Genomic DNA, 144179 nt, shown 5'->3' with positions numbered 1-144179 from the left:
AACTATATTTTCCCTCGAATTAGAGAAGCTAAAGTCACTTCATGCCCCCATTACACGTACGCTGATCCATACTATTCGAGGAATGGTGGCTTCTGATACTATCCCTTTGCATAGTGAATTGCCAACAACCAATGGGTTGGCACTCAGTAGGGTAACAAATATGCAACATCACATAAATAGTATGGTTTCCCCATACTCATAAGTAAACATGTCCTCCATGGTTGATTTATTCACTATCCCATGGGCACACGTAGCAAGTACTAGTTTCTCACAATACACAATGAAAGCACTAGTACTAGTTTATTCACATTTACGGGGAGTACTCTTCAGTCACAATATCATATACTCAAGGAAGGTCCTTATTATGTTTCTCACATTGAATAACTGTATAGAATTTATTTCTAGATACACGTATTCTATTTCTTTACAATTCAAATTAAATAAGGAAGTAACATCATTCCTATATCTTTCACTAATTCCACTCAGCATTCATATTCGCATTACTAACCATGCAAATTTTCTTTTCGAAGCTTAAGAATTCCATCTTTCAATATGAAGCCAAAATACATAAATACAATTTCATATACTTTATATACATTCTATTTAAATCAATGTATTCTTTAGTAGCATTTCTAAAAAATCTTATAACTAGGTAGGGAGAAGGGAAAGAGAGTTTGATAGTCAACCCATTTCATACATATGCACAAAATCAACAAGATCACACATACATGCTTAAAATTTCTCACTATATGCCTATAATCTTTATTGTATGGTTTTCATTTCACTACCATTTTAGAAGAATGCCAATTGGCCTAACATGACATTTCCAAATACTATGGTTGCAACTGAATGTCCTAATTTTCCAAAAAAAAAAACCAAGATAGACAATCTTTTCTTTTATGCAAGACCTTTTGTGAAACACTTACTACTCCTAATTAATACGAAATATATCATTATCTGCAACCTTTCATCGAAAATCAAAGTACAAGAAGAAGGTAAAAGAGGAGATATCAACTAAATAATACATATTTATGCATGCACATCAGACATGGTTTTCATTTGCACCTTATATTCATACTAAGTCAATTATATATATTCAAAAGCAATTACATTATTGTACTGTTTAAAAAGGTCATCACTTGAGTCAGTATTATGAAACACATAATGAAATCTTTCATGGAACACATCAACACACTCCTAGCCACTATAACATGATCCCTTTTACACATCTTCTTACAAACAAGACAGTTTCACATAACAATTGTTCGTACATTATCGCACATTACCTAAGATAGAAATTCATTATGTTACTCCTACAATACACATGGTGAATTCCTTTATGAAAAACATACAATTTCCTCCCAATATCCATCATGATCTTTTTAACCCATAGCCCTCTTATTATCTAAATGCATAATAGAATCATTAGGCTCACACAAGGGTTCAAGAAGTCACAACCATTTTAATTTCTAGGGAGAAAGAGGAGGAAGGATGATATACATTAAATTCACTACATCATATGCACTCAACATATACCATACAAGTCCTTAAATTTCACCACACTAGCTAGATCATGATCATAATACAAGCATATTTCATACTTCCAGATTCAAGACAAGAACTGCCCAACCCAATGGGTTAGTCTAAAGAGTACAACAATCAATTAGTGAGGTACATACGACTCTGTCTATAATAAGAGTAATCATAGACCAAGATATCTAATTTAAGAAAACCAAAGCACATAAAATCACTCCAAAGCACCAACATCAAGAAGGTGAAAGCAAGGTGTGAACACACATGTTACACACCATTAGGATTTGCTCAAAATAATAAGTAGAAAGAACAGAGCATGAGTCCTCAAGATCTTCAAGATCCTATGCCTCAATAACATGCATACAATAGGAGGAAAAGCATACAATGTAAGTGCTATACACCTCACACCAAATATGGTAACAAGCTACACCAGAGATCCCAGTGTTTGTAAACCTGGCTCTAATACCAAATTTAATGCCCCACCAGGAAACCTCGAAGGGATAAAACTAAAACACAAGAATAGAATGCTAATATTTTTTATTTTTTTTTAAAGTTAAAACAAAATAATGAAACATTGAGTTAACATAAGTTTAGATTATGTAATGTCCCACTAGGAAACCCTGAAGGGATAAAGATAAAACACAAGAATAGAGTGCAAATATATATATATATATATATATAATGATACATTGAATTATCATTAAGTTTAGATTACACAACAAAAGACTTAAACAACACCTAAAGATTTTCCCAACGTGATTACTTGATTCAACACTTAACTCAACTCATGCTAATCAATCCAATTAAGTTGATTAACTTAATGACATGATAATACTTTAAACAAGGATAAATTCTTTTGCTAGGTTAAAAATATAGATAACATGGTTAAGTTCATCCATTACAATTTAACCATACACTTTGTTCAATCATGCATTTAAAAAATAAGTCATGTATCTAATTTCCTTACATACTTTAATTGCGTTAAAAATTAATGAATATTTTCCATTTTACCAACCTACATTCTTCATCATCCATATTACTGCATTTAATAAGATAACCACATACATGCATTTAAGAAGATAACCACATACATGCATTTAAGATTAACATCATCTAATCCACATTATACATTTTAACCATAATTCCATCCATACATGCTAAATGAAGAGGAAAAAAAAGAACACAAACATCACACAACACCAAAATGATATCGGAGTTCACTCCTAGTGGGCTACATCTCTGGGCCTACTCAACTACAAGACCCCTCTGATAAAATAATAGGGTGAGGAATAAATAAGGTTCACATAATTTACATCCTGCCATCAAGGCGTACATAAACCAATAATATATACGACCATATTGGTCCAATAGATGCATGAATGATCCCAAAGAAAGGAAAAGGATTCATCTTAACATGATAAGAAGCAAATATAAAAGAACAACTAGAGCACCCGCAAAACTAAATCCTTGCAACCCATCATAAGAAACCCATGGTCTAACATGAATACCAGGTTCTCACAAGCGCATAAACAAACAGATATGACTCCACAACAATGTTCCTAACAAAGACAACACAACTGCACACTAGTGAACATAAGGGACAAGTGGCATCACATAACTTGGTATGGTTTCCATGTCAAGCCTCCATAGGTTCCGACCCCATCTATTGTGTTACCCTATAAATCTTTCCCAAACCTCCGGCCCATCCAAGTTTCATGTGGACCCAACACATCCTTTCATGAAGACAAGGTTGTTGGTTTACCATTTCAGGCCTTCTCACTGCATGTCGAGTCTGTACTTGCACTCATCCCATGCGTGAGACACAATTATCTTACTTAGTGTTTCATTAACTAAACTCTCTAATAGGCTATTAGGTTATCACTTATTTAGACACCCTTTCGATGGGTTACCCTACAAGCACTTTGGGAATGACCCCCACTCGTAAGCCACTTTCCCATATGACACTAGACCATAATCAAGTGAACTCTTAAAACCCTGGTATACACCAGGACAAGCATACGAAGTTCAAAACAATAGGAATACCCACTTGGCCAAACAAGGCTTCATACGAGGGGCACTGACTGATGGTACTCTGAGTAGAGACACAACTATCTATGTTTAACCACATACCAACATTTCAACACTCTCATAAAGGAAATGACCAGATATAAACAATCACAAGAAAGCAGTCATACTCGACATCAAGGACATAAGAAGATTCCAAAATAAACATACGACAATATCCAACAATCACAGTCAAGGACTTGCCATTTCTTAATCAAATGCAAATACAGAAAATTAAACATGCATAGGCATAAATCTGAAAATGACAATCTTTTTCCATATTGTTTAAACATTACAATTGATTCAGTTTTCTAATAGATCTAAGTAGATTGCAATTTGTACACCTTGTCTGGGTACATGACGCTCATGGCTTACTAATTCAATGCAATCCATTTTACATCATAAACTAATATAAATACTTCCTCATGGGTTTTCAAACCATAAACACATTAATATAATTGTAATTATATTTAGAACATACAAAGGTATAATCAAATATACATTAATCCACTAAAATATGATATTTATTTTCCAAAATAAAACATCATTCCATACTTGTTCGAAATAATTTGTCTAAATTTAACTTTTCCAAAACCAAGATACAATTTCCAGAATATGAAAATATACATTAAAAAGAAACTAGGACAAATAATCATTTCTATTTCCCTCAACTAAAATACCTAATTTAACCTTTTCTAAATCAAGTAATGCCTTTTCATAGATATAAATTTACAAAAAGGAATACAAATTAAATATTAACTAATATATATAAATATATATATATATATATATATATATATATATATATATATTTACAATTAATAAATATATACTAATTAATAATTAATAATAAAAAAAATACTATTTAAAACTTTTTTAATAAAATATATTTAAAACTATTTTTTTTTACAAAAATCTAAAATTGATAAACTGGGATATAATTTATTTTTTTAATATTTTATAAAAGCAAAAAATGAAAGGTTGTGGGGCCCACATCCCATCCACGGGAGTGGTGACTGTGCCCTCACCGCGGAGGTTGTGGCCATAATGTGGATGCAGACTATTGCATCCACACTGCGGAAGCGGCTGCGTCCTCACTATGGACTCGGGCCTCTGCGGCCACATTGTGGACGCAGACCCCTGCGGTCATAATGTGGTCGTAGAGCTTTGTGACCACCCTGTGGAAGCAGACCTCCACAGGTTGCGGTCCATGGGAGGAGGCGTGGGTCAAGCCTCGGCTCCCCCACCCACCGATACATAAAACTGCTTCAATACAATTTTTTTTTTAAACAAACTTTTAAAATGGAAATACCCCAGTTTTAATTCAGAGTCTCAGACTGAGACTAAAACAATTTCTAGAATATCCATGGTTATCAAATATTAAAATTTGTTGAATAACTAGACCTAGAATAGGCAAATTTTTCTAACCAAATACCATATTTGGGAAAATAGGATTGATTTACACACATTAATCCAATCAATTCAACCAATCTTGCCCAAAACATACTAATTTCTCAAATTAAAACTTGAATCTGAAAACATTCAATGGAGTTTAAATAAAATTTTATTGAGAACAACCAAACCCAATTTTTTGATTTTAAAAATCACTTTGAGCAACCAAAATTTGATCTAGAGGTTGGGAAAGAAGCAAGGAGGGTTTGAGTTTGTGATTTAACTACCACTCTTCCATTTTCCACAAAATATAAGAGATTATCAACAAACAAAACCAGATTTCTTCAAAAACCAAAAAATCTCTATTAAACAAAGAAACCAAAGAGATAAACAAGAATCCTACCTTACTCAGCAATCCTAGAAAGATTTGATGAAGAGCCCAACCTGCTAGCTCAAGAAAACAAATCCTTCTTCCCCCAAATGCCCAAAATTTTCATCCCAAAATAATTCTCTCAAAAATATTTTCCAAACCTAGGTTAAATGGAAATGTTTGACCAAAATTCATTTTTTGGATAAAAATACTTTTTTTTCCAAATAAAAGTGAAAATCATTCTTCCCAACAATTCAAATATGCAAAGACTTGCTTTTCTTCTAAAAATTTATTTCTTAATTTAATTAAAACTAACATTTTTATTTCAAAATGCCAAAGAGTGTAAATTATTTCTATTTTCAAATAAAATTTAACCTTTCCTTTCAAAATGCACAAACTTAACTAATTCATCATTTAAAATAACCATTTAATCAAACTTGCTACAAACAGGAATTGAGCAATTCTAATTAATGATTAATCACACAAAAAGGGGTCCTATTTAATTTAGTCCCTTAATTTACTAATGCGTAAAAACACATTCAATATGATTAAATACTAAGGATTTAATACTCAATTATACCACACGCAAAACCCGCAATCCAAGAAAGCCAACCAGATACATGACCTGCTTACCCAACCAAAGGGGAAACTGACAGAGGACTAATGATACTCACTTGAGCACAACTAGGGTAAAATGAGGGTCTTACGACTATCTAATCCAATCTCTTAGGACCAATAAGGTCCAGTCAAACCTGCGAATTCAGGTGGAGATGAACCTCATACCTATGCGGTACTGTACCTACAATCTCCTGCAACCATGAACCATACATGCATATATATATATATATATATATTTAATGAAAGTGTTAGCCCCAGATTAATAATACGAATCAAAAGAACAAATAAACTTGCATAAGAATCGATGCGAAAACCACATTTGTAGGTACACACAATAATCATAATATCTGACTATAACATTTCATCATGGTAAATCAACCAAGGTCAAACCGGAATATAAAATCTGATTAGGGCAGGGGTACTACATCCTCCCTCCCTAGGTTTAGACTTACTCTTGGAAGTTGTAAGGCTAGACAGAAAACATGCAGCATGCACTTAACCTAAAACTAATTTAACAAATATCAAATTGCACATATGAATATTTTCACAAATAAATGAAACATTATTGCTATTTCCTCTATGAATGCCATTATCCATTGTTAAGACACATCTAAATCCATACATATTTTAAAACATGCTAGGATCTATCTACAATCATAGTAGAGAAACAAGAATTTTCTTCCTTTCATCACACCAAATTTAAGTATTAATAGAGGTAAACAACAATTACCATACTCATCCACCAAATGCAACAAGAAAACATGCCATCATTATCAATTTCTTTTACCAATCCATCCTCTTCATAAAATTTTATCGCATAGAACTAGTTTTAAATTTCAAGTTCTAAAACCAAGTTAACTTTCATGAAATAAGAGAAACATATATAACTCAATTGTTTACACTTGTCAGGAATATAAACACCTTTCCAATGACTATGTCCCATAACATAGTGACAAGATAACACATTTTACTCCAAGATTACACATAATAACCATCCACATAACTGGAATGTACAACTCAAAAGACCACACGTGAGCATGTCTAATGCTCGGTCATAGATAATATGCATGATCAACATCTCTATGCCTGATCTTAGAATAGTAATATGATCATAAATATCCAACATCTCACTCAAGGGCTTGATAGTGCTAGGGAACACCATAGCCGTGCTACCTTCCATATGAGACCCTAGTGAACATCCCCTGTTGCATAAGGTGGTTAGCCTCCAAGAGATAGTCACCACACATAGGTAGGTAGTGGATCCTAGTTGTATCATAGCCTCACATACCCACATCCTCAAGGTTCCCTACGTCTACTTCCTCGTATACACTCAACCAAGACTGTCTCAAACGTCCTTGGAGAGGAATTCACATGTCAACACAAGACCAGCATATGAAAACAATAAGGATAAACCAGTCTAGCCACCAAAATATAGATGAATAAAGATAATAAATCATCAATTCCAACAGCAAGGCAAGAAAATAATCTGCAATTTGCAACACCAAATCAAGTAAGCAAAAGATCACAAGATTATGGCTAAACCTTCAAAGTCGAAATAGAATAAATTGCTGGTCCACAAGGAAATGAATAAGAATACCATAATTGCACATAACATCACTATGTGACTAGCATCTAGCCACCAATGAGGAAGGAGAGAACTATCATCTAGCTATCGCAGTAGCTCATCATGTGGTGCGTCCTAGTCACACATCTACACGACATGGCAGTGTGAACCTCAACATCACCCTGCATCACGTCATCACATGGCATAGCAATACTCCAAGCAGAGAAGGCGCGCAATGGACGTGTCCCACATGGTAGTGTACCTCACAAAAAAATGTACATGTAGGTCCCATCTCACATAGCGACGTACCTCTTAGGATACTCGTCGTAAACTAGCAGTACACATGGCTAAGATCTACCCACATGTCTACCAACGCTTGCTAACTAATAGCTCATGTGGAAATAACATACATTTCATGAAGATAAGGCAAAAAGATCCTCCAAGATACACCATCAATATGCTCAAGAACTGCCATCAATATGCTCAAATAAAAGAGAGGAATAGGATGGCACACATAAACCTTTTAAATTGGTTCATCAAAAAGGGAAAGTATTGAGTACACCTTTAATACAGTTTCATTATATAACTATATTTTTCCTCAAAATAAAGAAGATAAATTCGCTTCACACTGAAATTACTCGTACATCGATCCATACTATTCAAGGAATAGTGACTTCTAATACTACCCCTTAACATACTGAATTACCCACAACCCGCGGTTTGGTACTCAGTAGGGTAACAAATAAGCAACATCACATAAACAATATGGTTTCCCATAGTCATAAGTAAACATATCCTCCATGGTTGATTACTTCACCATCCCATGGGCACATATAGCAAGCACTAGTTTCTCACAATACACAACAAAAGCACCAGCATTGGTTTATTCACATTTATAGGGAGTACTTTCAGTACCCTATCATCTACTCAAGAAAGGTTTTAATTATGATTCCCACATGAATAACTGAATAAAATTTATTCTAGAAACAAGTACTGAAATTCCGTACAATTCAAAGTTACATAAGGAAGTAACATCATTCCTATATATTTCACTAATTCTACTTAGTATTCATATTCTCATTACTAACCATGCAAATTTTCTTTCCAAAGCATAAGACTTCCATCATTCAAAATGAAGCCAAAATGGAAAATTAAAATTTCATATGCTTTATAAACATTCTATTTAAATCAATTCATTCTTTAGTAGCATTTCTAAAAATCTTATAATCAAGGTAAAGAGAAGGGAAAGAGAGTTTGATAGCCAATCCCATTTCCTACATATGCACAAAATCAACAAGATCACACAACATGCTAAAATTTCTCACTATAAGCCTATCATCTTAATTGAACGGTTTTCATTTCACTACCATTTAGAAGAATGCCAATAGGCCTAACATGACATTTACGAATATTATGGTTGCAATAGAATGTCCTAATTTACAACAACAACAATCAAGATAGACAATCTTTTTTATCATGCAAGACCTCTTACGAACACTCACTACTCTTAATTAATACGAAACATATCATAATCTACAACTTTTCATCAAAAAATCAAAGTACAATAAGAAGGTGAACAAGAAGCTATCAACTAAATAATACATATTTATGCATGCACATCAAACAAGCTTTTCTTTGCACTTTCTATTCCTACTAAGTCAAATATATACATCCCAAAAGTAAGTTCAATATGGAATTGTTAAAATAGGTCCTCAATTGAGTCGGTATTATGAAACACATAAAACAATCTTTCATGGAACACATTAACACACTCTTAGCCACTATAACATGTTCCCTTTTTATACACCTTTTACAATAAGATAGTTTCACATAACCCCTATTTGTACAAAATCACACATTACCTAAGATAGAAATTCCACTATGTTATTCTTACAACACACATGGAGAACTCTTTTATAAAAACATACAATTTCTTCCCAATAACCATCATGATGTTTTAAACCCATAACCTTGTTATCATCTAAATGCACAGATGAATCATTAGGTTCACACAAGGGTTCAACAAGTCACAACCTTTCTCTCGCAATTAGAAAACTTGCATAAGTGATAACTACACATATAACAAACATTTTAATTTCTAGAGAGAAAGAGGAGGAAGGATGATAACCATTCAATTCGCCACATATTAAGCATTAAACATCTACCATACAATTCCTTCAAGTGAACAACACTAAGATAGATCATAATCTTAAAATAGGCACATTTCCTAGTTTCAGATTCAAAGCAAGCACTGACCAACCCAATGTATTATTCTAAAGAGTACAACGATCAAAAAGGGAGGTACATACGACTCTCTCTCAGAATAAGAGTAATCATAGACCAAGATATCTAATAAGAAAACAAAGCACATATAATCACTCAAAAGAACCAATATCAGGAAGGTGAAAGCAAGGTGTGAACACACATGTTACACACAATTAAGGTTTGCTCGAAAGAATACACAAAATAATTGAACACGAGTCCTTAAGATCTTCAATATCCTATGCCTCAATCACACGCACATAATAGGAGGACAAGCATACAACATAAGGTCTATACACCTCATGCCAACTAAGGGCATAAGAGACACCAGAGATCCCAGTGTTTGCAACATTGGCTCTGATACCAAATGTAATGCCCCGCTAGGAAACCCCGAAGGGATAAAGTTAAAACACAAGAATAGAGTGCAAATATTTTTTTATTTATTTTTAACAAAATAATGATACATTGAATTATAATTAAGTCCATATTACACAATGGAATACTTAAACAACACCGAAAGAGTTTCCCAACATGATTACTTGATTCAACACTTAACTCAACTCATGCCAATAAATCCTATTAAGTTGATTAACTTAATTACATGATAATACTTTAAACAAGGATAAATTCTTTCGGTAGGTTAAAAATATAGATAACATGGTTAAGTTCATCCATTACAATTTAACCATACACTTCATTCAATCATGCATTTAAAATATAACTCATGCATCTAATTTCCTTACATACTTTAATTGCATTAAAAGTTAATGAATATTTTCTGTTTTACCAACCTACATTCTTCATGATCCATATTACTGCATTTAATAAGATAACCACATACATGCATTTAAGATTAACATCATCTAATCCTCATTATACATTTTAACCATAATTCCATCCATACATGTTAAATGAAGAGGAAACAAAAGAACACAAACACCACACAACACCAAAATGATATCGGAGTTCACCCCTAGTGGGATACATCTCCAGGCTTGCTAAACTGCAAGACCCCTCTGATAAAATAATAGGGTGAAGAATACATAAGGTTCACATCATGTACATCCTTCCATCAAGGCATACATAAACCAATAATACATATGATCATATCGGTCTAATAGATACATAAATGATCCCAAAGAAAGGAAAAGGATCCATCTTACATGATAAGAAGAAAATATAAAAGAACAAATGGAGCACCCACGAAACTAAATCCTTGCAACCCATCATAAGAAACCCATGGTCTAACATGAATATCAGGTTCTCACAAGAGCATAAACAAACAGATATGACTCAACAATAGTGTTCCTAACAAAGACAACACAACTGCACACTAGTGATCATAAGGGACAAGTGTCATCACAAAACTTGGTATGGTTACCATGGCAGTCTTCCGTAGGTTCCAGACCCATCTACTGGGTTACCCTGACAGCCTTTCCCGAACCCCTAGCCCATCCAAGTCTCATGTGGACCCAACACATCCTTTCATGAAGACAAGGTTGTTGGTTTTCCATTTAAGGCCTTCTCATTGCATGCCAAGTTTGTACAAGAACTCATCCCATGCGTGAGGCACAATTATCTTACTTAGTGTTTCATTAACTAAACTCTCTAATAGGCTATTAGGTTATCACTTATTTAGACACACTTTCGATGGGTTACCCTATCACCGCTTTGGGCATGGCCCCCACTTTAAAGCCACTTTACCATATGACACTAGACCATAATAATACGAACTCCTAAAACCCAGGTATACACCAGGACAAGCATACGGAGTTCAAAACAGTAGGAATACCCACTTGGACAAACAAGGCTTCATACAAGGGGAACTGATTGAACCACATACCAACATTTCAACACCGCATAAAGGACATGACCAGATACAATCACAAGAAAACAGTCAATACTCGACATCAAGGACATAAGCAAATTCCAAAATAAACACATGACAATATCCAACAATCACAATCAAGGAATTGCCATTTCTTAATCAAATGCGAATATAGAAAATTAAAGATGCATAAGCATAAATATGAAAATGACAATCTTTTTCCATATTGTTTAAACATTACAATCGATTCAGTTTTCTAATAGATCTAAGTAGATTGCAATTTGTTTACCTTGTCTAGGTACATGACATTCATGGCTCACTAACTCACTGTAATCTATTTTACATCATACAATAATATAAATACTTCCTCTTGAGTTTTCAAACCATAAACACATTAATATAATTGTAATTAAATTCAGAACATACAAATGTATAATCAAATATACATTAATCCACTAAATTATGATATTTACTATCCAAAATAAAGCATCATTCCATACTTGTTCGAAATAATTTATCTTAACTTATCTTCTCCAAAACAAAGATACACTTTCCATAATATGGAAATATACATTAAAAATAAACTAGGATAGATAATCATTTCTATTTCCCTCAACTAAAATACCTAGTTTAACCTTTTCAAAATTAGCTAATGCCTTTTCATAGATATAAATTTACGAAAAGGAATACAAATTAAATATTAATTAATACATATATATATATATATATATTAATTTACAATTAATAAATGTATACTAATTAATAATTAATAATAAAAAAATACTTTTTATAACTTTTTTAATAAATAATATTAAAAACTTTATTTAGTTTTTTAAATCTAAAATTGATAAACTATAATATAATCCTTTTTTTAATATTTTATAAAAACAAAAAAAGAAAGGTCGTGGGGCCCACATACCTATTAGGCCCAATATGGAAAGCTAATGTACTGAGAGGGGAGGGGTGAATCAGTACTTCAAAACTTTTCTTCAACAATAACTTTACTATTATGCATAAACCGTATAGTGCAGTAACATAATATAAAACTAAAACAAATAGATAACAATCATACATGATTCACTCCATAACACATATATTTTGGTTACGTAGAAACTCTTGGTTAGGAAGAAAAACTGCGGTGGGGATGGCACCCACAACTTCACTACTGCAATAATAAAGGTTGCTCATTTAGAGCTACATGTTTAGCTATTTCTGATAGCTTACCCTGTTAGGAGTATCAAGATCTGTTAGATCTACCTTGCTAAAGGATTTTACAACACTTAAAACTAAAATGTTGCACTTGGTTAGAGGCTTTACAATTTATAGACTTGATTATAGTCTTTTACCCTGTTAAAGGTTTCTCGTACAACTTCAAAATATTACAATAAATCATTACAAATACCTGCAACTTTACATCTGGAATGTTATAGTAGATTCTATGTGCTCAGAATAAGATTACCTTGCTTATAGCATACCTCGATAACCCATATAGTAACTCAGTAAACCCTTCTGTTTACTCTGTTCTTTGATTGTTCTCTGAAATCCTTCTCAGTGACCTCTGTGTCTCTGTAACAGTCATAACACTTAGTGCTTTCACATGTCTTGCTTCATATATTTCTATATCTTCCTTTCTGTCATGCTACATGTATATTTCTGATCTTAATCCATGTTGTATAAATAGATCTCTTATGTCGGTGATCCATTCATTGCTTCGATCTTACAAACATGTTTTATCGAATGAATAACCATGCAAAATATTTCATTGGTTAGATGACCTCAAAATCATACACAATCTTTAAGTGCAATTTCCAATGTGATAATGGCTAGATGTTCCTTGATCTTGTAACACGTTTCCATATGTATGTCCACATTCAATTAATTTGGTAACATGTTTCACTCAGTGTATATCAACTCGGTGTGTCATCTTTGATGCTCGGTAGATAGCTTGATGCATACTAGGCTCTTGACTACATTCTTCTATAACCGATTGGACTGTGCATACTGACTAAATATTTCGGTAGAGATAACTGACTAGAGTATATAGAATAACTTTGAACATAAAGGTAATGGCAACTTGATAAGTAGTAACAATCTCCTCTTTTGACATTAGTTGAGATGTTTGGAAAAAACAACTTTCAAAGTTATAACTCAATAATCTATATACTTGCAAAATTTGACTATACTGACAGTATATACAATAGTCAATGAAATAATATATCCAGATATACTCCCCTTATCGATATATTGTACAAAACTTTGATTTTTCATGCTCGGTGATCAATGTTCTGTGTGCACTTGTTCTTTGCTTACTGTTCTATTCACTACTCGATTCACTGCTCTTGGATACTCTGCTCACTCAACTCGGTATACTCCCCCTGTATACTACACTCCTTGTGTTTGATATTATACTTTGATGCTTTGAATACTATATCTTCTTTGAATACTATATCACTCCCCCTTTTTGACAAACATCAAGACTTAGTTACCATTTGGTGGAGGCAGCTGGTCAAAAATGGATTTATACTTTGTCCTTGCTTCGGTGAGAGCGATAGAGAGGGCATCCTTTACACTGTCCATTAAAGAATTTTGTGCTTGAATATTAGCCAATAGTGATATTAAGTCATCTGGAGTGCTTCCCTCTTTTGTAGTAGATAAGTATGTGGCTCATTTAATCTATTCTTGGACAGATGAAAGATGAGGAAGGAATAGTGTCTGAAGTGTCATTATGTCCATCTTAATCTTGTGTTCTTCATTTCTTAGGTCCAATTGTTGAGCCATGAGCTGTTGTAACTTTGTATATAAATTTTGAACAGAATTGGGCTCTGTGGTCAACTTATTTGAGAGATCAGTGATCACTTTCTCAATTACTTCTATTTTATTTTTTATGTCTCTAATGAATAAAGAAAATGTACAGAGTTTCTGAAATAAATAAAGAATGTGCTTGAGTTGAGGGGACAACTCAACAATAAATTTGACAAGTTTTACTTTGCCAATAGCTATAGCTTTATGTACCTCTTCTATCATTTTTAGAGTGAGCTCCTTGTCTTTTAGCTTGCTCAAATATTCAAATGCATCTACTCTAGATGTCTCTATCATGGTTAGGAGTTCATCCAGTTGAATGTGGATGGCTGCATCTTTGGTTATTGTAGCTTCAGGTAGTATATCTGTTAAAAGTGCTTTTACCTTCTGAAGTACTTTATTTTTCTTTTGAATAGCCATTTTCTTCTCTTGTTCGGCCTTTGCTTTGCATAGTTCACAAAAATCAATGAGTGCTTGCCCCTTTAATTTGGATATATCAACATTGGGCAACACTATTGGTTTTGACAAATCTAATTTGAAACTATGTTTTTTCATCTTCTTTTCTTTACCTTTCATCAATTGAACTAAGACAATGGCTTGTGAGGCTTGATGACCCTCGGTAGGTTGCTCGGTAGAGGCAACACTTTGGTCAGTTTCTTTATCCTCTATAGTGTCCTTTGGTGTCTCGATACTCGGTGTCTCAGTTATAACATTTTCAGTGCTAGAAGGTGCTTGAGAGGTCTATTCTTGAGTAGTACCTTCTCCTGTTGTAGACTTGTGACCTTCAGTGCCTTTATCCGTATCCTGAGGGGCTTTGGTTGAGATAGGTTAATTGACCGGTGGATAAGGCTGAACTTGTTCCAAGACTGGTTCACTGGATACAAGTTTTGCATATGCATTGCCTTCTATCATTTCCTATTCTGGTGCCTCTGTATCCGATATCTTCATCTATTTGAATGGTGTCAGCAGGGTCTTGCTCTGTAACATCAGGATCTTGCTCAGTGACATCAACTATTTCAACTTCATCTTACTCACTGGCATCCTTGATTTTAAAGATTTCCTGCCACTTTTCTTTTGTCTCATTTTCCACTTCAATATACAGATCATTCATCAGTTTTAAGGCTCTTTGTTTGACGAGAAACTTTGTGTTGTAGGTTATCAGATGTTCTTTTATTTCAACTACCGACATGTCTGGAAAGAGATGTATCAGACTTCTTTCTCTGATTTGTTTCTTTGAGTCCATTGCATACTTCCACCTATTGTCAATATGTAAATATAATTCATTTGGAAGTGACTTAGATAGTTCTAATGGAGCCAATTGGAATTTTAGAAGTGTGTAGATGAAAGCTTCTTCAATTTGTCTCTTTTCATCTTCATTTCTAGATTCATACTTAATATATCTGAATCCTCCAAATCCACCATATTCTTTGAAATTAGCACAGAAATTTTCAACACTATGTACATTTACCTTCTTGCTCTTGACAATCTGAAATTTGCTTGCATCCTCAGATTCGGTGTCACTAGACTCTTTTACCAAAATGAGTCTCTGAGTAGATTTCTTGTAAGTTTTTGTTACCTTGGGAATAGTAACACTCTTTGTTTTCTTACTTGGTGAAGCTGCAGATGCTCTAGTGTTAGGTCGCTTTGCTGAAGGAGTCGGTGAGGCCTTTCATGAATCCTATTTCTTTCTTTTCAACACTTTTCCCTTAGGCAATTCGGTGCTCAGTGTTATAGCTACCTCTTGGGCTTCAGATTCCTCTTCGGTAATGGCTATAGTGCCTTTGACAGGTGTGGAGGAAGAATCTTCTCTGAATTTCTCTGATAATGCCTTTATCATCTTTGTTGCCTTTCTTGTAGCTTTGGGTACTACAATGCTCAATTTTACCTTTCCTTCACTTCTTCATAGGTTCCATACCTCAGCTGGGTAGCATGCCTTGGCAATGTGAGAAATGCATCAATTTGCTGTTGTGTGATGTCAAAATCAATTTCATAACCCATAGGTGACAAAGATTGAGTTCTTGGTTCCATAGCATTCACATAATAGTAATCAGTGTCTACTTCAAAACATATGTCAGCTTTGTGTTTCTCCACTAGCTTGGGTAAAATCCGGTACCTGTTATGCATTTTCTCTTGAAACTTACTGAAGTAATCATCCATAATATCATTGAAATTATCACCTAGCTTCTTGATGAAGTCATTGATCTGATGGGTTATTGGTCGGTGTAGTTCCCAAACAACTTTACCAACTGATGGAAAGAATATTTCAAAATAGAAAAACATGCATACAAGTAGTGATCCAAACTTTAGTATATTAGCTGAGTTGTTCTTCTTCAGCTTCCTAATGGTGTTCAGATTTTCAAACAGGTTTTTCAGCAACACCTCACATAGATCAATTTCCATTCCCTTTTTCACAATTTTGTATGATAGGTCTACTGCTGCACAGGGTACACTATTTTCCCTTGTCGATTGGAAGAAACAGTAACCTATTACTCTAATGGAAAATTTTAGTTCTTCATCAGTGACATTTTTCAATCTAATTCTACTCTGGTTAAACTGATCAATTCCTTCTATGATATCATCTTTTGAGCTCGGGCATGACCATAAATAGGGTAACCAGTAATCAGATGAATGATTTCCTTGGTAATCTTAAATGGTTGCTCCTCTAACCACATGAAATCATTGTGAACTCTGCTTAGAACAAACTTGACCCACTAGGGTTTGAACACACAGGGATAGGTTTGGGCTTCAGTTAATCCCTTGATCTTAATGTGCTCATACATGCTATTCAATTTACCATCAACACACAATTCATCATATGTGTCTTTGATTTCAACATGACTGAGTTCTTCAACATGACATTTGGTGAAGAATCTCACATCCTTGACTAATAACACTCTATCCAGGATGAGTGAAAATGTGGTTTTGTCATCCGGTTTAGATGCAACTTTGGGAGTTAAAGAGTATTTTAGTGAGGGATTTTCTACATTCTTAACAACAATGGGATCTTGGATCTTAGGTGCCATTTGTAGATTTCAGATAAAAACTAACAAAAAATCCTTAGGGTTTGAGGATTTTCAAACAACAGATGCTTCACACTTAGCAAATAATAATAACTTAATAAGATCAGTAAACCAGCTTAACAAAGCATTGAGATTGATGTAAATGCCTTGAATTTTAATTTGTAGAAGGTTTGATCGCCTTAGATTCGCTTTGCTCTGCTCTCTTGAAAACTTGGTAAGTAAAAATGACCGCGTAAATGTTTTAAGTACACAGTATACCTTATCGGGCTCCTTGCAGGTTAGGTTAAAACATTAAATGCACTCGGTTCCACTAAACTTTCTTCCCTTATTTTTGCACTTTAACCGAGTAACAAAACTTCCTTCATTTACCGACTTGATAGGTTTCCTGTATTCGCCGACTTGAAAGGTTTCCTGTATAGTGCTCCAAAAGACTTTGATAGAATTTCAAACTTACTAATACATCTTTAACTATACAAATTTTGACTTAAGTACATAATAAAATAGGAACTATTAAGATTTAACCTTGAGAGAATGCAGTCCCTTCATACCTTTACCGATTAATTTGGAATAGGACCACCTAACTCGGTAGGTAAGGTGCTTTCATCATTTGACACAATTTCCTTCTTTTTCCAAATCATCTGTAATTTGTCTTTTATTTCTTCAGTTTCTTTTCGAGGTTGATCTTTGCAATCTCCATCCAAGTGTCCAACTTTGTGACAATGAAAACATGCCATACCAGGATTTCTCCATGATCTTCGGTTGTTCATTCCAAACCTTATAAAATAGTTAGCACTTATATGTCCATATCTTCCACAACATTCACAGCATATCCCTGTATTGTAATCCCATGGTACTGCAAAATACTATCGGTAAGGATCTGTGTGAGCTCAGTAACCTCTAGCATTTGCTCGATGTGCTGACCACATATAGTTCTTTTGCTTAAGCCAACACTTCTCAGTACTGTGTCCATATCTATTGTAATTTTTACAAAACCCTTTGAATTTTGCCTTTTGATAATTGTTAACAGACTTTGTCCTACATTGATTAGATGTGTGACCATATTTATTGATATTGTAATAATAACCATTGGACTTAGTGACATTCGGTTGCTTACCTTTTCTGATTTGGCACATGTTCGCAGTGTGACCTTGATTTCCACAATAGTTGCAAATAGGCTTCTTTATTTTGATGTTCTTCTTGATTCCAACTTGCTTTGATGATTCTCCTCTCTCGGTAGTATGGATTTCCTTCTTGGTAGAGTCTTTTCCTCTGTAACCAAGTCCTACATCTTTGTTGGGTCTTCTTGTATTCAGTTGCTCATCCAACATCTTTGATGCTTCATAACTCTTCTTCAGTGTTTCTTTGGATTTCTTTTCTATTTCAAGTTCATTGGTCAACCTTGATACTTCAAGTTTCAATGCTTGATTCTCATCATCTTTCAGATTTGCTTCATGATGTGCATAACCTAGTTGATCTAACAGGTTTTGTTGAATTCCAATCAACCTTGTGATTTCATCATTGTTATCAGATACTAAAGCTTCAAGTTGTTGTTTCTCTCTTTCTAGATCTCTTACTTTATCCTTGGTTGTCCTCAATGCATCAAGATTTTCAGTCATCTGTGTGCTGAAATGTTCATGTTCTCTTTTCATTGCTTTTAGTTGATCAGCCAGTGCTTTGTTCTATTCTTTCAATACTCCAATCATTTCTTCAGTCTCTTCAGACATACTGTTCTCAAATGATGTCTCAATTTGTTCCACTAATTCTTGAGAGTCTTGTAAATCATCAAATAATCTTCTTCTCACTTTCAGAGAGTGCTTACCCTGTTAGGAGTAGCAAGATCTGTTAGATCTACCTTGCTAAAGGATTTTACAACACTTAAACTAAAATGTTGCACCCGGTTAGAGGCATTACAATTTATAGACTTGATTAGAGTCTTTTACCCTATTAAAGGTATCTCTTACAACTTCAAAATATTACAATAAATCATTACAAATATCTGCAACTTTACATCTGGAATGTTATAGCAGATTCTATGTGCTCAGAATAAGATTACCTTGCTTATAGCATACCTCGGTAACCCATATAGTAACTCAATAAACCCTTCTGTTTACTCTTTTCTTTGACTGTTCTCTGAAATCCTTCTCGGTGACCTCTGTATCTCTGTAACAGTCATAACACTTAGTGCTTTCACATGTCTTGCTTCATATATTTCTATATCTTCCTTTCTGTCATGCTACATGTATATTTCTGATCTTAATCCATGTTGTATAAATATATCTCTTATTTTGGTGATCCATTCATTGCTTCAATCTTACAAACATGTTTTATCGAATGAATAAACATGCAAAATATTTCATTGGTTAGATGACCTCAAAATCATACACAATCTTTAAGTGCAATTTCCAATGTGATAATGGTTAGATGTTCCTTGATCTTGTAACATGTTTCCATACATATGTCTAGGTTCAATGAGTCTGGTAACACGTTTCACTCGATGTGTCATCTTTGTTCCTTGGTAGACATGGAATGATACTCGGTAGACAGCTCGGTGCATACTGGGCTCTTGACTACATTCTTCTATAATAGACTGGACTGTGCATATCGACTGAATATTTCGGTAGAGATAACCGACTAGAGTATATAGAATAAATTTGAACATAAAACTAATGGCAACTTGATAAGTAGTAATAGTACCATCCATGGGAGTGGAGACTATGCCCTCAAGACAGAGGTTGCGGTCACAATGTGGATGCAGACCCCTACAGCCACAATGTGGTCATAGAGCTCTGCGACCACCCTATGGACACAAACCTCCATAGGCTACAGTCCATGGGAGGGGGTGTAGATCGAGCCTCGACTCCCCCACCCACCAATACTTAAAAATGCTTCAATACAATTTTTTTATATATAATTTTTTTTTTAAACAAACTTTTAGAATGGAAAAACTCTAGTTTTAATTCATAGTATCAGACTGGGACTAAAACAATTTCTTGAATATCCATGGTTATCAAATATTAAAATTCATTGAATAACCGGACCCAAAATAGGCAAATTTTTCCAATCAAATACCATATTTGGGCAAATAGGATTAATTTACGCACATTAATCCAATCAATTCAACCAATTTTTCCCAAAACAAACTAATTTCTCAAATTAAAACTTGAATCTGAAAACATTCAATGGAGTTTAAACAAAATTTTAGTGAGAACAACCAAATCTAATTTTTTATTTTAAAAATCAGTTGGAGCAACCAAAATTTGATTTGGAGGTTGGGAAAGAAGAAAGGAGGGTTTGAGTTTGTGATTTAACTACCACTCTTCCTTTTTCCACAAAATATAAGAGATTATCAACAAACAAAACCATATTTCTTCAAAAACCAAATAATCTCTATTAAACAAAGAAACCAAAGAGATAAACAAGAATCCTACCTTACTCAGCAATCCTAGAAAGATTTGATGAAGAGCCCAACCTGCCATTTCAAGAAAATAAATCCTTCCTCCCCCAAATGCCCAAAAATTTCATCCCATAATAATTCTCTGAAAAATATTTTCCAAACCTAGGTTAAAAGGAAATGTTTGACCAAAATTTATTTTTTGGATAAAAATACTTTTTTTCAATAAAAATACCTTTTTTCAATAAAAATACCTTTTTTCCAAATAAAAATGAAAATCATTCTTCCCAACAATTCAAATATGCAAAGACTTGCTTTTCTTAATTTAATTAAAACTAACATTTTTATTTCAAAATTTCAAAGAGGGTAAATTATTTCTATTTTTGAATACAATTTAACCTTTCCTTTCAAAATGCACAAACCTAATTAATACTTTGTTTAAAAAAACCATTTAATCAAACTTGCTACAAAAAGGAATTGAGCAATTCTAAATAATGATTAATCACACAAAACGGGGTCCTATTTAATTTAGTCCCTTAATATACTAATGTGTAAAAACACATTCAATCTGATTAAATACTAAGGATTTAATGCTCAATTATACCACACGCAAAACCCGCAACTGAAGAAAGCCAACCAGATACACGACCCACATACCCAACCAAAGGGGAAACTAACGGATGATTGACGATGCTCACTTGAGCACGAAAAGGGTAAAACAAGGGTCTTACGACTACCTAATCCAATCTCTTAGGACCAATAAGGTCCATTCAAATCTACAAATTCAGGTGGAGATGAACCTCGTACCTATGCAGTACTGTACCTGCAATCTCCTGCAACCATGAACCATACATGCATATATAAATATATTTAATGAAATGGTTATCCTGAGATTAATAATATGAATCAGAAGAACAAATAAACTTACATAAGAATCGATGCGAAAACCACATTTACAGGTATGCACAATAATCATAATATCTGACTATAACATTTCATCATGGTAAATCAACCAAGGTCAAACCAGAATTTAAAATTTGATTAGGGAAGGGGTATTACAGATTACACAACAAAAGACTTTACTAACACCTAAAGGGTTTCCCAATGTGATTACTTGGTTCATTACTAACTCAAATCACGCTAATAACTCCAATTAAGTTGATTAACTTAATGACATAATTATACTTAAACAATGGTTAAATTTATTCGATAGTTTAAAATATAGATAACATGATTAAGTTCATTCATGCAATTTAACCTTACATTACATCCATTCTTAAATTAAAACATATGCCATACATTTAATTCCATACATACTTTATTTCCATTAATAGATAATAAATACTTTGCATTATACTAAACCTACATTCTTCATGATCCATATTACTGCACTTAATAACTTCATATATGCATTTACGATTAATATCATCTAATCTACATTATAAATTTTAACTATAATGCCATTCATACATCCCAAAATAAAAAGAAACTAGATGAACACAAACACCACATAACACCATAATGATATCGGAGTTCACCCCTAATGGGCTACATCTTCGGGTCTACTTCAACTGCAAGACCCCTCTAATAAAGAATAGGGTGAATAATACATAAGGTTCACATCAATTACATCCTGCCAATAAGGTGTACAGAAAGAAACAATACATATTACCACATCGGTCCAAAAGATGCATGCATGATCCAAGAAGAAGAAAGAGGATCCATCTGAAACATGATATGGAGCAAATACAAAAGAACAACTAAAGCACCAGCAAAACTAAGTCCTCGCAACCCATGGTCTAACATGAATATCAGGTACTCTCAAAGGCATAAGCAATCAGATAAGACTCCACAATAATGTTCTAAGAGAAGATAACACAAACTGCACACTAGTGAACATTTGGGACGAGTGTCATCACATAGCTTTGTATGGTTACCCTGGAAAGCCTCCATAAGTCCCGACCCCATCCACTGGGTTAATCTGGCAACCTTTCCTGAACCTTCAACCCCATCCAAGTCTCATGTGGACCCAATGCATCCTTTCATGAAGACAAGGTTGTTGGCTTGCCATTTCAAGCCTTCTCACTGCATTTTGAGTCTATGGGCAAGTGCAAGGTAATGAGTCACAAATTCACGGAAGTCTACGCGGTGGAAAATGCACTCTTATAAATGGGGGCCCGTTTATGCTTCGGGCTTTCAAGCCGAAAGGTAATGAGGGCCCGAAGCAAAAATAAACGGGCCCCCATTTTGTTCTAAAATGGAGGCCCTTTTTTAGAAACAGGGACTCATTTTTAAAAATAGGTCATTTTTTAGAAACACGCCCCTATTTCTAAATCGTATTTTTCCTTACTTTTCCACAAGCCGCCCTTGTTTCAAAACGGGGGCCCGTTCTGTGGAAGTTGATTCCACAACCCACCGCTTGGGTTGGGATTAGGCTCGGGATAGGCCTGGGATGGCCACACCTTAGACATGGACCTGCAAATTCAAATCTCCATGAATGAAAGCACAAATATGAACTTCTGAAATAGTTTATGTGCCTCTAATCAGAGAATTCTTGGACAAAATTAAAACCCATTTCAGATTATACTATCTAGATTCTAAATATGTAAATTTATTTATAAATTGATTATTTCAACTATTTTTCATTTAATTTATACTAAATCGGGTCCATAAATTTGAAATATAAACTAATTTTGTTAATTTAATAACTTTTTTATTTTATTGAATTTTGGAAAACAAATTATATGTCATCAATCTACAAAAAATTCTTTTGTATTTAAAAAATAAAAATTAAAAAATGTTAAGTTTACGTCAAATTATGTAGGTCGTACATGTCAAATTTTTAAAAAGATAATTACGGCCATTAAAAAATTAATTAAAAAAAATATATTAGAAAAAAAAATACAGAAAAATATGCTCATCAATCTCCAATGTGTTACAAACCATTTCCCAAAATGGTTTGAGAAAATAATTTTCATTGTGTCAAAAAGTGTGGGTTGTACACATGCATGGTATGGTCCTGAAACAGGCATTTTTAAAACATAGTTTTCAAAACTCTGTATTAAAATAAATTACATATTTGGAAAGTACACTCAGAGAGATATCTTTTATATTACTGACTTTTTCCAAGATTCAATCTCTAAGTGTTTCAAAATTTAAGCTCAAATGAGACAAAATCTGAAAATCAGGGAAAACACTTCCACTTTTTGGTCAAAAAGTGGACTCATCTTCTTGCACTAACCCCTATACTAGCACTCTTCCCATGCGTGGGGCACAATTATCTTACTTAGTGTTTTCATCTACTAAACTCCCTAATAATCTATTAAATTATCACTTATTTAGACACTTCTGATGGGTTACCCTGCTACCACTTTGGGCACGACCCCCACTCGAAAGCCACTCTCATGTATGACACTAAACCACAATCAAATGAACTACTAAAACAAAGGTATACACAAGGACTAGAATATATAGTTCAATATGGTAGGAAAACCCACTTGGCAAAACAAGTCCTCACACAAGGTGTACTAATTGATGATTCTCTGACTAGAGACATGACCAGCTACAATCAACCACATGACAACATCCAACACTCACAATTAAGGACATGACCAGTTACAAATCAATCACATGAAAACAACCAATACTCGAGATTAAGGACATGACCAGTTACAAATTAACCACATGACAATATCCAACACTCGCAATCAAGGAATTGCCATTTTTTGAAATCAAATGCGAATACAAAAAATTAAACACACATTAACATTAATCTATAATGACAATCATTTTTCCATATCGCTAAAAATACAAATCGATCAAAGTTTTCTAATTGATCTAAATTTCAAAATACAATATTTGAACAAAATCACCATTACATAATAATTTCAATATCAAAATTACAATCATGTGATCTTGCCTATTTTCTAATACATAAAAAAAAAATTAATAAATGTATTTTGTCATCTAATATCCATATTTCATTAAGAGAAAATGTCATAAATTTCTAACTATATCTATCCATCTTCAAATTTCCGCAAATAATAGATTATTTAATTTCAAAAGTTTCCAAATAATATATTAATTAATTTTCTAAAAATTTACAAATAATATATTATTTCATATTCTAAAGTTTTCCAAATAACATATATTATTTCATTTTTAAAATTTTTCCAAATAACATATATTATTTCATTTTCTAAAATTTTCCAAATAACATATATTATTTCATTTTCTATTAAAATATATTTAAAAAATATACAAAACTTTATATATATTTAAATATATTTTAAATTTAAATTAAATATATAAAAAAAATAACTTTAAAAAAAATTAAAAAATGAAGGTGGACCCCACAATCCATGGTTACCACGGATTGTGGTTTCCATAGCCATGGAAAAGCACAGATTGTGGCCTCCATAGTTGTGGAGAACCACAGACTATGGTCTCCACAACCGTGGAGAACCACGGTCTATGGTTTCCACAACTGTGGTGCCACAAGCTGTGGTCACCACAGAGGGCCATGGGTTGAGCCATGGCTCCCCACACCCAAAAATCTATACACATTTTTTTTTAAACTAAAACAATCCCCAAAATTTTATGTGCACACAATCACAGGGATCTCTAAGAAAAATCAATTTTTCCAAAATCCCAAAATAAATAAATTCTATTTTAAAGAAATAAACTTCAACACCATTAAACTCATAAAAAGTCAGGGAATGCATTTTTTTGTGTTTTGAAAACTATCAGTATGCCAAAATATCAAAATTCGCAAAATTTCAAGCATTCACCACTCTCATTATACCAAGCACAAACAAATTTCAATCTTGAAATCAATTTGAGAAAACCAGAAATTGATTTGGAAATGGGAAATGAAATCAAGGAGGGATAAATTCAAAATCTCATTGCTACTCTTCTTTATCTCACAAATCTAAAAGAATTTTCAAACAAAACAAACATAGATTTCTTCCAAAAGAAATCAATAATTTCTTTAAAACAAAGGAAATTAACAAGAATCCTACCTCCATACGCAATCCTGGAAGTCAATTTGAAGGAGAGCCCAACCTATAATTGCAAGATTTCTTCAAACAAAAATGCCCCCAAATTTTTCTCCATCCCCAAACAACTCCCATTTTTTATCAGAAAAATAGAGTAAAAATAAATTTTGACCTAAAATCTATTTTTAGGTTAAAAATAATTTTTGTAACCAAATAAAAATCATTTCCAATCAAATTAATATTCAAAAATTGGTTTTCTCTCCAAAATTTGATTTTCTCCCTTTTAATTAAAAACTAACATTTCTATTTCAAAATGCCAAATGAGGGTAATATATTAATTTTCCAATTTCTAATTAACCTTTTTACAACAATGCATACAAATCATTTAATTCACAATTGAAAATACAAAAAATCAAGTTTGCTCGTAATATGCTTTAAACAATTTGATTTATTGATTAATCACACAAAGGGGTCCTATTTAATATAGTCCCTTTAATTTACAAATGCATAAAAACACAATTAATCTAATTAAATACTTAGGGTTTAATTATCAATTTTATCAAATGCACAACATGCAACTCAAGAACACCAAACAAATACATGACCTGCATCCCAACAAAAAGGGGAAACCAATGAACGACTGATGATGCTCACATTAGCATGACTAGGGTAAAACGTAGGGTCTTACGACTACCTAAGCGACTTCCATCAGACCAATAAGGTATGCTCAAACCTGCGAAGCTAGGTGGAGACGATACCCCTTACCTACACAATACTTGTACCTGCAATCTCCTCCAACAATGAACCACACATGCATACATATATATATTCGATGAAAGTATTAGCTCGGGGTTAATAACATGAATCAAATGAACAACTAATCATACATAATAATCAATGTGTAATCAACATTCACTGATACACACATCAAGCATAATACCTGCATAAAACATCACAACATGGTATATCAACCATCCAAGTAGGCCATTAAAAATTCAACCAAGGTCAAATTGGGTTTAAAAAGTCTGATTATGGTAGGGGTACTACAAATACTGACAGGTATATAACCGATTGACAATCTTTCTACTAAACGATAAGCAAAGATATCAAGATTTCTCACAAAATAACTCAAAATGCAAACTCTCTTACCACATATTCTTCAAGGGGCACAGAAGTAGATTTACCGCTATGCTTCCCTTAGGCCAGTTTAAAGGCTTAATTAACCGGTGTAGGATTCTCCACACTGGGTGAAGGATTAGGTTCTTCTAGAGGCTTATTCTCACTCTTATTCTTCCCGATTCGATTCATCCCCTCTCTAGTTTCCTCAATATTCACCTTCTTCTTGCCCTTCTGATCTATAGAATGGTTGATCGGTTTGTTCTTTCTGGTTCTACAAGATTTTTCCATATGTCCTAGTTTGTGACAATAATAGCAAGCCATTCTAGAGGATCTCCAAGGTCCTACATTACCTCTTCCAGTTCTCCTTCTGTAGTTCATAACAACATGACTATAATTGTTACAAATAGTGCAAATAACATTAGTTAACTTTTCCATTTCAAATGGACTAAATTCATTGACATAGGGTTTGTTCCATTTCATGTTTCCTCGGTTGTCATAGGTTCTCCTCTAGTCACCATTAGGTCTTGGATTCATGTGTGGTGCCAGATTGTTTGCTCCATATCTGCATTGAACTGATCTATGTCCATACATGTTGCATGTAAAACAATGACCTTCAAATGTCCTAGATACATACCTAGAATTTGCAATATAGCCTATATTCTCATTAGGTCTATTTCTAAACACATTTGTAGTATGTCTAGGTTTATGACAGACAAAGAAAACAAGTTTAAAAACTTTCTTACCAGTAAGCTTGTTAGACTTAGGAGCAGTTTTACTTTTGTATATGTTGCTCTTTGTACCGAAAGATTCTCCTTTCTCGGATATATTAAAACCTAGTCCATATGAATCACCTTTCATCCTCTAAGATTGGATCTACTCATCCATCATAGAAGAACTCTTATTGAGCTTTTCCATCTTTCCATTAGCCTCGATGAGCGCTTTGGTAAGATCTTCATTGTGTTTTGTAAGAGTATCTCTTAGAGATGTTGACAGTTCAAGGTCTAGCTGCAAAGGCTCCTTTTCTTCTTTCTCCTTATGCCAATGCTCATGCAAACTCTTGTTTGATATTAGCAATCTCATGATCTCTTTCTTTGATTAGGTCTTCAGTTGCCCTCCTTGCTTCAACCTCCTACCTCATGCGGATAGTTAGGGCTTCTAACTCTCTTCTCAGATTTAGCTTTACCATTCACTTTATCAACTTCTTCAGCCAATGCATCAATGTTAGCTTCTTTAGAAGAACTATTATCAGATATCTCCAATAGTTGCTCAGTCAACTCTCTCCTTTTTACTTGTGAGGCTTTACATCTAACCCTTAGGGTTCAATCTCTTCCTTTGTAGCTTCAAGCACTCTAGCCATCTCAAAGTAGCTCATATATCCCATGGTGGCTTTGGGGTTTCCTTCCAAGTGATTAATCCTTAAAGAAGTTTGGCTCTGATACCAACTAATAGACTTATAAAGCACTAAGAGGGGAAGGGGGTGAATCAGTGACAACAAAAACAATACCACTTGAAACATAGACCAGTAGAGATACTTAACTAGTTTACTGAATACTATGCATGCAATCCAAAATGATATTAAAACGTCCACAACAAGTAAAACATCCACCATAACACAAGTGATTATACATGGAAAACCCAAATGGGAAAAACCACGGTGAGATGGGACTCACAAGTTAACTATCTCCAGTTCTAGGTAACTAGTCGGTTAAGGCTACAAAAGTTCTCTACTAGGAGCGAATCCTGTTAAAGATCCCAAAGCCCTGTTAGGAGCTATACCCTTTTAAAGGTAGTAGCCTGTTAGGAGTAACCTCGGTAGAGGATTTCAAAATCAAAACTAATGGATCACCTTGTTAGAGGATTTTTACATTGAAGCTTGTTAGATCTTACCCGGTTAGGAGATGTAACTGTTATAGTAATTAGAAAACAATAGGTGGTGTGATCTAGAAGTAGCACAACTTGCTTGAATAGATCCTCTTCTATTCACTCAAAAGTGCATCACCAACATATTCCACAATGCCTTCAACATCTCAACACTTGTATTTTGCATACTTCAAAAAAATTCATCATAATGTCATTATATAGACATTGGATTTCATGTTGGCTCAGGAATCATATCACAATTTCCTAGGTTCAATGTATTTGGACTATCTAACATAACTCATCACATATTTCCACCAAATTTGTTGGTTAGGGATAACTTATAATGACCAGTGATAACTCATCACATAATTAATGAATACCAGTTAGAACGCTGATACCGATTAAGAGTTAACCACATTAAACACATAAACCGATTGTCCTTCATTTGCTTCTTTGATGGTCTCCGCTAAATGTCCAAGCTGGTGTCAAGCCATTCCTGCATATACTAGTTAGACACCCTCTAAACTATCTTAAACTAAACATCCAATACTAGTTGCAATACAAAGAACAATACTAGTTTGTCTTAACTAAGATGACTAAGACAATGTGATCATATGTGTGTGTATACATGTGCCATCAATGACAACACATGAAGTCATCTATTACAATCATCATCAAGCCAACAAACTGAACCGGTAAAGGATTGTTTGTAATGACATTGTGATGAAGAGATTGATATTGCCTGATTGGATGACTTTGATTAGTTATTTGTGTTGTCATTAATGACAACTGATGTTTACTATGTTGTATTTTTTCACATTAGTCTTTTTGGTCTACTGGAAAGACCTTACCGATAAAGAAACAGGAAATTGGGAATTAGGACCTTGACTGATAAATGAGGAAATGTTTTGATTAGATCTGACGATTGGTGATGATTGAAGTGTTGTGGTTTGGTTTGTGAGTTTGTATCATTATAATATGTATCTGACCGAAACTGCATCATGTTTTGCTTACCAGAAGTCATGTTTATGATTTTTGTTGTATTTTTGCTAGGGTTTAAGAATTTTCTTAACTGGTAATGATTTTTGGTTTGGTGATGATCTACATCAAGTTAAAATGTTGGTGATGATGTGGATAGAACTGCGTCAAGTGTTTGAATGATTTTTTAGCGTTATCAAGAGCGAATTTCTTGGGAATATGAAAAGTGCTTAGCGGAATGAGCTAAGGGTTTGAAATTGTATCAAATCGAGGTGCAGTGATCATTCAATGGTTGTAATTGATTGTTATGATCCATTTGATGATCTGTAATGAGTTGTAAAGATCTATGATGATCTATGTTGTAATTCTTAGGGTTTTGTAACTAACTAAATTGAAAAGGTTATTTAGGTAGGTAAAAGTACAAAGTTGTGGCACACTTTTATTAAGGGAATTGGTGAGTGTTGATTCAAATTTTTAAAGTAAATCAATAGAAACTAAAATATATGTTTTGAATTTTGAAATGATGTAAACATATAAAATTTATTCTTTTTTTCTATTTTATGTTTGTAATTTTAACAAAAAAATTTTAAAATTATTTGAATGTAGTTTTTAATAGAGTAAACACTATAATTTAGCTACTGATAAAATGTTGAAATTGAAGTTACACAAGCCACCACACTTTAATTAGTAAATTTTACTTTTTTCATCAATTTTTTTGTGTATATTGATAACTTGAAACTCTAGTGCATGGATACATTTTTTACTGTTATTCAATAAATTTGAAAAGTTACATGTGTTGAAATATATCTCTTTCCAATTCCCACCTGATTTTTTCTTAATTATTTATCTAGATTAGAAAAAAATTATATCATCTTGACATAGATTCCTTTCTCCACTGCATCATATTTTTTTCAAAAATTTTAAATAAATTTAAGTATATTTCCTTAACAAGATAATCAACCTTATATTTTAGTGTTGATGACCTACTTTCAATAAAAAAAAAATATAAAATATAAAATATAAAATTTAATTTAAATATTAAAAGATATATATTTTGGAAAAATCACTTAGAGATCTATAAAAGGGTATTTTTTACATTTCAAAAAAATATTATTTATAAGAGTAGGAGTGGTTGAAACATCAAGTTTTTTTATTTTTTATTTTTTTTGGTAATTAGACCCAAAGTGGTATAAAATATACATTTAGTAGACACTTCCAATTGGAAAATTTGTGGTCCATATATAACTTAGCTATAATGAATCTATATAAACCATATGTTTGACTAAAATTAATTTTTAGTTAGAATTACTTAAATTCACTTCTACTGATAGGTTAGCTTGAAACGTGACACAATTTTGTACTTTTACCCAGGTCGGTACAGTTGATGTTTGTTGTGTCAGTATTTTTTGAGAAGAGTGTGAAGTCGAACTAGACTGTGAGAGATCTACCAGAGTGTAGTAGGTTTGGAGCATAATTGGATCTGATCAGGCAAGTAGTTAAGTGTTATACCTAGATCATTCGCTCTTCTTCCCTAATAGCTGTGCAATCAAAATCCCTTAACCGAGTAGGTCCTAACATGCCTTAAATTGTAAATCCCTTAACCGGGTAGCTCAACATCTGAGTGTTAAATACTCTTGCGAGGTTGACCCTAATAGGTTTAAATATCAAACAGGGCTTGTCATCTAAATCCCTTAATCGGGTGACTCCTAACAGGGTCTGCTCCTAATAGGGCATCTTTGTAAGCTCCTAACCAGGCTAGGCTCCTAAGAGGGCGCATTCTGATAGTATGCACAATTTTTGTGGGTATGAATTCCCACCATGATTTTTCCCTATTTGGGTTTCCACATGAAAGACATGGTGTTCATATGGTGAACGTTTTTATGTGCTGGTATGTTTTATTTTTAGTTAATGCATGGTTTATGAACACTTAATGTGTAGACTTGATAAATCAGATTAGCAGATGATCATCAACAGATACCGGCACTGGTAAGTGGTTTTGTTGTTGGATATTGTTTGATTTGGTGAAAGTTTTATAAGGTTTAGTTTCATATTTGAATTTGTTGTTAATACTAATTCAGCACCCCCCGCCCTCTCAGTATTAACCAGATCCTCTAAGATTAACAATTGGTATCATAGTATTGGTCCTTTGTGTGCATCAAGCTTAACAACTTGAGGGAAAGATCCTGAAGAAAGATGATGAAGGAGGGTCGCAAGTTTACCAAGGAAAACTACTAGATATGAAAAGATAGGATGAAGATATACATCAAAGGATTGGGTGCTCAGTATTGCAATTATGTGGTAAACAAGTATGTTGCTGCTACTATCAACCCCTTGACACCAGATGAGATTAAAGAACAATAAGAAAACATTCAAACCTTGGAAGAAATTGTAAGTACTTTATTTGATTCTGAGTATATAGATGTTCATGGATTAGAAACTGCACTTGAGGTATGGGATAAATTAGACCTAATTTATGGAGGAGATGAACGTGTACAAAGAGAAAAAGAAGAAAGTTTAAGAGGAAAATTTGATGACATGAAAATAGTTGATGGTGAGAACATTGCACAATATGGTTAAAAGGATTAAAGAAGTTGTAGGTGGTATTAAGAGTGCTGGAGGTAAGATTTATGATGATGATGTTGTTATTAAAATGCTTAGAACTCTCCTACCATAATATGCTATTAGAGTTTTTGCAATTCAAGAACTGAGATCTATTTATAAAGATAAAGTCACTGTTGATTCTCTTATTTGAAAGTTGACCGCATTTGAGTTAAACAACTTTGATAATAGTATTTCAAAACCGTCTAAATCTGCTTTTAAAGCTTGCGTAACTAGTACATCTATGAAGAAAGGAAAAGATATTTGTCATAATCATGACTACAGGTCTAGTCATGGCGGTAGTAGAGGTAATGGTGATGATGAAGATCATTTGATGGAACTTGAGGCACTGTTGGCTAAAATATTTCCTAGAGGCATTGGTAAGTACAAAAATAAACTTCCTCTAAAGTGTTTTTCCTACAATAATATTGGACACATTGCTGCAAATTTTCTTAATTGCAATAAAAAGGAAAAGTTCAGGAAATTTAAAGGAAAAGACATAAACATTGCTATGTTGCAGTTGATGAAGGAGTAACTGATGAAGAATCAGAAGAAGATTTACTAATGAAAAGGCATTGGTGTCTCACATGGATAGTAGTGATGAATGGATAATAGATAGTGGTTGCTCACACCACATGATCGGTGATATAAACAAGTTCTTATCTCTTGAATAATTTGATGGCGATGTGGTAAGGTTTGCTAACAACTCACCCTGCATGGTTAAAGGTAAAGGAACTATTTCATTGAATAGAAAAAGTAATATAAATGATGTCTTTTGGGTTGATGGATTAAAACATAACCTTTTGAGTGTTGGTCAATTAAATGAAAAGGGCTATATTCTAGAATTTAAAAGTCGAGTGTGTAGGATTCTTGGAAGTAATGGAGAATTGATTGCTACTGGAAAGCAAACAAGAAGTAATCTTTTTCATCTGAATAATAATGTGAATAGTTGTTTGGTGGCAAAGATTGAAGACAGCTGGTTATGCCACAAGAGGTTTTGTCATGTGAATTTTATCAATTTGATAAAGGTAAGTAAATCAAGTATCATGAGAGGTTCACCCCAGCTTGTTATACCGGATAATATTTTATGTAAGGATAGTTAGATGGGTAAGATAACTTTTGTATCTTTTAAGAGTAAGTCTTTCTCTTCAGAAAATATTCTATATTTGGTTCATACTGATCTTTGTGGTCTTATGAGGAGTAAGAGCTATTATGGTGATAGATATTTCAATATTTTCACTACTGATTTTTCTGAGATGAGGTGGGCAACTTTTCTAAGAGAAAATTTTGAGGCATTCAATAAATTCAAAGCATTCAAAGCTTTAGTTGAGAAAGAAACTGAGAAGAATTTGAAATGTTTGAGATCTGACCGGGGAGGAGAATTTACTTCTGATGAGTTTGTGAAGTTTTGTGATGAAAAGGGAATCAAGAGGCAGATGTCAGCTCCTATAACTCCATAAGAGAATGGGATAGCAAAGAGAATGAATAGAATAATTGTTGAAGCTTCTAGAACCATGTTGATTCAAGGTGAAGTACTGAAAATGTTTTGGAGAGAAGTAGTTAGCACTCCTATTTACACTTTGAACTGGGTACTTGTTAAAAGAGGTAACAAAAAAATACCTTATGAATTATGGCATGGAAAGACTCCTAATGTAAGTTACTTAAAAAAATTTGGGAGTAAATGTTTCATTAAACGTGATGATTTCACTGGAAATTTTGATGCAAAGTGTGATGAAGGTATTTTTCTTGGATACTCTACAAAGAGTAAGGATTTCTAATGTTATAACAAGAGAACAAAAAGGATCATTGAGAGTGCAAATGTGAAATTAGATGAACTCTCTGAGAAATCTGATGAGACCAGTAGGTCTGAACCTAAGAAAGATGAAGAAAAACTGGTGTTTATTGAACCAGAAGTACAAAAGAATGACGAGAAGGAAGATGCAGAAAAAAGTGCTCAACCAGTAAATGAAGAAAGCAATGAAGAACATGAAGAACATGTAGTAGAAGGCACAACATAGGAAATGGTAATACCAAGGTATGCTATATTAAATCATTCAGGAGAACAAATTATAGGAGATAAAAATGCTGGTGTACACACAAGAAGGAAAATCAAAGAAAACTCTTGTCTGATTTCTACTATTGAGCCTAAAACAGTAAGAGAGGCATTGAAGGATGATGATTGGATTAATGTTATGAATGAGGAATTCGATCAGATAGAGAAGAACAAGACATGGACACTTGTTCCAAGACTGGAAGACAAGAATGTGATTGACACTAAATTGGTCTTTAAGAACAAGTTGAATGAAGAAGGCAAGGTTGTGAGGAATAAAGCAAGGTTGGTATGCAAAGGCTATGCACAAGAAGAAGGAGAAGATTATGGAGAAACCTTTGCACTGATGGTAAGATTGGAAGGAGTGAGAATGTTACTTGCTTATGTTGCATTTAAAGGATTTAAGGTCTACCAGATGGATGTTAAATCTTATTTTCTTAATGGCATCCTTGAGGAAGAAGTGTACATAGAACAACTGGATGGATTTTCTTTGTGTGAGGATAAAGATATGGTTTTCAAGTTACATAAGGCACTATATGGATTGAAGCAGGAACTGAGAGCATGGTATGAAAGATTGCATGCACACCTGATCAAGATAGGATTCTAGCATACCAGTGAGGACAATAACATATATGTTAAGAATAATGGAGACAGAGTGTTGATAGATGAAGTATTTCTAGATGATACATTTTTTGGAGGTGATGATGATTTATGTATGGCTTTTGCTGAGGAGATGAAGAAATAATTTGAGATGTCTCTTATTAGTGAGATTAAGTTTTTCATTGGGTTGCAGGTCCAACAATTGGATGGTAGAATATTTATCTATCAGAGTAAGTATGTAAAGTAAGTGTTGAAAACATTTGTCATGGAGGATAGTAAACCGATTGGTACTCCAATGGTGACAGGTTGTAAATTACCTAAACAGGATGATTCACCATTTGTTGATGAAAAATAATGCAAGTCTATAATTTGTAAGTTGCATTATGTTGTTCAAAGTAGGCCTGATATTGCACATGTTGTTGGTTTGGTTGCTAGATTTCAAAAGGATCTCAAGGAGAATCACTTGGTAGCGGGGAGAAGGATATTCTAGTACTTGAAAGGCACAAAAGATTATGGTTAGGGTATCATTATAAAAATGATTTTTCTTTGGAAGTATTTATTGATGCAGATTGGGAACGCAACGTTGATGACCAGAAAAGAACTAAGGGTGGAGGTTTTCTTCTTGGAGGTACATTGGTTGCTTGGACAACTTAAAAAAAAACATGTGTATGAAAATCAATAGCTGAAGCAGAATATGTTGTAGCATCTATGAATTGCACATAGGCAATCTGGATGAGACATGTGTTGGAAGGTTTCAAGCAAGATATGTCTGAACTGGTGATTATTTATTTTGACAATACTAGTGCTATTAATATTTCAAAAAAAATCATGTTACATGCAAGGAAAAAGCATATATACTTGAAATATCACTTTCTAAGGGAGAGAGTATAGGAAAAACAAGTCAGAATGTAGTATGTGACAAGAAAAGAGTAGCTAGCAGACATTTTCACAAAACCATTGATAAAGATGACCTCTCAGTACCTCAGAGGTAAATTAGGGGTCAAACCCCTACACAAGAAAAACTAGGATGCAAGTGATGCATCAATCCAGTATGCTTATTGAAAACTTTTTACTATGGATTGATGAAATGATGGCTACTCTACGAGGTAAGCAACTTAGATAAGATTTGGAAATATGTTGAAGACGACAACAACATATTTGAAGACCAGCGATGCATATGCACCTTTTGCATTGCTGTCAAAGGGAGAGAATAAATATATTAGCCTCAGGAGGAGAAGATGTGTAACAAAAAGGGGGAAAAGAAATGAAGATTTAGTTCCAAATGGAGAAGAGAAGAACCGGTAGAAGAGTGGAGTGTAGCAAAGAAGTTCTAGAACTGAGCAACATGATTTTAGTTGAATATTTTGGTGTTTATGTTGGTGTTGCCATCAATGCCAAAGGGGGAGAATGTTGGCATGATTGGCATAACTAATGCCGATGAAGAATGATGACTGAACTGGTAAAGGACTATTTGTGATGACATTGTAAGGAAGAGATTGAGATTGCATGATTGGATGACTTTGATCAGTTATTTGTATTGTCATTGATGGTAACTGGTGTTTACTATGTTATATTTTGTCATCTTAGTTTTTCTGGTCTACTAGAAAGACTTTACCAATAAACAAATAGGAAACTGGGAATTAGGACCTTAACTGATAAACGAGGGAATGTTTTGATTAGATCAGACGATTGGTGATGATTGAAGTGTTGTGGTTTGGAATGCGAGTTTGTATCATTGTAATATGTATCTAATCGAAACCGCATCATGGTTTTCTTACCGAAAGTAATGTTTATGATTTTTGTCATATGTTTGCCAGGGTTTAAGAAGGGTTTAAGGACTGGTAAAGAATTCTCTTAACCAAAAATGATTTTTGGTTTGGTGTTGATCTACATCAAGTTCAAATGTTGGTGATGATGTAGCTAGAACCGTGTGAAGTGTTTGAATGATATTTTCGCATGATCAAGAGTGAATTTCTTGAGAATGTGCAAAGTTCTTAGAAGAATGAGGTAAGGGTTTGAAAGTGTATCAAATTGAGGTGCGATGATCATTCAACGACTATAATTGATTTGTAATTAATTATTATAATCCATTTGATGATTTGTAATGAGTTGTAAATATCTGTGATGATCTATGTCATTAGTCTTAGGGTTTTGTAACTGACTAAGTTCAAAAGGTTATTTAGGTCGATACAGTTGATGGTTGTTGTGTTGGTGGAATTTGAGAAGAGTGTGAAGCCAAGCCAGAGTGTAGAAGAATTGGATCTGATCAAGCAAGCAGTTAAGTGCTATAGCCAGATCATTCATTGTTGTTCCCTAATACTTGCAATAGTCAAAATCCCTTAACCAGGTTGGTCCTAACAGGCCTTACATTGTAAATCCCTTAAGCAGGTAGCTCAACATCTGAGTATTAAATCCTCTTGCGAGGTTGACCCTAACAAGTCAAAGCTCCTAATAGAGCTCATCATCTAAATCCCTTAATTGGGTGACTCCTAACAGGGCATCTTTGTAAGCTCCTAACCAGGCTAGGCTCCTAATAGGACACATTCCAAAAGAGTGCACAATTTTTGTGGATACCAAATCCCACCGTGGTTTTTCCCTATTTGGGTTTCCACGTGAAAAACATGGTGTTCATATGGTGAATGTTTTTATGTGTTGTAATGTTTTATTTTCAGTTAATGCATGGTTTATGAACATTTAATGTGTACACTTGATAAATTAGATTAGCAGATGATTATCAGCAGATACTAGTACTGGTAAATGGTGAAAGTTTTATGAACATTTGTTGCATATTGTTTGATTTGGTGAAAGTTTTATAAGGTTGAGTTTCAGATTTGAATTTGTTGTTAATACTGATTCACCCCCCGCCTCTTAATATTGACTAGATCCTCTAAAATTAATAAATCATTCACATGAAGTATGATCTTTTGTGTATTAATGATATTCTTGTTAGATTCAATAACTTTAACTAATGTTAGAATAGAGTTGTAACAACATTAAGAAAACTTAGGAGAAAGATGTAGTTGTCTTTCGTGTGTGCAATCTTGAACCATTAGCCTTAACCATTATTAGATAGTTTTTCAAAAAAATTATTTCACTTTTATTTGGTTAAGTTAGTGTTTTCATCTAGGGTTTCATTGGCGGGGTGTTACAATAGTTTCCAATTATGTTTATTCTTATAGATAGGGTTTAATATGGTTTAAGATTAGGTTTAGGGGTGGCTTATTTTGCGTAGTGTTGGGCTAAGGTTCAATTAGATCTATTATTCAATTAATTTTAAAATTAGGGTTCAATTTCAATTCAAGTTTAGTGATAAAGTTATGGTTCAATTAGTTTTGGGGTTAGGGTACAATTTGGTTTAGTGTTACGGTCATGTTACATATAATATTAGAGTCAAGGTTGGAATTAAAAGACTAAATCTAATATAGCAAGTGTTATCATTCAATTTCGTTTATGGTTTAATTGATTAGGTTTACAGTTAGGGTTTAATTTGGTTTAATGTTCAATTCTAGTTTGAAGGTTAGGGTTCAATTTGGTTTAGTGTTAGGGTTAAGATTACATTTGGCTTAGATTAGGGTTTGATTTGTTTTAGTGGTAGGGTTAGGGTTCGATTTGGTTTAGATTTAGAATTAGGATTTAGTTACGTTGAGTCTTTATTAATTCATGTTAAGGTTCAATTTTATTTAGGGTTAGAGTTCAATTTAGTTGAGGAATGGTTGCTTGCTACTTTTAAATTCAATTATTCAATCAAATTCACAATGCATCAGGTCATGCCATCATTCAAGTTGTTACATCATACTATGGAATACCTACATTACATGTCATGAAGTCCACTGTGACAATTTAAGTTCAAGCTCTTCTTGATGATATTGAAAATGGAGAGTTATTGCTAGTGCATAAATGGTTAACTAATTCAAAAAAGATTAGAAATTGTATTAGACAATATTTTAAAGATATTTACACATTGTAACTATGACTAAATTCTATTTTTACTCTATTTTATATAGATGTTGTTTGAGAATTATTATTAGTGCATAAATAGTTAACTAAGACTATAATTATCAATATGGACAGTTATTGATGTATGCATTTTGTTCACCTATGTTACCCATTACATTCTAGAATTTCTTTCAAGCACTTTGAATGATCTATTGAACCATTTCTTGTTAAACTCATCACTAACAAACTCTATACAAAGTTGCAACTAAATCTGTTGATCATGATCAACTATCTATAACTTTTAGAAAATTTTATGTTGTTAACTTTTTCGTGTTATTGAGGTGCAGTTTTGGAGCCAGTTTAGTCGTGGACTTCGCCTTACAAATGACGGAATTAGAAAAGTCGGAGAGATGGTTCAGTTGGATGAGACTAAATTGCAGAATGAGATAACTAGTATTCTAGGTGAGGATAGAGGAGGACACCCTCGTGAGGGGATTGGATAGAACTGATCTTATCCAAGTCACGGGTGGCGGGATCAGAAGTTCATTTGTACCTAGAATTGGGTCATCGAGATCAAAGTTTTGGTTTTGATGGCAGTTTTTCAGGGAAGGGTAGATTTTGAATAGATTTTGTATCTGATCTGCAGTAGTTTTGAGTAGAGTGCGTCCATAGATCTTGATGCTGGATGGGATAGATTATCGTGGATATGATTCGAGAACATGACAATCCTGTTATATAAGGAGTAGACAAGTTTCTCAAAGCAAAGAAGAAATTCAGAGGAGTCGACAATGGCAGAGGACTTTTGAATGAAATGTGAGTGCCTTAAGCAATCTGAACCGAGGGAAGTGCCAGAGGCACAAGTCAATCAACTTTTTAACAAGGTGAATGATAAAGAAAAAGAATATGTGATCCAAATCTTGGGAGTGGATTTCTAGAGTGCAAACCATGTCCATGATGGGGTGGCGATGGAGAAATTGTTGGAACTGACTGTCCAGGTAATTGGATATCCCTCTCTAGCTATAGGGATAGTGTGAAGGATGTTGAGGGAGGAAATATACGAGGAGCTGCTGAGAGAACTCAATAATATCAAGGTTGTCCCAGACTCAGGATGAATGCTAGGTTATTTCAGCCTATATTTGAAGGGGAAAAAGATTAAAATGCAGAAGGCATGGTCCTTGTTGAAGGTAGGGGTGGTGAAGGAATATGGCCTGGACAATTTTCAGGAATATATGAGAGAGAATGAAGGTATCATACCTGTGGAGATGGTGGAAAGGGTAATAGAGATAGGTAATGGGATTTTATATCTGTATCACTAAGAGCTTGTCTCTTCCACCTATGTAATGGTTTTTTGGTTCTTAATAGAAAGGGTATTTCCCCTAGGCAGATCTTTCTTGAAAAAAAAAAAAAAGAACGAACATGAGCTAAAAAAATTCTTTACGCCGAGAGGCATAAACATGCAATGGCAGGCATCTGTGTAAACATTTAATTTACATTATAATCACAATTTTTGTTTGCCTCCCATTGCTCCTAATGTTGCTTAAACAAGAATCACCGACAACCGTAATTGGATGTATGTTTTCTTGGAAATGATATCGAAAACTAGATAATGAATCATCTTAGTTGTTGTCAAATGCAAAAGATTCATTGCCCTTGTTTAATGCAATAGTTCATCTGGAAACATCAATTTGAAAAGGATGTAATTGTGATTGAAAAAGATGAAACCAATAATACAATGGCTGAAAATTTTATAATACAATAGCTGAAAAATCAAAATTCTCGCTGACCCATTCACACGCTACATAAAAAGCAAATCAATATGTACGTATTATTCTATCTTTATCAAATAAGTTAACATAGAATTTGTAGTCACTTCAGCGTATATGAGTCATAATTATGGTTCAGGCCTGCGAGCACAATGGTCGAGCAAGGATTTGACACTACATGTCTGAATACACTTACTAATTAATATTTGAATATATTAATAATTAAATATTTTTTTCTACATTTAATAATTATTTAATAATTAATTAATTAAGAAATCACTAAATTACTATATTTAATTTATTTTAATAACTTTAAACATTACTTATATAATTTATATTTAATATATTAAATAATTAAAAAAAATAGATAATTTATATTAAAATGTTAAGCAATATTGTAAATTATTAAGTGGTATATAGTTTAATATATTCTAATATTTGATAACGTTATATATAATATTATAATTTTTTTATAATTATGTAATATTACACTATAATACTTTATAATATAATATTATGTAGTATAATATATTATAATATTTTTTAATATTATTAAATTATTATAAAAAAATAAACTTAAATAAGTGTTTCGAATGTATTATCCTGGAATACTAATACTATATGTTTAAAGCATAATCTTAATCTTAATGTAATTGAAAAACCTAACCCTAAACTCAACTGTAATCTACAATTTCAAAGCATAAATACAATCTAACCATTTATAAATGCAAATCATAAATTCAACTAGCCAAATTGAACTATAAACCTAAACCTAAACCAAATTGAACCCTAGCCCTATAACTAATTGAACACTAAACCAAATCAAATTGTAACCATTAATCAAATTATACCATAAAGTAACCCCAATATTAAAAGTGTACCATAAATCAACCCTAACACTAAACCTTATTGAAACCTGACCCTAATCATCAACCAAGTTGAAGCCTAAAACTAACCCTTCCAGTAAACCAAATTGAACCCTAACACTAAACCAAATTAACCCTAAATCCTAAATCAAATTGAAAACTAACACTAAATAAAAATTAAACCCTAATGATAAACCAAATTAAAGCATGTTTCTATCCTAAACCAAATTTAATCATAACCCTAAACCTACACCAATTCATACCATAACCTTGACACTAAACAATATTGAACCCTAACCTTTAAACATAATTGAACACTAAACAAAATTAAACTCTAACCATAAACATAAATCAACACTAAACCAAATAAAAGTCTAACCCTAAACACAACTGAACACTAAACCAAATTCAACTATAACCCTTATTAAATTAGGGTTAGTATTATAATCCCAACCCTAACTCTAATTCTATATTTGATTTTGACTCTAACACCAAACAAAAGTGAACCCTAACCCAAAACTAAATTAAAACCCAATCTTAAACATAAATCAAATTTAACCTTACCCTAAAATAAATTGTTCACCTAATAATTAATAGTGAACCCAAATCCAGTGGTAGTTGTATATGTTGGATATTGTTGGTGCTAAAATATGTTGTTGTCATTGATGTGAATACATTCTTGTGTTGTTGTGAGTTGTTTGGTGTTCTGGTGATTGGATTGAGCAGATATAGATGGTTTATCTATTTCAGATGTTGGAATACTTTATTCCTTATTTGTTTTAGTGATCTGGAAGATTGCTTGATCATATTATTTGATCCGGTTTGTAGTTCAGTATTTATATGCAGTTGTTGGAAAAGTTTGGTGTTTGATCCAGTTGTGAGAGTTGAGAAATAGAACACCACAAGAGCCCAAATGATCTCTGCAAGCTGAATAAACCTATTACAAGGAGAAGCAAGGAAGCAATAACAGAAAAAACAAATACACAAAAAATATGCTAAAAAAGATGAGTGCTCAATATTAACAAAATGTGTAATGTGATAATCATACAAAGAAAAGAAAATTAACCTCTATTAGGTCAAGAAACTTTAATAGGGAAAACCTAGGCTTGCACATAATAATTAATAAAATAATTAATTATTATGCACCTAATGTTATCTTAAGTGTAAAAAGAGATAAATGGAACTTAAATAATTAAACAAATGTTGTTTAATTAATCAAGTAAAGACCCGATTACTCTAACACCCCCCCTTAAGCTAGACTTAGGGAGAAGATAAAAGTAGGAAAGATGGGTCCCGGCAACAAGGCCTGATTAGGTACCCAAATACAATGAAATCTCTATGAAATGGAGAGAAAAAAGAGAAAACCCAGTGGAAAAAAAATCCTCTCCAAAAAGAGCTAAAAGAACATGCTGAAAGAAATAAGAAGGAAGGAAGGCCTCATAGAGACCCCCCAAGGACAACTTCCTTCACCCCAGTCATAGAGCACAACTAAAGATAGCACAGAAATGCAAAAGGTTTCGTGAAGATGCCTGTAACCTACTCAGAAGTGGGAATGTACTCCAGAATGAGAGAAGCATCCTGAATCAACTGGCGGATAAAATTCATGTGAAGCTCAATGTGCTTCATTCACTAATTCTCTACGAGGTTGCAAGAAATATGAATAGCACTCTGATTGTCACACCAAAGAATAGTGGGACTATTAGGAGGAAAACCAAACTCAGTCATCAACTATCAAAGCCATAAGATCTCCTGACTAGCAAGCACAGCAACTCGGTACTCAGCCTCTATAGATGATAATGCATGAGCAGTCTGCTTCTCTCAAGACCATCTAATAGGACTAGAGCCAAGATAGAAAACAAAGCCCGAAGTAGACTTCCGATCAGTAACATCACCAGCCCAATCTGAGTTAGTGTAGCCAACAATGTGAGGTTCCCCTGATGTGTAGTGAATATAGTGAGAAATAGAGCCCTAAATGTATCGCAAAATACGTTTTGCAGCTTGCCAATGACTCTCATGAGGATCATGGGAGAATCAAGATACAAGACTAACCAAAAAGGAAAGATCAGGATGAGTGTGTGTTAGGTACAACAAACTACCAACCAACTGCCTGTAAAGTGTAGAATCTAATGAAGGAGTGGGGTAAGTAGTAATAAAAACAACCCCTGACTAAAAAGGAGTGGGAGCAGGCTTGCAATCAAGCATGCCAAAGTGTCTAAGCATGTCATGAGCATACTTTTGCTAGTAAATGTAGATCTCGTTAGAAGACTGAATCACCTAAAGACCAAGAAAATAGTGTAGAAGACCGAGATCTATCATCTCAAACTGGTCCATCAAAGCTCGTTGAATATGTTGAACCATAGAGGATGAACTACCTGTGATGAGGAGATCATCAACATATAGCACAAGAATCAAGATCTCACCCTCAAGAAGTTGAATGTACACTGTGTGATCGGAATGACTGCAGGTGAAACCAATGGAGAGCAAGAAAGAATCCATCTTCTCATACCAGGCCTAAGGGGCCTGTTTGAAACCATAAAATGAACGTCTAAGTCTACAAACTAAAGAACTGTCTTGCATAAATCCTTGAGGTCACTCCATATAGATTTCCTCCTATAGGTCCCCATGCAAGAAAACACTCTTCACATCCATCTGAAAAATGGGCCATCCCTAAGAAGCTGCAAGAGATAGTATAAAGTGAATAGAGTTCATCTTGGCGACAGGGGCAAATGTCTCAGAGTAATCAATACCCTCAACCTATGAGAAACCCTTCACAACAAGAGATGCTTTGTACTTATCAATCAAACCATCAACAACATACTTAGTGCGATATAGCCAGTGACACCTAACCATATTTCTGCCCTTAGGAAGAGGACAGAGATCCCAAGTATTATTCCTCATCAAAGAAGAATACTCCTCCTCCATAGCACAATCCCACTCAAGGTGTTCGGTAGCCTCATAAAACTTTTGATGATCATCTGAAATGGAACAACTCAAAAGACTAGAACCCACAGTATGAGAACGAGTGCGACAAGTATCTAAAGGATCACCGGCCATAGATCCTTCCACCTCAACAGTAAAGTGAGCCCACTTGAGCATCTGAGGTGGAGTAGGTGGAGGTGGGGATGGTGGATCATCGTAGCATCATCAGAATCATCCTTAAACTAATCCTGAAGAGATGCAGTGGGAGGAGGAGGCAGAGGAGTAAACACTGGAGACAGGGTATCCACTGTGGGAAGGCGCTCATCAAATTGAACATCCCATCGAAACAGGACCTCTGGAATCAAGATCAAACAACCTATACACCTTAACATCCTCATAGTAGCCAACAAAAATGAGGGGTCAGCTCTTTTGCTCCATGGCTTTCCTCTGAGCATCAGGAATAAAAGCCCATGCCTCACTACCAAACACTCAGAAAAAAGAAACATCAGGCTTGGCATGAGACCAAGCCTCCTCATGAGTCATATGTTGAATCATCTTGTGAGGCATCTGATTTTGAATATAGTTAGCACAATTGACTACCTCAGCCCAAAAGGACGAATCCATGGACCTGGGCTGAATCATACAATTCGCCATCTCCTATAAAGTTTTGTTCTTGCACTTAGCGACACCATTCTACAAAGGGGTGTAGGGAACAATAAACTGATGCTGGAAACCATGCTCAGTGGAAAAATATTTGAAAGCCCGATTCACATACTCCTCCCCATTATATGTACGTATTCGTTGAATAGAACAACCAGACTGCTTCTCTACAAAGGTCTGAAGATTTGAAATGAATCAAAGACATCAAACTTATACCTGAGAAAGTACACCCATGTGCGTCTGGAGAAGTCATCAATAAAAGTGAGTACATACTTGGCCCCAAAAAAGGAGTAGGAAATGACATGTGATCACTGTGAATCAACTCCAAGGGTGCCAAAGCACGAGGGGCTCTTCCCTTTGGAAAGGGATCCTTGTGATGCTTGCCAAGCACACAACCATGACAAACACCATCAGTGCAGGAAATCCGTGGGAGCCCAAGAACAAGTTCCTATGTACTCATCTGCTGAAGATATATGTAATTGACATGGCCCAAGCACTCATGCCAAAGCTTACTCACATAATCTGCATGTGCAATAAGAGATAAACCTACACCTGCAGAGGGCTCAAATCTATCAAATCAGTAAAAATGAGACGTGCTATCAAGACTCCCAGTAGCCACAACCAAATCAGAGTCATGGAGGTCCCGAATAACCACATCATGTGGTGAGAACTCAACTGTCTTACTAGACCCATAATGGAAAATCTAATAAATGGACAGGAGGTTCGTCGAGATGTTAGGGACAACCAGGACATCCTGTAGAATACCCCCATCCAAAGAGACATAACCCAAACCCGAGACTGAAAGCTAAACTGAGTCACCCACTACAATCTGTGAAGTACCACAAGAGGCAAGAGAAGTAACCAACTACTGAGTGTGAGTCATATGGTAAGAAGCACCAGAATCTAATATCTAAGTGGACCCATAGGTCGAAGCTCGAGCAGTGAGAGCATGAACTTTCCCTATGGAAGGAGAAGACGCTTGAGGGGAGGAGATGTGATGTTGATGCATGGCTTCCTCTAAAGCTTCTAAGTGTTTCCAACATCTGGAAACTACATGTCCTTCCTTGCCACAAAAACTGCAAGTATCGCCTGATTTCTTCTTAGTCTTGGAGGAAGACTCACCAGACTATGAAGATTTTCCATGTTTCAGAGGAAATGGTGGTTTAGAATCAGACTTAGGAGGTGGCTTGGAGGAATGCTCACTGCCTGCAGAAGTCTTCTTTGGCTTCGCTTTATGCTTTTGCTTCTCCTTAGAGGACTGAGAAACCAATGCTTTGTTCTTGGACCCTTAGAACATGTCTAGCTAAGAAAGGTGAGACTTCTCACGAGACAAACGCTCACAAAACACATAAAAGGTAGGCATGGTGAAACAAGCACCCAAGCCATCCATGGTAGAGTAGAAAGCAGAGGCAAAAAAATGAAAATGACCCCGAAGCTTTGAAAGAATCAAGTGAATGCACTTTGTGTCTGTCTTGATCTTGCCACATCCCTGGAGAATAGATCTGGTAGTCTTGAATTTGTTCAAAAAATCCTCAATGGTGGGAAAGGAATAAGGTGACAGGGAAACCAACTCTGCCCCAATCTGTAATACTTGAATCTCATTAACCCTCTCGAAGAGAGACTCAAACTTCAACCACATAGCGTAAGGAGTGAGAAACTCATCAAGGTGAAAAAAAAGACTATCAGAGACATGCAAAGAGAGAAAACCCATGGCCTCATCCATCTTATTTTTGTGTTGAAGAAGCTCATAAGGATGCTGCAATAGAGGCTGAACTTCAGCCAAACAAGACCACAATGCTCGTGCCCAGAGAAGCCTCATGATGCGAGGATTCTAGGTGTGATAGTTGTGTGATGTCAATAACTCAATCGAAGGATCTGCCATGAAACTCGGCACCTCCACCTGCTTGTGGTTTTTTTTATTATGTGATCTTTCAAAATATATAGAAGATGCATAAGGGTTTGTTTGTTTTGAGATTTTTGGTTTTCTAGATTTCTTATATAAATGAAAGAAAGTGAGAAATAAACACCCCCCACAATAGATAAACCCAAACCCTAGTACATACTGATGAGAAGGAAGTAGTGCATAAGGCAAAAAACCTTCAAACTGAAATCTCATGTACCTGATGAAAAATCTAAGAAACAAGATCACATATCTAAATAAAGAATGCTAAGAGATTTCCAATGCCTATTCGTTTTCAAAAAATGGAGTCCTTTCGCCCATTCTATGGTCCCGAAAGTGCAGAAAAGAGACTCCACTTTGACTGGAAAAAAGTACCATCAAAAAAAAAATTTGGAAAAAAAATCCAACACCACAAGGTCTGACTCGGAACCATCTTTCTGACACCTATTTGTTTTCAAAAAATTGACTCTGTATGCTCAAGTTATGAAGAAACAACCAAGCCCCCCTTCAAAGGCAAGAGAGAGGGGCAACAGGGGATCACTGGTTGCTGGGTCAGGCCAAGATGGCGCTCTGAGGTGGAGTGGCAAAGGCGTGGTGGCGGGGAGGCAGCGGTGGTGGGTGGGCGACATGGCGATGGTCGGCGGTGGGAACGGGGACCAGTGGGGGTTGGGGCTGGCAAGGGTCGGTAGGGGCCCACGCTGACAGGGCCAATGAGCAGACTGACAGCCGACGGTCAGACTGTCAGGGGGTATGGGGTCCTACGAAACCCCACTTAAAAAAACTTTTTTGATTTTGATTTTTTTTTTAAAAACCATTTCCTTTTGGATTTTTTGTGATTTTAAAAATTTTTTTGCAAAAAATCAATTTTCGGCCTGCATGCAGTAAAAGGCAAAATAAAATTGCATTTTCTTCTCGAATTGCATGGCAGGGCCATACAGCTAGGTATGGAAGAAAAAATACCCCAGAGGCTCAGGATTAAAAAATGGTCAAGTTTTATATGATCATATGGGGTTTTGGGCCTTCGGAGCACGATGGTGAGGTCCATTTAGGCCCAAAGTACTCATAAAAAAAGGCCTATCCCTAGGTGCATAAAAAAACTTCTAAAAAACCCTAGATCTGCTTCCAATAAAAAAATTATCAAAACAAGAATAGATAGCTGCAGATCTGAAGCTCTAATACCATGTGAGAGTTGAGAAATACAACACCACAAAAGCCCAAATGACATCTGCAAGCTGAATAAATGTGTTACAAGGAGAAGAAAGGAAGCAATAACAAAAAAACAAATACACAGAAAATATGCTCAAAAAGATGAGAGCTCAATATTCACAAAATGTGTAATGTGATAATCATACAAAGAAAATAAAATTAACCTCTAATAGGTCAAGAAACCCTAAAAGGGAAAACCTAGGCTTGCACATAATAATTAATAAAAGAATTAATTATTATGGATGTAATGTTAGCTTAAGTGTAAAAAGAGATAAAGGGAACTTAAATAATTAAATAAATGTTGTTTAATTAATCAAGTAAAGACCTGACTACTCTAACACCGGTGAGCTCCGGTATAATCATATCTTTGGTTGTGGAATTGGGAGAATGTTTTGTATTTTTATGTGTATCTTTAGTTCAGATGGTTCATGATTTGATGCTCTGCAAGTTATCTTTCTAGTCTAAATTGTTGATATTGAGTGTTCCTATGAGTGAGCGTGTCGATTGATAAAGATTTGCATAAGTAGTGTTCGTGCAGCTATTGTGGATTGATCTAATATGCTTAATGGTGTTTCCTGATCGTGTCCTATTTATTTTAGTGGTTTGCATTGATTCTTGTGCATATTCTTGGTGATTTTGTTGATCTGGTGATATTCTTCATGCTATGTAGTATTCTTGGTCGTGTAGCATGTTGCAGTTGATCTTGGCGAGATCTCCAATGGTGATGCATGTTTGGAGATTTTATTTAGGTCCATGCTATGTCATTTATATCACTATATTAGTCTGGTGGTTTACATATGTATCGTGTGATATAATTTTGTAATTGAGAGTTGAGGGTTTGGCCGACCTTGTAGTCAAGGTTGATGAATTGTATAAATAGGTGGTATAGTCATGTAATTTGGGTATCGGTGTTGTGTCTACTTTATCAGTGAGTAGTATATGAGGTGCTTAAGAGGATTTATCCTTCAGTGTGATGTATTGAGTAGAGATTATTATAAGGTAAATAAATGTGCTTAACCGGAACTATCAGCAAGCATAAGGAGATGCCATATTTGTAGCTCATGTAATTTGAATTTTAGTCCTAATCTTATTGTAAGGTAGTGAGCCTTCCTCAAGGGTTGTAGCCTTCTAGGTCATCTTATTTTGAGCAATGAGCTCTAGGCAGTGTGCCTAAATGCATTTGCATTTCCCATTGTAATATTTACACATACTACTGCAGAGTATCATCTTATTGTGGGTAGGTTTCCACTATGGTTTTTCCTTTAACTGGGTTTTCCACGTCAAAATATTGGTGTCATACGTGTTGGTGCTACTATGTTTATCTTTATTCTTGCTATAGTTCTTTAGATCTTAGATTGTTCTTAATTTGTTTAATCTAGTGAAAACTGATTCACCCCTCTCGGCCCTCTCAATTTTCCTTCTTGGTTGCTGCAAACAATTGGTATCAGAGATAGATCCTCTGAAAGAAGCTTGATCGCTTGAGGAGATTTGGGATGGCAACTTATGTGTTCAAGAAGGAGAGTCCTAGATTTGATGGAAGCAATTATACTATTTAGAAGGATCAGATGCAAGTTCACTTGAAATGTCTTCGAGATGAGTATTGGAAGATCACTAGGGTTTACTTTAGTGGTGAATATTTGAAATGATGAATATTTCACATCGGCGATTTGGAAATAGGTGAATATATTGTAACAGTCGGGGGTGGCCATGTCGTTCAGAATTTATAAATATTCATCAAATGCACGGCCCAATCACCCATTGTTTTATGTAATTAATTGTATCTCTATTAAGATTTCACCAATAGAATCTATGTTTTCCACATGGTAAATTCAATGTTTTTGCCTACACTTTCCAAGCTTGTCTTAATAGATGGTCATAATTTGCCAATAGCTATATAAATATTTATTTGCAAGGAGGACCCAATTTGCCTTGCATTTTGTGGAAGAGTGTCTCAATTCACCCCTATTTTTTCCATCTCTATTATAATTTCCAATTAATTGGACAACCCATAATCGCCTCAAAAATTACACAAGACGTGTTATAGTTAAGTGTGATTCACCAAATATTTGTATACCTTATAATATTCCTTCTGAATTTGGCAAATAGGGATTGGTTTAAATACAGTCAAAGATCGGTTTTATCTCTACACAATTTGGTCGGTTCTGAGCTCTCAATTTCAGATCACTAGCGAAGTTTTAGACCAGGAACAACCATTGCAGCTAACTACATTGGCGAATGCTAGTGACCTAAAGGTAAGTGATCATATTTCTAAAGTGTTATAATATTATTCTAAAATCATCTCTATCTGTTTGCACTATTGAGTTCATTCTTATTCAATGGGGACCCATCAGTGGTCACTTGGAAGACCTCAGACATCTAGATTGTAGTTTGTAGGGCCAATTAATCATATAGTCTATTATTACTTCTTCAACAAGTTGATAATTTGTGCAGCCTTTATTTCATTGGAGATGTCAAAGAGGAAGAAGGGTAGGAATCCTAAATGCAGGGAAGACCAAGAGAGGCTAGCAAAATGCAAAATTTTGTCTTCATACTTTGGCATTGGCAAAGATTATGGTGAAAATCAGGAAGGTAAATCATCACAACTACAAGTACAAGATTCACAACCTACATTACATATTGAACAAGGTAGTAAACCTGGTATCTCAAATCACGATGAACTTGAAGAAGATTTTCTGGTAGATACCCAGGTTAGCCAGAATGATTTAATCGACTTGGTGATAATGCAACAGATGATAATGTATGAAAGGGGAAAAGAAAACCCAAATCAAAAAAGGATCGGGAGTGGGATATGTCAGTGAGGAATTTTCAAATTAATTGGGCATCAAAGTATCCATTTATTGAACTAGTGGAGAATCCAATTGAAGGCGAGCCTCCAATAGAATGCAGGTGTAAGATTTGCACTTGAAAATATAAAAAGGAAAAGAGGTTGTAGCTAAAAATTGACACCATAGAAAAGAATATGGGTAAAGTTTATGAAAAACAAATGATAGATAGAGTTGAAAAATCACTAATAAGATGGAAAACAAAGGAGGAATGTAAGCATGTGAGGAATTGTCAAAGAATTTTATTTTCAAGAGAAAATATAGATGAATCTTGCTGAAGTTAAAGGTTCTATTGAAGTTATTCTTAGAAAAGAATGCAAATAGAACAATTGGGAAAAGATGTTCAGTTAAGTGTTGTTTTTTATATTTTGAGCAGAGGGCATGCTATGATAGACTACCCATCAATGAGTGGTTTATTACACTTTTTGAAAGTTCCTAACTATCCTCATAGTCATTGGTCAATAAATAGTGGATGGCAATGGGCAAGTTGTCTTGCTGAGGTTGAAAAAGAAGATGTAAAGGAAAAACTAAGAGAGACAAACTTTATTGTGTTGTCTTTAGATGAAGTTACGGTAGTAGATAATACTTCATGGGTATACATGCATGTTTATACTGTATAGAATCATTCCCACCAACCTCATCTACTATCTTTTGCTAAAATGAAGGAAAGTGCGCCAACAAAAAATTTATTTCAGCTAGTAAAGAGTTGTTTAATTGAATATGGAGGTATGGGTAATATGACGATTGCCAAAAAGTTGGTGTGTGTTGGAGAAGATGGAGCTTCAGTAATGCAAGGTCGCAAGAATGGTCTTTGCACAAAGATGGAAATTTCTTGTGCACCCTACATTACTGGCATTCACTGCATGGCCCAAAGAATTAATCTATCTTTTAGAATTGTGAGAAAGCATGCTCCAGTAAAAAAAATTGAACATTTAGTTAGAGAACTCTACTCACACTTCTATCGAAGTCCCAAATTATTTATGGAATTCCAACACTTTGTTGATGGAATAACTGATGGGAACAAGCTTCTTAAGGATGATGATACCAGATGGATCTCTTTGGATGGATCAGCGCATCGATTTTTTTTACAATATCCATCCTTGATTGGACTATTTCAAACAAATCACAATGAATCAGAGGAACCAAAAATTCCTAACCTACTTTGAAGGTTAAGTAATATAGAGACACTCTTAACTTTAGCAGCTCTTCTCCCCATGCTAGAGGAAATGAGGAATATTATGAAAAAAGCCCAGCAAAGAGCTATGTATATTGAAGAATATGCTAAGCTACGTAAGATGACATGCCTCACCCTTGATAATCTCTATGGATCTCAACCAACATTATCTAATGAAAAATTTACTAAATGGCAGACACTCACAGATTTGAACAATCCTGATAACTTTTTATAGATTGGTGCAAATGGCAAGTTATGTGCCAGTGTACAGGGAGTTGAGACACCAATGCACTTATTTTCCATGGTCAAGCCTGAGGAACCAGTAAAAACACCCCAAGAACCGACTAGAAAGAGTTACAAGGGAAGAGTTTAGCAATATTGTTGAGTCTGTAACTGCTTTTGTGAAGAAAATTGCCTATGATATTTCCTCACATATTAGAAGCAGATTCCCTCCTAAGAAACTATTTGAATCCATGTTGTGTTTCCTCAATATTGGAGCCTCAAGAGTTCAACTGATTTTTGAACTAAGCTACTAACTTTGATAAATCAAGTTTGCAAATCCAAAGAATTCAATGGAGTAACTATAAATAGAATTTTAAATGAAACTCTTCTTAGAGAGAAATCAACCTATTTTGCATACACAATGAGGGAACAATATAACATAAAGGAGAACCCCCATGAAGAGGGATCGGTAACAATGCTTTGGACAAATCTAGGTTAGAGCAAATTGATGTGTGATTCAATATCAGAATATTTCAAGAAAGTTTTGATTTATGTCTTACCATGATATTGGGTTTGGTGGAGGATGAGAGAGTTTTCAGTGCTTTGGGATTCCTAAAATCAAAGCTAAGAAACCAACTAGACAAGAATTTGGAAAACAATTTGAGGCTCTATACATCTAGGTATGATGTCCACACTTTTCCTTACAATAGGGCATTGAAAATATGGAGGTCCAAAAGTGAAAGAAGAGGTTTGGGTAACACTTCAAACCAAAGTTCCAATGGGATAATTGACTCATGTATTGGACCTACAAGTAGCATTGAGATGCAGTTCAGCAGAGGTATGTAGACTCAGAGTGAAGAAAACTCATATAAGAATCAAGGAAGCTCTGATTTTGATGAGGAGGAATGGAAACTATAAGAGGTTTAGGACTACCAATTTGTAGGTATTTATTAATCTTATCACTGTATCTCATCATTCATATTAGAAAAGCATATTATTGTAGTTGATTACGTGATGATATTTTATGTGTCTGTCAACTTTTTGCAATTAAAATTTTATATTGATTTGAAATTGCATTTTTCAACTTTCTATTTTCAAATAGAAAATAGTAGAATAAAAGAGCGTAATGTGATTATTGATAGAGAGATGTTTATTTACACATGTTGAGATTTTCATTAATTGTTTCAAAATGTATCCATATGATACAATTCATTCAATACACAGCTCTGTGTGATTCTTTATGCAAAAGTCAATACCAAATTTTAGAACCCTTTGCAAATGATCCTGAATTTCCTTTTATAGAAATAAGGGAGCAACAACAGCTTCAGGTCGGTTTGCAACATGTGAAGACTCAACATAAAAGTCAATTACCAAGGTACTCAATCTATTGTCCCATCAATATCACAAACTCAGTACAATTTTACAAGCCTGAAGGTACCTATGACCATCATAGACTAGATTAGCAATTTAGCAACTGCTACATGTCTCATGTTCAAAAAATAGAGTTCAAACTTAAAACTTAATTCAAGACATGACAAATTAAATATATAAAATAGCAGTGCACAAAACCTAGAAATCAATAGAGAAATGCAAAAAAGTTAAAACCTAAGATAATTTGATAATACAAATTTACAAGGCTAAAGGTGTGCATCCTAGGTTGGATTAGTAATAGTGAGTGCTCCATTTATCTTGTTCATAAAATAGAGTTATTTCAAGCAATGCCAAATTCCAAACAGAAAAAAGTAGAAAACCTTGAAATTAAGATTAAATGCAGAAAACTATGCAATACATACTATGATTTAAGAGATCTTTGTTCCAGTTTTTGTAGGATGCTCCACTCTTCGTCTGATGGAAGTTTAAAGTTTTTTAAAGCATAGTAAGTAAACTACAACTTCTTCAGCAATCTATATATGGAAGAGTGACTTGACACCACTGTTTCACCCAATACCACATTAAAAGTTGTCAATAGTTTGATGAAATCCATAAAGTTGTGAGGAGTTGTGTCCTTAGGAAGCAAGTCTAAATCAAACTTCATTTTTGTCCTCCATCCTTTTTTTGAAAGCTTCTTTTCCAATGAATTTATTTTATGTGTCAACACTCTTTGGCAAACCAAGATTTAACAAGTTGGTTGTCTTTTATTGCAGCTTCAATATCTTTTTCCCACCTTTATCCAAAAATTCTTGTGCTTCCCTTAGTTTCTGGCATTTATTAATGATAGATGAAGCCTTAATTGAGGCATCAATGCGGCTCTTAATTCCCTTGGATGTCAAATAGTTGTCAATGTTACTATAGACTTCTTGCAAAATATGTTTTGAAATATTCTCTTTTGAATAAAAATTTATGTTCTTCTCAATGTGCTCTTTGAGCTTCCAAAAAAATGCTCTTAGACTTTCATTCAATTCCAACCATTCACACAACTTGTCACTCATCTACATTATTTTCCCCCAAATGTTTTCTTTTATATACTTCACTATATTTTTCATATTATCCTTCAATCTATCTTCTAAAGTTTTAATTTTATTATTTACAATTTCCAGCTCTTCTTTCATTTGTGCACATTTTTTTCTTTCTTCCTCTACTTTCTCTTCCAAATGTTTTTCTTTTTCCATCTCATGCTGCAATTGGTTCTGTAAGTTTTTTATTTCGACAGCACCATACTCCACGCTTTTGTATAATTTTCCTGAACTGGCTCTTTCATCATCAATTTCTTTAATGCTTTCATTCAATTTTTCCCTCAATTCCTTCATTTCTGCCTCCATCTATTCCTGCATTGTAATTGCTAAGGTAGAGGCTGAATTTTTTATCCTTTTCTATAATTCAATTATTTTGTTATCTGCTACTTTCCTCTTTGCTTTTTCATTTTCCAGGTTTGCCTGTAACTTTTCCATTTATTTCTCCACCTTATTTCTCTCTCTCTATATTTAGTAGAGAAGTGTAGATCACTTCGTTGGTCTTTTTTGACACACTAATTTTGTCCACATTTTGAACTGAAAAAATCCATTTGGAGGGTGCTAACATGAAATTCAAAGGGATCTATCTGACTCTATGGTGGATTTTTATCTTTATTTGGGGGCATAACAACCATGAACTCCATCATATATTTGTTTGGGTCATATGTGGGAAATACACTGTCCGGTGCAGGTTGTTCCTCTAAAGCTATAGTAAGGGCCACCCTCTTCAATGTCTTCTTTTTTTCTTTATTCATATTTGTTGTTTGTGCAAATTTATTAAAGAAATCATTACAATGAGAATTTGAGTTTTCTAAAGCAATTGAATGTTTGAAAGGTGAAATATCACTTGCAGTGATATATGAGGCTCCACCTATGCTTCTGGTTCTAACTAATGCATTTTGAGGAGTACCAAAAGCCATTCCTAATCCTATCCCACTGTCAATTGCAAGTGTAGTTTTTATACTCTTTTGAGGGGTTTGTTCTTAAGGTGTTTTTGTACTCGCCATTGTTCTCATAACCTTTTTCTTCTTCACATTTTCTTGATCACTAGGATTATGTATAGTATCTACTACTATTATCCTCTTGCAAGAGACATCTTATTGTTGCACTTGATGAGGAGAACTAGTATTAGTACCCATGCCATCCCCACCAGTGGTACTAGAACTTGATTAAACACTAATAGGAATACTATCCCAAGATTCCCCACCATTGGCAGTGGTACTTGATTCACCACCAATAGGAATACCATGTTGTGGTAGTGGTTGTGATTGAATCTGAGTGTCTGCACAAGGTGGATTTGAAGCTCTAACAAATTGAAATGGAGATGTAGGGTAATGAGTAGTACCTTTTGTGATGAATCTGACGAATCAAGTCTAATGACTGGTTTCTTAGGACGTTTTGATTTTGAATTTGATGGAAGTTGTACCTCAAGTGGAAACCAGGGGCCTTGTCCTCTAGGACCTAGACCACCACCTTCAAAACCCTTTTTTTTATAATGTTTGCCCCTTTTCTATATTTTTCTTTCATGGAAGCATCAACTCCACTCAATTTTGTAGAGATTGTAGTAGTTGTTAGAGTGACCTCAACCTCATACTCATTTTCATCATCACTTATGTCATATCCTTCTATGGGATTCTCCGTATTCCACAATTTTCTAGACTCAATATCGTCTTCGATTTCGTCAAAGTCTTCACTGGTCTTTGGTTCACCGAGATTCTTCCTCATAGTCCAAAAATTACTTATTTCAGTTTGAGTCCAATGTCTGTCTTTACATTCTTGCAGTATTTTATTGGGAATAGCTTTGTTAGATGGATTAGAAGCTTTTTGGTAGAAATAGTAGGACGTCCTATTTTCATTTTGATTTTTGATACCCTACTTTGTTGGTTTTTGTGTCTGCAATGCCATAATTTGTGATGACAATTCTTCTATTGAAATTTTAATGTCAGCGGCAATTTTCTCCATCTCTTTTTTTGCCTCATCCCAAGAGTCCATGTTTCTAAGCTTTTCTAGAAATGGTTTTCTTTCATGTTGACATAACCTTTTAGAGTTCCCATTTTTCTTAAGCCTTGTTTGAATGATGTTGAGTGGATAATACTAATAGTGACCCTCAACACCAAAGCTAAAAATTGTCAATAAATAATGTGCCACTTTGAATGCTTTTCTAGCAAATGTTAACCCTCCACATGAGAAAGGCAAGGAAGGAAATATTCTCTTCTTTTGCTGGCTATGAAAGAGTACATCTATTCTCTCTAACTGTCGTACATATTCCAATGCAAAAACCCTCTCTATCACATGTATTGGAAGTTTGTAGGGTTCTACTTCTGATTTGTAAAACCTTAACATACTGTATTCTTCCATGAAGAACCAATCAGCCAATTGTATTTGACTTCTGAGTTGAATGCAATCTCTACAAGACATAGGCAATCTAGGCATTGGAGTTCTTGTAATTTCATTATACATTGGTGCTAAAAAGAAGTCTACAAAATGGTTGTAGTTCTTTCTGTTATCATCCATCCATATCTTAGGTGTCCATTCATATATTACACACTATTTTTTGTTCTGAGTCTTCTAATCAATCTTATAGATTTGAAGGTGAAGCTTGTTGGTCTCAGATATTGCATGATACTTTGATAGAATAAGATAGAACAAGTAGGATGTGAACCTAAATGTCTGACAGGAACCTATTTTAATCATTAGTAATTTTTTTTACATGGATTGAGTAATGTGCTCAGTAAAATTAAATCTTACTAGTTTTGTTACGCAATGGATATTAAAAATAATTTCAAGAATGTTGGCACCCACTTCCCTATCATTTTCCAATCCTAGGCAAAATGTTAGCAAGGAAATAGTATCCTGAAACCATGGCACAAAAATATTATAATCATAAGGAGGCTTATGATTCTGATCCAATCAAGTACCACACACTATTAGACCTTTGATAAATGAATCTTTATAATTATCATCAATTCTATCATATTCATTTGCCAGCTTTCCTAGGTCAATGTGGACGTTTGAGTTTTATGCTTCAAACCCTAGGTTCAATTTCCTCTCGAGTATTTCCTCTTGAGTATTTTATTGACAATTTCTTTTCTATCTTCATCATAATTTTGGGCACAGATCATGACAATTTTTGAGCAAGGGAATACTTCAGGTAACACCATGCTGGGAAGTCCAACATACCATGATGCAATTTTATTTGTACTTACATTTAACATTGTGTTAAAGAGGGTATATTTTTCCCTATTTGAATCTCTCACCTTATTGGACAATGCATATCTAATTTATATGATTCACTTTCTACCATGGATAACAGGGTCATAAATATCATGGTATTAATCAATGAAACCTGTTGTTTTAACCAGTTTGGTTAAGTGTATTTTTTTATTCACCTCGGTTTTAGTTGTACTATCCAGTTTCCCCATCACTGGTACTATTAATGGTTCAAAATAATGTTAACCCTCAAGTTGAGCCCCTAATTCTAGTTCTTCAATCTAAATAGTAAACCACAAGATTAGAAAATTAAAAACACGGGATGTACGTGTTCTAGATTTTACCTGAAATTTCTATGAGTAAACTGGCGCAGATGGACTCTATTGCATTCCTCAATCTAGTAGCCATTTCTGAATCTCCCTAGATTTACCGGTTTGTCCAAGAATATAAATACCAATATGAGTCTCTTAGTTTGAAAACCCTCAAAAGTTCAAAAGTAAAACCTAAAGGGCAAAATTTCTAGAATCGTGTTGTAATTTTATATATTATTATTAATAACTATTCATTGCCATAGGGCAAAAAATTCATTGCTTCTTTCTAAATTCTGAGGACTGACAGTCTAACATGTCACATGAGTCACTTTTCTAGAATTTTTTTGAAGACTTTTTAATCCTTTACAACTTCTGCTCGAAATAGAGCTTATTACACTTAAGTAAGTATACAATTACAAATTTAGAATTTAACTATACTTAATTAAATGTTTATCATTTATGGAAGTCTTGTGGTAGAAGTTTGCAGAAAATGTTTATCATTCCCACATTCGGCCTGAAATACACCTTTCATCATTGATCTGTGCTCATCCAATAGACAACAATATCCTTTGTCAGTTGTCATGGGTCCCATTATACATAGGATTTTTTCCACCCAAGCGCCACGTCACCTTATACTTCATCATCCCATGGGCCATAACTTTTCTTTCATGTCAATGTTCAATGACACGTGTTTTCGGTGGAAGTTTGCAAAAAAAATTAGAGATCCCACATTTGGCCTGAAATAGACCTTAAGTTGTCGATCTGTGCTCATCCAACGGATGATAGTATCCATTGTCAGTTGTCATGGGTCCCATTATCAATAGGATTTTTGCCACTTTGGGGGTCACGTCACTTGACACTTTCCCACTTAGATTTTTACACTTACATTCTTTTCACTTTTAAAACTAATTTATTTTAATTTATTTTTTAATTTTTTTAACAATTATTTCTATTTTTTTTTTAAAGTTACATTAAGAAAATGATAAATATAATATATATTAATAATTAATTATATATTTAATTTTTAAAAATAAGATATTTGTTTAATTTTTTAATTCTTATCTATTTTAATAATAATTATATTATAACATATATAATATAGTTAAATGATTTTAGGATATATTGTATGAAAATTTTAAAAGTGTCATTACTTAATTAACTAATTTTAATATGTATATTATATTAATATTTTAATTATATAATTAATTTTGAAATTATATATTTATTTATTTATTTTTGATAAAAGTGGATAGAACCACTTAACTATATTAAATTTTAAAAGTTTTTTACAATGTCTGGTTCAAAAAGCACTAAAGGGAAAGAACTAGTAAGAAAACCCTTGCTTAAGTAACACAAGCCTATTCTACCCAATACCAAATGCCCATTGGCATAGTACATCAAAAAACCCATCCCAATTACATAAGTCGCATTAGATATAAAGGAAGCCACCAACAGAAGCATATAGAAGGAAGATTAAAGTATGATCACTGAAGGATGCATATCCATTGCTGCCAAAAAACACTAGTCTAAACCACCCGTCTATGAAACACAATTCTCCAAACCACTAGTTAGAATGATACCACATAGCAGAAATGAAACCAAAATCAAAGACCTTGTCAAAATAAGCATTATGATCAAGCATAGCAGAACCCACACCAAAGAAAAGCCACACCAAATAAGGAGGTTGATGAAGACTACAACTATGCCCTTCTTTACTTCAAATATTCCAAAACTGAGGAAGGGATCTCATCCACACTTACCTCTCGCATATTAGCTTCACTATCAATGGCTAAGTTAGCCAAGAAATCTGCAATCTTATTCACTTCCCTATAATAGTGGGAAATCAAAAAGGAATAAAAAAAATCTAATTTGTGCAAAATATGATCAAGTATATATTGTAATTGCCAATAATTCGACTTCTTTTTCATGACACTTTGAATAATAACCATAGAATCACCCTCAATTATCAAGTCCTTAATTCCCAAAGATATAGCCATATCCAAACCAAGGGACAAAGCAAAGAATTCTGCACAATTGTTAGACTTGAAACCAATTGCATGACAACGAGCTTGAACAAATCTTACCTTATGATCATAAATATATATTATTATTATATTATAATTACTATATTATATGAAATTTTAATAATATGATTATTTAACTTTTTAAAATATATATGTAGGTAATGTTATTAAAATTTAAATATAATATATCATAATATCTCTTACTAATATTATATATTATAATATAATAATTATTAAAATAAATAATTTTAAAAAAAAAATTAAACATATAATCTATTAGTAAAATGAATTAAATATATAATTTAAACATGTAATTTCAAAACTTGCATGATATTTCATTTTTTATCAATAATTTTTGTATTGTATTACTTGGAAATAAAATATTACAAATACACAAGTATAGGTGGTATAGTAAAACCACCAGAGTTATGCCACCACAAAAAACACCCCCAAAACCATCATTCCCAACAAAAAACAAAACCCTACTACATGCAAAAACCCCACAATTGCAATTCAGCCTACCAAAATTGTTAGTAGACATCCCGTCATAAATAAAAAGTTGGGGAGAAAATGGGCATGGAACAAAAAGATACAAATAGACAACATCAAACACCACCGGCCATAGCAGGATTAACCCAAAAGCGGCCTATACTCTGGATCATCATATAATTTTGAGATCCACTTCATTTCTTGGGTAGTCTTGGGTCTCGGTCGCAACTCTTGACCCACCTCTACTCGTGCCACTTCATGAAGGACCCTTAAAACCTCATCAAAATGTATCAACCTTGTAAATGTTTTGAAGGCCTATCACCCGCACCAAGAAAGAGCTTTGCATCTTTCCTTCAAATTATCATCATCCCATTAAATGGGTGGTAGCGGTGCCACCAGACTAGCCAGCCCTGCCTTAGGAACAATGACCAACTTCAGGACCACATGAACACATGCACTATTCATATTTAACAGGTACTTTGAATCAATGACAACTCTTAGGGCATTTTTTACCTTGTCCACCTCATCCTCAAACTGGAAACCCTAAGTGGCAATCAATAAATATGCCTCCATGTTCATCCTGTAGCGATGACCTAGATGGACAATTTCCTCTCCCATCAACATTTTAACAATCTTGTACAACTGCTCATCGTTAAACAAGAACAAACCTTTCAGCCTCCTATCCGTAAATCATTCGAAAAATGGGACTAATTTCTTATCATTATGGAAGGAGAAATTGGCTTCCATGTTGCTTAAGAAACCCAAGACAATGTTGCAAGTGTAGACAGTATGATACTGTTGGCTTGATGATGATCGTAATGTATTCATCACTTGTTGTCATTGATGAAAACTCTCTCACACACATATGATTATATTGACTACCGATGTAACTTCAATTGGTTTACACTGTCAACCAATATGTTTAAGGTTTATCTCTAACCAGTACTTTGTGTCAACTAGTATGTGCATAAGAGACAACCTGTGGCTATACTAAGTCAGCATAAAAATGAAGATGAAGATGAAGATGGAGATCAAGCAGAAGATTCCAAGACAATAGGTCACATGTTTTGTTCCAACCGGTATTGACTATTCTAATCGGTATCTGATATTGTGATGAGTTTTGTTCACTTGTCTAGATACATTGCACCTAGGAAATTGTGTTTTGATTTCCTTAGGCTGACATAAGATTTGAATGTCTATTTTAAAGCATCTTAGTGAATCATTTGAAATATATAGAGAATGAGTATGGTTATGATGTGATGGGAATACTGATATGCATCAAGAGTGAAAGCTTTTGTTGAAGAGAGATAAGTGTTAAGATGAAGAACAGTTTTGAATGTACTTAGAAGGATCTGATCAAGTAAGTACTATGCTACTTAGAACAGATCAAACCATTCTTGTTGTTTTCTAATCATTAAAATAGAATCAAATCCCCTAACCAGATAAGCTCTAACAAGCTTCATTGTACAAATCCTCTACCAAGGTGATCCATTAGTTGGATTCTCCAATCCTCCAATGCAGTTACTCCTAACAAGGTAGTACTCTGAATAGGGTATAAGCTTCTAATCAAGCTTTGGGATCTCTAACAAAATTCGCTCCTAGTAGAGCACTTTGTAGACCTTAACCGATCAGTTATCTATTACTGCAGATAGTTAACTTGTGAGTTCCATCTCACTGTGGTTTTTACCTATTTGGGTTTTCCACATATAAACACTTGTGTTATGGTGGATGCTTTACTTTTTGTGGATGTTGCTATATCATTTTGGATAGCATGTATTTTGTTTAAATGCTTGGTTAATATCATCTACAGGTTAGTGTTTGAAGTAGTGTTTTATTTGGTGTCACTGATTCACCCCCCCTCTCAGTGATTTTCAAGTTCATCAATTGGTATCAGAGCCTAACTACTTTGAATCCTAACCGCTTAGAAGGGAGTCTTGAAACTACCATGGGGATAGGAGCTACTTAGAGATGGCTAGAGAGATAGAAGCTAGCAGAAATGAAGTCGAATCCCTTAGGGGCAAACTAAATGCTTCTCAAGTGAAAAGGAGAGAGCTATCTTAAAAACTATTAGAAATATCTAATAATAGTTCTTCAGATGAAGCCAATATTGAAGCTTTAGCAGGAGAAGTTGAAAATTTAAACGATGAGAAACTGAATCTAAAGAGAGAGCTAGAAGGTCTCACTATCCACATGAGTCAGGAACTGGAAGCCAAAAGAGTTGCTGAAGATCTTATCAAGGAAAGAGATCAAGAGATTATAAAGATCAAACGGGAAAAAGACACTATGCATGAGAACTTGATTGCTGAAACGGAAGAAAAGGAGAACCTAAAGCTATATCTTGAGCTGGCACCATCTCTGAAACAGAACCTGTCTAAGCATAATGAAGATCTCATCAAAAATCTTACTAAAGCCAATGATAAATTGGAGAAGTTCATCAAAAGTTCAACCATGCTAGAAGAACAAATTCAATCACAAGGAATGAAGGGTGATATTTCTGGACTTGGTTTTCATACAACTGAAAAAGTTGAATCCTCTGGTACAAAGAGCAACTATCCAAAGAATAAAATTGCTCCAAAAGTCAATAAGACTACCGGTAAGAAGGTTTTTAAACCTTTTTCCTTTGTTTGCCATAAGCCTGGTCATACTACAAATATCTATAGAGACAAACCTAACAGAAATGCAAATTACAATACTAATGCTAGGTATGTGTCAACAAATTGTAAAGGTCATTGCTTCACAAGTGGAATGTATGGGCATAGACATGTTAAGTGCAGATATGGAGCAAACAATCTTGTACCACATATGCATCCAAGACCAAATGGTGATCGGATAAGGAACTTTGATAACCAAGTAAACCTGAAGTGGAAAGGGTCCTATGACAACTGGTTTAGTCCATTCGAGATGGAAAAGGTAACAAATGTTATTTGCACCTTCTATAATAACTTTGGTCATGTGTCTATGAATTGCAGTAGAAGAACAGGAAGAGGAAATGCAGGACCTTGGAGATCATCACGTATGGTCTATTTCCATTGCAACAAACTAGGGCACTTAGCAAAATTTTGTAGATCAAGAAATAGAAAACCGGTCAACTCTTTCAAGGATCAGAAAGGAAAGCAAAAAGTTTATGTTGTGGAAACCAAAGAGGATATGAATCAGATTTGGAAGAAAAAAAGTGATGACTCACCTGGAGAAGAAATTATTCCTTCACCTAGTGAAGAGAACCTAGCACCGGTGACTTAAGCCTATTTTAGCATGGCTAAGGGGAGATTAACGGTAAAACATCTTCAGACCCCTTGTAAAATGAGCAGGAAAGAATTTTTGAATCATGAATTTTGGTGAATTTTTGTTGACATGTTATTAACCATTTTTTCACTTGAGAAGTGAAATTAGGGTTTGTAACCCTAAAGTGCGAGCATTTATTGCAATTGGTAAAAAGGATATAAGAAAGTTTTACTTTGTCATTTTTACCCCAACTCTTTCGAGAAAAGAATTTGAAGTGATTGCAGAGCCGAATAAGATTGTCTTGTTGTCAATTGGCGAATTGTTTTGTGATAAGTGAAATTAAGTTGAATCAAAAGTTGCAGAGGCAAACTGGTGTGCACTTGGGCATTCCAACTGGGAAATGGAGCAACGTGCAAGAAACAAGGTATTTCTTTGAGTATACCACTTTGAAACTTGCTTATCTAGAATGGCATCTACTTCTAAGTCTATAGAGAGGTTGATGATCACTACTGAGCCTGAGGAAGCTCTAAAGGAAGATCAAATTATGTCTTATAATGCATTGTAGCAAGTCCCGAATGGATTTGTGGTCAAAGGTGACTTGTCCAGTTATATAGACTGCAAGATAGAAGATTTAGGAACTATACACATTTATACACAGTTGAAATCACTCTGTGATAAGAATGGAAAGATTGAAACAAAATATGCTAGGGTTTTTTAAAAAGGTTTTCATAATGCCACCTACTTTCTTGAAGATTTTGGAGAAGAACACATCAGAATCATTTTGAGTCAAGTTCATAGAGAGAACATGTATTTAGAAAGGACTCACACAATAACCAAGGAAGCTATTCAGGCTATAACTGGTTATTTCTCAACCGGTGAAATTCATGTGCTAAGACGAATTTCAAAGGATACTGTCTTCAAATTAACTATTTCTACATCTGATGGGCATTCTTTTTCTATCAACAATATTAAAGACCCTGCAGTGAAGCTAGCAACAATGGTGATAGGCTACCAGGTATTTTACTCTAGTAGACTTAATAGTGTTCCATCTGCAGCAATTCATACAGCGCATAGAATGATTGTTGATAATGCAGATTATGATCTCTATGAAGCCTTCAGAGGGCAATTATTTTAAAATTTGCAATCTATTAAGAAGGACAATACTCAACAGTTCCAATATGGTCACCTATTAGTTGGGTTATTTTTCTATTTCCGAAACTTTCTACCAAGAATTCGAGAGATTGAATGGTCAAATGACCTCCCATTCAATGCACAAATCAAGAACAACATTAAGGTTGTGAAGAATACCTTTTCAGCTACCTTGAATAAGTATTTTAATGAATTTCAGAAAAAGATGAGCATGAGAATGAGATTACCTGAAGATGTGGTAAAACAATTTGTAAAAGACATAGTCTTCACTGTTACCACTAACTTTTGCTTGATGCAAGCAATTGAGCCCAGAAAGGAAGAGATGGAAGATATGAGCTATGAGGTTAATCATGATTTACTAGTTGGCTATGCTAATACCCTGTTAGCATCGCCTAAAGATAAACAACAGGCAAAATTGGACACTGTGGCAGTCCAAGTTGTACCAATAGAAACTAGTACTATACTGTAGCTAATGTGAAAGGAAAGAAAAAGAAGTCTGATGAAATGTCTCCTATGATAAAGACCACAAGGGTTTCTCAGAGTCTCCTAACCAAAAAAGAACTGGCACCTAAAGTATATGTAAAGAAGGAGAGTGCACCAAAGAAGAGAAATCAAAAAATGATTTTGCAACCAGAGTCTGAGGGAATAGATTCTGAAGAAGAACCAAAGAAGGAAAAAGAAACTAGCAAAAAATCCAAGAAGGTAAAGGTAGTGCCAAAGGCAACTACACCTATTGATATAGCTACCTAAAAACCTGATGCAATTTTTGAGGGAATAATGAAGACACTAGGAAGGAATAGGTTTGACAATGTCAAAGAATATTTTGATTATTTCACTGAAGATGAGCAGAAGCAAGTCATTCAATAGGTAATCACTTATTTGGGTCATTAAAATAGATTTCTACATGACTTGGAAAAAGATATTTCAATCTCTTTGTATAATACTCTTTTAGATAAATGGGAGGAAGCTATTCAATTGGAAAAGAAAATTATTGATGAAATATTTGTACAATATTTTCCCATTTTATCCTCAAATGGAATTAGTGCTTTAGTTGATCAATACAAAGTACATTTTGATTTTAAAATGAGAATATTGAAGCTTCCTAATGCAAAAAGGGCAATTATTGAGTCTGAGACACATCAGATAGCCTATGTAATCAAACATAGGGAAGAACTCATCCACTCTAGAAATAAGGATAATACTACAGATGATGTTCCTCTACCGGAAATGGATGAAGAGGAGATTGTTCAACCTGACATAGTCTATCCAATCAAGAAGAAGGATGATTTCATTATTCTTGTTGATGAAGATGTTCAGAACATAGTGGACCTATCTAGAGACAACATTGCACCAGATATGGAGCCTCCTACAATTACTAAAGTACAGGTTACATTAGTTGATCAACCGGCTATTCAACTAAAAGTGGACAATGAACCGGAAATAGAATGACTGGAGAAACCCCAATCTCCATCGATCATTGAAAATACTCAAAAGGAGTCTACTGAGAAAGTTATCACTCAGTTACCTAAAAAGACAACAAAGCATAATACAGAGAGAGCTATCATTAAGAGTGTACCTCTTGAATCGGCGAAGTAGAAACTACTTGAAGATGATGATGATGATTCTTTAAGTATTTCAGGACCCATATATATGAACACTTTGAGTGTGTCAGAAATGTTGAAGATTGCTAATGTTATACAATCTAGAGCGCAAAAGAAGAGACTGAAAGAGAAAATGATTGAAGCAGAGACAATCCAAAATGTAGTAGAAATTTTGTCTAGTTTACTATCGGAAATAGCTGTTACACATCTTCCTACACCCATTAGGAAACTTGGTTAGTTAGTTGCATCTGATCAAATCAAGTCACTTGAAGATGCTGAGAAGAGCGACAAGAAGAAATATGGAGATAAACTGGCAAAGAACATTGAAAGTGGAAAAATGGCTCTATGAATAATGGAAGTCTGTTGAGAAAAGCTATTGAATCTGGAGGAAAGTATCTTGCCTTTACCTCCAATGTTTATTTCTTTTATTCTGACATTTCTAAGAGTCAAGTTGAAACCAAGCAAGAAATGGAAAGGATATACAAGGCATATGTCCCACTCCAAGACTCCATTCATGCCTTTAATCGGTCTGTAGATGATTTGCATGACAGATTGGTCAGGAATGATAATGAGAAGGCTAAGAGCCTTCAATCTCTAAAAGAGCTTAAGAGTCTTCTCACATCATAGGTAGACATTCTTCAGAGAGCCTACTCCAATGCAGAAGCAATTCTTGCTACTCCTGAAACCTGAACGCTAGACTCAATTGAAGAATTTCATTCCCAGCTGATGTCTACATTTGAGTATATTGCTAAAATACTGGAATCATGGGAAAATGCTTTATCACAGATGAAGCAAAACTTCAATGATATTTTTATGAGATTAGCCAATGCATGAAATTTTTTAATTTGTTAATATATGTTGAGCACTTTGATACAGATTTTTTATATATATGTATATATTTTACTTTTTCATTTTGGCATTGTTGTCAAAGGGGGAGTAGAATTATGTATGTGTGTTTTTGAAAATTTTGTATTTATGCATGTATTAAGAGGGAGTATTTCATTAAGGGGGAATATGAGTATATGTGTAAATATGTTGTGTATGCACACATAGTGATATTGTATTACTCTAAAACTTTCTAAGTTTTGCCATCAATGCCAAAGGGCGAGATTGTTGGCTTGATGATGATTGTAATGTATTCATCACTTGTTGTCATTGATGAAACACTCTCACACACACATATGATTACATTGACTACCGGTGTAACTTCAATTGGTTTATACTATCAACTGGTATGTTTAAGGCTTATCTCTCACCGATACTTTGTGTCAACCGGTATGTGCATAAGAGACAACCTGTGGCTACACTAAGTCGGAATCAAAATGAAGATGAAGATGAAGATGGAGATCAAGTGGAAGATTCGAGGACAAGAGATCACATGTTTTGTTCCAACCGGTATTGATTATTCTAACCGGTATCTGATTTTGTGATGAGTTACCAGCACCGGCTTCTTGGTGGTCATTTTTCTGATGAGTTTTGTTCACTTGTCTGGATACACTACACCTAGGAAATTGTTTTGATTTCCTTAGGCCGACATAAGATTTGAATGTCTATTTTAAGACATCTTAGTGAATCATTTGAAATATATAGAGAATGATTATGGTTATGATGTGATGTGAATACTGATATGCATCAAGAGTGAAAGCTTTTGTGGAAGAGCAATAAGTGTTAAGATGAAGAGCAGTGTTGAATGTACTTAGAAGGATCTGATCAAGCAAGTATTGTGCTACTTAGAACAAATCAAACCATTCTTGTTGTTTTCTAATCATTACAACATAACAAAATCCCCTAACCGAGTAAGCTCTAACAAGCTTCATTGTACAAATCCTCTAACAAGGTGATCCATTAGTTTGGATTCTCCAATCCTCCAACGAGGTTACTCCTAACAGGGTAGTACTCTTAATAGGGTATAAGCTTCTAATAAAGTTTTGGGATCTCTAACAAGATTCACTCCCAGCAGAGCACTTTGTATACCTTAACCGGTCAGTTATCTATTACTATAGATAGTTAACTTTTGAGTTCCATCTTGTCATGGTTTTTACCTATTTGGGTTTTCCACGTATAAACACTTGTGTTATGGTGGATGCTTTACTTTTTGTGGATGTTGTTATATCATTTTGGGTAGCATGTATTTTGTTTAAATGCTTGTTTAAGCTCATCTACCAGTTAGTGTTTGAAGTAGTGTTTTATTTGGTGTCACTGATTCACCCCCCCTCTCAATGCTTTTCAAGTTCATCAGCTACCAAGAAAATGGGAATCCAACTACACTCCATGACCCATCCAATCCACCCAAAATTTAAACACCTCACACTCAATTCTGACATCCAACAACGGTGGTCATCGACATTAATCACAAACTTTTCCATCATTCCTCTACATGTACTAGTTCAGTCGCACAATTCATCCACACAAGTCGGCATTAAAGTCACCTAAATGTTAGCCATTCATTGGCGTGCATACAATAAGGCAATATCACTGCATATCCATTGTCAATTGTCATGGGTCCCATTATACATAGGATTTTTTCCACTGAAACGCCACGTCACCTGACACTTCATCATCGCATGGGCCATAGCCTTTCTATCGTGCCGGTGTTTAATGACACGTGTTTCTGGTAGAAGTTTGCAAAAAAAAAATTCATTCCCACATTCAGCCTGAAATACACCTTACGTCATTGATCTATGCTCATCCAACAAACAACGATATCTATGCCCGAAATTATATATGAAGAATAATAGTATTTATAATATTAAGAAATAGTTTTTAAATTATATTGAATATATTTATTTTTTTAATATGTTGAAAATTATAATGGTAGTAAATAGATAAAGTATTCCCAATATTTTTTAATAGTCATATTCAAAGTAGTGACTAGAAATTAATCTATTTAAACAAAAATGGATTAAAAAGATTTAGAATAAAGCAATATACTTCAAAATAAATATAAAATAAACTAATATATTATTTTTTCATCATTAATTAAATTAATTATAATTTTAATTATAAATTACAAGATCATATGATGAATACTAAGAGGAGGGGGGGTGAATTAGTATGCCAAAAATCTTTGTACTTAAACACCTTGCTAGACTAACAATAAACTGGTAAAACAGTTTAGAAGACAAACCAGTTAGCACACATGCAAACCAAATAGCAAATAATGCATTCACCCACAGAAGCACAAACACCATAACACAGGAGATTTTGACATGGAAACCCAAATGGGAAAAACCATGGTGAGATGGAACTCACAAGTAACTATTTGTAGAATAGGAACCAGACCAGTTAAGGTCATACAATGTTTTTTACTAGAACAGATCATGTTAGGAATCTCAATCTTTGTTAGGAGATAAGTCCGATTAAAGACTACCTTGCTAGAGGATTTTAGATCCACAAATGTGAACCACCTTGTTAGAGGATTTACAAAAGGCTTTTTAGGCCTACCCGGTTAAGGGCTTAAGACTTGTCGAAGATGTGAGTAATCAACAAGTGAGTGATCTAGCTAATAGCACATATTGCTTGGTTAGATCCTTGATAGCTCGTTCTTAATGCATTCCAGCATTACTTCAATCTTCTACATATTCATACTCTCTCTAACTCATCAACCACCTTAAACCCTCACAACAACATGACCAACCTAAAACCCTAGACATGATGTCCTTATAAAGGAATCTGATTTCATGTTGGTCCAATAGGATTACAATACAATTTCCTAGGTTCAATGCATCTAGACATATTCTGTAACACGACACAAAAAGAACCGTTGAAGTGTCAGCACCATCAAACAATCGGTGGATGGTAACTCATCGTAGAGTATTACCGGTTCATACAAAATACCAGTTTAAGCAAAATACCGGTTGTCGGTTTGACAAAATGAAGAATGGGAAATATGTGTTTCGCCGCTTTGATCCTTCATACCGATTGAGATCCTCGAACCGCTTGGGGTCAACATACCGCTTCAGATCAGTAATCACTTTCTACAAAACACCAATAGTCTAAGGACTATAATACATCATACTGGTTGGAACAAGTACCGGTTGAGCTTTAACTTATACATACAAAAATGATCTCAATGCAAGTGTGTGTCCATCAATGACAATCACAACATAATCATCAAAAATGCCAACATCATATAATATAAATATTTTAAACGCATTTATGTATAAGCTATTAAATATATTTCCATCTTTAAAATCTTACATTTAATTGAATTTTAACTTTTATTTAATAAAATATTTTATTTTATTTAAGAGGTGTATTATTTAATTCTAGACATTTATTAATGTATAACGTTTATATTAAAATTTTAAAAACTTACATTTAAATATGTAAATTAAATTTCTATAATCTTTAACTTTTTTTCTTTTTTTAATTCTGCAATTCAAAGACTACAAAAAATTGTCCCCAAACTTCAACATCTAAGCTCTCTACCTACATAGTAAAGGTAAACAACTTGCCAAAGTAGAAGAAAATAAAATAAATACAAATCTAGCATGATATTTATGACATAATTGCAACAACCGACTCTTTATAGTTAAAAAAATTAGTATCACTTACACCTAAATACTGACAAAACTTAAATTTAATCTTCATCCTCTATCTCATTCTCAGCAATGTTGAAATAACGTAGCTCATAGACATTGCAATCCTTATTGGATGATATCACTCGTAGCCAATCCCTGACATTATGCTTTTTCAAATACTTCTTTGTCAAGCACTTCAAATATCTTATAGAAAAGGTCATCTCAAAAGTGACGCCAATTTTGTTCTTTAACTTTAGATAAGAAATTAGCATAGACCTGTTATGTTAGACACTATCTTCCCTCTTTTAATTACTATCCTATATCTGGAATCTTCTAATTCCAACTTGTGTTCAAAATGGAATTTTCCTTTCTCTCTGCTCGAGATTTAATTTAATGAGATTTGGCATTTGTTTAAAATTTTATATTTTTTAATGGTGAAAATAAAATTTTATATCCACACAAATTAATAACCATTTAAACTATTTCATAACATAATGATTATGCTAAGTATCATGTCATGGCAAGAACTAATAATACAATGAAATAGAAAGCATTTTTAAATCCATAAAAGGAAAACTGAAACGAACTCAAATTTGAAAAAAATTCATTAATATGTTGCACAAATTTACAATTTTTGACTGTCAGAGTCCCTGTCCCTCCAAAACTTTAAATCCAAAATGAGGGAGGTTATGAGGAAATTGCCAAAAAAATTAAACTACTAGGGGCTAGGGCACTGGCAATCGATGATGGACTAGTGGTATCCAAAAAACAAGACAAAAAATTGAAACCCTTCATGGGTAACCCTAAGGATCTTGCCCTCCATCTAGGTAGAACTCTTCAGAGATGAGAAGCTCTGAAAATTCTTCGAGCCATCTGTAGTCTTGAAATTCATCCAAGAGAAACCATTTCTGAAGTTGTAATGCCCTACCAAGAAACCCTAAAGTATACAACTAAAACTCTCGAAAAGAGTGCAAATATTTTTTTTTTAAACATTGATGAACCTTAGGATACATTAAATTCAATATTGCAATAACATTTGCACAAGCGAAAGACTTAACTTAAACACCTAAAGGGTTTCCAACAAAGATTACTAGATTAATCCAATGAACATTAAGGTTTGTTAATCCAATTAACAATGAGAATCATTAAACCTACTCATGATAAAATGATTACCACAAAGACATAGAAATTAAATTTCATAAGTGATTTACCTAGCATGTTAGAATATATACATCTGACATTAGCTATATTACATCATAATCCATATTACTGCATCTAATTGATTACTTTAGACATGCATTTAAGAATATCATCTAAATTACATTACATATTTAAACCATAATGTCATTCATATATCCAAATAAAAAGGAACCAGATGAACACATACACCATACAACACCAATTGATATCAGAGTTCACCCCTAATGGGTTACATCTCTGGGTCTGCTTCAAGCGCAAGACCATTCTATTAAATAAAAGGTGAAAAATACATAAGATTCACATAAATTACATCTTGCCATCAAGGCGTACAAAAGAAAATACTACATATGACCACATAGAAGAGATACATGAGTGATCCAATAAGAAGAAAGAGGATCCATTTGAAACATTATATGGAGTAAAACAAGAGAACAACTGGAGCACTGGCGAAACTAAATCCTCACAAACCATCATAAGCATCACATGATCTAACATGAATATCAAGTACTTATAAAAAGTATAAACAACCAAATATGACTCCCACAATAGTGCTCCAAGCAAAAGCAACACAAACTGTACACTAGTGGACATAAGGGAATAGTGTCATCACATAGCTTGGTATGGCTACCCTGGCAAGCCTCCATAGGTCCCAACCCCCATCCACTGGGTTACCTTGGTAACCTCTCCCGAACCTCCAGCCCCATCCAAGTCTCATTTGGACCCAACACATCCTTTCGTGAAGACAAGGTTGTTGATTTGTCATTCTAGGCCTTCTCACTACATCCTAAGTTTATACTAGCACTCAACCATGAGCGAGTCATAATTATCTTATTTAGTGTTTCCATCTACCAAACCCCCTAATAAATTATTAATTTATCACTTTCTTAGACAAACTTTCGATGGGTTATCCTGCTTACCACTTTGGGCATGACCCCCACTTGAAATCCACTCTCCCATATGACACTTAACCAAAAATCAAATGAACTCCCAAAACCAAGGTATACACAAGAAATACTATACGAAGTTCAAAGCAATAGAAAACAACTTGGTCAAAATCAACCCTCCCATAAGGTTAACAAACTGACAAAACATTGACACAAGAAATGCACAACCATAAAAACCACCATATGACCACATTTAATACACTGGCCAAAGACTTGCAGTTTTGAAAACAAATGCGAATATAGTAACTAAACACAAACAACTTAAAAAAAATGACAATAATTTTCCATTTTGTTAAAAAAAAAACATGTTGACCAAGGCTCTCTATTTCTCCTATAATTCAAATTACATCATATAAATAAAATCACCATCTCACTACAAATTAAAAACCAAATCTCATTTATATAGTTATACATATTTTCTAATAGATATAAAAATATAAGTTAATTCAACTAAGATCTATATTTCACTAGAATGAAAATATTATTTAATTTCCAACTATATCAATTATTTTCATTTTCCATTACAAAATTCCCCAAATAACATATTATTTAAACAATTAATTAAAATAATAATAATAAAAATAAATAAACATTATTATTTTTTTTAAATAAAAAATCTCTTTTAATTTCCCAAAACATATTTTTTCATCACTAAAAAAAAACTAACCTATATATATATAATAATAATTTTATTAAATAAAATAATATATATAAAAAAGGAACCTTTTAATAACCCACGTAGTGGGTTACTTCCCCTTTAAGTGGCTGCTCACAGTATGTGAGGAAGCGGGGCGGCCAGGGGTTGAGCTACGACTCCCCCTCTACTTCCACAAATTATATATATATATATATATATATATATATATTAATATAGATATACATCTTTTTGTTTTTCCAAAAAACTTTTACACTCAGAAAATTTTTCTGAGTTAAAACTATAACAGCAGAATTCAATTTTTTTTTAAATTTCCACATACATTTCCAGAAACATGAATAAACCCAATCCAATTTTCTTGAATATTAATAACAACAACTTCATACATTTTTTTTGTCATTCTTTTTTTTCTTTTAAAAAAAAACAAAATGCATTCCCAGAACATCATAGCAAACTCATAAATTTATCTGGCAAATACAAATTCTTTTATGAACAATTTCTGGAATAGAGATTTGTAAAACAAACCCCAATTAAAACAAAATCCATGTAATCTTCACAGAGAAACCTTTCTGCTGTATTTTTTTTTAAAAATAAAATTTGATTCAATCAAAACCCAAAACATAAAATTTACTAAAAACAAGTAGATTTTTATTTCTCAACCAAAATAATTTAGAACCCCCAATTTCATTGTTTCCTTCATGAATTTGATTTTCCACATAGAATTACCAAAAGAAAAGATTTCTTAATAACATAAAAACTAAAAATTTCAGAGAGGAATTTGAGATAAATTAAAACAGACAATCTTTCAAAAACATTGAAACTCCAATTCTAAAGAAAAATACAAGGATGTTCAGTCCCCTACCTTCAAAAGCACTCCTGAAAAAGAAATTTGTAGAATAGCTGTAAATTCCAAAATCCACACACCCACAACAATTCCCCAAAAATAAAGAATGGAAACCTCTCCAGAAGGATTCTTCCAAAAAAAAATTGCAAGGCAAGGATAATTTTTCCCAAAATTGAAAACAACAATTTCCAATCCAAAACACAGCCTCTCCCAATTTCATGCAAAACCTAGGTTAAAAGGAAATTTTTGACCTAAAAATCCACTTTAGGTTGAAATTATTTTTGACCACATAAATCATATCCACAAAGTTAATATTCAAAAATGCCTTTTTCTCTCCAAAATTTCATTTATTTTTTTTTTTATTTTATATCAAACTTCAAATACACATAGTCAAAGTCAATGGTAACATATTTTGGAGATATTTTAATTTTCTTATAAGGTTTATTTTTTATAAATTCAAAATGCATAATACAATTACATTTCACAATTTGAATTGATCAACTCATTAGTTGGTTGAATTTAACAATTTGATTTATCAACTAATCATTTAAAAGGATTCGTAATAATTAATTTGATTTAATTACGAACTAGCAATAAACACATTTAACCAATTAAAATGCTTAATATTAATTAAATCATTTCACCCATTGCATAATACGAACTTAAGTAACCTAATTAGGCACATGACCCGCAAACCAAATAAAAAGAGAACTTATGGACGACCGACACCACTCACATTGAGCATGACTAGGGGTAACACGAAGGGTTTAAGAACTTATATTCTCCTACGTCCATCGAACCAATAAAGTACGCTCAAACCTGTGAAACTAGGTGGAGTCGATACCTTGTACCCACACGATACTCAAACCTACAATTTCCTGCATCACCGATACACACATGCATATATTCATAAAAACAAGGAAAACACATCGGTGAAGGAGAATCATGACTTCTCATGTCTCACCATAGTGAGTGATGAGAACCCATCTCCCCGCACCCCATACATGCACATACATGATACATTCACATGGCACACAACATGCATAAGGGAAACAAGTCAGTCCATAATCATCAATGCATAATTGAAATCAACATTTAATTATTATCAATAAATTAATTCATAATCATCATTAACTAGAACACACACACATTAAAGCATACATCATCGTGATAGCATACTACCTACACATAGACATCATGACCAAGGGGGGGTCTACAAAGGTACTAAAAAGTCAAACTTAGTCAAGGTACGCACGTGAACAGTACAATCGGGGAAGGGGTACTACAAAAGTAAATCCCTACCAATCCATGCCCATTTCCTATGTCATGTCAATTGCTTGGCATTCAGGTTCAAAAGAAAAGGTTGTCTAGCCACATTTTGGTCAAGGAGAAGAAACTTGGGTAAGTCACTCGCCCAAGGGATCCCCACCGCTACTTCTACAAATATGACAATAGTAACGTCATCCCCAAGGAATTATTCTTTGAACACTCTCCTTAACAACATCAACATATCCACCTTTTCTCCTTCGGGGTCTAGAAGAGATGCCAAGAACCAGGACGTAATGTCCATATTAACACAGTATCTATTATCATCTCTCAAAAACACTCGGCCTAGTACCATCCTCACAGCCTCATTAGTGAACATCCTGACCTCCTTACAAACTGATTCAAGGGTTGGGTCTTTGATGTAAACCAAAAAGGCACTCTAGTCCTCCTCGGATGTGCTTCTTAACTAGATAGGAGTGTCCATCTTCAGAAATCTGAATACCAAATTATACAGCCTAAAGACCTAAACCAGAGGCAGAATTTGAACTACCGTCAACTCCAACAATTTATCTACCAAAGGCGAATTGAAGAAGAAAGAAGTGGACATCGTCTATAAATAGCTCTTGATACTAGCAATTTCTTCACCAACCATATTAATTCCTTTGTCCTATATTTTTTTATAAATCTTTCGTATCTCTTAGTAAATATTTCTCATAAATGCACATGTGTGAAATTGGAAACAACCGTAAACCACTACTAATTACCAGATTGGGAGTCATGTGTGTTGAGTGGATCACAGTTAGAGAATTTTAGTGACAATACATTAATAAATATCGATACTCGATTAGGATAAGATTTGATACGTGTCTATTGTCTCCAATTCCATTCTGAAGACTTTCTTGAAAACTACATTCTCTTTAGAAATTTGGGCTGAAATTAAACTTCAGCCATTGATCTACGATCATCGAATGGTTCTAAATCATTGATGGATTTTAGGTACGTTTGACGTGTCAATGAGGTTATGCTTATCGATACATCATATAGAGTCCAGACTCGATGTGACATTGCATTAATTAGATAACAAAAAATTGCTATTGATAGATAATGAAAATGGCAATGAATTTATGAAATCGCCAATAAAATGTTTATTTTTCCATAAATAATGAAATATTAGCCAATAAAATTAAATAATTTTCAAATGATAGATAAAAATCACCAATACACTTAAATAATTTTTCCTTCGGACTATAACTTTTCGCCCATACACTTATATATTTTTCCTTTAAACGAAAAAATATTCGCCTCCTACATTATATATTTTCCTGACACAATAATGAATTATTCACCAGGATTTTATGGAGTTTCTAGACCCTAAAAAAAATCGCCACCAATACAAACCATTTTTTTTTTCCAAATTTGAAAAAAAATTTGCCATCAATATGAAATTTTCGCTGCCAATACAAACAATTTTTTTTTCCAAATTTGAAAAAAAATTCACCATCAATATGAAAATTTTCCCCAAATAATAATGTTTGATTAGCCAAGATTTTACACTTTTGCTAAAAGGGTGGTTTCTTAAAGTTGTCCCTAAAGATCACAAAGAATGTTTACAATGTTCCTCAGAATAGATCGGTTGTTGCTGTTGAGATCAAGGATGTTGAACATAACATAAGAATGAAGGAAGCATTGTTGAGTGCCTTGACTAATTCAGAGATGACTAGTGTGATGGGTTTGCAAACTGCACATGAGATATAGAAGAAGCTAGAGACCTTGTATAAAGGAGATGTGCAAGTTAAAGTTGCTAAGTTGCAGAGCTTGAAATGAAAGTATGAAGCATTGAAGATGGTAGAAGAAAATATATCAACTTTTATGGCTAAGGTGAATGAACTTGTCATGAATATCAGATGTGTTGGTGGAACCCTTGAAGAAGATGAGATTGTTGCTAAGGCGCTAAGATCATTTCCTCCTGCTTATAAACACAAAGTAGCTACTATTGATGGGATCCAGAGTGTGACTACAATGACTAGAGATATGTTGGTTGGGAAGCTTATTGCATTTGAGTTGAGTGAATTTGGAGAATCTCATGGGAAATCAGAGACTACATTTAGAGCCTCTGTATTCGAGAAGCAAAAGTATGATCCAAGAGAAAGTTCTTTCTGGGTATCCAAATTTGAAAGAGAAAAGATAGAGATGGAAGAGCAATAAAGATAATTGGATGAGCTTGAAGCCCTTATTGCTCAGAGATTTCTTTAAAGGAGCTAGTAAGTATGATGGAAAGTTACCTTTGAAATATTTCTCTTGCAATAGGACATTTTGCTTCTAGGTGCCCTAGGAGAATGTCTAGATATGATAAGCATGATAAATTTGAAAGACTTGATAGATTTGATAAGAATGATAGATATGATAAGTATGATAAGCCCTACCGAAAGTACAAAAATCAGAAGAGATGCTACTATGTTGCTAATGAAGGTGTGACAAATGAGGAATCAGAGAATGGGAATTCAAAAGATGAATTTGTATTTATTGGTATCAAGGAAGATGATTTGGTATCAGTGAATCCTATAGGCTGCATTGTTGAGGAGAAATCTTTAGCTACTAAGATTGAAGAGAAAGATGAACGGGTGATTGACAGCGATTGTTCAATCCTTCAACATACAAGACATCATCAGTATTATGCTTACCATTGAAAGATATGATGTCTTGTATGTTGAAGGATTGAAGCACAATCTTTTGAGTGTTAGATAGATGGTTGATAAAGGATATGATTTGAAATTCAAGAATGGTAAATGTAAGATCCTAAATGCCTCTGATATAGAGATTGCATCCAGTACTAAGACTAAAGGTAATATCTTGCACTTGAATGCTAGTGAGAAAATTTGCTTGATTGCTCAGATTGATGAAAGTTGGTTTTGGCATAGGAGGATGTGTCATGTTAATTTTTACTTCATGGTAAAGATAACTTCTACTCAAGCTATTAGAGATATGCCTAAGATTGTGAAGCCCACTAATCTGGAATGTAAGGAATATCGGATGGGAAAGCAAATAAGAAAATCATTTGAGAGTAAGTTGTATTCATCGAATGGATTGCTAGATCTTGTTCATACTGACTTATGTGGTCCTACTAGAGTGAGAAGCATGCAGGGAGATAGATATTTCATGTTGTTGATTGATGATTATTCAAGGATGATGTGGGTTACCTTCTTAAGGGAGAAATCAGAAGTGTTGGAGAAATTCAAGATATTCAAAGTCAGAGTGGAGACTGAGATAGGGTTGAAGCTAAAGTGCTTGAGATTTGATAGAGGAGAATTTACATCAGGAGAGTTTGATACATTATGTGAGAAGAAAGCAATTAGAAGTAGTTATCTGCTCCTAGAACCCCTCAGTAGAATGGGGTTGTTGAAAGGAAGAATAGAACTATCTTAGATGTTGTAAGGGTTATGTTTATTGAAGGAAATGTTGCACAAACCTTTTGGAGAGAAGTTGTTAGCACTTCTATTTACACATTCAACCGGGTGCATATTAAAGGTGATTCTGGTAAGACTCCTTATGAGCTATGGTTTGGTCATGTTCCTACAGTTAGATATTTCAGAATTTTTGAAAGTAAATTTTATATCAAGAGAGATGAGGATATAAGAAATTTTGATGCAAGATGTGATGAAGGAATATTCTTGGGATATTCTAATAAGAGCAAGGCCTATCGATGACATAATAAGAGACTGAAGAAGATAGTTGAGAGTGCAAATGTAAAACTAGATGAATGTCTCAGAAAGCATATCAAAGCATGTGGATATGATTTTGATGATAAAGATATTCCTAATCATGTACAGACTGAGATCTTGAAGTAGATTGATCTTGTGGAGACAGGTAATTTGGATGTTATTTCTGTCTGTGAAGAAGTGCAAGAGCTTAAAAATAAGAATAATCAGAAGACTCTGAGGTATGTGAGGTTGAATCATTTAAAAAATCAGATTATCAGTGATAATAATAAAGGTGTGATGACTAGGAGAAGTATTGTTGCTAAAGAGATATGCTTGATTTCAAAGAATGAACCTAAATTAAGATGTTGCAGAAGAATGTAAGGATGAAAATTGGATAAAAGCAATGGAAGAAGAGCTGAATCAGATTGAAAAGAATAACACTTGGGAACTTGTTCTAAGACCTAAAGACAAGAATATGATTGGTAATTGTAGCGTCCTAAAATTGTGACACTTGCAATTTCGACTCCATTTGGGTCTTCACGATGGCAATGCAACACGGAACCTGAATGGAGACCCCGAAACTTGTTCATGACATCAAAAACTGCATTTTTCAGCACCCTGGCCTGATCCTCCTTGCACCCTGCTATCCCTGGAGGTGGGACCATGGCACGCAGTGCCTAGCACCCTGGTCCCCCAGGACCATGGCGCCCAGCGCCCTAGTCCCTGGCCCTATTTTGGGCCCAGTCTCTTATGGGGCTTCGGGTCTTTAAGTTTGCAAATTGGAAAATAATCTTCCTAGGTCGGCCTAAGGTCGGGAAAATCAGTCTATCAACCCTAATTGACAAGTATATAAACTACATTTCCTCTCCCATTTTGGTAGATGGAAAAGAGGCAAAAGCAATATTCAAACATTCAAGCATTCAAGCATTCCTTCAAGCAATTGAGCATTCTAAGTCTCCATTCAAGGCTAAGTGTTGCATTCAAGACAAGGATTCAACCATTGAAGAGGAGATCACTTACAACACATTACATACTACATACATTACACCTTCGCATGTAAGAATACAAACATTCTTACAACAAGGTATCAGTACTTGTTTACATTACAAACATTTACATTTACAGCATTCTCATTTCTTGGTTAATTCCAAAACCGGGGTTTGACCTAAAGGCAAACCCCTCATCCCTAACCCCCCAATCGTCCTGTCTTTTCTATGTGTAGGTTGCAGGTACGCCGCTGTAATTGAAGATCTGGAATCCTTGTGCAGAGACGAACAGATCCCCATTCGTTTCGCGGATTTTTCGGAGGACCGTGTGCACGTCGGGCACCATCGTCCTGTCAACTTTCGCTCAAATTTGCAGAACAGCACCGTCTCAACATTTTACTACTAATTCTAGGTCCGCAGCTTCATCCCATATCCCTATCTCTATTTATAAGTGAATCTTTCTTACTTTACATGCATTCCTAGTTCAATCTTTCTATCTACATTTCTTTACAAAAGAGGGTATCCTTGCTATCACAACCCTTGAAACTCATTTAGAATCCAATCTTGCATTGAGTGGGATTGGATCTTGTGGGTTTCAACCCCTCTTTTGAATGTAAAGCCTCTCCTAAGTGAAAACCATCAACCCTAGTGACTCTCCCTTCTCTCTCCTCGGAGTTGGGGAGGGGAGAATGACTAGGGTTCGATTTTTCCGCTTTACATTTTGGTGAACCCGACATGAACATCCTCATTCTGATTATTCATGGTTAGATCTGAAAAATTTGCTTCCTTAATTACATTTCCATGTTTGATCTTTTGCAAATTTTAGAGGTTGATTGCATAAAAACCGTAAAATTTTCTTTTTAAGTAATTAAACTTGTGAAATGTTTAATTGTGAATGCTTGTTTCAGATCTACCCTTCTATTGCAAATTTTCAATTCATATTTGTGCTTTAATTCTGAAAATTAAGTGGTTAAGTGTCAAAACCCTAATTTTTAAAACCTTCTTGATTCAACCTTTAACTGATAATTTCACTAATCAAAACACCTCCAAATCGGCTGTAATTTTGGATTCCGCAATAAAATCACAATATCTTTTATTCGTGAAAATTTGGAAAAAAGTTGCGAGGACCGTGTGCACCCCGAGCGCCATCGTCCCCGACATTTTTTCTAAAATTTCGGGAGCTAGATCTTACTGTATTTTTCTGCTAAAATCCAGAATTTTGGTTGATTTTATCAATTCTAACACTTTCAAAATTAAAGTCAAAGTTGGTCTAGTGATTGCTTGGATTAAGGCTTCTAATCATTCAAAAAATTGTTGAAATTAAAATTCATATCAAAATTGTGTTTCTTACAGTCCTAAATCTGAAAAGTGTGTTGGCATTCATTCGAAATCTCAGTGCTTTATTCAAATTTTTACAATTTGTGACTTTTGAAATTAGGTGTTTAATTACAACAACTTTGATTTCCACTTTCAAATTCGAATTTTGCACGAAATCAAGTCAACTTTTGAATTTCAAAGCCTGCATTGCTTTCAGTATTCCCTCTAAAATCATAAAATTCAAAATTTCAGTTTCCCTCTCTTTTTCAAAATTCAAATTTTACATTTTTCAACAATCTTGGTAGGGTTCAATTTTGAGATTGCAACTTTAATTTGGCCTATCTACAGATCGTAAAATCACTCAATTTTTTCAGATTAGCTTTAAAATCATTATAACTTTCATCCCTGAAAATTTCGAAAAAAGTTGCGAGGACCGTGTGCACTCCGTTCGCCACGATCCCGGACATTTTTTCTGAAATTTCGAGAGATTGTCCTGATTGCATTTAACAGCTTAAATCTAGGAGATTGGCTGATTTTATTGAAATTTGCTACCTCTAAAATTCAAAATCTTCTCTCTTTCTTTAGTGCATGAGTTTTACAACAATAAGCCCTACTTACACTATTCCCGTTAGACGAAGCCTTAGGATTAAGTCCTTCCAAGGTGTAATTACTGAGGAGATGGAACCTAATTTGAATGGCCTTTTTAACGAGGACATGGGTAATACCTCTAATCCTCTTAATGATGAAGAAGCTCTCCATGAGGTTTCTGTAGAACAACTTTCGAAATTGGATAACCAGTTTGATGATTTTCGACAATGGATGTCTCAAGAATACCCCGACAGTGAAGCTCTTTCCTTAATTGAGGGTCTAAAATGTATGGTTCAAAGTGATAAGAATGGAATTGATATTTTGCATGGTATTGCACACATTGTGGATTCAAATGTGATGCCGATGAAAAGTTGTGCCGAAACCTTAGGTTATACACAACCTCCTACTCAAGTCAATCATTCTATTCCTTTGACGACTCCTATTGCTAGTATACCTACTTTTACATCAAACATAATGACTACTTCAACACAATATATTCCCCCTATGATCACCAGTCATTGGGGCAATCCCTCTTCTTCAATCAACCCTCTTCCTTCATTCAATCCAACTTCTTCATTCATTCCTTCAATGAGTGTTCCTCTTATATCTCCACAAATGAACATGACGCAAGGGGGCAATTCGTTTAATCATTCCATTCCTCCTTGTAGTGTTCCTCCTTTCCAATCATCTCCTATGACTAACTATCATAGTGTCCCACCACCTTACTCTCTACCTTCTTTCAATAACATAACACATCCATCACAATCTAACACGTCTAATATGAACTCTTCGACTGAAGAGACCATTAACAATCTTGCACAAACTGTCTCTTCTTTACAGCAACAAATTGCCTCTATGAATCAATCTAAGTTTAGTGTGCCCACATTTGATGTTGCGAGCCCACTTTCTCTTGACATTGTTCGAGCTATCCCCCCTAAACATGTTGAAATTCCGCATTTGGAGCTTTATAATGGTAAGGGTGATCCTCTAACACATGTTAAGACCTTTCAAACAATATGTACTAATTTTGCTTATGACCAAAGGTTGCTTGCAAAACTGTTTACTAGAACATTAAGAGATAAAGCCCTACAATGGTATTGCTCATTGCCTTCTTATTCTATTTCTTCTTTCGAACAACTTGCAAATGCTTTCATTCAACAATTTCAAAACAATATAAGTCCTAAAGTTACTTTGATTGATTTAATGCATTGTAAACAAGGTGTTAAAGAAAAAGTGACTGATTTCATTGGTAGATATAAGCATTTGTATGCTCAGATTTCTTTTCCAGTACCTGACAATGATATTCAAAGAATCTTTATTTCTAATTTACAAAAAGATATTAGAGAAAAACTCCTATTTTCTGAGTTTACTTCTTTCCAACAGTTGTGCGCAACTCTTCACAATTATCAACTGACTGTGAGTCAAATGGAACAAGAAAATCCTATGGCTCCGAGTGATAAGGGTGATAGTAGTCAACAACCATTTGGGAAGTTTAAACCGAACAGAGAGTCAATTAAATTCAATGAAAACATCATCAACAACAATATGAATGCAGCATCAGGTGTGCCTCCTATTTCTAAGTTTTTCAAAAAAGAAAGAAAGTTCACTCCTTTGAATGAATCATTGCATAGTATTATGAATAAGTTATTGGAACAAAATGTGCTTACCCTTCCTCCTATAAGGCAAATAGATCTTGCAAAGATTAATTCACCCTATTTTGATAACAAATCTTTTTGTCAATTTCATCGTCATCCTGGGCATGATACTGAAAAATGTTTTGCTTTAAAGGGTAAAATTCAAGATTTGATTGATAATAATACTATCTCTGTTTCTGGTGTGAATGATAAAGGCAACATATCTGTAGCTCCTCCTAACCAAAATCTTCAGATTTTTACTAATCCATTGCCTTCTCATACCTCTAATGCGATTGATACTACTGATTCCTCTGTCTCACCTGATGATCTCGTGTCTATGACTCCGAATGTGATTAACTTTGTGGAGCAACAGAAAATCCCTAAAGAACCTTCCATCACATTTGATTCCAGTGAAACTATCAGGGCACCTGATGGTCCTTTATATATAGTTGCAAAAGTCAAGAATACACCTTGCCGTGGAGTGCTTATTGATCCTTCTTGTATGGTTAATATCATTACTAAAGAATTTCTTTTTACTTTGCAATTGAACCAAGTGATCTATGACGAAACAAATGTGGTTGTGAAATTATTTGATGCATTTTCTTCTCCTGCAATTGGTTCTATTACATTACCTATTGAGGTCCATAACAAATCTCTTCATGTGAGTTTTTCTATTATTCCATCATCCGAACAATTTCGTGTGAAGCTAGGCTATCCTTGGCTATCTTCCATGAAGGCTATTGCTTCTCCTATTCACAAGTGTTTGAAATTTCCCCATAATGGTGAAGTTGTTACTGTCAATCATAGCCTCTTTAAACCTGTTGAAAGAATTTCTAGCGTTCCTATTGATTATTTTTGGCCTAAACAATTCCAATCTCTTCCTTCGCGAAGTGATCATCTTTTCAAATCTTATCAAAAGTGGAAAAAAGATATGATCCTATCTCTAAGTGAACCTAGAACACCCAAACTTGACATTCCTATCGTTCTTGAGAAGGAAGTTCTTCCTTTGAAAGATAAAACTAATGTCTTTCCTCAAGAAGATTCCCAACCCATTCCTATGGATGTGACTATGCCTATATCTAATAAACTTTCTAAAAGTAGACCTATACCTCCTCGTCATGATGGACTTGGTCTCCTTCCTAAACCAAATATTCCTCCCTTATATGGAGCAATTCCTCCTCCTTCCTCTTATGGAGAGAAGAGAGCTTCCTCTTCTCCTATTGTTCAACCTAAGAGACCACAACCTAAACACCCAAGTGATAAGGATGAGAACATTCCTCCTCCTCAATCTTCGCAACTTCCTACTAAGACTAGACGAAATCGTTCTACACGTGAACGCCAACGAAAGTGTCGTCTTAGAGCTCAGGCAGCTGCTTTTCAAACTTTGCAATCCCCAAAAACACCTTCAACTAATATTATTCCATTTTCTCCTCAGCTGACAATTGAGCCGAAATCTCCTAAACATAAGATGCATGATGGTCTTGATCTTGTGCGAGTTAAAGATCCTATTTTTATAAATCTTGATGATGATATAGATGAAAATGTTATTCATGATGAAAATGTTACTCCTGTTCATTCTGATAGTGAATATGAATATGTTGATGTTGATAACCATTTATCTAACGCATTTTCTAAAGCACTTATCCTAGCTCCTAGACAAGAACACCGCGGCTTGGGATATGAACATAGCCCTTGTTTGGATCTTGTGATAGCTCCATCTGCTGTGTTGGATGTTCCTCCTCTAGCATGTTTCCTACCTTCCCGAAATATTGATCAGCAAGATCGGGGGGTAGATGATGTGCTAGACTAGTTTCATTAGCATAGCAGATTCTCCCCTCCTCTCTTTTGTTACTTCTTCTATGTGTTATTCTCATTCTTCTATTTGTTGTCCTTAGTGTTGTCTACTTGAGGATGATGCAAAGCATTGAGATCTCTTTTGGTCTCTCTCATGTTGACTCAAAAGACACATGTGTTCCCTTCTTCTAGGTGACCTTCCTTGATTGGGGAATGAAGAACAATTATGCATACATACATATGATATACATGAATTATCATACAGCATACTGACCCCGAGGAAAGCGAAGTCACCTTGTGCTTTGTGTTTTGTGTCTATTATCCTTGGGCTTATCTCACACTTGGGGGCTAAATCCTTGTGATAACGTGCTCCTTTCCCTTCTCATTTTTATATGTATCACTACCTTAAAGCAATCACCCCCGGTGAGGCGTGTGCGATCGCTTTAACGTAGGGGGGCATACATCCCGTTCATATCTTTTCAAGATACTTGAAAATTTCTTGACAAATTTAGCTTTGCCTTGAAAATTTTTGATATCTTTCTTGCATGACTCATAGTGAGGGAACCTTACTACTGATAGTCATAGTTCTCCCTCATGATCTTCCCTTTTACTTTGTCAATCGAAGTCGTAAGATCCTTAGTCCACTGGGGGCTTGGTGTATCTTTCCTCCTTGACGTGGTGAAAGTTTTTCAGTGTTGTTTCCTTGTACTTTATCGGAATTATGAGCGTATGCTTATACTCCTGCTAAAGCGGGGGCTAAATGTAGCATCCTAAAATTGCGACACTTGCAATTTCAACTGCATTTGGGTCTTCACGATGGCGATGCAACACGGAACCTGAATGGAGACCCTGAAACTTGTTCATGACATCAAAAACTGCATTTTTCAGCACCCTGGCCTGATCCTCCTTGCACCCTGTTGTCCCTGGAGGTGGGACCATGGCGCCCAGCGCCCTGGTCCCTAGCCCTATTTTGGGCCCGGTCTCTTATGGGGCTTCGGGTCTTTAAGTTTGCAAATTGGAAAATAATCTTCCTAGGTCGGCCTAAGGTCGGGAAAATTAGTCTATCAACCCTAATTGACAAGTATATAAACTACATTTCCTCTCCCATTTTGGTAGATGGAAAAGAGGTGAAAGCAATATTCAAACATTCAAGCATTCAAGCATTCCTTCAAGCAATTGAGCATTCTAAGTCTCCATTCAAGGCTAAGTGTTGCATTCAAGACAAGGATTCAACCATTGAAGAGGAGATCACTTACAACACATTACATGCTACATACATTACACCTTCGCATGTAAGAATACAAACATTCTTACAACAAGGTATTAGTACTTGTTTACATTACAAACATTTACATTTACAGCATTCTCATTTCTTGGTTAATTCCAAAACTGGGGTTTGACCTAAAGGCAAACCCCTCATCCCTAACCCCCCAATCATCCTCTCTTTTCTGTGTGTAGGTTGCAGGTACGCCACTGTAATTGAAGATCTGGAATCCTTGTGCAGAGACGAATAGATCCCCCTTCGTTTCGTGGATTTTTCGGAGGACCGTGTGCACGTCGGGTGCCATCGTCCTGTCAACTTTCGCTCAAATTTGCAGAATAGCACCGTCTCAACATTTTACTACTAATTCCAGGTCCACAGCTTCATCCCATATCCCTATCTCTGTTTAAAGCGAATCTTTCTTACTTTACATGCATTACTAGTTCAATCTTTCTATCTACATTTCTTTACAAAAGAGGGTATCCTTGCTATCACAACCCTTGAAACTCATTTAAAATCCAATCTTGCATTGCGTGGGATTGGATCTTGTGGGTTTCAACCCCTCTTTTGAATGTAAAGCCTCTCCTAAGTGAAAACCATCAACCCTAGTGACTCTCCCTTCTCTCTCCTTGGAGTTGGGGAGGCGAGAACGACTAGGGTTCGATTTTTCCGCTTTACAGTAATAAATGGGTGTTCTGAAATAAACTAAATGAAGCTAATGAAGTTTCTAGAAACAAAGCAATATTGGTATGTAAAATGGTGTTCTTAGATGGAAGGCATTGACTATGAAGAAACTTTTTCTCCTGAAGCTAGAATTGAAGTTGTTAGATTTTTGGTTCCATATGTTGCTTACAAGAATTTTAAGGTATATCAGATGGATGTCAAGTCAGTCTTTTTGAATGGTGATCTTGAAGAGGAAGTCTACATTGAGAAACTGGATGGATTTTCTTTATCAAATGAAGGAGATATGGTATGCAAATTGAAGAAACCTATGTATGGAGTGAAGCAAGGCCCTAGATCCTGATATGCAAGATTGGATAAGTATTTATTCAAGTTGGGATTCTATAAAGGTATTGTTGATAGTAATTTGTACTTCAAAGTTGAGAATGATAAAATTTTGATTGTTGAAGTCTTTGTTGATGATATCATTTTTTGTGGTGATGATTGAGTATGAAGTTTGATGATGATATGCAAAAGGAATTTGAGATGCCGATGATAGGTGAGATGTAATTCTTCTTAGGATTGCAGATCACTCAAATCGGTAAAGGTATTTTCATTTCTCAATCTAAATATGTGAAGGAATTGTTGAAGAAGTTTGGGTTAGCTGATCCTAAGCCTGTTGGAAATCCTATGGTGGCTGGATGCAAATTATCTAAGAATGATAAATCTTGTAAATTTAATCAAGCTTTGTATAGATCTATGATTCATGAATTATTGTACTTAACTTAGACTAGACCAAATATTATGCATGTTGTTTGTCTTTGTGCTAGATTTTAATCATATCCCAAAGAGACTCATGTTACTACTATGAAAAGGATTTTCAGATACTTGAAGGGGACTGTTGACTATGGTTTGTGGTATCCAAAGAATGATGATTTCATGTTGTGTGCCTACACTGATGCTGATTGGGGTGGTGATGTTGATGAATGAAAGAGCACTATCAGTGGAGCATTCTTTTTGGGAAAGAAGTTGATTTCATGGTCCAATAAGAAACAAGATGTTGTATCTTTATCTACTACTAAAGTTGAATACATTATTGCTACTAGTAATTGTACTCAAGTAGTTTGGATGAAGCAAATGTTAAAGGATATTAGGGTGATTTATGATGCACCTATTGTTATATATTGTGACAATTCAAGTGCTATCAATATTTCAAAGAATCTGGTGCTTCATTCTAAAACAAAGCATGTGTCTATAAAGTACCATTTCTGGAGGGAGAAGGTCAGTGATGAGAAAGTCAGATTGGAATATGTATCTGTAATGTGGTGAAATGTGTGAATGAGATATCAAGAGGAAAAATACCCTTTCCCTCCAAAGAGAGATGAGAGTTTCACTATGGATTTACCTTCAAACACTTTTCACCCAATTACATTGGAAGAGGAGAGGAAAATCCACTAGATTCAACCTTCAAAGGAGAAGATAGAATTCTGATTGAAATAGGAATGATAAGCTAATCCCCTCTTCCTATTTGAAATGAAAAGAAATTGATTGAACTATGTAGTGAAAAAGTGACAAAGAAATGATTATAACATGAGATCAAAGTATTGGATGAATTTGTGCATTTGGATCTGGCAGTAATATGTCAAGACGAAGTCGCCCTGCGAATTTGAGGAAAAGTTTCCCGGACTGTGGCGGGAATGTATACAGTCCTCCGAAAAATCCACGAAACAAAAAGGGTTTTTCCGCCTTTACAAATGGAGCCCGAATCTGAAAGTATAGTTGTGCACCTACAACCTACACATAGAAAAGAGAGGAAAATGGGTTGGGATTGGGAGTTTTCCTTTTGGTCAAACCCCAGTTTTGGAATTAACCAAATAATGAAAGAAAGTACTTGCAAGTAGATATAAATGAAAGACTGAAAATGTAAATCACCTCAAGGGAGGTTATGATAGCTATGTTAATAGAAATGCTTGTGTGGAATTGAATGTTGGATTCAATCTTCTCTTCAATGGTTGATTCCTTGACTTGAATGCAACACCTAGCCTTGAAGGGAGACTTGAGAATGCTTAATGCTAGAAAGGAATTATTGAATGCATGATCTCATATATCTATCTTATCACTTAACCCAACTTATGCAAATGAGAGGGAAAATGCAACTTAAATACATGTCAGTTAGGGTTAATGAAACTGATTTTCATCACAGGTCGACATCAAGGAAGTTTCCCGCTCACTACACAACCTACAATGCATCCTTTAGGAAAGGTCCTACCCCAAAATAGAGTAGGGATAGGGGCATGATGCCCCTATCCTAGGAGGACAATGGCACCATTCCACTATCCTAGGGGGGACACGAACGCCACGCGCCTATCCTACCCCTTTCTGTAGGGTAGAGTGCAGACAGGGTGGTGTGGAGGCCAAGGGAGAAGTAGATTCTGAGGATTGAGTAGTCTCTGGTCTCCGATCAGGCTAGAGGATTTGATATTAGGTGTGTGAGTCAAAAATTGCTAGGGTCACAATTTTATGACACTACATTTATCCCCCACTTTAGCATGAGTATGAGCATACACGAATACTTCCAATAAAGTACAAGGAAACAAGATTGAAAGAATTTTACCACATCAAGAAGGCAAGATACGCCAAGCCCCCAGTGGACTTAGGATCTTACGACTTTGATTGAAAAGTAAAAGGGAAGATTGAGAAAGAAAGAACCATGAATGCAAGTAGAAAAGTTCCGCTCACTATGAGTCATGAAAGAAAGGATACTAAACATTAGAGAGAAAAACAAAGTTCACTAAGTAATTTTAAGTATCAAGAAGGAAAATATGAGTGGAGTGTATGCCCCCATGTTAAAGAGATCACACGCGCCTTATCGAAAGTGATTTCTTTAAGGTAGGATACACCCAAGAGAGAGAGAAGAGAGGAAGCACGTTATCGCAAGGATTTAGCCCCCAATCGAGGAATAAACCCAAGGATAATGAACACAAAACACGAGGTAGTTTTTCTTTCCTCAGGGTCAGTATGTTGTATGATAACTCATGTGTATCATGTATGTATGTGCATATAATAATCGTCATTCCCTAAAGAAGGACACTACCTTAGAAGAAAGGGAAGAGAGGATGTCTTTTGAGTCAACATAAAAAAGACCAAGAAAAGATCTCAATACTTTACATTGTCCCCAAGTAGACAGTAAGGGGATAATAGAAGAAAGGGGATACACATAGAAGAATGGTCACAAAAGAGAAATAAAGGAGAGAGAGAGAGAGAGAGAGAGAGAAAGAGGAGATCTATAGTGCTAATATGCTACTAGCATGACATCTGCCTCCTGATCTTGTTGATCACTATTTCAGGAAGGAGAGCAACATGCCAAAGGAGTGACATTGAGCATAGTAGATGGAGCTATCACAAGATCCAAACAAGAACTATGCTCATGTTGTAAGTCACTTTGTTTGATTCTAGGAGCTAGGATTAGGGTTTGTGAAAATTCAGTTGATAAATGCTTGTCCACATCAACATATTCATACTCGCTGTCAGTAGCATTAGGAGTTGTATTATCATCAGGAATAACATTTTCACCCATTTCTTCATCAAAGTTTAGAGAAAGAGGAGAAAGAGCACAAATAGGAGTAAAACCATCACATGTTCTGTGCAACTTATGATTTGGAGATGTAGGTTGAACATCTTTCTTAGTAGAAAAGGGAATCATGTCAATTGTTGGAGTTTGAGGAGATTGAGTATTTTAAGGGATAGCTTCACGAGCTCGAACATGGAATATTTGTCGGTGTTCTCTATACAACAATTTCATTGAGTCTTAGTGGAAGGTTGAGGAGGAGGAGGAACACTTGAAAAAGTAGGAATATTTCTCTCCTTGATAGTTGAAGGTTTAGCTTGAGGACTTTTAGGTTGAACAAGAGGAGAAGCAGGATTCTTCTCTTGATAAGAGGAAGTAAGTGGAACTGGACCATACAAAAGAGGAATCTTAGGTGTAGGAAGGAGACCAAGTCGATCATGAGGAGGAGGTATAGGTCTAAAATTAGGAAGAATATTGTTGTTCTCCTTAGGAGAAGGTACAGTCACATCCATAGGAATAGGTTGACGATCTTCCTTAGAAGGGAGATTAGTTCTATCTATAAGGGGAAGAAATTCATCTTGAAGAATAATAGGAATGTAAAGTATTGAGGATCTAGGTTGACTTAAGGATAAGATCATATATGTCTTCCTTTTTTTATAAGATTGAAAAAGAGCATCACTCTGTGATGGAAGAGATTGAAATCATTTAGGCCAAAAGAAATCAATAGGAACACTAGGGCTTCTTTTGGATGGACGAAATAAGCTATGATTCATGGTTATGATTTCTCCATTATGAGGAAATTTTAGACACTTGTGGATTGGAGAAGCAATAGCCTTCATAGAAGATAGCCAAGGATAGCCAAAATTCACATGGAATTTCTCAGAATAGGGTATGATAACAAAGTCAAGATCCATGGATTTAGAATGAAATTCAACAGCAAGGGTGATATAACCAATGGTAGGACAAGGGAAGCCATAAACTAACTTCACAACCACATTAGAAGCATCATATATCAGTTTATACAATCGTAAAGTGAAAAGATACTCTTCAATTATAATATTAACCATGCAAGAGAGATCAATAAGGGTACCATGGCAAGGGATATCCTTAGCCTTTGCAACTATGTATAAAGGGCCATCAAGTGCTCTAATGGTCTTGCTAGGGTCAAATGTAATAGAAGGATCCTTAGGCGTATCTTGTATTTCTACCATATTAACCAAGTTTGGAGCCATAGAGGTGAATTCTTCGAAAGAGAAAGAATTAGGCACAATCTCAGTAAGGTTAGTGGTATGAGAAGGCAAGGGATCAGTGAAAATATTAAGATTTTGATTAGGAGGAGCTACTAATTTATTCTTTTTATCATTTACACCTGCCATAGATATAATATTATTATCAATAAAGTCTTAAATCTTATTCTTCAATCTGAAACATTTCTCAGTATCATGATCAGGCTAACGATGAAATTGACAAAAGGAATTGTTATCAAAATAAGGGGATGCAAGTTTAGAAGGATCAACTAGTTTTATAGGAGGAAGTTTGATAACATTTATGTGCAACAACTAAGACATAATACTATGTAAAGATTCATTCAAGGAAGTAAACTATCTTTCTCTTTGGAAAAATTTAGAAATAGAAGGAACATCTGTTGTAGCATTCACATTGTGGTTGTTGATTGTATCATTGAACTTGATGAATCTTTTTGTTTGTTTGAACTTCACAAACGGTTGTTGAACACTCTCCCCCTTATCACTTGGAGCCATAGAAGTGGATTGCTCCATTTGACTCACATCCAGTTGATAATTGTGGAGTGCTGCACAAAACTGCGAAAAGGAAGTAAACTCAAACAAAAGAAGTTTTTCCCTGATATCTTTTTATAAACTAGAAATGAAAATTCTTTGAATATCATTATCAGGTACATGAAAAGAAATGAAATCAGTCACTTTTTCTTTAACGCCTTGTTTACAATGCATTAAATCAGTCAAAGTGATTTTAGGACCAATGTTTTTTCGTAATTATTGGATTAAAGCATTTGCTAGTTGCTAAAAGGAAGCGATAAAATAAGAAGGAAAAGAGAAATATCATTGTAAAGCCTTATCTCTTAGTTTTCTTGTAAACAATTTTGCAAGCAATCTTTGATCATAAGTAAAATCAGTACACAAGGTTCGAAATGTTTTGACATGCGTAAGAGGATCAACTTTTCCATTATAAAGTTCTAATTGATGGATCTCAACATGTTTAGGTGGAATGACTTTAACAATATCAAGAGAAAGTGGTCTTGTAATATCAAAGGTGGGCACACTAAACTTGGATTGACTCATAGAAGCAATCTATTGTTGTAAGGAAGACACGGTTTGAGCAATATTGTTAATTGTTATTTCAGTAGAACAATTGATGTTAGACATAGTTGATTGAGAATGTGGTGTGATGTTATTGAAAGAAGGCATGGAGTGAGAATAACGTGGTGGGACATTATGGTAAGTAAGCAAAGGTGATGATTGGGTAGGAAAAGCGACACTTAAAGGAGGAACAAAGTTATTAAAGGAATTGCTCCCTTGTGTCACATTGATTGGTTGAGGAATAATAAGAATACTTATGGAAGAAATAGGTAAAGATGGAGGATTAAATGAAGAAGAGGGATTTCCCTCATTACTAATTGTTGTAGGGATGACATTTTGAGTTGAAGTAGCCATGATGTTGGACGTAAAAGTAGGAATAATAGTCATAAGAGTAGTCAAAGGAATTGAAGGATTGTTTTGTGTTGAAGGTTGTGAATAACCTACGGTTTTGGCACAACTCTTGATAGGCATGACATTAAAATAAAAAATATGTGCAATACCACACAATATATCAATTTCATTATTATCACTTTGAATCATGCACTTAAGGCCTTCAATTAATGGAAGAGCTTCACTATTAGGGTATTCTTGGGACATCCATTGTTGAAAGTTATCAAATTGATTTTCCAATGTGGAAAGTTGATCTATAGAGACCCTGTTAAAGCTTCTTCTTCATCATGAGAATCGTCAATGGGGTGAATAGGCACATGATTAAGATGGGAAGAATTAGCATGATCCTCATTAAAGAAGTCACACAAATTAGGCTCCATCTCCTCAGTAATTAAACATTGGGAAACCTTAATTCTAATGCTTCATCTAATGGGGATAGGATAGGTAGGAATAATAGTGGTAAATTTCATGCACTAGAGGGAAAATTTGAATTTTGAATTTTGGAACAAAGCTTACAAAATTGAGTAATGCAAAATTTAAGAAAATACTGATTACACAATTTGAACTTTGTTGGCAGAAGAGGATAACACAATTTCCAAAAATGAGAGGAAATTGGAATTTTAAATTTAGGGCCAAGGGAATACCACTTAATTTTAAAATCAGAATTTTTAAAATCAGGGCACACTATAAATAACCTCTTAATTTAAAAAATTTCTTGAAATTAGAAATGTTGAATTTTGGACGTATTTTTGTTTCTAGAGGGATAAAAAATTGACAAAATCAGCCAACCTTCTGGATTTAGGCTATTAAATACAGTCATAACAATCTCCCAAAAATTTGAGAAAATGAGGATAGTGGCAGGAATGCACATGGTCCGACCAACTTTTTTTGAAATTTTCAAGGATGAATATTACAATGATTTCAAAGATAGCCCCAAAAAATTGACAGATTTTACAACCTCAAGATGGGCAAAATGAAGGCTCAAATGTAAAAAAGGGACCCTATTAGGGTTTTGAAGAAAAAGAAGAATTGAATTGCAAATTTGAAAAAGGTCAAACCTAATAAGTAGGGACACCATGGAAAATGTTTAAAAATTTGAATTTGATTGAAATTTACACAAAATCCAATTAAATTTTTGAATTAGGGTTTTATGACCTAACCACTTAATTTTGAAATTTGAATTTTGGGAAAAAGGAAGGAAATTGAAAGTTTGAATTGTAGGAATGAAAACAAGTCTGAGAACACTCAGAAATCTAAAAATTAAATGGAAATTCAATTTTTGCACAAGTTCAAGATGATTTTTGAAAATTAGGGTTTTAACAAGTAACCTCTTAATTTTGTAAATTTGATTTGCAATTTGAACAAGACAATGAGGAAATTGAATTTGATAAACAAAACATTTTTCAGATCTAAAATAACCACAAGCAATTTTTACTAATCACAAGTTCAATTTTAATTTTAAAAACTAGGGGTTTTAATGATTTAACCACTAAGTTTGGAGAAATTTGAAAGTTGCAAATAAAAAATTTGCAATTTTGTTCAAAGGAACGCATGCAAGATGTCGGGTTCACCAAAATGTAATGTGGTGAAATGTGTGAATGAGAGATCAAGAGGAAAAACCAAAGAGTGATGAGAGTTTCACTAGGGATTTCCCTTCAAACACTTTTCACCCAATTACATTGGAAGAGGAGAGAAAAATCAACTAGATTCAACCTTCAAAGAAGATAATAGAATTCTGAGTGAAATAGGAATGATAAGATAAGCCCCTCTTCCTATTTGAAATGAAAAGGAATTGATTGAACTATGTAGTGCAAAAGTGACAAAGAACTAATTATAACTTGAGATCGGAGTATGGGATGAAGCTCTGCACCTAGATCTGGCAGTAATATGTCAAGACAAAGTCACCCTGCGAATTTGAGGAAAAGTTGTCTAGACCGTGGTGAGAATGTACACGATCCTCCAAAAAATCCACGAAACAAAAAGGGTTTTTCCACCTTTGCAAATGGAGCCTGAATCTGAAAGTACAGTTGCACACCTGCAACCTACACAGATAAAAGATAGGAAAATGGGTTGGGATTAGGGGTTTTCCTTTAGGTCAAAACCCCACTTTTGGAATTAACCAAGTAATGAAACAAAGTACTTGCAAGTAGATGTAAATGAAAGACTGAAAATGTAAATCACCTCAAGGGAGGTTGTGATAGCATGTTGATAGAAATGCTTGTGTGGAATTGAATGTTGGAATCAATATCCTCTTCAATGGTTGAATCCTTGACTTGAATGCAACACCTAGCCTTGAAGGGAGACTTGATAATGCTCAATGTTGGAAACGAATGCTTGAATTCTCTTCACTGTTGAATGCGTGATCTCATGTATCTATCTTATCGCTTAACCCAACTTATGCAAATCAGAGGGCAAATTCAACTTAAATACATGTCAATTAGGGTTAATGAAATTGATTTTCATCACAAGCTAGCATCGGGGAAGTTTCCCGCTCACTGCACAACCTACAATGCATTCTTTAGGAAAGGTTCTACCCCAAAATAGGGCAAGGACAGGAGCACCATGCCCCTATCCTACCTCTTTCTTTAATGCAGAGTGCAGACAGGGTGGTGCAAAGACCAAGGGAGAAGCAGATTCTAAGGGTTGAGCAGTCTCTAGTCTCCAATCAGGCTAGAGGATTTGATCTTGCGTGCATGAGGACCCTAATGTAGTACCCCTGCCCCAATCAGATTTTTAAAACCGATTTAACCTTGGTTGACTTTTAAGTGGCTTTCTTGAATGGTTGATTTACCATGTTGTAATGTTATAGACATGTATTATGCTTAATATGTGTACCAGTAAATGTTGATTTCGCATCGATTATTATGTATGATTAGTCATTCTTTTGATTTGTGTTATTAACCTCAGGCTAACACTTTCATTTAAAATATATATGTATGTATGTGTGGTTCATTGTGCAAGAGATTGCAGGTATAGTACCACATAGGTATGAGGTTCGTCTCCACCTAGATTCTCAGGTTTGAGTGTACCTTATTGGTCCAAAGAATTGGATTAGGTAGTTGTAAGACCCTACATTTTACCCTAGTCATGCTCAAGTGAGCATCATCAGTCGTCTGTTAGTTTCCCCTTTGGTTGGATATGCGGGTCGTGCATTTGTTTGGCTTTCTTGGGTTGCATGTTGTGCATGTGGTAAAAATTGATTATTTAATCCCAAGTATTTAAACTAGATAAAATGTGTTTTTTTACGCATTTATAAATTAAAGGGACTAAAGTAAATAGGACCCCTTTTGTGTGATTAATCAACAACTAGATTTTCTCAATTCATATATGTAGCAAGTTTGATTAAATGGTTATTTTTAAATGATGAATTAATTAAGCATATGCATTTTGAAAGGAAAGGTTAAATAGTATCTGCAAATAGAAATATCTTACCCTCTTTGGCATTTTGAAAAAGAAATGTTAGTTTTAATTCAATTAAGAAAATCAATTTTGGAAGAAAAAGCAATTTTTGCATAGTGAATTATTTGGAAATGATTTTATTTGAGGAAAATAAGTTCAACCGAAAAAATGGATTTTTGGTCAAACAATTTCCCTTTTAACCTAGGTTTTGAAAAAATATTTTAGAGATTTATTTTTGGAATGGAAAATTTTGGGCATTTGTGGGAGAAGAAATTTCTTGAGCTTGTAGGTTGGGCTCTTCAGCAAATCACTTCTAGGATTGCTTATGGAGGCAGGATTTTTGTTAATCTCCTTTGTTGTCAAGAAACTTACTAATATTGTTTGGAAAGAATATGTATGTGGTTTGGTTTGTTAATCTTTTTTATTTATGGAATGGCAAGAGTGTAGTTAAATTTCAGAATTTAAACCCTCTTTGCTTCCTTCTCCCATTTCCATATTAGACTCTTACTTGTTCAAATTATTTTCAAAATAAAAAATTTGGGGATTGGTTGTTCACGATAAATTTGGTTAAAATTTTAAATAAATGCATTCAAATCTAGGTTTTAAACTGAGAACTATGTTTGTGCTTGGTTGAATGGAAGTGGAGAATGCTTAAAATTTTGCCAATCTGAGTATTTGGGGCTTTCTAGTGTTTTCTTTTTAAGAAAAATATATATATGTAAATCATTCTTTTTTATTCTAGAAAATGTTCTTAGAGTTTGTTCTCAGAAAAATTTCCGAGTATTGTTTAATGTATTAAAATTTTAAAAAAGAATAATAAATAAAAAATAAAAAAAATAATCTTACTACCCCCACGTGGCAAGGTATACCCCACCACGTGGGATGGTAGCAGACTGCTACCATATGGTAGCAGCGCTACCAATGGTAGTGAACTGCTACCATAGGATAGCAGCACTACCAAAGGTAGTAACCCTGCCAAAAACCCTTCCTTGGGAAAAGGGAGGCCCACGTGGGTGTCCACGTGGATCTACCCTTATATTTCTACCTTTTTGCTATTAATATATATATATATATATATATTAAATAAAGTTTCAATATTATTTCATTCAAAAGTGTAATAAATAGTATTTGGTTATTATTTAATTATTAATTAATGTATAAATAAATATATGTTAATTAATATTTAAGTTTGTTTTTTTAATTTATTTGCAAGGAAATTTCATTTTATTGGGAAAATGATTATCTATTTTAGTTCCTTTTTAAATGTATATTTCTATATTTTGGAAAGTGTATTCTTGGTTTTGGAAAAGATGAGATTAGATAATTTGTTTCGAAAAAGAATGGAAATGATGATTTTATTGGAAAAATAAATTTCAATTTTAGTTAATAAATATAAATTAAATTATATCTTTGTATGTATAGCATATGAATATAGTTATATTAATAGGTTTTGGGTTTGAAAATTCATTGTGAGGTATTTATATTACTTTATGATGTAAATCGTATTATAGTTGAATTACAAAACCATGGGCAACATGTATCTTAATGAGGTAGACAAATTGTAATCAGTTTAGATCAATTAGAAAAATGGATCGATTTGTATTTTTAAGCGATATGGAATAATGATTGTCATTACAGATTTATGTCAATGCATGTTTAATTTTTTGTATTCACATTTGATTAAAAAAAAATGGCAAGCCCTGGATTGTGAGTGTTGGATGTTGTCATATGGTTATTTTGTAACTGGATATGTCCTTAATCTTGAGTATTGACTATTTTTGTGTGATGGTTTTGTATCTGGTCATGTCCTTTATGCGAGTGTTGGATGTTGGTATGGGGTTAGTTGTAGCTGGTCATGTCTCTAATTTAGGGAATCGATAGTCAGTGCACCTCGTGTGAGGACTTGTTTGGCCAAGTGGGTATTCTTACCATATTTAACTCCATATGCTAGTCCTTGTGTATTCCTTTGTGTTAGGAGTTGTGTTTGATTATGGTCTTGTGTCATATGGGAGAGTGGCTTTTGAGTGGGGGCCGCGCCCAAAGTGGTTGCAGGGTAACCCATCGAAAGTGTGTCTAAATAAGTGATAACGTAATAGTTTATTTGAGACTTTAATAGATAAAAAACACTAAGTAAGATAATTGTGCCTCATGCATGGGATGAGTGCTAGTACAGACTCAGAATGCAGTGAGAATGCCTGAAATGGCAAACCAACAACCTTGTCTTCAGGATAGGATGTGTTAGGTCCACATGAGACTTGGATGAGCTGGAGGTTCGAGAAAGGTTGCCAGGATAACCCAGTAGATGGGGTCAGGACCTATGGAGACCTATTGAGGTAACCATACCAAGCTATGTGATGACACTCATCCTTTATATTCACTAGTGTGCAATTTGTGTTGTCTTTGCTTGGAGCATTGTTGTGAAGTCATATCTGGTTGTTTATGGCCTTGTGAGTACTTGATATTCATGTTAGACTATGGGTTTCTTATGATGGGTTGTGAGGACTTAGTTTCATGGGAGCTCTAGTTGTTCTTCTGTAATTGCTTCTTATCATGTTTCAGATGGATCATTTTCCTTCTTTTGGCATCATTCATTTATTTTTGATCGACGTGGTCATATGTATTATTTGTTTATGTATGCCTTTTTGGCAGGTTGTAATGGATGTGAACCTTATGTATTCTTCACCCTATTATTTATTAGAGGGGTCTTGCAGTTGAGCAGACTCGAAGATGTATCCCATTAGGGGTGAACTCCAATATCAATTTGGTGTTACATGGTGTTTGTGTTCATCTAGTTCCTTTTTATTTTGAATGTATGGATGGCATTATGGTTAAAATGTATAATGTATATTAGATGATATTAATCTTAAATTCATGCATGAAGTTAGTAAATGCAGTATTATGGATCATGAAGATTGTAGGCTTAGTGAAGTGCAAAGTATTCATTAGCTTTTAATGCAATTAAAGTATGTATGGAAATTAGATGCATGACATATGTTTTAATATAAGATTGGATGTAATGTATGGTTATATTGCAAGGGATAAACTTAATCATGTTATCTATATTTTTAACCTGCCAAATAAATTTAATCTTTTTTTAAATAAAATCATGTCATTAAGTTAATCAACTTAATTGGATTAATTAGCGTGAGTTGAGTTAGTGTTGAATCAAGTAATTATGTTGAGAAACCCTTTAGGTGTTAGTTAAGTCTTTCGTTGTGTAATATGAGCTTAATGTTAACTCAATGTATCTTTTTTTTTTTTTAACTTTAATATATATATATATATATATATATATTAGCACTCTACTCTTGTTTTTTAGTTTCATCCCTTCTGGGTTTTCTGGTGGGGCATTATACCTAATCCAGTCAAAAATTGGTCACAAATTTATGACACTACAGTATCTACAAAGGATCAGCTTGTAGATATTTTCATTAAACCTTTCCCTACAGATATATTATTTTATTTGAGAGACAAGTTAGGGGTCTCTTCCCCTCATGCTGAGAACTAGATGCATGGAGATGCATCAATCAGGTGGATTCCAAAGCCTTATCCTTTTTATCTGGGTTGGTGATTTTGTGCTACTACTCAGCTAGAGTAGTCAGTGTGTGATTTTGATGTTGTGGGTTTATCGTAAGGGAGAGATTTTCCATCTTAGAGGATGAGTTTTGGGAGAGAGAGCATAATTTGTATTCTATCTTTGGCATTGTTGTCAAAGGGGGAGAGAGTCATGTGAAAAACTACTTTATCTTTGGATCTTTGTGTGCATCATCTTAGGGGGAGTTTGTTGCAAATTGTTGATGTTGGTTTATTTCATTTGCATTAATTATTTTTCACATTCATATGTTGCCATCAATGCCAAAGGGGGAGATTGTTGGATATTGCTGATGGTAGGATATGTTGTTGTGAGTTGTTTGGTGTTTCGGTGATTGCATGGAGCTGATATGGATGGTTTATCTATTTGAGATGCCAAAAATAATTTATTCCTTATTGGTTTTAGTGATCCAGAAGATTTATTGATCATATTATTTAATCTGGTTTGTAGTTTAGTCTTTCTGTGTAGTGGTTGGCAAAGTTTGGTGTTTGATCCGGTGAGCTCCGATATGATCATATCTTTGGTTGCATATTTGGGAGAATGTTTTGGATGTTCATGTATATCTTCATTTCATATGGTTCATGATTTGGTGCTCCTCAAGTTATCTTTCTAATCCAAATTGTTTTTGTTGAGTGTTCCTATGAGTTAGCATGTTGATTGATGAAGATTTGCATAAGTAGTGTTGGTGTTGCTATTGCAGATGGTTCTAATGTGCTTGTTGGTGTTTCTTGATCATTTCCTATTTGTTTTGGTGGTCTGCATTAATTCTTGTGTGTGTTCTTAGTGATTTTTCTAATTCAGTGATATTCTTCGTGTTATGCGGTATTCTTGGTGGTGTAGTGTGTTGCGATTGATCTTGGTGAAATCTTTGATCGTGATGTGTGTTTGGAGATTCGATTTAGGTCCATAATATGTCATGTATATCATTATATGGTCTATTGGTTCACATATGTTTCGTGTGATGTAATTTTATAATTGAGAGTTGAGGGTTTGGTTGACCTTGTAGTCAAGGTTGATGAATTGTATAAATAGGTGGTATAGTCATGTAATTTGGGTATCGGTGTTGTGTCTTCTTTTTCAATGAGTGGTATATGAGGTTCTTAAGCATGTTTATCCTTCGGTGTGGTGTATTGAGATGAGATTGTTGCAGGGCAAACAAATATGCTTAACTGGAACTGTCATCAGGCATAAGGAGATAGTATATTTGTAGTTCATGTAATCTGGATTGTAGTATGAAACTTATTGTAAGGTAGTGAGCCTTCCCTAAGGGTTGTATCCTTCTGGGTCATCTTAATTTGAGCAATGAGCTCTAGGCAGTCTTCCTGAATGCATGTACATTTCCTATTGTAATATTTACACATACTATTGCAGAGTATCATCTTTTGTGGGTAGGTTCCCACCATGGTTTTTCCCTTAACTGGGTTTTCCACGTCAAAATCTTGGTGTCATATGTGTTGGTTCTATTATGTTTATGTTTATTCTTGTTGTAGTTGTTTATATTTGAGATTGTGCTTAATTTGATTAATCCGGTGAAAATTGATTGACCCCCCCCCCCCTCTTAGTTTTCCTTCTTGGTTGCTGCTAACAGTATACCACATTGAACACTAGCCCTAAAACTAATTCAAACTTAACTATAACCTTAATTCATACTAAACCCTCACCCCAAACTTAATTAAACATATTAACCATCGAATTAAGATTAGTTTTAGGGTTCAATCAATATTATAATTTTATAATGGTTTGGTTTTAATTTTGGTTTGCCATTACTGAGGGTCAACTTAATTTTCTTTTAAATATTGAAGAAATCCTTTTAAAATTAAATTATTTAAGTTTAATTAAAATTTATTGATTTTCATTAAATTTTATTTAAATAATTTATATGAAAAAATTATTAAAGTTATTAAATTATTATTATTATTCATTTATTTAAGATACAAAAAGTGAATAAGGTTTAGCTTGAATTATTAAAGTTAAAAAATGTTATTAGTTTACATTTAAAAAGTTTTCAAAGAGTTATAAAATTATTATCATTATCATTTATTTAATTTCTTATGTGTTGCAGTTGTCGATGCTACTAGCATATATATCTTAAATAATATATATATAAAGTAAACTGAGAGATATCGATGATTTTTTTTTCATATTTCACTAAAATAATATAACTATTAAATTGATAAAATAATAATAAACCATAACCCTAAACCTTAAATAAATTAAACCCTAAACCTTACACTAAACCATGCCTAATCAGTATCCCCTTTTACTATTTGCACTAACTAAAGTTGTCGCATTCGACATAAGTGCATACATAATTCTTTGCAAGTTGAGAATCACAATAAAATATTTTATTGAACTAGAAGTAACAAGATTGACAACTTTCCAAGAGGATATGTTTCATGTCGAATACATATTGATTGATGAAATGAGATTCATTGGAGAGAAATTGTTTGAGATGACTTTTTCAATCATCCCCACTCAAGATAGATTAGTTACAGACGAGAGGAGCTAGACTAGTTATGATCCTTTGATAAGAGGGAAGATTATTCTTCAAAAGGGGTGTATGGGTATGGTAGAAAAAGTGGTAGAGTGGGTGTGGGAAATAAGACTTTCCCCTATGGGAGGCTTATACCTTATAACTATCTAGTAAATAGTATATATCACTTATTTATAGGTATTTCTTTGGTTTTAGTTGGAGATCTAGGTTAGGTGCCTCCAGTTGAAGACAACCTAGCATATGAAAGCAACAAACGAGCGAAACTATTGTGGCAAGAATTCAAAAATATGGTAACATTTGAAAAATATTTAGACAAGATGGAGAAGACAGTGAATGAAGAGTTTTAGAGTTATGTTCATATGTTATACACAAATGATAATATTCACAATCATAACAGGGAGAAATTATACTCTGAAAGAACTTGTCACACGTAGTATTGCAATAAAGGTTGGAACTCTTTATCCACTAGAAGGAAATTCTCATGATGAGATTCAAATGGAAATGTTGATCTCTTAAAATAAATAGTAATGTTAACATGTAATCTATGGATAGAAGCACTTCTTGTAAATGGTGCATTAGGATATGTTCAAAATATTGCATACAAGCCTAGAAGTATGCCACCAGAACAACCAATCTATGTAATGGTTAAGTTTGATAGTTACTCAAGATTACTGTTTTAGGATCAAAATCCACAAATAATTCCTATTATTGCAGCACAAAGAGGATCTACAATTCAAATATCATTGAGATTGTTTTGGGCATTAATGATACACAAATCACAAGGTTTAACACTTACAAAAGCCACAATTGATATAGGACCAATTGAAAGAAAGAGAATGATATTTGTAGCTATATTTTGTGTAAATTAGTTAGGACTAAGAATAATGCCACCATTCATTATGATCTCTATGAAATTGAAAAAATAAAAACAACTTGAAAAATGAAAAGCTGAAGAAAATAGTCTAAAACCTTTAGAAATAAGTTCATGTAACATATTTCCATAAATATTTTATAATCTTTTGTAATGAAAATTGAATTTATATACCTTATTACACCATATAGTAATATCCATTTGTTTTTATTATTCTATTTTTATTCAAATTTATCACATGCATATGGTTATGTCAAATTGATTTTGTTAAAACATTGAATTCAACCTCAAAACCTAAACCAAAATGAACCATAATCCAAATTCAACCCTAAAACCTAAACCAAAATGAACCATAATCCAAACTCAACCCTAAAACCTAAACCAAAATGAACCATAATCCTAAAAGTTCACACCATTGAACCCTTACCCTAAACCAAAAAATACCCTAACCCTAAACCAAATTTAACACAAATCTTAAACCAAACTTAAACGTAACCCTAACAATAAACCAAATCAAATCATGATTCTAACCTTGAATTAAAGTGTACCCTAAGTTTTACACTAAACATAATTGAACACCAAATCTAAACCAAAGAAAACCCTAACTATAACAATAAACCAAATTTATAGAAGTTTGAGAGAGGGCCCGAACCCTAACCCTAACCCTAACTCTAACAATAAACCAAATGTAACCCCAACCCTTAACCTAAACCTGACCCTAACACTAAACCAAATTTAACTATAACCCTAAATGAAACTGAACTATAACCATTAACATAATTAATCAATAAACTAAACTATTTGAACCTAACCTAATCCAAATAGAACCTTAACCCCAACAGTATACCAATTCAACCCTAACCCTAAACCTAATTGAATATTAAGCTAAATTAAACCTTTACGTTAAAAATAATTGAATGCTAAACTAAATTAAACCCTAACCCTAAAATTAATAGAAACATAACCTTAACACTAAACATGAACCCACATTGAACCCTAAATCTAAACCTAATTGAATAAGAGGTCAAATTGAACCTTACCCCAACCCTACATGGAGTCAAACCCTAAACCTAATGTTAAACCATAGTAAACCATGATTTTTAACCTAATTAAACCCTATCTATAAGACAAAACCTAATTGAACTGTAAGCCTAACACTAAAAATTGAAATGAACCCTAACCCTAAACTTATTCAAACATTAACCCAAATTGAACCCCAACACTAAATCAAAGTAAAGACTAGCTCTCTGTTTAATTGAGAACTAGACAAAGTTGAGTCATAACCCTAAATCCTAAACAAAAATGAAACCTAAGATTACAACAAATTAAATTCTAACCCTAAACCAAATAAAACTATAACCAAAACTAATTGAATATTAAATCAAATTGAAACTTAGCAATCAATTATAGTTATCGTTATAATTAAATTTGAGTTTATAATTAGGGTTAGACTTCAATTAAACTTACCAATGACTCTAATTCAATTACAATTAGGTTTCAATTAAGGTTAGGGGTCAACAAAGGTTAGAGCTATAATTTAATGAAAATTAGGGCTAGGGTTCAATTAGGATCATAATTTTATAATGCTTATGTTGAAATTAAAATTAGGGATCTTTTAAAATTACAATTTCATGAGTTAAACTAAAATTAACCTTATGAATCAATTATGTTAAACTATGATTACAATCTTATTAAATGTTGATTATTTATGTTTCTTATATGTTGCAATTGTCAATGCTACTAGCTTATATATATTAAATTATATATATAAAGTAAGCCAAGAGATATCGAGGCTTTACTTTTTTATTTATTCCACTTAAATAATATAGCTTTAATTTTCTGAAAAAATTAAAGACTTGGTATCTCTCAAATTACTTTATATATATAGTTAATTAGAAGATCACTCAATTACTATATTTAATTTAATAACTTATAAAAATTTAAAAAAATACTAATACAACAAATCTTTCAGGTAATTATTTAATTAATAAATTATTAAATTTAAAATGTTTAACATTATTATTAATCATTCTAATTGAACCTCACAATAGTAACTTTAATTATACCCTAAATTTAAACTTCAACCTAATCTTACCATGATTGATACTTACCCTAAGCTTAAAGAACATATGTGTTGGGATAATATTGAAAACTAATGAATTGGTTAATATTGATTTTGTATTTTCAATTGACGAGTATGAGATTGAAAACTAGCAAACTAATGCCCATTAATGGGCTTGATCAGGTTAATCCGGTAGCTCATGGGAAGAGAGAGGTAGAGTGGGTCCCCCCTGAATTTGGGTGGACAAAGATTAATTTTGACGGTGCATGCAGGGGTAACCCAGGACCATTGAGTATAGGGTGTGTGGCGAAGGATTCCCAAGGCACAAGAGTGGGAGCAGGTTGGAAAAGATTACTAGATGGATCAAACAATGAAGTTGAGGCCAAAGAAGTTGTACTTACAATTCAACTCACAAAAATATTAGGGGTGACCAAGCTCTAATTGGAAGGGGATTCCCAAGTGATAGTTAATGCTATCATTTGTGGCAACTCATTCAATTGGAGAGTTAACTGTGACATTTAAGAGATCATGTCCATTATTACACACTTTGAAGATTTCAAGATATCTCATGTTTTTCGAAGTGGCAACGCGGAGGCTGATAGATGCGCAAATGAGGCGTTGGAGATGGGGTTAGGTGATATGAGAATTACAGTGTATGAGTAAGATAGACGTCCTTGAGTTCCATTTTGGCCAATCAAACCGTTAATCTTGAGGTGGCAAAAAATTAATGCAGGTGGTTGTTTGAACTTGGTGGTGGTAAGGGGTGGCAGATAGATGATCTCATTTGCACTAAGCTTTCTTGGGCAGGGTGGTAGTGGATTGCTCTATGGCCAGTTGTGGAGGTGGATGAGATAGGTGGTACATGCATTTATGCCTTGTCATAGAAGAATGTTTCAAGATTTATCGAATGAAGATATGCATTAAATGTGATAGTTATCATGTTTAGTAAGTTAAGTTTCCTCTTAGTATTGTGGGTGGTGTGTAGTGAGTCATTTGGAAGGCATCTCAAGGATTGCTGGTTGTGGATGTTTTTTGCTACCATGGAGCAAAAATTTTCACTTAGAGCATCGCGTCCTATGGTGGCATTTTGGGGTGCCATTCTTGATGAGCACCTCTCAAACATTTTTAGGTTTGAAGACCAAGACTTTCTAAACAGAGTCAAGATAGTTCTCAGTGATGAATTCATGCAAGAGGAGTTCAAATATCGCACAAATGTGGATATTGCTTCTATGTTTGCTACATGGGCCTTTGAGCTGGTTGGGGTCGATAAAGTTCATTGGGTGGTTACAAACAGTGTGAAGGAGGATTGGAGGGGTGGGTTAGAGAGCTTCATCCAGATGGCACGGGATAGAGAAGCTTTTGTGTGCCCAAGTGGAGTGTAGCTGCATTCCTGTGAATTTTGTCCTCCTTTGCGCACTTTTCTTCTGTGGAGCGTAAAGTGCAGCAAGGAAGTTCAAAGAGCTTTGGTTCAAATTGGGATGCATGGAGTGCAGGAGTATATTCAAGCATGGGAAAGGATGGATATTCGAAGGGAATTGGAGAAGTGGAATCCCTCTAATACAATGAGAAAGGGGGAGGATTCTAGCTCAGGCTCGTCCCCAAAAAAGAAGAGAGGGTGGCCAAGAGGATCAAAGAAAAGCCTGGGTAGCAGAGCACTGTGGATTGGCTTCCCCTCGAAAGCTCATGATGATCACATAGATGAAGAAAACCAACATGAGTGCGACATGGCAAGAAGTGATAAAGCCAAGGTGATCATGGTGGTCAGTGAACCATAATAGTTTCCTTTTGTCTATTGTTTTTGTATGTTTTGGCAGGCTCTACTTGTTTTGACAGACTTATGATGTTGTGGATTGTATATGTGGTTGGCTAGGTCGATGGTTGGTTTTTAGTTTAGAACAGTTTTATATGAGAATCTTTGATGTTTGTAACTTTTTTGATAAATTAATACAATGAAACAATTACTGATCAAAAAAATAAAAAAATAGCAAATTAATCAATATTGACTTCTTTTTCTATTGAAAGCTATGAGACAAAATTATTCTAAAAATTGTAATAAATTGATCCAAATTCACATTGTCATTGTTACTGTAGTGCTCTTTAATAGAGTTTTCATGTAAACATTAATTTTATCATAACCTTTGTATAAAACCTAAACCAAACTGCACAAACACCCAAACATTACCAATGTAAACCCTTATCCTGTAGCAAAACAAATCCAAATAATAAACCAAATAAAACCTAAACTCTAGCACTAAACCAAATTTTTGAACCCTAATCCTAAATGATTCCACCAAGGCTTTTCTTACAACATCATCTACAGAAGACTAAAATGACTAAGTCAATAACATGAGTTTATAACCCCTTTTTGGAGCCAATTTAGCCTGCTCCAAAGCCGCATGTCAATAACACAAAATTTTTCAAAATTTACAGATCACTGATCATGATCAACAGATTTAACTGCAGCTTTGATTTTTCAAAAAAAGTTGGAAAAGTCAATAACACGAGTTTTATAACCCCTTTTTGGTTCTAGTGTAGCCAAGTTAGCCAATGGCATGTCAATAACATGAAAAATCAATAACACAAAATTTTTGAAAAATTAGAGAATGTTGATCATGATCAGCAAATTTAGCTGTGGCTTTGATTTTTGAATTTTTTTGAAAAAGTCAATAACACAAGTTTATAGCCCCTTTTTAGAGCCAGTTTAGTTGCGTCTGTTTAGTTGCAACCCAAAGGTTATCACCAAAAGTTTCAACTTCGGTCATATCCTAGAACTCTTTCACCGAACTCCTAAGTCACACTAAAAACAACAATGCATTGGGAAGACTCCAACATTGTCATACCGATATAGTTTTTATCACTACAATATGTGACTTTGATTTCCTCATTCTAACAGTTTATCAAAACCCCAAGCTACACCGATATCTTTTTCCTTGCCAAGACTTTGCCAAAGCTATATTGAACTTGGGCTTGTCAGTGTAGCAACATAACTTCGGTTGACTACTGTAGAGTCTTGCCGAACTCTAATGTTACACCAAAATTGCTTCATGTCAGAAAGAATTTACCAAAGTCTCCTTGAAACAACTTAGAGTACATGCAGGGTGGCAGGGAAAGTGAAGTCATCTGTCTTTTACTACCTCGCAAGTCTTCTTACTGGACCGTTAGAGTCCTGTGGGGTGGTGGGAGAGAGACTAAGTCTCCTATTGGTTCCCAAAATGGACGACGGGTTTACACTGCTACAAGGCAGAGACCAAGCTGATTTCCTCCAAATATCTATGGAGATCCACCTCCAACTATCAATATATATTAGGCTTGGACCAACAATAACAAGGATAGAAAGTCCTTTTGCACTTTAAGCTCTGCAGAACTAGGGAGGGTGATTCCTTTAGTAAGATATCCTGCTCGTTGCAACGATACTCAGGAACTTATTGAAAAAAAGAAGATTATCTCATAATAAGACTCAATAGAAAGGGAGAATGCTCAAGGATAGAAAATCCTTCAGTGATCCTTAACCTTAAGCTGGAGTATGAGAGAGGGTGGGATGACTTTCAGAAAATACATAAAACTTAGAAAATGATATTCTGATATTTATAAGATTCATTCTGAGAAGAAATCATAAAGAAGATAAATCAGAAGCTGAAAACCTAATTAAATTTGCTAGCAAATACCAGTGCCTTATTCATTTGGATTATAGAGTTTATGAAGTGTTACTGAAAATCTGATAAAATTCCGTCTAATAGCTGGTCTAGCCTAAAACAATACTTCCTTACCATATTGTTCTGCTTACAATTCTTCACTTGAACTACTTATCAAATCGTATGGCAAGCCTTATTTTCTCTATAATCTCATTCAAGCATTTTAATTAACCCCTTGGACTAAAGAATTGAATGGAAGAATACATACATCATAAAAATGCAACAAACAAATGAAACCCTTGATCCCATTTGGTTAAAAGAAGATAAAATCGCACATAGGAGAGTAAAGATTAGGAAAATATATTTGCATTAAAATCATAAGCTATATTTTATTAGATGATAGCCAACAAATTCAAATATAGAATAACCCACTTGAAAAATGGAACTTGCAACTGTTCTATTACTTTTTTGCTCTGCAAAATAACATTACAGTCCCTGTTGTTTCCCATGACTCTATAGAACTACCTGGAACCTAACCTTGCAGAACAGATCTATTTTACAAAGATCTTTCTCAGAAAATTCAGACCCTAACTAATGGTCTTGAATTTCCTTTTATATAAAACAAGGGAGAAACAAGCTTCAGGCCAAAAGACACTTGTTAACAGCACATTCATTCTTTGATAATTAGTCCTAAAAGGATGTATGCAATTCTATTATAAAATTGTTGACATGTCCATGTGCTGGCACCTTTGAATCATCATTCTTAACTGAAAATTGGTAGGGGAAAAACCATTTGAGCCATGTTGTTATTGCCCTGACACCTTTGGATGGAGTGTGAGATGTCATTTTTTGTCCTATAGAGCATTTCCATTCCTAAGAAAGGAAACGGAATCCTGGCAAGAGGAAAAGTCACCCCTAAAACAAGAGGAGGAGCTCAACCTTCATGCCCAAGATTAGAGGTAGTGGGAGGGGGAGTTAGAGGGAAAACATAATATGTTGGGGAGGGGTTGTAGCTTCCATGCAGCTACATGGATGGATTGTTTCCACTCCCTACCCAGACATGTTCCTTTTTCATTCCTATGCAGGCTCTCTCTCAGAACCCCCTGCCACCCAATGACTGAGTAGACATAGAGGTTGTGCCATGTGAGGCCTTTCTTCATAAGAAAAGGATTTCATGTCCCCTCTGAAAATTCTCCCCACTTTCACATCCCCTATGGCAATAGACATACTCACACATGAGAGAAAAATTCCATCTAGTATCATAGAGTATATTGCAACTCCATCTACAAGCTTTCTCAAACATCATTCCCTCTGTAGAAGGAAAAAATACATTTAGAAAATGAAAAGGCTTCATACTCTTCTACCAATTCGATCACCACCTTGCTAGTTGAACAATACTTCATCAAGTTAGTGCCTATTCTTGAAACATCACTCTGGCGTTCTTAAATTACTCTGACAGCTATGGACACTAGAATTCATGCATATCACATCTACTACATTCTTTTGTCAAGGTCCATCTGATGTGAGTAATTTTATCTTGTTTTTATTCTTCCATGTATGTACATTCTTCTTCTTTAGGATCTCTGCCAATAGACAAATCTCTGAATTCATCAGAGAACTCATGATCCATCACACTTGAACTGGAAGCTTATCCAAATCCTTTCACATCTTCGGGCTATCATCTTTGACTATCTAATCAATCCTGAATCGACAAGTCTTAATCCCATTCATTTTTCCTTTTCCTGCAAGCTATGACTGGTGCCTCCAAAATCCCTCCTAACTTCTCATTTGAAACTCAACCACAGATCTCATCCATCTTGGCAATTCTAACAATCATTTCTTTCTGACTTAGCACTTTGACTTTCCATCTGTATCCGTGGACCCACAAAATCCTGATTGAACAGTACCATATCATCCATTGACCAAACTCCATCAGCAACCTCTCTATAGGTTTTCATGATCAGCCTGGGACACGTGGCATCATCTCATGATGTCATGGTCTGTAATCTCCCTACAACTTCCATCAAGGGAATACGAGGGTCATTTGATCTATTCAATCTTTACTACTTTGCATACAGCTCATTAACTCTTCCAAGATTTAAAAGTGGAACACCTATTACCTTAGGATAAAACATCTCCATTCATTCTAAGAACGTGCAAATTGATGGGACTGTTAGTAGATCGACCTTTATTGCCTGTGAACCAGTAACAAAATGCTTTCAATCAGTTACACTGCTAACCCTGCTAGTTTCCTTTGATAACACGTGGCACAATCTCACGATGCCATGGTGATTAAAATCATCACATCTTTGATCATGGGGAAGTGCTAGCCATTGGATCCATTTTGTGTTTAGCAAATGGTCAGATTTTTTAGGACTCTTCAGACTTAGGAAAATACAAGTGCAAGCATAAGTATTTTAAAAGGAGACCGGTAATAGTAATGTTATGTGTATGACTTAGGGAAATTATTATTTCACAAATTAGTTGATCATCACTTAATGCTTAGGGAATAAGATGGCCCTGCTCATGGAAAGGGTACCCACGGCTTTAAGTGGGAAAAAAGTAACAACAGAATATATCATTTCTAGGTTTTTCTTCACAAAATGTAAGAAGTTTTGATAAACCCTAAACCCTAGACCTTGGATCATTCACAGAGGATATAAGTAAAACCTGAAAAACAATGTTTTAAGCTCAAAAATTGATAATTTCATGGAATCAATTTTTAGAGCTATCATCTCCTTCTTCCCTACTATCCTACAACAATCTACACATTGCTTCTCCAAGCGGGTATAGAACACAAAGGTTATCAACTGCATTGTCAATAACACAAAGTTTATTCATTTCTCTTTAAAGATGATCAATAACACGAAGGTTATTCAATTGCCTTTGAAAAATCAATAACATTCATTTTTGCATGCCACCAATGTGCCATTTTGAAGCCAGGTGCATCCTGCAAAGCAAAGCCAAGGAAAAGAAAAATGCAGTATAGCGGGAGTATTCAAAGAAAAGAAGAATGTGATGGTATGATGAAAGAATAAGTATCTAGTAGAATACTGAGAGGGCGGGTGAATCGGTATATTGAAAAACTGATACAAAGTTCCCCAACTCAAATTCAATCACACTAAGTAAACATATCTCAGTTAAGATCAATATTCATAAGAATACTTGACATCAACCAGTTTGACTATTATGACAACTTAATAGTAAACAACTTCAATCTTGTAAACATCAACAATGCTTAATCATAACTCAACATAATCATCTCTCAATGCTTCTAGTTACCATGCCTTATCATAAGTTAATCAAATCAACAAATAAGATCACAACCACAAAAACATTCACTACTTGACACAAATGTTTATACGTGGAAGACCCAAATAGGTAAAAACCACAATGAGATGAGACTCACAAGGATAGCTATCTGAACTCTTCTGAAGTTCACCCTATTAGGACCCAAGCCTGTTAAAGCTTTACAATAAGTCTTGTTAAGAACAAATTTTGGTTAGGAATCACCCGGTTAAGGGATTTACAAATATGCCTTGATGAAAAGCACAATACCCTATTAGGAGTAACCTTGCTAGAGGATTTAAGAATCCAATCTAATGGACCACCTTGTTAGAGGATTTAATGAGTAACCAAGCTTTTTAGAGCTTACCTGGTTAAGGGATTTCACTTATGTTGTAATTGTTAGAAAACAAGTTTTCTTGATCTGTTTTAATAACACTACATTTGCTTGATTACATCCTTTTAAGATTCAATCTTCCTTCACTCAAAGTGCAAATCCATTCACTGGTTAGGCAACTACACACTCAATAGGTTTCTGCCAATCTTGCCAACAACCTTTACAAATAACTTCATCGACCTTAAATACAAATCAATTAGGTCAGTAACACAACAAAAACCTAATTCTCATCATCGAGATTACAAACAAGTCGGTACAATCTTAGCCATTAGAAATCATGACAATCTCCTCACATTCTTCAAGAAAATTCCAATCACTCCATGATCACTACTTCATCAAGCTTTTTTTAACTCATCACGTGTTGTGCATTAGATGCAATCCACTTTGCTCCTTCCCTAGACAATAACCAAACACGCTAAAACAATTTGAACTTATCCTCATACAATGATCACACATGTCTCCATCATTACTGCTTATCAGATAATAAACCAACAAACTTGATCGGTTAGTGTTTAACAAATGATAGGGTTTACCGGTTACATTGCATAGAAAGGTTTAACCCTTTACACCGGTTTACCAGTTCAACTCACAAACTTTACATACCGGTTTACAACATCTTTTAGAAATCTCTTCTTACCGATTACTAGCCAATATAAAAAACAACAATATTAGCAATAACATGAATACTGTTACTAGTTCAATTTACATCAATGACAACATATCATTAATGCAATCTATATGCAAAATTCCAACAAAATAAAAAATGCCAACAATCTCCCCATTTGGCATTGATGGCAATGCAAATATCAATGCCTCTGATTACTGCTAAGATTGGTGAATAGGAATCTTAGTTTACATTACCAAGTATTCACCTTGCTCTGTCTGTCTTTAGCCTACCACTAGTTCACCTAATCAGACACATAATTCTTCTCCCCCTTTAACAACAATGCCAAAGTGAAAGTAAAAAACATGTAATTCTGGTCTCACTGTGCATCAACATCATACTGCAACTTGATGCTCCCCCTATGGTTCTTCCACTTCTTCATCAATCCATGTAAGATTCTACAAGTAAGTTGGGGACTGATGCAATCGGCATCATGCTCAACTAACATCATGAAGAGGGACAACCCCTAATTGACTTCTAAGATACTCAAAAGTGGTCTTAGGCAGAGGTTTGGTAAAGATATCTGCAAGCTACTCCTTGGTAGAAACATGCTCCAAGAAAACATCTTTACTTTGAACTTTTTCCCTCAAGAAGTGATACTTCAATTCAATGTGTTTAGTCCTTGCGTGTAAAATAGGATTTTTAGAAATGTTTATTGCACTTGTATTATCAAACAAAATCTTTATTGGTTCTGCGATTTCCATCTTCAAACCTTCCAAAATATGCCTCATCCACATAGCTTGTGTGCAATTCATATAAGCTACTACATACTCAGCTTCAGCAGTAGATTGTGAAGTACAACTCTGCTTTTTACTACACCATGAAACTAACCTTCCTCCTAGAAAGAATTCTCCACCAGTAGTACTCTTCCAGTCATCAATGTTTCCTACCCAATCAGCAACTGTGTATGCTTTCAAATCAAAATTTCCACCATATGGATACCATAACCCATAGTCAATAATACCTTTCAGATATCTAAAAATTCTCTTGGTTTCCATCAGATGTGCCCACTTTGAATTCTTCTGAAATCTAGCAACAATACCAACTGCATGGGCAATATCCAGTCGACTATGAACAACACAGTGTAATTTGCCAATCATTGACCTGTATTCTTTTTCATCTACAGACTTAGATGCATCTTCCTTGGATAATTTACAACCTATAACCATTGGGGTTCCAATTGCTTTACAATCACTCAAACCTAATGTCTTCAAAACCTCTTTCACATACTTGGATTGACTAATGAAAATACCATTCTTCATCTATTGTATCTGTAAACCTATGAAATTTTTTATTTCCCCTACTAATGACATCTCAAATTCATTTTTTATTTTATCTGCAAAACAATTACTCATGTCATCAACAAATACTTCACTGACTAGTATTTCATCTCCTTCAGAATTGAGATAAATGTTGTTGTCATCACTAGTTCTAATAAAGCCTATCTTCATCATATGAGTATGAAGTTGTTCATACCATGCTCTAGATGCCTGCTTTAATCCATACAAATCTTTATGCAATTTGCATACCATGTCTTCCTTATCTGTTAATGCATAACCATCAAGCTGCTCTATATAAACCTCTTCTTCTAGTATCCCATTCAAGAATGTAGACTTAACATCCATCTGGTATACCTTGAACTTCTTATGAGCTGCAAATGCAAGTAATGTTTTCACACCTTCCAATCTTGCTACTGGTGCAAAAGTTTCTCCACAATCTTCTCTTTCTTCTTGCGCATAACCTTTTCATACTAATTTTTCCTTGTTGTGAACTACAACACCATCTTCATTTAACTTGTTTTTGAACACCCATTTTGTACCTATAACATTCTTGTTTACCGGTCGAGGTACCAAGGTCCAAGTGTTGTTCTTCTCAATTTGATCCAACTCCTCCATAGCTTTCACCCAATAATCATCACCAAATTCCTCCTTAGCACTTCTAGGTTCAAAGGTGGAGATCATGCAAAAGTTTTCTCATATTCTCCTTCTAGTTAGTACACCGACATCCTTATCCCCAATTATCTATTTAGGACTATGATTCAGTCTCACATACCTAGGAATATCATGATCATTCTCTTCAGGTTCAGCTTCTTCATTATCATCTTCCTCTAAATTTATTTGTTCCTGTTGAACAAGTACATTGGGATTTGCTTTACCGGTTTCTGATTTAATAGTTTTAGGTTCCAAAAGAAAAATGCAAGGATCTTCATCCTTCTTCTCAGAACTGGTTCCTTCTGAAACTTCAGGACATTCATCTACATGAACATCAGCACTCTCAACAATTTTTGTGTCTGATTGTTGAATCATTTATAGGCCTTACTCTTGGTGGAATAGCCAAGAAATATGCCTTGATCACTCTTAGCTTCAAACTTGCTTATGTAATCGCCTCTTTTAATAAAAAATTTGCTTCCAAATATCTTAAAATAGCTAACATCAAGTGATCTCCCATACTAGTATTCATATGGGTTCTTGTCCTTACCTCTTTTCACCAGAACTCGGTTCATTGTGTAGACAATTATACTTAGAGCTTCTTCCCAAAATGTTTTTCTACACCTCCTTGTATCAACATATTCCTAGTAGCTTCAACCATTGACCAGTTGTTTCTCTCTTCTATACCATTATGTTGTGGTGTCGTTGGTGCATAAAGATGTCACTTGATACCATTATCATCACAATACTTAGTGAACTCCGCATAAGTGAATTCACCACCTTGATATGTTCTTATACATTTTATCTTTTTCCACTCTCTTTCTTAGCTAAGGCTCTGAATGCCTTGAATTTACCAAAAGCTTCATTCTTATCCTTCAAGAATGTGACCCACATCATCCTTGAACAATCATTAGTGAAGATCATGAAATATTTGTTACCTTGAATGCTTATTGTTCTTATTGGTCCGCATAGATCTGTATGAACTAAATCTAACAAGTTCTCTGCTGAGAAGGACTTGCTCTTGAAAGTTGAAGAAGTCATCTTTCCTAACTGACATTCTTTATAAAGAGCATTAACCGGGTTGTCTAGCTGAGGCGGGCCTCTTACTGTCTTAGACTTGCTTACTTTAACAATATTGTCAAAATTTATATGACAAAATCTCCTATGCCAAAGCCACCTATTATCTATTTTTGCAATCAAACAGTTGCTAACTTTAGGATTAAGATGAAATAGATTACCTCTAGTTTGTTTCCTAGTTGCAATCAATTCAGCTTTGTTGTCAAATATTTTGCACATAGCATTTCTAAACTCAAGTGGGTATCCTCTGTCATTAAGTTGTGCCACACTTAAAAGATTGTGCTTTAGGCCTTCAACCCAATAAACATCGTCAGCACTGCTCTTCCCATTAAGAGAAATAACTCCCTTACCTTTAACCATACAGGGTGAGTCATTGCCAAATCTGACAACACCACCATCAAATTCCTTCAGGGAAAGAAATTTTCTCTGATCACTGGTCATGTGATGTGAATAATCACTATCAATGATTTAATCATCAGAGTTATCCATCCTAGATACTAGTGCCTTCTGATCTGATATTTCTATTGGATATCATTGGCATATGATGAACCGGTATGTTGATATGATGATAATGTATTTTGTCATTGATGTCAATAAGTGTAAGTGAACCAGTATGCTGATTGAAGAGATGTAGTGAACCGGTAACAGGGTTTCACTAAGTGTGACTACCGGTTGGTAGTCTCAGCTCTATGGTTATCAGTTTGGTGATCCAGCTTGTGCGATGCAACCGATGATACTCTGTGATGAGTTATCTAAGAGATGTGAATGAGATCGAGGTGCCACGTCAACCTTGTGTGCGTGAAGGATTGAGGTATGAGAAGATCGACCACATTTGGAGTCTACCTCATGAATTATCATTCTTATTAGTGGTATGAAAAGAAAGCATTATGGGTTACTGATTCCCATGTGCGGTGAAGAATGAATGATGCATATTGTCTTGTGATCTATTTTAAACTGTAATGCTCTATGCAATGTGTTTGGATGGTCAGGATTGGACTACCTCTATTGTAAACCTAAGATGCTTAGGGTTTAGTGTTTATGCTACCGACCTAACTGTTGTCTATAAGGTCAATGATGTTTGTTATTGTAAAGTTGTTGGAAAATGTTGTTTGTGTATCAGAGTGATGAGATACTTTCTAGACCAATGAGTGGAAAACTGCAAAGTGTGATTGCAGAGTAGAGGAAATGAAAAGATTTGCCTTGGCATGTAGTGTTGTTATTAGATCAGAAGTTTTACCTGATGTCTTCTAATCATTTCAACAGTTGGAAAATTCCTTTACCGTGTAGCTTTAATAGGCTTATTGTAAAACCTGTAACTAGGTGACTCAAGATCATTGAGTTCTTCAAATCCTCTAGCGAGGTAACCTTTAACGGGGTTTCAACCTTTAACAGGGTATATAGCCATCCCTTAACTGGGTGATCTCTAACAGGGTCGGTTCCTAGCAAAACCTTATTCTAAAGTCTTTAACCGAATTAGCCTCCTAATAGGGCGATCTTCAAAAGAGTTCAAAACAATCTTGTGGGTATTCACCCCCATCGTGGTTTTTCCCATTTGGGTTTCCACTTGAAAAATTTGTGTGTTATGTGTTATGCATTTTTCATGTGATGTTTATGAAGTATATGGTTAATAGGTTATGGTATTTTTACTATACCACATGCATGTATTTATGGGTGAAGTTGATGTCAAGTATTGATCGTATTTGAAGTGTTCAGACTTATCAGTTTATGGTGTCTAGTGTCTTACTATATTTAACCAGTATTGCCATGGTTAAGTTTAGTAATGGTGATAACCAGTTGGTATTTCTTTAGCTAGATATGTTGTTGGGAGAGTTTTATCTGTACTGATTCACCCCCCCCCCCTCTTAGTACCAGTTGGGGTATCTGCTATTCATCATTATTCATAAATTTCTTCCTTAATAGCTACAAACACAATATATTTACTAGCATCATCATCAGATTCTTCATCAGTAATACAACTGTCAATAGCTACAAGACAATCTCTCTTTCCTTTACCCTTATACTTACTAAATTTGTCTCTCTTGTATTCATTTTCACCTTTAGGGCAATTAGTTGCTATATAACCAATCTTGTTGCATGCAAAACATTTTAAAGGTAGCTTACCTCTATATTTACCAGTGCCTCTTGGAAGTCATTTTGCCAACAATGCTTCAAGTTCCACTAATTTGTCTTCATCAGCAACATCTCTGCTGGATCTAGATTCATAGCTATGGCCAGTATCTCTACTTCTTCTCACAGATGGGTTAGAGATAGAAGCTCTGAATGAAGATTTTGATTTCTGTACACTACCATCATAGCCATTTAGTTCAAAAGTAGTAAGTTTGCCAATAATAGAGTCAAGATTTACCTTTGTCTTGTCAATGGATTTCAGCTCCTGAATAGTTGCAACTCGGATAGCATAGACTGGTAGAAGGGTTCTTAGTACCTTACTGATTACAATGGCATCTTCCACTTTCCCTCCTGCACTCTTTATCTCACCAACTATCTCTTTAATCCTTTGACCATACTGTTGGATATTCTCACCTTCAAACATTTTCATGTCATCAAACTTTCCTCTTAAACTCTCCTCTTTGGAAACCTTAACATGTTCATCACTACTATAAATCTCTTCAGGTTTTTGCCATACATCATGTGCAGTTTCAAGACCATGAACATCTACATATTCAGCATCAGACAGGGAACTGATAATAGCCTCTAATGCTTGGTGATTTTCTTGTTGTTCTTTCTTCTAATCATCAGTCAGGATTCTAGTAGGTGTAATATACTTAGCTCCTATATGACCCCAATACTAACTACCAAGACTCTTAATGTAAATCTTCATTTTTTCATTCCATATTCTATAGTTATCTTTGTTGAACTTCGGACCTTCTTTCTTCATCATGATCTACAAGATCTTTTCCTCAAGCTGTTAGAATTTTAGATTAAAGAGGACCTGAGATACTTTGATACCAATTGATGGTATGATGAAAGAATAAATATCCAGTAGATTACTGAGAGGGGGGGTGAATTGGTATATTGAAAAAGTGATACAAAGTTTCCAAACTCAAATTCAATCACACAAAGTAAACATATCCCAGTTAAGATCAATATTCATAATAATACTTGACATCAATCGGTTTGATTGTTATGACAACTTAACAGTAAACAACTTCAATCTTGTAAACATCAACAATGCTTAATCATAACTCAGCATATTCATCTCTCAATGCTTCTAGTTACCATGCCTTATCATAAGTTGATCAAATCAACAAATAAGATCATAGCCACAAAAACATTCACCACTTGACACAAATGTTTATATGTGGAAAACCCAAATAGGTAAAAATCACGGTGAGATGAGACTCACAAGGATAGCTATTTGAACTCTTCTAAAGTTCGCCCTGTTAGGAGCCAAGCCTGTTACAACTTTACAATAAGTCCTGTTAAGAACTAATTCTGGTTAGGAATCACCTAGTTAAGGGATTTACAAATATGCCTTGATGAAAAGAACAATACCCTATTAGGAGTAACCTCTCTGGAGGATTTAAGAATCCAAGCTAATGGACCACCTTGTTAGAGGATTTAATGAGTAACCAAGCTTGTTAGAGCTTACCTGGTTAGGGGATTTTACTTTTGCTATAATTGTTAGAAAACAATAGGTTTTCTTGATCTGTTTTAATAGCACTACATTTGCTTGATTAGATCCTTTTAAGCTTCAATCTTCCTTTACTCAAAGTATAGATCCATTCACTGGCTAGGCAACTACACACTCAACAGGTTTCTTCTAATCTTGCCAACAACCTTTACAAACAACTTCATCGACCTTAAATACAAATCAATTAGGTCGATAACATAGCAAAAACCTAATTCTCATCATTGAGATTACAAATAGTCAGTACAATCTTGACAATTAGAAATCATGACAATCTCTTCACATTCTTCAAGAAAATTCCAACCACTCCATGATCACCGCTTCATCGGACTTTGTAACTCATCACCCGCTGTGCAGTAGATGCAATCCACTTTTCTGCTTCCCTAGACAATAACCAAATGCGCTAAAATAATTTGAACTTATCCTCATACAAAGATCACATGTGTCTCCATCATTACCTCTTATCAGATAATAAACCAACAAACTTGATCGGGTAGGGTTTAACAACTGATAGGGTTTACTGGTTACATTGCATAGAAAGGTTTAACCCTTTACACTGGTTTACCAGTTCAACTCACAAATTTTACATACTGGTTTACATCATCTTCCACAAAGCTCTTCTTACCAGTTACTAGCCAATATCAAAAACAACAATATTAGCAATAAAATGAATACCATTACCAGTTCAATTGACATCAATGATAACATATCATTAATGCAATCTATATACAAAATGCCAAGAAACTAAAAATGCCAACAGAATGGTCATCTCGCAGGGGTAAATTCAGCTTGTGGATGATGTTGTGGGGTAAAGAAGAAAAGTGAAATGGTGAATCGCGCCATGCCGCTGTGACAGTGACCAAGATAAAATAGAGGGAAGATGGCTCTTTCAAACAACAAAAATAAATACTTTGCGAGACAATGGGGTAATCCAAAGATAAATAAGAATTTACCCCATATGGGTATAAATAAACCTTAAAAGGTGATGTGGGGAAGCAAAAGAAGAAGAATATGGACCTCCCCTCTATCTTACGCGAACAAAAATATAAAGGATGGCAAAATTATCAAAAGTGAAGGTGATCAAAGGTGATTTATAACTTTCTGATTTAAATTTTGAGGCCACAAACCCACTGGACCATGCATGTATAAAATTAATGGCGATTCATCTATGCACCATAAAAGAAAAATTTGAGTGCATTGTCACATACCCTGCATTCAAGAAGCAACCAGAGCGATTGAAGAGTGAGCAAAGTCAAACCAATGCATCCCTCAAGCATTCAAAGCAACTAATTGCATCCCAAATACCAGTAAGTTAATTCCAAACCATTCCTCTAGATTTTGAAAAGTAATTATGATTATGTGTCGGCTCTTAGGGAGAAATAAGCCATAATTTATGCCCTAATTGTTTAGGATGGGTTTCTTTCAGTAGTTTTCAGTGCATTTCCTTATTTCAAAAGTGTTGCACTAGCATCTCCTTCTGAGGATACCCCATCCTCAACCACTGTAAAAGCTCTCGATGTGGGGTCAGGCTCTTCAATGCCTAAAATTACACATGTCATCCCATTTACCTTATTCCACCCATTGCTTGAAATTGCAAACACACCATTGATTGAATCCACCCCTGCAACAAACCCATAAGTATCCTTGGAGGCTAAACCAAATGTTCCACTGAAAGAGAATCCCCCTTAGCCCAAAAGAAAGAGGGAATCCAAGAAGACAATTGTTGTCTCATCAAGCGATGAATCATGTCATGACCCAAGTCCTCCCCCAAAGGTCAGGAAGCTATCCCAGAAGAGAAGGGGGGCTTCTACCAAGGCCTCCACTAAAAATTCATCTATAGAAGCTTCTCCCACAAAGCGCCCTCAGGTCGAGGAATCAAACCCATAGGAAGAGGTTTCAGGACATATGAAAATAAAAGCTCCTCTTGGAAAAGCCACACCTAAAGCTATAAAGAAAACCAAGAAGGCTTCTATATAGGAGTAACAAGCTCCTACTCAACCAAAGCAACACACATAAGCCTCAACACAACTTTCCCTAGCATAAATGGTAGAAGAAGTTGCTAAGGAAGTGGAGAAACACTTAGAGGAAATGGAGCAAAGGCGAAAGAGGGAAGTGAGGGGTCTCCATCAGGATCTCCTAGAGATATTCCAGGGTTCAACCATGTAGGAGAACCTTAAGAATGCATTCAATGACCATGAATCTGGACGCAAGGATGGGTACACAAATGACTAAGGGTGGGATATATTCTACTTTTTCTTTGGAAACAGAGATAAACCAATCCTAATGTCAAACCCTTGGAGGCTTAATTTGGGAAAATTAGTGGTCCCAAATGTGTTTGTTGAGCCCTTATTAATCATAGAGCTTAGTAAGAAATATCACCCTCCAAGTATGACTATGAAGACAACAAGTGGCCATGATTTAGTGGATATAACTAAAGAAGCCATAATCGAATGTTTTGACTTGGATGGGAGTGCCCTCAAGGGCATTGATAGAAATAGATTAACAAGGGAATACTTTACCAAGAAGGGATTTTATAGAAAGAAGGTGCTAACTCTCTTCTTGAAGAAATTGCATAAGGGAGGGAAAAGTTATATTTTGGATTGTGAAACAGAGCCATTCAGCCTGACATCCTTTGAAGATTATTTTACAAAAACATATTATGCTTTATGCCAGATTTTGGGTGAAGATTGTGGGTTGACAGTGATGCCTATAGAATTCATCATGATGGCTATGAAAATACAACATTTAGACACCAATGAGTTGTATGACTTTACCACAATCATTTAAGAAAAGTTGCATGAGGAGTTCATAAATGCAAATAATTCTAAGAAAGGATTAAAATTCAAACATTATTCTTTTCTATGTCATTTAATTCTTTACCAAAATAGGAGCAGATGACATGATTCTTTGTAGGTAAACATTTTTGATCCAAAGATGAATGCAAGATGGCTGATGCTAAGATTGATACATGTATGGGACAAGGGGTCAAAGTATTCAGATTATAAAACATTCTTTGATCACTTTGTCATGAGAGTTTTGTGAATATGTCGGATCAATCTTCCAAGGCTCCCAAGAGACATAATAAAAGTCTTGAGAGTAAGAAGTGTAGGGGTAGAAAATGTTGTATACACTGGGGGAGCATTCTCCCACAATTTTGGGGACTTCTTCTATTCTAATTGTACACTAATCAGAGTGTATGGATGTAATCAAGCACCCCACATGATACCCATCACCATTTGTCCAAAGCTCGCATTCATAGAGTTAATATGGCAATGTTGTGGATGGAGAAAGATCAGATAAGGACAAAGAAAAAGGGGCAACATCTCCCTCGAGTAACAAAATACGATGAATTCACTATGGGGTGTGATACCCTTGAGAAGGTGCAAAATTTTCTTGTGAATACTTATAGACTCAAGGTCAATCAGGCTAGGCATTTTGATCTAGAGGGATACATCAATGATGTAAGGGTTAATAAATTTAAGGTGAGGGGTTTCTCCCATCACTATGATGAGAGAGAAGACCTAATTAGAAATGTTGGTCCATCTGAAGCCCTATAAAGAAGAAAAAAGTGGGAGTATTTGAAAAAATTGGAGAGGAAAAGAAGAGAAGAATACCTTGCCTTTAAGGGATTTTTGAAAAATATCTTAAACGACTTTGCTAGAATGACATGCAAAGTCAGATGTTTTGATGAATTAATAACAAGTGAATTAGCCAAGAGGAAGGCCATGCTACCAGATAGAGTACTCAAGGAGAGGCCTACATACAATCCTCCTGCTACCACTTAAGATAAGGGGAAGACAATTTTGACAAAGGAATCTTCATAAGATTCTCCCGAACAGGGTCTCCAAAATGATAAACAACCAATTGCTGAAGCAGAAACGAGGGTTAAAATGGGAGAGGCCAGAATTTTACATTGTGCTAATGTTATGGAAGAAGAAATGGACTCTACTATCCCACCACCTTCCCTTCCTCATGAGGCTTTCAAAGAAGATGAGGTTACAGAGGTGTTAATGGACTTGAATAGGACAATCATCCCTAGTGTCATCCCTGAAGAAGGTCACTGATAAAAGAATAATAGCTTCCAGGAAATTCATGTCAAATGATGACTTCATTAACATAGATGAATTCAAATATTTTTGGTTGTGGGAGAAATTGAAAGATTTACTTGAGGAAGAGATACAAAATTTTGATAAGAATAATATTAAGTGCACCCCTCAGGAAGAAAAGGAGTTAGTAAAAAATAGTAGCATATTATTGATACCCAGGTGGGATTTTTAAAAAAATATTTATTCTTTGGTGTCACAATTGTGTGACCAATTAGATGAAAATCTTTCATTCTTTCAACCTATCAAGTAGACTTGATTCCCAAGGTCACAACAATTGAAGGAAATTATTTCTGTAGTAAAAAATGATCCGGAGGCACCCACAATGTGGGGGCTACATGGAAAAATTACAATTTGTTAATAAAAGAGCTCCCCCATGTGGAAGAAGAAAGAAAAATATTGATTGAGAAGATCAGGTCATTTAAGAGCTTGCAAAAGTGGTATATCCCCACAATTTTGAGAGATGATGGGCAAGTGAAAGACCTTATCAAATGGAAGGATGATTTCACAACAATAGTTAATGTAGTCCTGGATGCACTAACTAATGAGCCCAATCAGGAGAATACATATCATTTGATTATTGAAAAAATCATCGATGTGGATTCTTTGTATCACAGGTTTATATTAGAGACTGCTACCATGCCCGCCCCAAAAACAAAGGAGGCGATGAATAGATTGCAGGGTTTAAAATCTTTTTTTTGGCCAATCAATGAGATTGATACATGGCACAAAATGCACTTCTCTTTAGAGGAGGATCAGCCCGAGGAGGAAGATTAATTAAGGTTGTATCCATTTTGTTGTGCTTCTTTTTGTCCTTCTCGTGCAAGTTACCAATTTTGGCAAGTTGATTGGAGCACTCAACTACATTGTATCTATCCAAGTGCACCTACTCCAAATTCAAAACCCAAACCCCTGTTGCAGTGAGTAGAAGTACACAAGGGACCACCTAACTAAATTCATTAGGGATACAACTCTAGTCTGTAGATGCATTCCTTGTAGATATTGCAATACATTAGTCATGAAAATATGCATGCAAGTCTTGTGTAACTAGTAAAATTTTGACATGTGTCACACTCAGCCTGAAGCTTGTTTTGCCCCATCTTATAAAAGAGAATTTAGGGCCAATGTGAAGGCATTCTAAAAATTTATTCAAGTAGAATGTAATAGAGGCCAGTAAAGGAATACAAGGAGTGAACATTTCCTTTCTCTAGAAGTCCACTATTATGATGTATGTATACATTTTTTTAATATTAATCAAAGAAGAAGATCATTTTCTAGGTTGTTTTATCCTCTATGTCCACATATTGTATGAATTTTTGTGTTAATGACATGCAAATTTGTCTTCCTCAAGTAGGAATGCGTGATTTTGAAAACGGGTCTCTTTTAATGAAAGGGTTAAAATTTGTTTTCAAAGTTACTACAATGCATGTATGATTGAAATGTTACTCATCCTGTAATGATTTTTTGAGCAGATTATGCAAGTCATAAGATGTTGAAAATGGTCATTGAGTGCATATTATAATCAGTGTTGATTGTTTTAAGATTGGAGTCTCTTTACCCAAGATAGGCACCAATCAGATTTACATTTTCAGGATCATTCTTGTTTCACCTTTTATATTCTTATTTTACCTTTTATATTTATATTGTATGAAGCAATTATTTTTGGACACTTATCTTGTTGTGCCTAAAGCTTGTTTTTGCTTCCTTGTCTTGTAAAAGGGAAATCAGGGTTAGTAAGAAGGGATTCATACATTTTGAGAGGTAGCGTGTAATAGGAACCAATTTCAATGAAAAGCTAGAACATTTCCTTTCTAGAGATGTTCTCTGCCATGATGTATCAATTATTTTGAAGATCATTAAAAGAAGACCATTTGTAGGTTCTGTCATACTTTGTCTACATTTTGTATGAGTTGTTGTGCTAATGGCATTTCACATTGTCTTCTTCAAGTAAGAATGTGTAGTCTCGATGAACTGGTCTCTTCAAGTTAAAGGGTAAAACTTTGTTCCAGTATTACTGCTATTTGTATCTGTGGAGTGTTCTTTAACTTGTAATTATTTTTTATCCATACTCAATTACACGAAGGTTTTTGAGCCATAGTCAATAGCACAAATGTTATTGATTCATAGACAATAACGCGAATGTTATTGAGTCATATTAAAAAACATGAATATTTTTTATTTGTACTGTGTCATTTTGGAGCCAACATGTGAAAACTCGTGTTCTTTGTGACGGGTTTCATTTCAACTAAATGAATTAAATTCTATCCTTAGAGTGTTGCAATATATATGGAAAACTATGAGGAAATGTATGGTGATTTCAATTAAATGTTTATAAGGCATAGAGTATGTGATAGATGCTTGTAGCACTGAGATATCACATTGTTGTTCATTGAAAGGGTTTCATTTCAAGTAAATAAATTAATTTCCATTTAAGAATGTTGCAACATGTGTATGGGTTAATATGACGAAACCTATATTTATTTGGTAACTAACAAGTTTCCTTTAAAGAAAGGGTTAAATTTTGTATGAGGATTGATGTAAGATGTGCACTTTTTAATGTGTTTCAATTTGTTATGCTTGTAATGAATGTACTTTGCAAGTCGTAAGGCATTCAAATTTTTAAGAATTTGGCATCATCATTTATTATGCATTAGTAATGGTACTATATGACATACATAAAATCTTATTTTAAGGTTACCAATCTCACATCAAGTATGTTTACCATTCCACACCTCTGAAATTTTCATTATTCATTATAACATAATGCTTTAAAGGAAAGATATAATTAATGTAACATATCGCGTTAGTGTGATTTGTGTAATTTAACATATAGTGTTCATGTGATGTTATATGGCATATCATGTTAGTCTAATGTATGTAATATAGGGACCTATAATATAGTATGGTGTGGTTTCTCTATCAATATTATATTTAATGGACATGCAATGATTTTTAAATTAATATTAATAATGCAGGATACATTGAAGTTTAACCTCTTATCTGTGATGTGCGATGCACATGTAAGAAAAAAAAATATGGACCAAGCTCCCTATCTCTGAGAATAAATAAATATAAACAGTATGAAACTACCAAAATTATAAATTTTGTCTAGGAAAGTATACCAAGATCAACTCTGTAAACATAAATTTCAATTGTTTTATAAAAAACATGTTGGCAATTGATAGTCAAATGGTTGGCTTCAATATGTTGTCATTGATGGCAACATAGCAACTTGTTTTGGCTTCATATTTTGGTTTAGTAGTATACTGAAAGACACTTTGCAAACACTTCACCGGTACCGGCATTGGCACCAACAGGTTGGATGGATTTCTTTGGTTACCGGCATTGCATTCCGACATGGTTTATATTCAAGTTATCGATATTGGAGACTAACATCATTTGGGGATCCGACATCGGCAACTGTTTTGATATTCATGTATTTATGTTATTGAGCCAACATGTATATTCATATTTGTTTCCCTCATATTTGGCATACCTATTATTTGAATTTCAAATTGTTCCCAAGGTTGGAAAAAGGTCCAATGAGTGTTTACGTGTAGGTAATGAGCGTGTTGTCCAAGGTCATTACTCATCAAAATTTGAAAAATGGAAGAAATTTGAGAGTTGCCACAAATTGAGGGAAACTAGTTGACACTTAGGATCTAAACATCATTTTGTATCACATGTCCAACTTTCACCTGAACCCAGTTCATACTTTGTCATATTTTAAACTTTCAAATTTTGGTGTCTGTTGCTCTCAAATGATTAAAATATCTCATTTAAGACTTCATCGTGAGGTTTAAATAATCATATGGACCTATTTCCCTTCCATTGACGCATAGTTATAATTTCAAGACCTAACTCCCTACCATTTGAAAGTTATGCCATTTTTCTCCAACCAAAACGATATATTTAAAATATTTCTCAAATGATAATTTAATATTTTAAATTATTTCAATATGTTTGGTCATTTGTGATAAGAAAATCATCTTCAAACATCGATGGCATTCTTCCTTCATTCATTCTCAATGAAAAATGGTTTCCAAGGTGTAAAGGATATCTCGTTGAAGCACAAGGTTACAAATGCTCACTTTTTGAGCATTCTTAACCTTGTTTCTCAATCTTTTGTCAAAAAGGTTATAAATGCTCACTTTTTGAGCATTTCTAACCCATATTTTTAACTTTTAATGAAAAGGTTAGAAATGCTCATTTTGAGCATTTCTAACCTCATTTCTTAACCTTTTGGGTCCCACTTTGTCAGAAAGGTTAGAAATGCTCAAAAAATGAGCATTCTTAACCCTTTTTCATAAGAAAATTTTTTTAAAAAGAGAGGAAAAGAAAGCTTCAAATAGCAGGACATACCTGAAATGGAGTATGGATGCAAAGTGTGGAAGGCGTAGATTGTCAAAATGAATGAATGCCTTTAGTTGAGGTTGAGTTAATCTGACGCGATATTCATCAAGGCATAAGAGGATAAAGGAATCACATCGGATGTTGTAGTCGCAGTTGCTCTGGTAAAAAATACATGACGTGCTTATGAATGTAAACCATGGAACCATAGCTCAAGTCGTGATTTGCCTTGAATCATATGTTTGAATAGTTGCAAACTGTAAATGTATGATAAAGTCGTTAGTTGTTTTGTCAAAGTGCAACGGCTCTCATAGATAATACACGTAACATGTTTGAATGTTGTAGAATGGGGAAGAATAGACAATATCCATGAGATGCTTGACAAGAATACCATGTATGCTACAGATTATGGATGCACAGACAACACATGTAAATTGTTTGACAAAATCTCTCAAAGAAACATCTCTTTGGCAGGCATTAATTCCAGGAATATGGTCTTAGGAAATGCGATGGTTGCAGGCTATCCACAAAATGGAATGGGATATTACATCCATCAAAAGACAATGCACGCAAAGTTTTTGGTAGTAGTGAATGGCATAGACAAGGTGTTTAATAGTTTGACAAACTGCCTCAAGGAAATGTGTCCCTCAACAAATGCAAACCATGGAAACCTTGACGTGGCACATGAACTGTTTGACAGAATATCGTGGTAGACATGAATGCACCATGGAAGAACAGACAATACACATGAAATGTTTGACAATCCACCTCAAAGAACTCTGTCTCCCAGCGAATGCAAACCATGGAGGCATTAACATAGCATGTGAGGGGAATAAATGAGATCTCTCCAAATACAATAATCATAGGGTATACCCAGATTGCCAATAGACATCCATCTATGCATAATAATGGAAAAATTGTGTACGTGTTTGGTCATAGCCGCTCTGGTAGATGAGGTTGAAAATCTGTAAGTTCACACAAGGCACGTGAAATTATATGACAGGATTCTCCAAAGACATGTGGTGGCAAGTGTAAACCTAAATTCCACGATTGGTGAATGGCGATTTATTAGAGCATGGTTATAATTGAAGCTACTCTGGTACTCATAGATGCAGATTGCAATGCACAAGCACCGTGCATATTTGTTTGACCGAAAACATGGCATTATGTGGAGCGTTGGATAGTATACTACATAACACGCAATAATGGAAAGACATATTGAAAGTCCAAATGAAGTGGATGAAGACAAAGAAGTACCTCAACATAACTTATTACTTTGTTTTTCATCAAAATTATAAAGTTTCAAGTTGTTCTTTTTGTAAAAAGTGACTTATGTCGCTTATTATAACCAAAGGTTAGGAAATTGACTTTTTCTAAGCATAAGTGGGTAAGTTATTAACTCATTGAAATTCATGCAGAAAAGAGTTAGTTATTAACCCAAGGTTAAAGCTTCTATCAAAATGCAACAAGTATCTGAAGCTAATCAGTAGGCTAAGCAAGAGCTTGACCTATCCACAGCCAAACCAGATGAAGTCCTTGACAGTCTAGGTGAAAGAATGGTAGAACAAAATGAACCCATTGATGTTGATGCACTAGATATTGATGATATCACTCCAGAGAAGGAAAAAGATGAAAAAGAGAGAATGGAGAAAGAAAAGAATGAGAAAACGGAAAAAAAGAAACATGAAAAAGAGAAAGCGAAGAAAGTAAAGCAAGAGAAAGAGAAAGCGCAGAAAGAGAGACAAGAAGAGAAGAGGAAGGAAGAAGAAAAGAAGAAGGAAGAAGAGAAAAAGAAGGAAGAAGAGAAGAAGAAGGAAGAAGAGAAAAAGGAGGAAGCAGAGAAGAGGAAGGAGGAAGAAGAGAAGAGAAAGGAAGAGGAGAAAAAGAAAGAAGAAGAGCGAAAGAAAGAAGAGGAGAAGAGGAGAGTGGAAGAGGAGAAAGTGAAGGCCGCCAAGGTAGCCCAAGAAAAAGAAGAAGAGGAGAAGAAAAGACAAGTGGGGATCAAGGCAAAGGAAGGAGGACAGACTCCGAAGGTAACCGGAGATCAAGCCAAGCATGTTGATCCCACTGGTCACACTGATTTGACTCTTACCTGTCTAACTCAATGAGTTGATGAGACTGAGCTACTACAGAGCATTCAACTAGCGCTGGAGAGATTGGAAGAACTATGGAAAAAGAAAGAATAGGATGTCATTCAGTTTGTTGTTGACACCCTTTCTAATCTAATCCTCGATACTAACCTCCCCAGCACTGATTCCTCGCTGGCAAGCTCAAACTTCTTTGCACAGTAGTGGATGACCAGGTACAATGTTTGGAAGATGCTGCTCAGGCCACTACAAAGAAAAACCATGAAAATATAGTCAAAGTTGCCTTAGTAAAGCAAATGGATGAAGACAGAACACGACTACTTAAGAAAAAAGATGATGTATGTTTAGCTATGGGTGAAGGTAACCTACTCTTGAGTAAAATCTGTCAACCTCACCTATTTTGTGAAGATGCTCTGAAATAGAAGACTCAACTCCAATTGGAATTACAAAAATATATCAGCAACTTCAAACTGCCCTATGATCTATTCACAGTATATGGACAAACTATTCATACGTGCCAGCATCAGATTGCAAACCTTGACTCAAAGATCTGCAATGGGACTCAAGATCTATAGGAGCTCCAGTTGCTCCTATTACCAAAATTGCAGGTTCTTCAGAAATGTTTCTTGAACTTGGAGGCTATTACTATGACACGGGAGATGAGAACCATCGATTCAATGGAAGAATTAACCTTCTAGATGAAGACCAAGAGTGGAATTGCTGCCTCACTTCTTGAGTCATGGTCTGTAGACATGAAAAATTTTATGCAAAACTTTAAATCTCTTTTTGAGAAGTTTTACTCCTTATTGTCATGAACATGTACTCTATTTTCATATTATGCAAACAAAAAGGAGAATATTTTGCATTACCTTGTCATTGTTGGCAAAGGGGAAGTAGTGTATTAAATTTTGGCGAGTATTAACATTTCATGCACAAACTTGTAATCTTTGCAAAGGGAGTAGTATATATGCTTAGGGGGAGTAACTTTGATTATGGCATCTGTTTTTGTTTTGTAAGCACTTAGTTGTCAAAATTTTCCTAAGTGTTGCCATCAATGCCAAAGGGGGAGATTGTTGGTATTTTGATGATAATTAGTTGTGATTGGCATTGATGGACACACACTTATTTGATGTATGAGTTATTCTCAACCGGTAATTGTTCCAAATAGTATTGTATGTCAGTAATATGTATAGTATTTGTTTTTTGAAGACTCTTGATGTTTTGCAAAAGATGCTTACTAGTCAAAGCATGACTGAAGACCCCAAGCAGTATGAAGATCTAAAAGCGGAACAAAGACCCTGAGTGGCAATTAATCTTTGATCGGAACACTATGTTCCAGTTTTTTAGTCTTCACTTATCAACCGGTAATCAATATACTTTGTTAACCGGTGTAATTGTAATGTATGATGAGTTATCATCCACTGACACTTTGGAGGTGTTTCTATGTCGTGTTAACAAATATGTCTAGATGCACTGTACCTAGGAAATTGTAGTCTAATCTTATTGGACCAACATGAAATTAGGTTCCTATATGAGGACATCATGTCTAGGGTTTTAAGAGAGTTGTTGTGTGTGAACAAAGATAAGGTTTGTGTGAGAAAAGGTCTCTCACAATAGAGATAGAGAGTGTGAAATATAGAAGACTTAAGTAATGTTGGAATGCATTAACAAGGAGCTGCCAAGGATCTAATCAAGCATTATGTGCTACTGTCTAGATCATTCACTTGTTGATTACTAATATCTTCGACAATTCTGAAACCCTTAACCAGGTAGGCCTAGCCAAGCCTATTGAAAATCCTCTAACAAGGTGGTTCACAGTTGTGGATCTAAAATCCTCTAACAGGGTAGTCTTTAGCAAGACTTATCTCCTAACAGAGATCTGGATTCCTAACAAGATTTATTCTGGTGAAGAATGTTGTAAGGCCTTAACCGGTCTAGTTACTATTCTACATATGGTTGACTTGTGAGTTTTACTCATCATGGTTTTTCCCATTTGGGTTTCCACGTCAAAACATCTTGTGTTATGGTGATTGTGCTTCTGTGGGTGAATGCTTTATTTTCTATTTGGCTTGTTTATGTTTTAATCGGTTTATTGTTTAATCTTCTACATCGGGCTGTAGTTAAACTGCTTAAGAGTTTGTTTAAGTTTTTGGGTATACTAATTCACCCCCCCTCTTAGTATTCATCAGTAATGAAGGATCAAATGTTAAAGGAAAAGAGAAGATAAATGAAATCCAGCAAGATCATACCCAGAGATGGGTCAGGAAGTCAGAAGAACAATTAGTAGATGGAAATGCACTGGTTACTCAATCGACAGAGGAGGTTGCTCCTACACTAGTAGGAAGCTCATCTAGTAACTAAGGAAGATACCTTAGGGGTAGGCAAAATTTGTGAAGATACTGCATATGCCTCGGGAAGAGGTTCTGGAAGATGTTCCATATATTGGAGATGCTTATCCAGCATGGAGATGTTTGATCGAGATCTGATATCTTCCACCGGAATTCATTGATATCAATGATGGATTAGGGTTTCTTAGAGGTTAAAAGGATGAATTCATTTCATTTCTGATCACTTTGCATTCAGAGTGATTCAGAGGAAGTCTAAGGTGATTCAGTGTGATCGATATAATCTTGAGTGATTTTACTACCGATTGGAAGAGTTCTTTAGGGTCTTTAACCAGCAACTATTCATAGGTATTTATCTTTCATCATGGAAGTGGGATCATCATCTGTACCTATGTTTATTGCAAATCCTACTATATTTGAGGTCAAGGACCATCCTAGGTCTATTTTCAAACGATATCTGCATGTTGCTACTTTGGACGATTTGGTTGGCGCTTTTTCCCGTGTTCCGGAAAGAGTTGTATATGTTGAAGATGTCAGAGCTTACATTCACTGTGATATTAAGGATTTGGGAATGAGTGATATTAAGAAAATGTACATGAGTGAGCTAATGGGAAAATCTGGAAAGATTAAGTCCAAGTACAAACATATTGAGGATCTAGAGTTGACCAGCATTCTGGATATTCTAGAATTTGAAGATGAGATTGTTAGATATGTTTTGAGTAGAATGCATGGAGAGTTTATCTAGTTGGACAGACCATATAATATTTTCAAGGAGGCCATCAGGGCAATCACCGGTTTATCGTAGGTTGGAAAATGTCTTGAGAAGAAGGTTTCTAATGATCAGGTCAACAAGAGCACCAGTGCAACATCAGACAAGTGATCAATGAGGGTTAGCACTATCACCAACATAGATATCAGATTCGGAAGCATGGTCATTGGTTACAAGGTAAATTAGTCAAACTGTCTGAATTTTGTTTCTAGCTCTTGCATTTAGCTCATAAAATGATGAGGGAGAATAAGAAGCTAGATCTATGTGGTTGGATGTTGGATGAACTATTAATTAACCTAGGAAAGATCAAAGGAGAAAAGAAGGGAACATTCTGGTATGGAAACATAATTGTCTGTTTAATGTCATTTTTCATCAATGAGACTCTCGATTTTGGAAAGAGACGATGGGCATTCGATATCCTGGTAGGGAGGCAACTAAAACAATCAATTGCTACATTGGGTAGTCAGAGAGATGACAAAGTGCGGGGTTACTTTACAACATTTCAGAAGGCTATGAAATCTAGGGTGAGGGTTCCAAAGCACATTGTTGAGAAGTACTCAACTCAGATATGCTTCATAGTTAAGAAAGATGAAATTTTGATGGAAGTTGTAAAGCACTAGAAGATTTGGATTGAGGAAATGGGCTATGAAGTTGATGCATGAATTCTTGATGCTTATGCAAAGATGCTAGTTGAGGCACCTATTGATGAAACTATAAAAACCTTTGAGCTGCTAAGAAAAAGAAGCAAGAGGTTGAAACTAAGTTCAACCAGAAGAAGAGGGAGAAGCAGGAGGGCAAGGCAAGTAAATTTGTTGAAAAGGTTTCACAGGATATCAAAGCATTAATTTATGTTGTTTCGGAGAAAGGTAGGAAGAGGAAAGAGCCAAAAATATTCATTGAGCCAATTGCAACAGAATCTAGATCTGATGATGACACACCCTTGGCATTCAAAAGGGTATTGAGGAAGAAAACTAAAGAGGCTAAGGTAGAAGCTAAGAAGCAACCGGTTAGGAAAGTTACTATCAGGGTACCGGCACAAAAGTGAGCTCCAAAAGAAACACCTTCTTCCCCATCTAGTACTAGAAGAAGAAAGAAGAAGGATGACACTGATTTGGTACATGAATATGGTAATGTGACTATTATTCCACCAAATAATTGTGTAGAATTAGTAGATGAAATAACTAAAGATGGTATGTTAAAGAATGTGCAAATTTATTATGAATATTTAGATAATGATGAATAGAGAGAAGTAGAGGAAGCACTTTTGTTGTATTTGGATATCTATAAGAAAGCATTGTTAGAAATTGAAAACCAAATACCTACACAATTATATGGCATATTAGATACTAGGATATTATCAGCAATGGAAGAGGACAGGCATATAAAGATTTAGGAGTTGTTATTTGTTTGTGTTTCTATTACTCCAAAGGAGATGGATAGGACACTTGAGATTGCAGATAGGAAAATATCTCACAGTAAGAACAAAATAATCAGTCTTATGTTAGGTAGGGTCAATGAAATAATCAAGGAGACACACAAGGAATGGGTTAAATTCTTTTCATAAAACCATGGTTTTTATACTTCACCGGAAGCTAAGACAGATACTTCAAATATCTTGGTTGAAGGGAAAGGTAAAGGTATTATGGGTACTTCACCCTCAATTTTGAAAAACATTAAGATAGTGGATATTAAGCCCCCAATAGAAACAAATGTACAGGAAAATGTTGAGATACCGGCAAATATAGAGAGAGTGTAAAGGTTGTAAGTGTACACATTACTAATGTTGAGGACAATAGTCCTCTAGAACAGAATGTATAGGATGAGGTCATAGTTCCTAGGGAGGAACTGACACTTACTAAGACTACACCAAGTGGTGAAGCCACCAGTGCAAGTGACGAAGATATAAAAGCTAAACCATCAGACGAGGAGAAAGAGGAATCTGGAAAGGAACCGGTAGTGAGCCCATCATTATTGTCAATTGACACCTCATAGGTTGAAAATAAAAGCATAACTGAGATGAGTTCTATTGAACTCATGATGATAGCTACATAGAAAATGATGAAGGAAGGATCTGTGGACAAAGGTGTTATTGATCAGTCTATCACTGTTTGCATAGACTTATCCCAGAGTGTAAATTTGACAATGAAGTGAGCCCATCTAGTAAGCTTAAGGTTATCACATAACACAATTCAAAGGACTTACATTCTTTATAGTATATATCAAACTGATAGGCATTGGAAAGGTTTACAGAGGCTAAGAGAGCTACATTTGATCTACATTTGATCAAATGATCGAGTTGGAGAGGAAGGAGATTAATGATAAGTTGAAATTGATTGATAATTCATTGAGGCAGTGTAATAATATTTATAGAGTACGTTGTAACATAGGTTTACTTACAACTAAGATGGATAAAAGGATTAAGGATATTCAAGAGGAGATTGTAGGTATAGTCAATTCTTTTGATGTATTAAATTCATTGACTACATCTATAGATGGTCAAATTTTGGTTTTGGAAGCCCAAGTTTTTGCTCTTGAGAAGGAAAAAGATAAAATCATAAGGAGATCCAGAAGTCTTAGAGAATTGGTGATTCCTCGGTTGGATTTATTAAGTGTACATAAGAAGGAGTGTATAGATATGGTTGGTAATCCCACACCGCTAGAGCTAAATGAGAAAGAGTCATATGCATATATGCTAAATGGACTCGTATCTATTTCTGGCACTTTCAAATTTGGTTTGGATGCTTATCTAGAGCTGTTGGAGAAGGCCTATCCAGAAATTTTCAAATATATTCAGCTCCGATAAGGTATTTTGGGACATATTCATTGTACAGTCTTTCATTTTTCGTCCCAGTTTTTGGATTTTTGGTATTTTTTATGGCATTGATATCAAAGGAGTATAGGTGAAAAATATTCAGGAGATTTGGAGGTTTGGAGTATTTTTTTAGATGGATATTCAGCTCAAGGGGAGAAAGCTCAAGATGAAACCGACAGATGGAATCCATGATCATTTTTCACATGAGTGTTGCCATCAATGCGAAAGGGGGAGATTTTTGGCAATAGACACTCAATTGGTTGGTTTCAATATGTTGTCATTGATGGAAACATAGAAACTTGTTTTAGCATCATGTTTTGGTTTAGTAGTGTACCGACAGACACTTCATAGACACTTCACTAACACCAGCACTAACAGGTTGGATGGATTTCTTTGGTTACTGGCATTGTAGGCCGACATGGTTTATATTCAGGTTATCGATATTGGAGGCTGAAATCATTTGGGGATCCAGCATCGGCAATTGTTTTGATATTCATGTATTTATGTTATTGAGCCAACATTTATATTCATATTGTAATTATCTTTGTAAGATGACATAAGGCATGATGATTTGTAAAAGGTATATAGGTCAGTTGGCTAGATCATTTGTAATAAGTATGAGTAAGGTAATGATGGAAGGATAGGAGAATATGATAATGTTTTCTAATGCAAAGTTTATGTAAGAGTTATTCCAGTAAGGGTTTAGGGTTTCAGACCAAAATAGACATAGCTTAACTGGAACTGTATTCAGGCATAGAAGATGCTATCATTGCAATTCAATCATTTTTTCAAGTTGTAGTCTAGATTTATATATAGTCAGTGAGGCTCCTTTTGTGATTGAGCAGTGTGCTCTAGGCTGTAAGCCTTTCTACAAGTGCAGGCCCCTATATTTTTTAATATCTCTTCATATGGCCAGTGGATTGATATTGTGGGTCACAAATCCCATTGTGGTTTCTCCTCTTTGAGGTTTTCCACATATAATTATGTGTGTTATGGTATTCATTTGTGTGATTGGCTTATTGGCTCTCTTACTTATTTCAATTCTATATGTACCACTATACCGGTTGGTGAATGCATGTTTTAATAAGGTTAAAATTGATCATTCCAATAGAACACTAATTCACCACCCCCTCTCAATGTTCTTGGATTCCAACAAAACAAATCTTATGGGGAAGACCTCCTTTGACATGCAAATCTTCTCTGAGTCCTACCAAACCTTGGTGGTGGGTGAGGAATGTTATACTCCATGAAGAGGTGTTTATAGTCCATCACCATGAGATTGGTAGGAAAAAGATGATAGACAAAATTGATGTCATCATTGGGATGAGGCACTGGGACCCATCCCCTCTGTTGGTCTCTAGAAATACACATAATGTGGACCCATGGAAGAGAAATTGGCTAGTAAATAAAGGCCAAATCTACAGGCCATAATACCCTATATATACAATTCCCTCTCCCAAGATGAAGAAAGAAGAATTCCTCATCAATGTGGATAATATAAGATATGTCCCATCAACATATCCCTAGACATGGACACGCCACCCAATGCTAAATAGAGGAAGAATCCTCTCCAAGATGATTTATATTGTGTCATTATCTAGGTGCTGCAATAGTGCAGCCTCTTGGTTGTGCTCTGCCAATGTTCGCAATAACTTGTAGGTTCATACAACAAGAGTGTTACTTATTTAACAATAGCATTCAATAAATGTAATAAATATTCCTACAATAAGAGTGTTATTTATAACTAAACCATTCAATAACTGTAAGACATATTCATATAATAAGAGTCTTACTTCAATAAATGTAAGACATAAAGGTAGAATACTGAAAATAAAATGGTAGAATCAAAATTACAACCTCCTTCTGTCACCAGAATTGTACATGTATGCCATTGTGATTGCAAACCGACTAAAAAATATAAGGATTGGAACCTACATGGAAAGATACATTGTAAAAAAAATATTAGGGACAATATTACTGAGCATTAGAACAATATTACAACAAACAAATCTAGTCCATATTATTCAACATGTTGAATGATAAAAGGCTAAACATGGAGCTAAAAAAATTGTAGTATAAAGTTAATGACTGACACATGATTTTAAATATGATATAGATAAAATAGGGATAACCACCTCCCAGGCAAGGCCAAACAAAAAAGTTTCATAGTCAAGGAAGCATAATGCAATGTGTAATTTATTGCAAAAAATAAATCGAGTGACCTGTATAACACATCTTAGCTGTTAACATGAATATGAAAACATCATGTACTCATGCATATATGAAATATATATAAATAGATATCCAAATCTGTACCAATAATACCAATGTTGTGTTACTGAGGGACATTATGTGATCCTTGTCTACATATAGGAAAATCAAAAACCAATCATCGACGAGGACTCCTCTACCTAGATGTTGAGGATGTAGTGAACACTATCATGCCTATCTATGGATCATTTTCACCAACTACAAAACATAACAACTAAATAGGTGCATGTACTATTGACATGTTTAGATACCACTTAAATGTGACACTTGAGTACCGACCTATATTAGATGCAATGGATCCTATGGAAAGGACATGTGGTTCTAGTGCTTGGTCCAATTGCCTCTTTCCCTTCCACCTCCTACAAGTCTTCAAGGGGAACTCAAAGGTGTCAGGTTGCATAACATTATGAAATATCTCAATACTAGTAGTCTGCCTATGTTGCCTCTGAATCCGACCATGATCCCTACTTTCCCTAAACCAAGGTCGCATGTGAATGGTGCTTGTATTGGCTGGATCGACATGGGGATTGAAATTGAATGCCATGGCATCGGAATTGTTAAGATCAACCATGAACCTCTCCACATAACCTACAAATGTCATTATTTTTCTGCGTGATTGTAGCATTGTTTGCAACAACATCTTCAACTGTGTGCTCAGTTCATTCCACATTAGGATGTCATTATCCTCTATATGAGTTTTTGCATTGGAAATGCTATCGACAACTGGCTAAGGTGTTGGTTATTCATTAACATTACTAGATATTGGAGTTGACATAGGAATAGGCTCTGCACTAAACAAAATCTTAGAGTGAAGTACAGATCCTTTAAATTAGCATACATCAATGTTCACAAACCAAACAAGTTGAGTTGCATTTAACGTCCACTTACCTGGGAGACATGAATCATTGAAAGAGTTGTCGATCATTGCAGTAACCTTCAAAGAATTCTTGCACATGTTTCCTTCAAAATTCTACGGACAATCACATATGTACAAGTGATCACCAAAATTCATAACCACATACCAATTGCAAGAGGACTAACTTTTCACCTAGTATAAACTAGGACTCGTGTCATGTGGAACACAATCGACATCAGTAATTTCCTTTTCCCTCTCCATACTAGTTCATAGATGTGTCAACTTGTAGTTTTTGGTGAATCCATAATGCTGCAACAATTACTTTTTCTTGTAGCATGGTTTCACTTTATAGACAAGCTTATGATACAAATTGTCCATCCTCCTTGTGCACATCCTTTTATTGTCTCTTACGTCCAGCACCTTCAATTTTCCATGGTATGATTCAATGGCATTATTTGTGTCCTAATTAGCATGAGGGAAATTCCTAAAGTTTTTTGCCCACAAAGCTACCCCAAAAAAACAAAAATGTAGGATGTCAACTAACAAATGAATGCAACAACTATCAAAATGAAATAGTTAACAAGTCATCAAAGCCAAATCTAAGGTAACACAAAACTAACTAATATGGCCATCTCGACACCATGTGTTGTAGAAATACTCTAGAAAACATTGTGGATCACTAAATTCAATAAAGAATATGCACTTTCTGAATAGTGCTCTCTTCACTTTCATGTATTGCCATCATTATCTGGCCTAGACGGTGAAAAATATCCATTGCTCTTTCCTTTGTTGCATACTTGTAGACATTATTCAACCATGCTTGATGCACTTGCGAGATACAAAGTATGACAGGACATTGAAAAATGATCATGCTTCGAACTCAACAATTAATTGTGCCTGATCATATACAATAAAAGGTAGAGAAACATATCTTACTATTTGATTTGATCAAAACAAACAATTGAAACATGCACATACAGTATCACTTGAATCTCTGCACTCACACCATCTATGATAAATGCATTGATTCTCCAATTAGGCCTCTTTTCCTTTTCTCATGTTTGCAACTCCACCAACCACACCTCAATGTCCTCAATCTTGTTCCTTGAAGTCACCACCCATGCAATGGGCACCCCCGATTGCTGCTCATCAAAAATGAGTACAACAAATACAACTGGTATTATTTTAAGAAACAACCACAAAAATTATTAGCATCTACAAATACAATGGGCAACCTGAAAATATGATGGAGACTCATTAGAAGGAGTCTGAGGAGACTTACCACATATTTATTTGTTGCAAATGTGGAATCCATCGTGATGATTGAGTCATGTGAGTGTCGAACCATCATGTCAAAAATCCAAGAATTTCGTATTCCCATAATGAAAGGTGTGTCAGGGCCTTGTGGCTGCTAGAAAAAAAAAATTATCCTCATCTTGTTTTCTCCATATTAAGATGCTAGTGGCATCGTTCACATGCTTTTGTGATCAAATGGAGTGAACCCTTACTGCCGCATTCATAATATCCTTGCATGTTAGGAATGAATCTCTCTTCCTCAACATACTACTAAAAATGAGATCATCAAGATGTCTATCCATTATAGCATCAACACTGACATCCATCACCAACAAGGTCTTTATATATGTTGTGCATTCATTGAACAGGTTTGTTGCAAATTGAGAGCGCAATTCATTGTTGGTATCATTAACACCATGACAAAATGCACCATTATTATCTACGTGCAATAGTTGCTTGTATGAAAAGATGGCCATGTCTGGCCTACCATAAAATACCTTGACAATGAAGTGGCACGTACAACCTCATTTTTTTTATATGGACAATCCTGCTTCTGAGACGACATCTTATTCCTATTGTCTTCTAGACCATAAGAACACCAATACCTTAAAGATAAAAACTATCATATTAACATCAAGAGTCGTAATGTCATTAAACATAGACAAAGAATAGCATAGAATGTGTCTACTAACCGGTTCTACATATTTCTTGTATGGCTATTATGCACACTACTATTATCATCTTTAGTGTGCCTCTTTCAGACAAACGTGGTTTCAACACCTTCAAGCAACGATTCCCCCAAATCAAATGCATCCAATCCAGCAAGTGGAATTATTGCACAAAGGTCTTTTGTCAAATCATCTTTGACACAAATTAGAAACCACTAAATATCCCTTGAAGAGAAATGATGGAGACCTTCACAACCATCTTGCACTTCCAATCCCAACATCTATTGCCATTTTTCGATGCTTTCCCATCCTAGTGAAGTACATATTAGCCAGTATCATTGAATTAGATATCAGCTCACAAACAATGGCAAGTACAAAGAGCATTTTTGATGGAATGTTGGCACATTGTCATAGTCATAGAGATAGTAACAACAGTAAAGATGAAGAAACTTGACACATGGTAGCTTACAATAGTGATGCACATACAAGGATGCACATACAATCAAGTCTTAAGCATCTCCTCTCAAAATCAAATTGTGCTTTGATGTCGAGATCATCTTGACGGTGAATAAACCCAAACCATTGATAAAAAGGTTATTGATGCAAATTGTTTGAGGTGTTGAGATGTTAGGTGTATTCAATATCATTGAGTCCTCCAACACCTAATTAAGGTAAAATCATGCTCAATCTCAAATCACAAAGTTCTATTCGGATATACAAATAGGTTCAAGATATGATGAATTCCACTTCAAGGAGAAATTTTATACCAAATCATGGAGTCTAGCATTTTTTATGTTTTCACATACAACTTCTTAGCACCAAACATGCAGTGTCATTTTGGAGCCAGTTTAGCCACGGGCTCTCTATTCCTAGCCCATTTATTTTTCCTAGTGCATCTATAATCTCTACTCTCATATTTT

This window comes from Cryptomeria japonica, chromosome 1 (assembly GCF_030272615.1).
Source record: "Cryptomeria japonica chromosome 1, Sugi_1.0, whole genome shotgun sequence".
NCBI lineage: Eukaryota > Viridiplantae > Streptophyta > Pinopsida > Cupressales > Cupressaceae > Cryptomeria > Cryptomeria japonica.
Note: the sequence above shows the minus strand (reverse complement) of the source record.